Genomic DNA, 144,179 nt, shown 5'->3' on the forward strand with positions numbered 1-144,179 from the left:
GGGGGAGAAGTTTTGTTAGTGAAATGGTTTGATTTACATTTTATTTTCTTACAGCAGTTTTGTGTGGGTATGGGCTTTATTTTTTTGAATCCCTGTTTATTTTGTGAGTAGGTTATTGGTTGGAGGGCATTCTTTCCAGTTGTTTCTTCCCCAAAGTTCCTTTCGAATGATGTTGGTTTTGATGGGTGGATTACTTGTCTTATTTTGCTTTCATTTCTGCAGTTCCTTAATTTTTCTCTTATTTCTTTCTTTCCATTTGCCATGTCTCCAAGAAGTGCCACTCTCTAAATACTTAATCCTCCCTCACAAGCATTGCTTCTCCAAGGCCACAACTCCTGGTTCCACTCACTTTCAAGCCCCTTTCCTGTAGCCAGCTCTGTGACCTAAATCTTGGTCTGTGTTCGGTGACTTAGAACCTTTTTTTCCAGAGGGTTGGGGGTCATTTAAGTCTTCCACATGTCTCTGCTCTATTTTACAGAACATTTAATCGCCCCTGCCCTGTTCTCTCCACCCATAGGCTTGCTGTGCTGTACGGTGGAAGTTCCGTTGGAATGTAGTTTATTTCTCTACTTACAGGTTATTTGAAGGCTATTGTATTCTGCCTCCTATTAATGCATGAAGGCATGGGTAATGTGTGGATTTTTTTGCTCTCTTTATAGATGTTTTGGAGGGAGGTTGTATGGGGAGATTTGAAATCAGGTGGCCAAAGTCTTCTAAGCCTGGAAGTCTTGCCAGACACACATAAACTTGATATCAAGTATTGTCAATGATGTTACAAGAAAAAAACTTACAGGGTAGTGTCATTCATGAACATACTTGCAAAAATCCTTAAAAATAGCAATTAGATCTATCAATATTAAAGGGTATAATACAAGCATTTTGCATTTATTCTAGAATGCAAGGTGGGTTTAATATTCAAAATCAAATATATCTCATCATATTAATGGCGAAAAACTATACAATCATCAGTAAATGCAGAAAACACTCAAATTTAAGATCTGTTCATGATGAAAAACTTTTAAGCAAACTAGGAAAGAATAATCTTAGGAAGAGTATCTGCAAAGACAACAAATCTATTAATGGTGTTAAATGATGAAATGCTTATCTTCTGAAATTGGGAGTGAAATAAGGATGCTTGTTATTTATTCACCATTATGCTGTAGGTTCTAGCCGATACAGTAAGATATGAAAAATAAAGGTTTAAGAATTAGAAGAAAAGAAAATAATTCAATATATGTAAGTAGTGCTATTGTGTATATAGAAACACCCAAAGTCATTGGACTTTAGAAGTGTGTTTAGCATGGTTGTTGAATTCTCTATAGCAACTAGAAAATGAAGTTAACAAGAGTGCTATTATGGCATTAAAGATCCCAATATATAGGAATAGAACTAGCAAGAAATTTATAATAACTTTGTGTCGGAAACCATAAAATATTTAGAGAATTTAAGGAAAAGGTAACTAAAGGGAGACTATATCATGTTCATGAAATGAAAGACTTAATATTATGGAGATGTCGGTTCTCTCTAAATCAATACATAGACTCTGTCCAACCCTAGACCATAGCCTGAAAAATTTGGTGGGAGGCAGTGGAAATTGACTGTTTCTAAAATTTATATGAAAAAATAGAGGGCCAAGAGTATCAAGACACTCTTGAAGAATGACACATATCTGGCCTTATGCAATATGAAGAGTTACTATAATGCGATAGTGTTTAAGCAGTGTGGGTATTAACATGTGTAAGTGTAGGCAAACGTGATTATTGAAACTGAGTAGAAAGCCCTGAAGCAGGCCCACACATGTATAGATATTTGATTATGTTAAGTGCAAAACAGTCTGGAAATGATGGTCTTTTTGATAATTGGTGTGTGATTGTTAAGATGGATATCCATAAATTACATTTGACCCATCTTATATCATACACAAAAATCAATTCCAGATAGCTGTAGATTTAAAGGTGAAAGGTAAAAAATTATATAGAAAAGCCTCATGGCCTAAGAGTAGGAGAACCTTTCTTAAACAGGACACAGACACAGACTATAAAATGAATAGATGCTAAGTTGAACTAAGTTAATATTAGGAACTTTTGTTTATTAAAATATACTATTAAGATTATAAAAATAATCCATAGGCAGGGAAAGAATGTTTGAATCACATGTGAACTGACATGTCTCCTACCTAGAAAATTTAAAGAACTGGCAGAAATCAATAAGAAAGCCAGATAATCTAATAGATAAATGGGTAAGAGACTTGAACTTGCACTTTTGAAGAAGACGTACAATTAGCCAATGAAGATATGAGAAGAAGTTTGAACTCAGTAATCAGGAAGTTCAGATTAAGTAATAATGAGATACCACCACAGTCTTCAGATCAGCTAAAATTGAAAAGACTGGCCGTCCGTAGTGTGGAGAATGTGGAGCAGCTGGAATGCATGTGCTAACTGATGGGAGTGTAAATTGGTACAGACGTGTTGAAGAACTGGCGGGGGTTGTACTGAAGTTGAAGATACCTTACGAACCGGACTTGGTCCTCTGAGTATACACTCAACAGCTGTGCGTGCGGGACTGTGCCACTATGCGTGTAAGGTGCTGTGTGCAGTAATGTTATTTGTAATAGCCCCATTTAGATATATCCCAGGTTGTGGTGTATTCGTACCTTATTCAGTGGCAGAAGTGAAAAAATGGGAGCTGCATAGAACAGCAGTAATAATCTCACAAACTTAATGTTGAGTAGAAGATGCTAGACATAGCAGAGTCCAGACTGTACAATTTTGCTTAAATAAAACTTTAAAGGGGTGTCAAGAACAAGGAACGTGATTATTTTGGGGGAAGAAGAAGGGATTCGTAACTGAGAGGGGCCTGAAGGGCACTTCCAAGGGTGCTGGCATTGCCCTGTTTCACGACCCCAGTGGTGGTTCCCTGGATTGGTCCACTTTGTGATAATCCTTCAGGCTGGATTTATTTTAAATATCACATTTATACTAGTGTTTGGATATAGTTTTCCTTTTCAGCTACTGTCTAGTTTTTATCCAATTCACTTTTAAGTGTTAATCTTTTCAGGGAAAATCAACATGGTTTTTGAGCCAGCTCTTCCCCCGTTCCCCGTCTAATTTTTCTAGTAGAAGTCCTGCCTTTCTGTAGAGCCTCTGACAGCCGCAGACCTCATTAATCCTACTTTCTTTTATACTTTATACCAGCAGTTCTCTAAGTGTAGTATGGGGACTCCTGGGGGTCTCCAGGACCTTTTAAGGGGTCATCGAGGTCATACTTATTTTCATAATTATACTAAAACATTATCTGCCTTTTTTTTTTTTTAAAGATTTTATTTATTTATTCGACAGATAGAGACAGGCAGCGAGAGAGGGAACACAAGCAGGGGGAGTGGGAGAGGAAGAAGCAGGCTCATAGCGGAGGAGCCTGATGTAGGGCTCGATCCCATAACGCCGGGATCACGCCCTGAGCCGAAGGCAGACGCCTAACCGCTGTGCCACCCAGGCGCCCCTATCTGCCTTTTTTACTCTAATTATTTCAGAGCATACAGTGGGTTTTTCAGAGGCTACGTGACAGAGCCACAGTTACCTGAAAAGACTGTTAAACACTCCTCTTTCCACCTAGGTATCTGTGTAAGACTGAATTGTCTTCATATACTGCAGTCAGAATAACGTATCACAATGGAATGAATTCAGAAAGCAGATATGAAAATCCAGCTTCCCTCTTTTAAGCCAGACATTAAAGGAACTTGTAAAAATATAATGGTGCCAATAGTTTTTTGTCTTGAGAAAAAGAGTTATTTTTTTGAAGATGCATTTGTTAACACATAATGAATTTATTTTGTCCTTTTCAGTGATTTAATAAATATTTAAAAGGTTTCTGTCTTAATTTCTAGTATTTGGTGACTATTGATAAATGTAACTTATGAGCAATTGCAGTTTGGGGTTTTAGATGGTAAGAAGTCCTGAACAAAAATTAGAGAATTATTGCATCAGTGGTTCACCCAGGGAGTTTTAAAGATACTAATGCCTGGGCACCTGGGTGGCTCAGTTGTTAAGCATCTGCCTTTGGCTCAGGTCATGATCTCAGGGTCCTGGGATCAAGCCCCGCATCGGGCTCCCTGCTCAGCGGGAAGCCTGCTTCTCCTTCTCCCACTCCCCCTGCTGGTGTTTCTTCTCTCGCTGTGTCTCTCTGTCCAGTAAATAAATAAAATCTTAAAAATAAATAAATAAATAATTAAATAAAGATACTAGTGCCTAAGTACTTGTCCCAGAAATTGTGATTTAATTGGGTCTGGGTGTTGCACAGGCTTTGAATTTCTAAATGATCTCTAAATGATTCTGATGTGTACACAAGCTTGGGAACTTTACCAATTCACAGTTTGGAATAGTTGTATATCATATGCTTATGTAACTTCTGTTCTTGAGGTCTTGAAAAAAATATAAGATGGTGGGCTGCAAATGTGCACAAAACAATCCCCTTGGGGATCTTAATTTCATCTCTGATTGTTGCTCTTGTGTAGAAAAAATTGATTTTTTTTAATGACTTTTTATTTTGAAACAGTTGTAGACTTGGGAAGTTTTAAAAGTAGCACAGAAAGGTCCTGTGTGCTCTTCACCCAGATTTATCCCCATGGTGACATCTTGTGTAACTACAGTACACTATCAAAACCAGAAAGCTGATAGGGTACAGTCTGTAGACCTTATGCAGATTTCACCACTTTTTACATGCACTCATTTGTGTTCTGTACAATTACATGTATAGTTCATGTAACCACCACATTAAGGCTCATGACTGTTTCCTCACTATAAAGGAGCTCCTTATGCTGCTTCTCTCTCTCTCTCTTTTTTTAAAGAGAGTGAGAGCATGTGTGTGCGCACAAGCTGGGCAGAGGGGAGTGGGTGGCAAAGGAGAGAGAGAGAGAATGAGAATCCCAAGCGGACTCCATGCCCAGTGTGGAGCCAGACTCAGGGCTGGATCTCATGACCCTGAGATCATGACCTGAGCTGAAATCAAGAGTCACATACTTGACTGACAGAGCCACCCAGGGCTGCGCCCTCCCCCGCCCTGCCCCCATCTTTCCTTTTTGTGGTTATTGTGGTTGATTTTGGTATATTGATTTGTATCATGTGACCTTGCTGAGCTTGTGTTTTAGTTCTAGTTTTTATTGTGGATTCCTTAGGATTTTCTGCATATAGGATCATGACATGTTCTAGTGATGAAATTGATTAGCCAGACGGTTTTACTTCCTTTCTGATCTAGATGGTCTCCCTTCCTCTCTTTCTTTTTTGCTTTGTTGCTCTGGGTGGAACCTCCATTACAGTATTAAATAGAAGTGCTAAGAGTTGGCATTCTTGCCTTGTTACTGATTTTAGGGGAAAAGCAGTCCTTCACCATTAAGTATGATGTTAGTTGTAGTGCTTTTGTTGATCACTTTTGTTAGGTTGAGGAAGTTTGTTGGGAGTTTTTTATCACAAATGAGTGTTGGATTTTGTGAAATACTTTTTCTGCATCTATTGAGATGGTCATTTAGTTTTGTCCTTTATTAATACTTTGTATTATACTGATTGATTTTTGGAGGTTACACCAACTTTGCATTCCCCTGGGAGTCCCATTTGCTCAGGGTATATAATCCTTTTTATATGCTCCTAGATTTGGTGTGTTAATCTTTTATTGAGGATTATTGCATCTATATTCATGAGTGAATCTGATCTGTAGGTTTTTTGTAATGTTTTTATCTTGGTCAGTCTGAAGGTTTGTCAGTTTTGTTGATCTGCTTCCGTCTAGGTAGGATTTAACCTCAAAATTGTTTAAAAAATGATAATTATCTGATGTCTGTGATTGTGTTTTTAGACCATGGAATTTTAGGATGCTGATTGTCTGGGGCTGTCTTTTGAATGTGAAATGGATATTTAGTCCCTGTAAAAACAATAAGGAAGAAACTAGATTAAAATACAAAAGTAAATAAAATACCCAAGTTAGAGAAAGGGGAAGGATACTGATGATTCATTATAAGTAAATTAATTGTAATCATTTTCTTGCTTACCTTTTGTTGAGTAATTTCAGATGGCAGACAAATGAAATTCAAATATTTTAATGTTCCATGGATTATATAGGTGAGAAGTTTGGGTCTAGACAAATGTTGAAGTGCCAAGGGTAGGAAATAAGGTTGAAAATAGTATTTCTCCTTTACTGAGGACACATTTATATTTTGTGTTGTTTTGCACATACAACATAATCTCACATACATGGTCTCCTTGTGTATTTTACCATTATATTTTGTGTCTGTGAATTCCTGGGGAAAAAAAAAAAAAAACATGACTATCTTGCAACTCACCCCCCAGTGATTTATAGACCTGATATATACCCTTGCAATGACCCTTTTCTACCAGGAGGTGACATTCCTCATGGTTAGTGTGAACACCGATTATGCATGGTCATCAGAAATGAATGAACTGACAATGAAAAGGAATGAATGAGTCCAGAAAAAAAATGAAACCAAATCATGGTGAAAAACAGCTGATTTCTAGATTGACTGCATTTCTGAAACCTTGATGCTGAAAATTGGAGATGTCTGCACTGCCAGTAATTTCTTACTGTGTATTTTTGGCTTTCTGGTATATAAGATTTTATGTAAAAAAGAAAATAGCCTCTTAAACTTTTTCTTTTAGGAGAGTATTGGGATAGCTTCATTAATATGAATGTGTCTAGAAGTGGGCTTTCTCAGAGGTGCTGTAGCATAACGTGGGTTAAAAATATGTTCAGTTTCCATTTCTGTCAGGAACATATGAAAGAATCTCAGTGAATGGCATTATACTCTCTCAATGGGCTTTGTATAAAACTGGCCAAGCATTAGATTTCATATTCTTTTGTAGGTCTAATTAGCATTCAAATATTAAGTGTCGGATTTCATATCGTTTAGTGCTTCTTGACATCCCCCCCCAATTTTCTAGTGTCAGCCTCAAATTATTTCTAGTAATTTTGGAATTTCTTTTCTTAAAGATTGCATTTGCTTGTATAGGCATTGATTGTTAATGAAATGAGGAACCCCTCATCTGGGAGGAGTGGAATGTGATTTATCTTCCTAAATTGAGTAGAATTTGACTTATCCTAGTCTTCTCACCGAAGTGCTAAAATAAGTGATAAGATTTTGCAAACTAAATTTAAATTCGAGTTCCCAGAATTTTTGAAGTGGTCTAGATATGGACAATAAACTAGTTACAGCAAATTTTTGAAGAGTTGAGTGTATAGAAGTCTAGGGTGACTTGAGTTGACCAGAACATTTTGATCTGTTTCCCTTCCCTTTCCCCAAGATGCAGAAATGATTACTACACCTTAAGCTTTTATTTTAAAGCTTTAATTCTGGTTATAGAGTACTGAAGTCCATTTAGCATAGTTCCGTAGCTGCTTTGAGTCACTAGTATTTTCTTGCTGCTGTTTTTTCAGTTAGTTTCAGTTTTCTCAATTTGCTGTTTTTCCTTTCTAGTGAGATTTTCTGTTTATATTTGTTTAATAGCTTTATTATCCAGAGTTTTACTATCACTGATAATTGTTCCTTTACGAAGGAAAGTAAGGGGCAAACTTGATAAATTCATCTTGTGGTAGAAGAAGGCAATAGGAGATGATTTAGCTGTAAACGTCAGAGAAGGACAGGGAATAGTGATGAGAGTCTTGTCCAGTTTCGGACCAGTTAGGGTAGAGAAATCAGTTGGAACCCTTTCACTCATTCCCTTTGCAGCTGCGTGGCATTCTTGTGAGATGTTACTGTTAGCTTAAAAGAATTAAAACAGCCAGTTATTTTACCACCAAAATGGCTTTATTGGGGGATAGCAGAGAATTGCCATTTGGGACAAGCAGCCTGGGGCAGACAAGTCCCACAAACGAAGGAGAGAAATGTTACTTTATGGAGGAGGAGGAGGAAGTTGGGAGGGGTTGTTTGGAACCAGAGTTCCTTGGAGAGAAGCAGGAGTTCAGGGTGATGATGGTTTCTCTTTGGCTGAGTTGCAAGGCTGGCTGATTCCTTGTGGGAGATGCAATGTCCATCGTTTCTGTTGGGGCCTGTAATTGGCAGTTCTTCCTGTAATTTGATATTGAGTGGACCAGGCTCCCCTTTCTGGCTTCCCTGCTCCATTTTAGTGAGGTTTCCCCTTACCTGTTTTCACATTACAGAACCACTGCTTTTGTGGATAAGGGGTCCCAAGTTGTCATGTTGTCAGTGGGAGAGAATAAGAACTTACTGGCTTTTTGTTTTTAATGACCTCTTACCAGAGAGTCTTTGAGAACCATTTGCTACAAACCAAGCTTTGGTATCAGAAGAGGCTGTTTGGGCTATTGAGGAGGAAGGAGTATGTGGTGGTGCTTTGGGATAGAATGATAGCAAGTGTGGACTGCAGTATGTTTGCTTTTGGGACTTAGAATCAGAGGTAAAGGCATTTCCTTTGAGTATTTGGTAGGTTTGTGGCTGATAGACATGGAATTCTGTAGTACTTCAGATTCCCCTTTACAAGCTCTTAACCAAATTTGTTTCAGCTGTAGCGGATGTATAGGGTTTAAGGGATGCCTTTTGCACTTGTCTCATTTCTAGCTCACTTAATGCTTCTAGACTTTTTTTTTTTAACTGACTTGCAACAAATGAATGCTGTCTTTTTGAAACAGTACGGTGTACATAAATGCAATCTTATGTAGATGGCTCATGACTAGACCTACTCCTTTGTAGGCTTCAGGCTCAGGGCTAGATGATTGATTGCCTCTAAGACTGGATGCGACAGAATTGCAGCCCGGTTAAGATCAGGGGCTCTGGGGCCAGACTGATTGGGACTCTGGTCTCGGCTTTGCCATTTATTAGCAGTGTGGTTTGGGGGGGCATTTGTCAACTTCGGTGAGCCTTGCTCTTCTCATCTATAAAACAGTACCTACCCCACAGAGTTGTAAGGAGTAAAGGAGAGCATGTAAATAATAAATAAAGGGTTGAGAGTAATGTACCAAGAATAGAAAATTGCCCAGTAGCCAGCAGACGAAGGACAACAGCAAGAGTAAGAAAATTCTTGACAGAGTTTCATATCTGTGTGTGTAACTTTGACCATATTTTTGAAGAGAGGGACAAAACAACCTAGGTGCCCTTTTCAGCCATTAGAAGTAATAGGGTAGAATTCCGAGGGCATAATTTGTCAACAAGAAAGAGGGGATGACAGGCACCTCTGTGAATGTTTAAAACAGGGCAGAAAGAAATTAATGCTGAGTTAGTAATTTGGGATCTTAGGGTAAAGAGAGTGACAACTCTGGTGTTGTGGTTTGGGCAGAGTTAGTGTGGATAATTTGTATTAGTTTTCATAAGACTGCCTGCTTGTGTGATCATTTATGGTGTCAAGAGTCTTAGTGATATGATTGAATTTGACGTTTACAACAACTCAGAAGATACCTTATTATTCAGATGATTCTGGTTTGCATGGGGGCAAGTTCCAGAGGCAATGCGGGGAGCAAGCAAGGATGAGAAGTAGAATTATTTTGCTTAAATGAGTGAGACACAGAAAGGTTCAATGGTCACACAGTAAGTAAATGCATCAGGCTGGTAGAGAATCGCTGATTGTAGTGCAGGGCTCTTTCTTCTAGAGCTTGTGTTGGTATTCTGTCTGTGCCCCACATGGAAGTGCTGAGAGATGGAGAATAGTTCACGGGGTAGGCAAGGTTGAAGTGGGACCCCAAGGATCCTTAAACCCAAGACGGAATTCTTTTCTGCCGGGTAGTATTTTCATAGAAAATTACTTATTCTGTTAAAAAATGTTTATTTTTTGAATTATGGATTTGGAATTATGGATTCCTTGTTTTTGTGGTTTCTTTAGACAGTTTTTCAGAAAAGTGGCCTTGAACATGCTTGTCCTGTGGGGTTTGGACTGTCTTTATTTTTTTTTTCATTTGTTATTTTATTTATTTTTTAAAATTCCTTATGAATTTTTGAATGAGTCCCACGTTTTCATTTTTCTTTTTCTTTTGTTTGTTTGGTCTTATACTTATTTTTCTTTTCCATCATGCTAAGTGTACTCTTTAACCCTCTTCCCTTATTTCCCCCATCCCCTCACCCTGCGCCCCTCTGGTAACTATCAGTTAAGAGCCTGTTTCTAGGTTTGACTATCTGTCTCTTTTTTCCTTTGCTTGTTTTATTTTGTTTTTTAAATTTCACATGTGAATGAGAGCATATGGTATTTGTCTGACTGACTTACTTCGCTTAGCATTATAATTTCTGGATCCATCCCATGTTGCTGCAAATGGCAAGATTTCCTTCTTTTTTATGGCTGAGTAATATTCCAGTCCGTGTGTGTGTGTGTGTGTGTGTGTGTGTGTGTGTGTACATACATAAGTATGTACCACTTCTTTATGCATTCATCTATCAAAGGACACTTGGGCTGATTCCATAGCTTGGCAGTTGTAAATAATGCTGCATTAAACATGGGGGTGCATGTTTCCCTTTGAATTAGTGTTTTTGTATTTTGGAGGTAAATACCTAGTATTGCAATTGCTGGATCATAGGGTAGTTCTCCTTTTACTTTCTGAGGAACCTCCATACTGTGTTCCACAGTGGCTGCACCAGTTTTCATTCCCACCAACAGTGCAAGTGGGTTCCCCTTTCTCTACATCCTCGCCAACACTTATTGTTTCTTGCATTTTTGATTTTAGCCGTTCTGATCACTGTGAGGTGATATCTCATTGTAGTTTTGATTTGCATTCCTCGGACGATGAGTGATGTTGAGCATCTTTTCATGTGTCTGTTGGCCATCTGTAAGTCTTCTTTGGCAAAAAGTCTGTTCATATCTTCTGCCCATTTTTTAATTGGATTATTTGTTTTTTGGGGGTATTGAGTTGTATCAGTTCTTTATATATTTTGGGTATTAATCCTCTATTAGATATGTCATTTGCAAATATCTTTCCCCATTCAGTAGGCTGCCTTTTGGTTTTGTTGATTGCTTCTTCCACTGTGCAGAAGTGCTTTATTTTGATGTAGTCCCAGTAGTTAAATTTTGCTTTTATTTTCCTTGTCCCAGGAGACATAGCAAGAAAATGTTGCTATGGCCAATGTTAGAGAAATTACTGTCTGTGCTCTCTTCAAGGGTTTTTATGGTTTCAGGTCTCACATTTAGGTCTTTAATCCATTTTGAGTTTATTTTTATGTGTGGTGTAAGAAAGTGGTCCAGTTTCATTCTTTTGCATGTGGCTGTCCAGTTTTCCTAACACCATTTGTTGTAGAGACTTTTTTCCCATTGTATATTCATTCCTCTTTTGTAGAAGATTAATTGACCATGTAATTGTGGTTTTATTTCTAGGTTTTCTGTTTTATTCCATTGATCTATGTGTCTGTTTTTGTGCCAGTACCATACTGTTTTAATTAAGACTGCTTTGTAATATAACTCGAAATCCAGAATTATGATATCTCCAGTTTCGTTTTTCTTTCTCAAGATTGCTTTGGCAGTTTGAGGTCTTTTGTGATTCCATACAAATTTTAGCATTGTTTGTTCTAGTTCTGTGAAAAATGCTGTTGGTGTTTTGACAGGAATTGCATCAAATGTGTAGATTGCTTTGGGTAATATAGACATTTTTAACAATAGTTGTTCTTCCAACAGTTTGGACTATCTTTAAATTACATTTCTGTATTACATTTACACATAAGTATCCCCTTTCCTCTCCTTAAAGCCTTGGCAGTCTTTTGAAGTAACTCTAGCTTTGTTGTAGTTTGCTTTTGTGATTAGGAGGGTCCATAAAAACCAGTTCTGTCTCTTCAAATAGCCAGATAGTAATAGGAGTTGCCACTTATGTAACCTGGAAAGATTTGGAGTGCAGAAGCCAGCAGGCTCACCAGAGATTTGATGTGCTCCGAAAGGTCCTGAAAACTCAATTCAGTGAAGTACATTTTGGGCTCAGTGCGTTGAATCTGTGACCTCCTGTAAGATACTGCCATTTTTGCTTAATGTTTACTTAAACCTCTAACTTTTAAGAGGTACCCCTGGTGCTCTCCTACCATCTCCACTTCCTCCCCAAAAGACACTTACTTGGTTTGGCAGGATTACAGAGATTCAGCAAACATTATAACAAAGGCACTTCCTTCTAGGTGCCTCTTTCTCTGGCATCATAGATTACTTAGTTGTAAGGGGCCAATAAATTAGAATGCTATTTTTTTCCCTACTGCTTTTTCTTGAGGGCTAATAGTTTCTGCTGGAATGCAAATGGCACATTTCAGAATTTTACAGGTCTTTACTATGAAAAATCCCTGACTGTGGCAAATGAGAATGTTTTATTAATTCCTGAGAAATACTTGCTAAGAGCACTTCTCTAGAGTGCTTATTTGTAGAGTAAAAGTGTGACTTTAATTTCCATTACTATGCAGTGAACATAATTTTTATGAAACAGTAGTAGAATCTGGAATTAACACTATATGGCCTCTCTTCACCTATTCTGTATTTGATACATTTAATGCAGTTTATTGAGAGTTCTGGTTGTTAACCAGTGGAATTATTCATTATAGCAGTTTATTAAGGACAGCTCATTGGAGTTGACTTATAATTTCATTCATTTTTTTCATAATTTAACCAGGTAAAAGGATGACTTATTTTGAGTTCAATAATTTTTTTAAAGATTTTATTTATTTATTAGAGAAAAAGACAGATTGAGAGCAAGCATAAGCAGGGGGAACAGCAGGCAAAGGGAGAGGCAGGCTCCCCACTGAGCAAGGAGACAGATGCAGGACTCCATCCCAGGACGTTGCGATCATGACCTGAGCCGAAGGCAGATGCTTAACTGAGTGAGCGTCCCAGATGCCCAGTTCAATCCTTTTTTTAAATTAAAATAAGGAACTTGTAAAATATTCTTAATGTTCAGCTATGTAGAGCACATTCACTGGCAGTAAAGAAATGGGATAATTATTCAGGAATTTCGGTTGCTAGTATTTGTGTGTTGAAGGTACATAGGGGAATGAGGTTTTGTAATCTCTTTGCAAAGTCAGTATTGCCCTGTAGACTGACCTTACAGAAAGTCGTAACCGCTTCAGAGTCTTTTAAGTGGAAAAAATGAAAACAGTTATTACTCCTTTGGTAGTTGTGTTAGCTCATGCTAAACGGCCAAGGGAGTGGAGGAATGCCACCGTTCCATGCTCCTGGTAAAGACAGTAGTGTAGTGGCAAACTCCCTCCAGATTGGAGCCTCCATCGTACAACCCATAGTATAATTCTCCCAAGCAATAGTTTGGGAAGCAAAGAGGGAAGAAAAGCTTTCAAACAAATGGGCTGAAGTGAGCTATTGTGTAATTATAATAAGTAATATGTCTAGGTCAAAAAGGAAGAATGAATTGATAAGAACTTGGAGAAATAACAGATATGGATAAAGGGGAGAAAAGTGCATGGAAATAAAAATAACGTGGTTTCTGGATCAAGGTGATATGTTAACTAATGATCTGAATTTTTTTTAAACATTTCATTTATTTATTCGTCAGAGAGAGAGAGAGAGAGAGGACGAGCAGGGGGAGCAGCAGGCAGAGGGAAGAAGCAGGCTCCCCGCTGAGCAAGGAGCCGTATATGGTACTGGATCCCAGGACCCTGAGATCATGACCTGAGCTGAAGGCAGATGCTTAACCCACTGAGCCACCCAGGCGTCCCAAGAAAGAGAATCTTAAGTAGGCTTCAGGCTCAGCGTGTAGCCCGACTTGGAGCTTGATCTCACGACCCTGAGATCATGACCTGAGCTGAGATCAAGAGCCAGACACTTAACTGAGGGAGCCATCCAGGTGCCCCTAACAATCTGAATTTAAATAACAGCTGTTTACACACCCCTGCAGGTGGAGTACCTCACTTAGCTGATACGCTATTACAGTAGTGCCTTTAGGTTTTGAGCTGAGTAGCTTAGGTATACTTATAACTAGTTTTTAAAAAAATCACATGGTTAGTTATGACTTGCTTATAGTAATAAGTTAGATAAGTGTAATTTTGCTTCATTCAGGCAGTCATCTGGGGAGATTTGCAACTGAAGCATAACATATGTTACTGCTGTTGGAAGGCAGATACCTTTTCCTCATCGTTTGACTAATAAGCTAGTTTCTGGGAGGCAGAAGACTAGCTCTTTATCATCTTGGAGTTTGGCATAATACATTACATACAGTAGGTGCTCAGTAATCACTGTTGATGCTGTAAATTTGGTAAGCATTCACTGCTGAACCTGCATGTTGCCAGTCTGGCCGTATACCCCAGAGCAAGCTTATTCTGGGGAAACTATTAACCTCTTCATTGCTTTACTCTGTGTATGTTTTGTTGAAATTCAACTGTGTTCCCAAAATGCATAGTGAAGGACATCGCCTTATTGTATGTCTGGTAGTTTCTAACGTGAGTGTAGGTAACAATTGTGGGTCGTGCTGTAGAAGCCTCATGTCATAGGCCTAGACAACGTTTGAGGTTGTTACCATGCATTCTGTAGGATTTGATTTTTTTGTTGTTTTAAAACTTCTAGTGATTTGGGATTGTATGAAATACAGAAACAGTGCTGTACTTACATGGCATAGAACCTGGGTTGTGTGCTGGTTGGGTTTGTAGTGCTTGGAGGGGACTTCATTTAATGCCTAATCTTGACTTTGTTCATGAAATTTTCTGTAATGAAGTATTATTTTATGTTTTCAAGTAGTTTCATGTTTGACTTCTATTGTTTTTCAGTCATGCTTTGCAACACCTTGTCCACTACAAGATTATTAGAAAAATATAATTCTGTGTTTCTTCTAGTTCTATAGTGGTTCATTTTATATATTTTTGCTCCATTTAGAACTTCATGCAATATAAGGCGTGAGGTAAGGACTCAATCTCGGATTTTTTTCTCCTCTGCCAACAGGGTACTCAGTTGTTGATACAGTAGCATTTAATGAATAATTCTTACCCCAGTGATTTGAAATGCCTCATCCATTTTATACTGAGTTCTTCAATATGTTTTAGTCAGTTCGTGTACTTTCTAATCTGTCCGGTTATTAGGTTGATTTCCTCAGAGATCAGCACCATGCTGTTTTAATTATTGTAGCCTTATAACATTTCAGTATTTGATAGGGACGCTCCCTACTCTTTAGTCTTCTTTTTCAGAATTGCCTTGTTTCTCTTTGCTTGGTTTTCCATAAGAACTTTAACATCACCTTGTCTAGTCCCTGAAGGAATTTTTGGGGGTGCCTAAAAGAAAACCTTCCTCTATGATGAATGACCCCAGATTCTTACAGCCCCATCTGTATTGTAAGTCTGGAGACTTGGTTTTAGACCTAGTTCTGACACTAACTGGCTCTGTAATAAAACATAGATTTATGTTTTACAGTTCTGCAGATATTTGCAGGTGCTTTTAAAGAATTACCGTGTACTTGCAGTTTTTTTTTCCTTTACTTCTCAATCAGTAGATACAACTATTATAAGAATCCCCAAATTTTTTTTTTTTTTTTTTTTTTTTAGTATTACAGAGGGGTCCCTTATACTTTCAAAAGTTGGAAACGATTGAGAGTTCTCTTAGCTCTTTTCTGTTCTGAAATTCAGTTCTAAATAATAGAAGGTGGTATATCATCAATCCAATCAAGGATTGAATTTTAATCTTTGTAGCCACTGAAAGGGCTACTCTACCAAGAGAAGCTGCAGAAATGTTTCTTGGCAAGATCATTTGTCTGTTTCTTTCTTTTCCTCTGTAAGCAGTTGGTGTTTTGAAAGGAAGCATATTGTCTGATTTTTCAAAGTTCTCTAAAAACAGGATGGAGGAGTGCGTTATTTTCAAAGCCTGCAACATGATTGCATCTTAAGCAGAATTAAGTGCTTTGAAAGCTTGAATTTGTGTTGTCATAGTTGAGCATTGTTATTGGAATAACAATGTATGTACCTTCTTGCCTTTCTGAGTGTTAATTGTTAGGTACTGCGAGAGCCTCTGGTCAGAATGATTGGTTTATGAGAAAAGACAATTAAAGCCATGATAATTTTTAAAAGTCAAACTTTACATTTTGAAGGACGAGTCACATCTATAATTTGTGTAATTCTGTAACAGATTGGAAAATAATGAAACAAATGATGAGTGAAAACTGGCCTTCATCTGTTGGTAAATGGCAGTCACCGCTAAAAGTAAGTTTTTAAAATGAGTAGATGACCATTTTTTTTTTAAAGATTTATTTATTATTTCAGAACAAGAGAGAGCACACATGTGCATGTGGTGTGGAGCGGTGGGGAAGAGGGGAGGAGCAGGGGGGAGAAAAAAGCTCAAGCGGACTCCTGGCTGAGCACGGAGCCCTATGTGGGGCTTGATTGCAAGACTTGAGATCATGACCTGAGTGGAAATCAAGAGTCAAATGCTTAACCAACTGAGCCATCCCGGCACCCCAAGAGATGACAATTTTTTTGGCTCCTTTTGGAAAATTTCTTATAGGATTCATTGATTTAAAATTCCTAGTTTTTAACAAAAAAAAACCCTAAAAAGATTTACCAGAAATCCTATAATTCTATAAAGAATAGTATTCTGAAGTAGAGGGTGAGGTTTGGGATATGTTGAGTCTAGTTATACTAGACTCAATCTATTTAAGAAATGTAAATAATGTTCTTAAGAAGGAATGAATATGGTAATTAGATAAAATGATATAAATTACCACTATTGAAATTAGAAAGATTGGGGAGGGAGTTTAGGAAAACAAAAATATAAGCAGAAAATAATCTTAAGAGTGAAAGTTGGTTTATTGAATCCTCAAATGTTGTTTGTGTGCTAAATAGGAATAGAGTATCCCAGGAATGCAAGACTTCTTCAGATAAAGATCTTGAGTTAACATTTCCTTGAAGAGTACGTGTGACTAGAATAAACCAGATTCAGAGACCCAATTCCACATTCCTGAGAGGAAAACTGGCCCCTTTTGGGTAGTGCCTGTCTTGGTCCAGTCAGCTGTGGCCAGGAGATGGGGGTGGAGGGTAACAAAGTCGAGAAGAATCATTAACCCTTTGTGTTTCTCCTAAAGCCAAACAGTACCTTATACCCGACTTCCAATTCAGTTGTCATTATGGATTGCATTTGGGAAATACGTATTTTCCTCCTTGGAAACTAGTTGTGATCTTTTGGATTCTTTGCAGTCCTAAAAAGCTTAATTTACAGTTTATACTCCCACCAATAGAGAATGAGAGTGCCATGTCTCCCCATCCTGGCAAACACTGGGGGTTTTCGTATTAATCTTTGCTAATCTAGTAAGTGACAGTGGTGTAACACATTGTTGGCTTTAATTTGCACTTCCTCAGTATCATGTAAGGTTGGGCATTTTTTCATGTCTGCTTTTCCATCAGCCATTGGGTGGACAGTTCCTTAGTTCCCTGTTTTTGTTCAGCCAGATTGGTGGGCTGTGGGGAGTCTTTTGTTTCGTAGAGTATTACTTTGGAAAAAGTTCCAGTTTGTTCTGTCAGGCGTCAAATTAGCACTAAAAATGGTTCATCTCAGGACTGGCTTAGGTGGAGTGCAGTGGGCAGGTGTCAGCAGAGCATTAAAGGGAAGTGATCACAGAGCAGGGTGTCATGGTGGAAACCGGCGTGATTGGTAGACAGCAAACCGTTACTGCAAATTGAGCTCAGCAGGGATCAAGGACTGTATGGTTTAGAAACGTACTTATGTAGGCAAGTGGCAACGTCCTATGAAGCCTTAGAAATTTGGGCCTGGTGTGGCATTGTCAACAGATGCATTTGTATGAGGGATCTTGCTGTTTAACATTAGTTGAATGTTCACAATAAAATTGGTACCATGATACTACTTTCAGAGTGATTTTGCATATACCTAGTATTTAAACCTTTCCTTGTGTTATTTCTTCAAAGCACAACATAGCTGGGCAGATTGATGTGTGTGGTTCTCTCGAGATTAAAAACCATTGTGTTAGTATAGGTTGGGTGGGGCGTGGGGTGTTCTCTACTTCTGAGACAATGTTCGATCCCATGCTTTGGATGGTCTTGAACACAGATGAATAAACTCCCTTTGGCTGGATGTTTCTTTAGATTTTAATATTCATGAGCGCTGTCATCATGCTTCTTACATTGAATTAAAGCCAAGGTAGGGTTGCCGAAGGCATTTTCGCATTTCTTTTGCATTACTTCCTTGACTGGCCGCTCTCCCTTCCTGGGTTTCTGCCAATGCAGATGATCGTTTGCTTCATTAGCTCTCAGTGTACAGGAGTGAATGGAAAACGTAAACATGCTTCCTTTCTTCTACGTCTAACTTTCCCCTTCCTCTTTACAACCAATTCCTTTGGGAAAGCTGAAACTGAAGACCCATGTCTGAGTAGCATTTTAACAGTATTTCTCATTAATATGCTTTGTCAGTCTTCAGTTTGCAAGAAAGGCACTGTCAGGATGTTCTTGGTTTGAAGCCTGGATGCTTTGATTGTTAATTTCTTATCTGTGACCCTCTGCTGAGAACTGCCCCCCCCCATTTAATCACACCCAGAAGAAAAGGTAAAACTTCTGATATCTTTTTTTAATTGTTGTGTGTTAATAAGATTGCCACCTCGTCCTCTCTGTATGAAGATGTAGTATGGTATTTACTTTTGCTTCAGTATTTTTTTTGAATTTTGACCTTTTTATTTGAGAAAAAAAAATAAAGGAAGGCATAAAGTGGAAAAATTTTGATTATTCTCTTTAAATGTCTTTGCTCCTATAGATGTCATCTTTGAGAGTAGGTTTTAAACCAGAAATATCCCCTAGAAATTTACTCACAGAAAACAGTCTGGCTGAGATTTAAGTGCTGTGCAGCTCTACATGAGATCACTGGGTGAGGTCATCAAGGAAAAGGTCCAAATAAACACATCTAAAATCTGGTAATCTTGCAATTCTTTAGTTTCTCCTATATAAAAGGTAGGAATGAAATGCCATACAAACTTCATTCTTTCAGCAACTAGTTATTGAATACCTACTATGTGCACGTACTGTTCTGTGCACTGGAGATAAATCTGTGAACTAAATACTAAAAAAATCCCTATCCTCAGAGCTGACATTTTAAGCAGTTAAGGAGATAAATGAGTTAATTACACACATACACAGAGCATATCAGAAGGTGATAGGTACTGTGGAGAAAAAGAAATCATTAAAGAAGTTACAGTTTTATGTTGGGGTTGGGTCAGAGAAGATGGTATTCAAATAGAGATTTGAAGGAGGCATGAGGGGTGTGGGGTGGGTGGGGTGGGTGGGGAGGAACATTCCAGGAGAGGTCATAGCCATACGGAGGTCTTAGGGCTGGCTTCTCCCTTTTGTGTAGGGAGAGCTGGGAGGAGGCGAGAGCAAGGAGGTGGCCCGAAGTAGAATGAGAGAGATAGGGACAGTGGTAAAGCGAAGGAAGGAGGCAGGGCCTGTAGCTCTTCCCGGTCATCACAAGGGTTTTGGCTTTTATCTGAATGAGAGGAACAGCCATTAAAGGGTTTTGAATGGAGGCGAGATGTGATCCGACTTCCCTTTTGATGGAATTGGGAACAAAGCATAGAGGCAGGAGACCAGCCATGTGGACGTGTCAGGGTGAGAGCTCCCTGACAGCTTGAGTTGGGATGGAAACAGTTGAGGTGGGAGGAGCAGTCTGATTTGGATATATTTAGAAGGCAGAACCACTAGTAGGATCTCCTGATGGAGCCAGTGTGAGGTGTGTGAGGGAGAGAAGTTAAGGATGTACAGGGTTTTTGACCTGAGCATCTCCGAATGTGGAGCTGCCATGAACTGAAATGGGGCAGGTTGCAGGTGGCAGTGAGGGTTCATTCCTGGGGAGGTTAAATTTGAGTGCCTGTTAGACCTCCATGTGAAGATGTTGAGGTCACTGTTAGGTATCCCCTTTCGAAGTTCAGGGGGGTGGTCTTGCCTGGAGATGTAAATTTGGGAGTTGTCAGTTGTGCATTTGGCATTTGGCATTACTGTGAGACTGGATGAGACCTGGAAAGGCAGCAGTGTGGATAGTGGAGAGCAAAGTCCAGGGACAGTGTTATGGCTCTTCGGGTTGGGGAAGCTTTAGGAGCAGCTGGGTGTCGGTTGATTCCTGTAGCTCTTGGTTACTCCTTGACGTACTACGTCTCTACCTGGTTCACTGTTACATTTTAATCCCAGTGTACTCGGCTGTTACTTCAGGATGGATGTCTGGCTGGAGGACATATATTAGGTAGCAGCTCTCAAGGACGTGGGAGGAGAGAGGAAGTTGTTTTACTCTTTTGCTTTCCACATCAGACTGATTCTAGATTGTTCTGGGTTTTGCCTGATCTTCGTGCTGGTAAGCATTGCTGTATTATGGTTTTAATGGAGTTTATGATGTCACCAAACCTCTACAAAGTGCTTTATTTAACCAGTCTCTAATGAAATAATATTTCATTCTGACAATTGACGTTTTTGAAAGCAAGTAGTTAATATTAATTTAAATCACATTTACATTTTGGAAATATTTCAGAATACTAGGAATATTTTTGTGGGTTTTTTTTTTGAGTGAATCCCAGCAGTTTCTTCATGGAATTATATACATGCTTTCTTATTTCTGTCTCTGATATAAAGACATTCTTATCAATTACCTGCTGAAGGGTGATTTGATGAAGATAAATGTTCAGGGGTGTGTGTGTCTGTGTTTTAGATACAGAGAAAATATTTTCACAGGGTGTTTCTGTAATATGTTGTAAAACTGTGTCATTATTTTTCATGCTTTTTTCCAGTTCAATCTTTTCACAAATTGATTACAACAGTCTATGCTTGCATTATGGGAAGCGGTCCTTAAGTTTCAATAGCATTTTCAGTCTTGTTTCTAGGGCCAGTGTGATTTAAGTGAGTCCCTGCCGTGCTGCCATGCAACACTGGTTCAGTGAGTGAATGAATGCACTTAGGTGAATGTGTGTGTGTGTGTGTGTGTGTGTGGGTGTGTGTGTGTCTGTGGGGGTGGAGGCTTGTACTACAATGAAGATGGAAAATGGAAAAAATCCCATCTTAGCTCGTAGATGGAAGGCTCACATGTGAGATTTTCTACCTTCCGCATTACAGACGCGTTCATTTTGGCCCCGAGCAGCTCAGCAAACGCATAGCTTCCTTACACATGTTGCTTTCCTGTACTTCCTGAGTTTCCTGGTTCCAGAGTGGGAAACTGAGAGTTTTTGTGGAAGTTCCACCTCCTGATGATGATGAAGGAGAAACCGTCGAGGGCCCGAGCACCTTGTGTTTACAATTACACCTTCATTTTTCTAGACCATTTACTAAGCCACCTGAAATTTGCTTTGTTTTAAATTTTTATTTTACATTGTTTTTACTGTTAGTCTTGAGGCTTATTTCTTTTAAGTCCAGATATTTTTATATAATTGATCATATTCTCATTATATCACCTGTTATGTTTGTCTTTTTAGCATTTATTTCATTTGAGATTCCCTTACAGGTTTATTTACGCTTTCTGGGTCACTTTCCAGTAGAATCCAAACTTCACAAACAGAAGAAATTGTCTGTCTTTTACTGTGTTTTATGTCCAGTACCTGAGTAGTAGTACATATTTCCATTCAGGAAATAGTCTTGTATCAATATATACTGCAGATACGGCTTTGTATGCTTTTTTTTTCAGTGTCATAAGAATTTTTTTTTTTTAAAGATTTTATTTATTTATTTGACAGAGACAGAGACAGCCAGCGAGAGAGGGAACACAAGCAGGGGGAGTGGGAGAGGAAGAAGCAGGCTCATAGCAGAAGAGCCTGATGTGGGGCTCGATCCCATAACGCCGGGATCACGCCCTGAGCCGAAGGCAGACGCTTAACCGCTGTGCCACCCAGGCGCCCCATCAGTGTCATAAGAATTTTATCCCATGATTAAAAAGTCTTCTGAAATGCTACCCAGGTGGTTGCATAATAATTTATTTTATAGATCTAGCATAATTTGCTCTAAATTGATTCTTTTGTTTGGCATATTTAATTTCTTCTCTGTTTTATTATTAGAAATAACATTGAAGGGCGAATATCTTTATGTATAGATCTTTGCCCATATTTGTGTTTATTCCTTTAAGATATATTACTGAAAGAATTATTGGTTGAAATAATTTAAGTCTGAACATGTACTGACAACAAGTATAACAGTTCACACCCCCACTGGCATTTTAAAAGAGTCCCTTTCTTCTAGGATTTGATCTCCAGTGTTGTTTCCTTCTCATTTTGTACTCGTCCCCTTTGGCAATCCACCTATTACTGCTTTTTTACAGCCAATGCTGGTGATTGTGGCCTCTTACCCCAGCTCTAACTCTGTATGTACTAGATACTGGAGATCCCCCTGTACCTCAAGTTCACATTCCCCAACAGTGTAATGATTATCTTTCCATTGAAATCTGCTCCCTACTGTTCTGCTCCCTTTTGAGAACAATGCAAGTAACATCTTTTCAGCACCCAAGTTGGAAATGTGGGTGTGATTCTCAGTCCTTCCTTTTCCTCTTTATCCTTAACTAGTTGGTGCGTGCCCATTTATTTCCATGCTCTTTGCTTCTGTTTCAGTTTAAGCTTATTACCACCTCTTCCCTGGACTATTAGATTATTGTCTAACCTCCTATGTCACTTTTCTCTAATGCATCATCCTTACTGCCAGAGTTGTCTTCCTGAAAGGCCCATCTTCTATTGCTGTCCTAATTAAATTCCTTCAAACTCTCCGATTGCTTACAGAGTGAAGTTTGAACTTCAGCAGAGATTGTGTGCTCTGCTTGCCCTCCCTGCAGTCTGCCCTTCATCATTTCCTGTAATGAGGTGTTTTCCTCCACCTTATTCTCCAGGTGTGTTGAACCCTTGGAGTTGCGCATTTGTGTCTTAACTCTTCTGTGCTTCTGTGGCTGGATGGACTCTGCCTAGAATACTGTCCCTCACTTGTTCACTTAACGTTCATTTGTAAATTCAGCTCCAGGAAGGCTTTCTTATTGTTTTATAGTGACAACTTTCTTTTCTATATGACTACAGGCGGTGTTTAAGCACTTCGATTGACAGAATCTTCAATACCCGTGTTGGTAATATTCATTTATAGGTTTGTAAGCTAGGCTGTGTGATTGCATATTATTTGTCCTTGATTCCATGGCACTGACCATAGAAACTATTGTAGAAAAGATATTTAACAAATATTAGTTGAATTAATGAAAATCTTTGAGTTGATGTCTTTTTGGTGTTCTTCCTTTCTTCTCTCTGGTCCAGTTAGTATCATTTCCATTCAGTCTGAAGAACTTTAGCATCTTTTGTAGTCTGGATCTGTTTAGCTTTGGTTTATTGGAAGATGTCCTTAGTTTGCATTCTTTTTATTTTTAAATAATTATAGTCTCACAGGAAATTTCAAAAAATTTACAGTCCCATGTACCCTCTATCCAGCTTTCCCCAGGGGACAGCTGGTATAGCTGGTACTACAATATCAAAACCAGGTAATTGATATTACTATATTACTATTAACTAGGCTACCGACCTTATTCACTGTTCACTATATTTTCAATTACATTGTGTGTAGGTGTAGGTCTGTACAATTTTATTATGTGTAGATTTGTCTCACCATTGGCGCAATCAAGATGTGGTACTGTTTCATCATTATACAAGATCTTTCTGTGCTTTTTCTTTGTAGTCTCATCTACCCTGCCCCTTGGCTCCTATACCCTGTTCTCTTTGTCTGTAGTTGTGTTATTTTGAGAATGTTACATACATTGAATTATACCGTATGTAACCTTTTGAGCCTTACATTTTTCATTAAGCAAAATGCCCTTAGTAAAAAATGGGCAGAGGACCTGAATACACATTTTTCCAAAGAAGACATACAGATGGCCAACAGACACATGAAAAGATGCTCAACATCACTCATCATCAGGGAAATGCAAATCAGAACCACAGTGAGATATCACCTCATACCTGTCAGAATGCTACTATCAGAAGGACAAGAAATAGCAAAAGGGAACCCTCATGCACTATTGGTGGGAAAGTAAATTTGGTGCAGCCACTATGGAAAACAGTGTGGAGACTACTAAAAAAATTGAAAATAGAACTACCATATGATGCAGCAATTCTGCTTCTGGGTATTTATCTGAAGAAAACGAAAGCACGAATTCAAAGAGATATATGCACCCCTATATACATTGCAGCATCATTTGCAATGGGAGCAACGTAAGAGTCTATCAGTAGATGAATGGATAAAGAAGAGTGCTCCCCATATATAAGAGATTGTTACTCAGCAAAAACATGGATGGACCTAGAATGTATTCTGCTAAGTGAAACAAGACAGAGAATGACAAATACCTTGGAATTTCACTTGCATGTGGGATCAAAAAAATAAAGACAAGTAGACTCATAGATACAGAGAACAAACTGGTGGTTGCCAGAGGGGGGAGGGGGAGAGGAATTAAGAGGTACAGACTTCCATTTATAAAATAAATAAGTCATAGAGTTGAAGAGTACAGCATAAGAAATATAGCCAATGCTATTGTAATAACTTTGGTGACAAGAGTAACTGTACTTATCCTGGTGATCATTTCATAATGTATATAAATGTTGGATCATTATGTTGTACACTTGAAACTAATATAACACTGTACGTCGGCTATACCTCAATTAAAAAAAAAAAAAGGTTTCACCAAACCCAAGATAATAAACTAATTAAAACTGACCATATGGGTATGGCACCTTTTCTTTAGAAGACTTGATAAACAATTCTGTCTTCACTGGAAATCATGTTCTGCAGCTGTGATTGAAGATAGGAATAAGAGGTGAAACGAATCATCTTCATTTTGCAAGATGGGCTCCATTTTAATTTACAGAACAATTTTGAGTAAAGTCAAGTGAATAAAAATTTTGAAGAGTGAATTAAAAATAAACTGCAGGAGTGAGCAGATTCCCAGTTCAAGAAATACTAACAACTGAAAGTGACATCATTTTTCTGAATTCACTGTATAATCCATAAATATTTGGGAAGTTAAATAGTAGTGTTAATATTTGTTATATTCCTGAATATCTAGAGTAGTACTTATGCCCACCTAATAAAAAATTGAGCCAGAAATATACTCAGAATGTGCTTCTAGGAGCATGTTTGTGAACCATTTATTATACAGTGTATCTCATGTCTTAGATCATAATAACGTTTTATTGCAAAAACAGAAACAGTCCAAAATACCCTTATGGCCCATTCAGATTGTTGTGTGTATCAGTAGTTCTTCCTTTTTATTGCTGAGTAGTAAACCATCGTGTGGATGCAGGATTTTTTCAGCCATCCACCCAAATAACATTTGAGCTGTTTCCAGTACTTTTGTATCAAGAATAAAGCTGCTGAGTTTTAAATTCTCTGAATAAATAAATATCTATGAGTGTGGTTACAGGGTCCAATGGCAAGTACATGTTTAGTTTTGTAAGAACTTGCCAAACTGTTTTCCAGAGTAGTTGTACCCATTTTACATCCCCACCAGCAGTGTGTGAGTGATTTGGTTTCTCTGCATCCTTATCAGAACTTGGTATTATTACTATTTTTTATTTTAACTGTTCCACTATGTATATAGTGATATCTCATTGTGGTTTTAATTTGCATTTCCCTAGTGGCTAATGATGTTGACCATTGATGTTGGCTATTAATGTTAATAATGATTACCATTTATGTCTCCTTTTTGATGAAATGTTTCTTTATGTCTTTGGCTCATTTTATACTTGGATTGTTTGCTTTTTTTTTTTTTAACTGCTGAGTATCTTGATTCTTTTATATATTTTAGATAGGAGGCCTTTGTTGCTTATTCAGTTTCCAAATATTTTCTTCCTTAACAGAGTTTTTGCAGCTCAAGAGTTTTATATTTTGGCGCTTTCGTTTTTGAAAGTTTTTTGCTGGATAAAAAACTCTGTGTGACTATTTGTTTTTTCCCATTTCTCAGCATTTTAAAAATGTCACTTCATTGCATTCTGATTTTCTATTTTTGATAAAAATATCTTTTTTACATGTCTTAATGCTGTTCCCAGTATTCAGTATGGCTCTTTTCCTGTGGTGGCTTTGGGTATTTTCTCTTTATCTTTAGTTTTCAGCAGTTTGGCTGTGATGTGCCTAGGTGTGGTTTTCTTTGTATTTATCCTCCTTGGAATTGAGTGAGCTTCTTGTTTCTGTAGGTTGATGTCCTTCAGCACAATTTAGGAAGTTCTCAGATGTTATTTTCTCAGATATTTCTTTGTCCCATTCTCTCTCTCCTCACCTTCCAGGATTCCCAGTTACACCTGTAGTTGAGCCATTTGATACTGTGACACAGATCTTGGAAAGTTTTATTGTTTGTTTGTTTTTAAATTATTGTTTTTTTTCCCCTCTTCAGATTTGCAGAACCTTCTGCTGTTTCCACTTTGCTGTTAAGCTCATTGTAGTAGTTATTTGGGAAGTTGTAATTTTTATTTCCAGCTTTTCTGTTCAGCTGTTCAGTTTCTGTTTTATTCTGCTGAAGTCCTTCCCTGTTCATGTTCATCTGTTCATCTTTCCCACAAGATTCTGTAGTACATTTAACATAGTTACGTCTGCTGATTGCAACATCAGGGTCATATATGGGTTTGTAGAGATATAAGCTGTATGACTGTTGTTTTTTTTTTTTATGAATCATGTTCTCCTCTTGTTCCATAATTTTACTGTGTACTGCTCATTGTGTGTAACAAACAGTAAAGACTGGTGAATATCTACCCCCCAGGAAAGGGCTTGTCCCTTTTTTGGTCATGCTGCTAATGTGGGGGACTGGCCTGGGCTTGGACTTCACTGTAGTAAGAGTTAGATTCAGTTCATCATTATCTTCAAATATTTTGAGAATGGGATTAGGACTTTGTTTTTAGTAGAACTTCAGAATGATCCCAGTAAAACCTTGGAGATCTCTGTTCTAGAGCTAGGCTTCCAACTTTCTGAACAATGAGGGAAGTCTCTCTTAGTTTTATAGCTTGGCTTCTAGTTTTGGGGACAGTGATGAGTTTTCTTTGCTTTACAGTCTGTGGCTTTCTTCTCCTCAAGAGATCTCTGCCCTACTGTTTTTTAACTTTTTTTTTTTTTTTTTAAATGAGAGAGAGCAGAGGGACAGAGAGAGAGAATCTTAAGCAGGCTCCATGCCCAGTACGGAGCCCCACATGGGGATCAATCTCACGACCCTGAGATCATGGCCTGAGCTGAAACCAAGAGTCAGATACTTAACCAGATGAGCCACCCAGGCACCCCTGCCCTACTGTTTTTTTAGAGGAACTTTCTCAGCTCTCTTTTCTTCCTGTGGCTCTGCATCCAGGGAGATAGGGAGCCTGTGATAGGGAGTCTCTCAACTCTTATGTTCTATCTCTATGTGCACTGTCTATATGTATTTGGTAAAGACCCAAGTGAAAGAGTTTGCAGGTGAGTGTAGACTTGCCATGTGTTTGGGGCTCCTTGAGATTCTAACCGAACACTTCAGCTCACGTGTAGACATTAAAAGTTGGTTAACAGTTCAGCTGGTATTTTCTTACCCTTATTTATGGCAGATTCTTCTTCTTGTAACTCTGCTGGGGATGAAAACAGTTGTGGATCACCAGTCTCCTTGGAAGACCTTGTGAATATCTGGTATTTACTTGGGTTCATTTTCTTTCTGTTCTGAGGTTTTTTTTTTAATGGGTCACTCTTTTTTTTTTTTTTTGTTCTTTTCTTTTGAAACTTGTGGTTTTATAGCTTCATTCAGCTTATATTCATTGTTATGGAAATTTTACTAATTTTTTTCTTAGCTGTAGATATTTCTAACATTTTACTAATGAAGCATCAGTAGCTTCTGTATTAATTTCTGATCCGTAGGCAGTCTGTTTCCTTAAGCAGTGACCTTAAAAACCTTTTGATTATGTATTTCATAATAAGAAAATGAACCCAAAAGCCCAATATATGTACATCTTACAAATTACAGATAATATACTCGTTTATTGAACTGTTTTTTTTTTACATTTTAAGATATTAAGCATTATAAGATTCTTAAAATTTTTAAAATTTTATATTCATCTGATACTGATGATAGTGTTTATAAGTGTATTTCATTTCATTACTTTGATGACTTTGAAAAAAACTTAAATTAATTTCTTGTAGATCTGTTTAGGTTATGACCGTATTTAATTCGTCTAGCTGACAAGAGGATCAACTTTACCATTTTCTTGTTAGCTTATTCTTGTATTATCAGTGTTTAATCCTTCTGGTGTTGTTTAAGGAATCTCTTTTTTTAAAACTCCTCTTACATTTTGTGAGAATTAGTTTCATTGAAACTGGTTAAAATGGTTTGTAGTGCCACTTGCCTTGGCCCCCTGAAACTGCAGAATTTTAAGCCTGCTGGTAGCTCTAAGAGCCAGGACCCTGCTTTCCCTATAGGATAATTTTATACTGTCGGGGAGGAAGACTTTCCTCTGCCCTTTGAGATCCTTTCCCTATAGGATAATTTTCCCTGTTGGGGAGGAAGACTTTCCTCTGCCCTTTGAGATCCTTCTAGATGGATTTAGAATCAAATTGACACGAGACAGATTAACAGGAGAAAAATCAAATGCAATAGCATACAGAAAGGGAATCCACACAGACATGAAATTTCAAAGACTGTGAGGCAGTGTGAAGCTTATGTGAGCTAAGGAGAGGGTAGGGCCTGAGGATACAAAGGGGAGGAAGGCCATTAGCGGGAAGGTAAGAAGAGATGTTTGGAAAAACAAAGATTTGCCTATTGTGCAGATCAGTTTCTTAGGTAAAGAGGAGTCTCTGTTAATAGATCTCTTCCTGTTACAGGCTCTCCTTTCAAAGTAAATTTAGGCAGTTGAGGGGGAGGCAGAGAGCTTTCCCCCCATCTGCTAGGTGTTGATTACTTTTAAGTGAAAGTAATGTTCATGCGGAAGTGGCCTATCCTGGGGCAGCCTTCCCTTAGCTCCTATGATACATTGTATGACACATGACTGCTGACCTGTTGTCCACCGGAAGACGTGATGTCTTACATATGTTAACTGGGAGTAAAGTTTGATTTCCTTTCTCTCTCCCTATTCAGTCATTTTGTGTCTCCATTCTCCCCTGCCCATTGGTGCCCTGCAGTTCGTGGATCATTGCCCTGAAGAACTAGAGCCAGTTACGTATTTTGGGAGCAGTTCCTCCTTCTAAATTCTCAGAGCTCTCATTGCCTTTGTGCAGACAACTCTCCTGTTGCTCCTGTTAGAGTAACTGTTTCCCCCTGGACACCCCCCTCCCCTCCCTGCACCATCTAGAGCCCAGCAGGAGCCTTCAGGAAGGACGCTTCCTTGATAAGTCCTGGAGCGAGCCATCTCTGTAAGTTATAGAATGGAAGTTACAGTTATTCCACGAGATTCAATTCATTTAGACAGAGGAAGGCATCATCTACTATAAATGGACTGGGAGTTTAACCTTGCCTTTGCCACTTAGAAGCTTCTGGTAATGTTCAGTTTTACCTACTCTCTGAAGGGTACTCATTTGTTAATTGGGGTTTATAATACCTACCTCTGCCTGCTTGTCGGTCTCTAAGGATTAAGTGATGTACTGAATGAAGAAGTCCGTAGAAGACTTCCCAGAGCTTGAGGCTTACTTAGGATTGCTGTAGAAAGAGATTTGAAAGAGATTTACTTTTAATAGTGGAGTGCATAGTAAGGTGAGTGGGATGGAAATTTGATAGCTTTCCATTTCCTGAGTTTTTTCTTTACGGTGACATTCTTAATCTCAAATGAAAGGAGGTGGACAGTGGTTAGGAATCATAGTCTCTGGAAGCAGAGACTTTTTAGGTTGGAATCTTAACCCCGTTATGTATTGTGTGATCTTGGGCTAATCTCCTCTCTGTTGCCTGGTTTCCTCATCTGTAAAATGGGCATCATGCTACCACCTTCCTCAGAGCGTCATTCTGAGGATCAAGTGAAGGATATAAATAAGCACGTAAAGCACTTGAGCAGCGTGCCTGGCTTGGCCTTTCAGGCTCAGTAAATGTCAGCTAGCATGCTTCTCTTTTTTTCCTTTCTAAATGCCCTTGTGTGATAAAATCCTGGTTAACATTTTAGCCCAGCAGAGAATTCATAATACAAATCCTGATGTTTTAAATAAGAAATCTCACAGTGTTTACTGGAGCTGGGATTTTCTTTGTTTTGTTGGGTGGTTAGTATTGGAGGCCAGATGTTCTCAGCACCTTTTCGCATGAATTTAATCCCCTTTTGTTCAGGTCCTCAGCAGAAGAGGAGCCGGAGCACCTGCTGCATCCCTTAGGACCTCAGCGAAGAAGCGGGGCCACCGGAGCCGCCGCTGCAGTGAATCTTGTCAGTCTCTCTCTGCAGATCTCTTCCCACCTTCCCGCTTCTGTCTGCCTTCCTTTCCTGCCTTCCACCTTGCAGGGAGGTGCTATGTAGTGGTGGCAATAGCTTTCTTGGTGGCAGGGCAGAGACTATCAATATGCAGGTCATTTAGGTTGAAAATTCTTGAGGTTGTATGTTATGTAGTAAGGAAGGGCCATGATATGTTGAAATTGCATGGTTTTGTTTGTTTAATTACGTTTTTTCAGTAGTTTTAAGTTCAGTAACTCATTAACTTGCCTTCAGTGGATTTTGGTCACTTTGTTAGGAAGATTTAAGGGCCATTTATTTTAGGCATTGAGATTGATAAAAAATAGTATTTAATTTCGTGTATTTGTAACACAGGAAAATTGATACCGTTATAGAATGGAAGTATCTGGATTATGTAGTATTTATTTTAGTAAATTTCCATGGAATTTCATTTTTCTCTGTAGTTGTGAAGGGAGAATATAAAATTGGACATGAAACTTGCTGGAGTGCATTTTTGATTTCAAGTCTGCTGACGATCCCTGAATAGGTTGTTGCCACTTTAATTCCCTCAATTTACTTTATATGTGGAGTCAGTCACTTAATAAGGACCTCTGTGCCGAAGGGCTCTTTAGACTTGAAGTCTGTCTTTGGGAGAGTGGGCTTTTCTCAATTTGGAGAGAAGGGTGATGTCAACTATTCGGGATTATGGTGGGTGGTGGAGAGAACAGAACAGAATCTGGATCTTGGCATCTTCACGACTTCAGGGTTGACAGATTTCAGCTAGCATTTCAGGCAGAATTCAAACTTAACCAAAAACTACAAAAGTAAAGGAGCTTTTGTTAAGTAAAATAAACATGGGGATTTCAAATATCAAAATACCTCCTGTTTGGATTATCCACTTTTCCATGCCCTTGCTTTCAGTGGGTGGATTGGCCATCATCTTTACTTGTGAAATCAGACAAGATCTGAGTGGGACACGATGTCCTGTACATTGGCCACTTGCCACAAGCATCTGCTTTGTCATTTGCAGACAGGTGGGTATTAACTACAGTCACTTAAAGAGAATGAGAAAGTGGCATGTCCTCTGCATTCACAAATGCCATGGTGTTTCCATTTCCCCTTTGCCATAGCGGCCTAAGTAACGCTGCCCAGTTGTGGCAGGGGTGCTTCTGCCTCCTTGTTTGATGACCAGTGCATGACAAGTGCACAAGTGTGAGTTTAGCTTTGTGTAGTAGCTACTGCTAATTAAACATCTCTGCCTCCTTGCTGTGTTCTTTGACCACATGGCTCATCCTTTCGTCTTGTTTACACTCTAAGGGAGGGGGCTGTGGGCCTTATTTTACAGATGGGGAAACTGAGGCCCAGTAATAACTTTCCCAGAGTCTATAGCTTCTGGTGGTAGATCCAGGCATGGAGTGTCAGTCTCCGGTGCTCACATCTCTGTTCTCTCCCCTTTATCGTGCATCTGCTGGTCCTCAGAAAATGTTTCCTCCAAGAAGATCATATTGGATGCCACTAATTAAATGATCACTACTTAATTAAGAGCAGACAGAACTTAATGCTGAAATATTTTCAGTGGCAATGAGTTACTGTCTAGGTACTGAAATTTTATATTTATTTCTGGGTGGCGATGCTTTTTTTTCCCCTTGCGTTTGTCTTCTGTCACAAGCTGCGGTATTCTTGTAGTCTGGTGGTGAGCCGTTCAACTCCCTGACTACTTTAGATACAGTGGACATTAGGGTTTGACTAGAGGCTCAAGGGGATTGAGTGTAGATGTGCCATAAAATGTTACTGCTGTGTTTGTCAGTCTTCTTTGAACACATAGGGTCCCCTGGGGGTAGAAGTTTATGGACCCATTTGTTATATTGGCTGGTACTATAATTTATCCTCAAGGGGGAAAACAAATAGCTGAAGGTACTTGTTGAATGGCACATGAAACCTTTATGTCAGGCTTAGTATTACATAGCTAGCTTTGAAATAGATTTTTATTTTAGAATATGTAAAAATCGTCATGGTAATGAAAAAAAAAAAGGCCTCTGCAATGCAGTGCTTACATCTGCTGTTTCCATCCGATAACGCACAGATTTCCTAAGTACTTCTGTGCGTTTCTGTAACAATTCTCTTTGTCCAAATTTAAGATTCAGCATGTTTCATGAAACCGAATGGTAACCCTGATTTGGTTTTGACGTGTTTGGTTTCCAACAGGATGTTGATTGCTGACTGTATGGTTGTCCAAATGTTTCATGTGAGCTTGAAGAGGAAGGATATAGAGTCACGGGGAGCTAAAAGCAGCTGCTGCTGCTACCTGTGTTACATTTGTCTTTCTCTTGAAATTGCTACGGACATGCAGAACTCCAGGTATAAGCTAAAGATCAAAAACAAGGCACTGTCCCTCTTCTGATGCTCATGGCAGGCCAGCAGGTCCCTGCGTAGGCATCCGTGGTAGCAGTGGGTGGTGATTGACGTGAGGACGGGTGAGAAAGTCAGGGTCAGCAGAGCTAAGGTGGAGCTGGAAGTTAAAGATGTGAGGCCCGGCATGAACAGAAAGCAGGTGAATATCGGAATCAAGGAAATAAAAACACAGGTAACCAGTGAGTCAGGTTCACAGGTACTCAATAGGTACAGGAGAACAGAAGAGACTCAGACCACTTAAAGAGTAAAGCAACTTTAATCATTGTTAAGACAACCTCTTTTTTTTTTTTTTTTTTAATTTATGATGGCCTGGGAATGGCTTCCAGGAATTTCTCACCGAGTCGCAGCTGGGAAGGCAGAGCCAAAGCAAAGAGCAATGCCATAGTTGGAAAGTTAGGAAAAGAGAGACATTTGTCTATTTGACAGTTCTTTGATAGGTGGCATCATACAAAAGAATTCATTGTCTGCCTGTTATGTACATGATTCTAGACATTAAGAAATATGAGATTCAGTTTTTATCCTCACGGGGCTTCTCATTGAGTTGAGAAGACAGAGCATTGGGCATCCCAAGGCAAACCACAATGGGAAGCAGATGTGTTGGGTAGCACCTGGGTGGTACTTATCATAAGCTCTGTTGGAGTTGTGGGGAAGCAGTGACCTGGCTGGGCTGGGGGTCCAGAAAACCTGGTGGAGGCCCACAGAGTGTGTCTTTGAAGGAGCTGTGTTTGGAATACAAGGTGGGAGTAAAGGTGAGGAGGATGGAGGTGAGCGTCTCCCCCACCTTCAGGTGCCATTTCAGTCTTTGAGCTAGCTTCCTAATTTATAAGATAATTAAAGTAATTCCTGCCTTTCCTGTTTGTGTTAGGATGGTTGTGGAGATTAAATAAGATGATTCATGTGAGAAAGCCCTTTGTAAGTGGCACAGTGGGTTCAAAGTGCCATTTGCAGTGGAGAGCCTGTGGGATAACGGCTTTGTTTTAATTCATTTATCACATGTAAATGAGATTGTACTCTTCAATCAGAGGTGTTTCATGAAGGTCATGATTAAATGTAAAGGGAAAGGGTCAAGGAACTGTTTTTAAGCAAGGTTAGTATATGTCTGAGATTTCACTTATAAACTTATAAAGGATAATTAGTATTGAAAATTAATGTTTAATGTGTATCCGAAGTGTTTTACGTTTTTGGTTAATAAAAAGAGGAAATCTATTTCAAGACTAAGTTACTGAGCTATGAAAAAAATAGAAGTCCATTTAGTAGCAAAATTACACGATGCTTCTCATTCTGCATTCTGAAGCAGACTATTTTTAGCATCTCTTTGAATCAGTGATGAATTCCAATTACAGGATTCAGTAATTAAAGCAGAGAAAAATATAACATCGTTTAGGCAAGAAAATCTTTTACTTGAATTGGATCTCTTTCAACTTTGAAGCTATTATGTTCAGGGGCCTCCCCGGAATCATTGGTTTGTCATCTTTTTGGGGTCACAAGCAACAGGAAAAGTGCCAGAACATCAGCCAAGGACACAGTGTCCCACTTTTAAGAAAGGAAGTTTTAAAAATTCTGGGATTCTGGGATGTCTCAATGGGCAAGTGTGTTGTATCTCTTGTTGGCTGCAGAATTCTGGAACAAATCTTCAGGGACCCCGTGGCCTCGCCCTGTTTTCCCCAGCCTTCCTGTTGGTCAGCTCACTCCCCCACTGGGACCACGCTCCTGCATCTGTCCTGCCTGCTCCTTTCTTTCCTGCACTCTCAGGCTGTCTCTGAGTGTCGTGAAAGAAACTGCCTGATGGTGCCAATTGGTGGTACCACTCCACATTTGTATTTAATGGTTGTAGATTGTTCCATAATGTTGCTAAACAGCATTTTAAAAACTTTGTTGTAGTCAGCAATCTTTCCTCAAGCTGGAAGCCTTATTTTATCTTGAGCAAGTTATTTATCTCTTTATGCCCCTCCCCAAAAGCTCATTAACCGTTCGGCTAAATTGAAACGAGTGTTCTGTTGACCCAAATTCTCCTGCTCTTTGCTTGGGTGAAGCCCAGCACTTAAAATGGTGACCCATGGGGCCAATACAAGGTCACCAGACACAAGGCAGGTCCAACTTCCCAGGTTGAAGTAGGTCAGGAAGAGGCAATGTGATTTTTTTTTTTTTTAACCTAGGCATTCAAGAAAATTCACTTATTTGGCAGATGTTTTTTGAGTGTGGGCTGTGGGCCAAGCACTGAGCTAGGTACTAGGAATTTAAAAAATGAAAATGAAAATGAAAAAAATTCTTATAGTGAAGAGTGGGGTTAGGGGTCAAAAGTGTTAGGGCTCACAGGGCTGCCCAGGGCCAGACCTCTCTGCCATAAACTTTAAAAACATCAGACAAACAGACAAAAAACCTCAACATTTGCAGTAGGCAGAAACACCATACAACTAGATAATCCATTTTTCCTTTGAAAATGGATTCCATTTACTATGAATTTCTGAACATTTCAACCTCTAAATTCTTTGATCTCTTAGCAGCTCAGTGCATTGCTGTGATAGGCAAGTTTAAGAATAGAACTAAATCTGAACTTCGATCATCTTGGTTTTAGGTTCTCGTGTGCTCATGTGTTCACTCACTATTTGTTTTCTCCAGTGGTTGTTGGGAACTCGATTGTCTGTGAAGTCCCGAGGGTATAAGGATGCAGGTGACCCTCCCAGCCCTTTGAAGAGCCCTGGTGGACGGGACGGTTATAATTAATGGTGGTGGTGGAGAAGTAGTAAGTAGTAACAGCAGTGATTAGTGCTCTTTATTGCTTATCACGGGCAAGGCCCGGAGTGTCCCGTGGATTAGCTCGCAGAACTCCCACAGTCTCATTTTTGTGGTTCAGGAAACATAGGCTTCAATAACCTGTCTGGCACGTTGGAGTGTGTAAGTTAAGTAGGGAAGTCGGTGGGAGCTCAATTGTGGCTTGAGAGCCCACTGCACTGTGGCATTCGGTACTGCCCCTTTGGTTGGTGGGCACAGAGAAGGGGAAAGTGGATGCCCTGGGGAAGCTGAACAGTGCTTTGCAGTCCGCTCACTAGGAGGGCCAGCGAGCAGGGAGAGGCAGGTGCAGAGAAATGCAGGGCATGATTACAGCTTGGGAGAAAGGTTGGAGGCTGCTCTGCAGAAGGGCAGTCTGGGGATCCTACTCCAGAGTGGCGGGGCAGAGAGGAGTGTTCTAAGGGGGAGTGTGCCAAGTGTGGCATTAGCTCCCAGAAGAGAGAACCGGGGGAACAAACCAGCAGGCTGGCAGCATCGATGGGCAGGGCTTGCTGCTTCCCTCGGGCCACATCTGGTCAATGTCGTTCTGAGCACTGTACCTCCTGGAGGACAGGCCAGAGAGCACCTGGGAAAGGCTGGAGGGACGGGAACATCGAACTCTTGCCTTCAGATACATGGACGTGTGCAGCGGTGAGGGCGTGGTAGATTCTGCTTGATTTCAGGGGGCAGAACAGAGCGTCGGTTTGCAGTAATAAAGATGTAGGCTTTAACTGAATATAAAGAAAGCCTTATTTCAAATAGTGTTTCTTAAGGAATGGGGTTCTAAACTCACGGCTTCCCTCTCCCTGAACAGTGTTCAGACAGGTGGGTACAGGGAGAGGGTGGAGGAGAGCTCTGAGCTGCCTGGGGGTGGTGGATTTCTGGACCCCTTCTCATGCTTGCCCGTGAGTTTCTCATAACTTCCCTGGAGGTGGGCTGGCAGATACACGCTTTTCATTCAATGAGCAAGCTCTGATCTGCTCCCGATCCTGACTTCCTCCTGATGTCCTAATATTGAAGTGATGATACAGCATGTATCTTCATATTAACTTTGTATATTCTGTGCATCTCAGAAGATAGTAACCAGTCTCTTGGTGTCACTTTGAGCCCCATGCAGATTAGAAGTCCTTTCCTGTTTATTACAGCCGGTACTAACCTTCTCTTCTCTTGCCGCGTGTTGCCACTTAGCACTTTTGAACTTGCGGTGCGGTGTATTTCTGTATATAGGCTCACCTTTGTCTGACTCATGGTTGTATTTCTCATGTGTAGTAGGATAGTAAGTGTTTGAAAGGATGGATGAGTGGTTGACATGACCCAGATCTTTATCTGGGCTATTCGATTCTTTGACCATTGTTAGCCCAGAGGTGTGGACCAGCTGTGGATCTCTGCAAAAGTCCTATCATTGATCATTCATTCCTCAGATTTTACCTAGGTAGTTACATTGTTCATTAAGTTAAGGGGAAGAAAATATTGTTTTATGACCCTTGAATTAAGGTCTGGCATAAGTACTTTTTAATGAACAGATTACTCACAACTGGGAGAATTTTTCATTTGCACTCATAATTAATGTGGTTTTATTAATTATTGAATACATGAACGCGAACCTGGCTAAGAGTGTGATACACATAGGTGACCAGTGAATGTCAGCTAGCTGCAGTTATTTCTGTTTTACTCATAGCAATATCTGTTCTGAGACTTGTTTCATATTTTTTGTATTTATTTACTCTTTCCTACCAGATAAAGCTTTCCGGAGGCCAAGACCTTGTCTTATTACTTAGCGTTTTTGTTTTACCTTCTACAAAAGAACTCACTCATACTTTGAATTGAATTGTGGGGCCAGCTAAGTGTGTCCCTGCTGCCTCTGATTTCAGAGATGTAGGACTGACTGTTCCAGCATTAGGAATTGGAGCACAGGTATCCACCCTGAGAGGTCAAGGAGGGGAAACACAAGACTGCTGTTTTGCCGTGTTGTTAGACGATTCTAGCTAAAAGCATTCATATTAGACATTCTGAAGAGATCTGTTTCTCTGAAGCTAACAGAGACTACAGATTCTAATGTGCCTAACAGTCTTGTAAATGGAACTTTATATGTGAATAGTTACGAACACTGATGACCTGGGGAGGGAGGAATTTAGAATTTGAGTCTGGTTAACAGGGTAGCGTTGGAAAGTGCAGCAGAGCAAAGTTCTCTGGAACTCGCATGGGTGTTGGGTAATACATGGCAGCTTCTCCTTTCTGGAAAACTAGAATTTGGAAGCTGTAGGTAGGGGAACGGCAAGGACCAAAATAGTAAACAAAGCCTAGTACAATCAGATTAGGATAACATTGGCAGATTAACAGTGAGTCATTTGGACACAACCTGTTCTCAGGTTAAATGTTTTCCTGTCACAGAGTTATTTATCTCATATCGACTTGGATGTTGTGGATAACTAAGATAAAAGGGTATATTACTAGGGACAACTTTATTATCATTGACCTTTTAAAATGCTCTGTAGGACAAAATTAGGTGTTCGTGAGATTAAATTCAGTCATTTCTTTCAGCAGAATATAGAGGAATGTAAATTGAACATCAGCTGAACTGCTTAAGAGGTGAATGGTCTGTAATATATTTGTAATGACCTGAGCTCATTATAAGCTGTTTGGTCCTCATCCATAAATGTGTTTGGACACATTTTACTAGTTACTTACCTTGGCTTGATTATCCTTGGTCTGTGATTATTCCTTGCAGTAATTTCAGGATACCATTTTTTCTTTTCTTTCTTGTTTTTTACACCAAATAGCAAAAGGAATTTTAATTCAGTGGTATTTTAAGAATTAGACTGAGGTCTGGACACAGCATGAGTACATTTCGATGCCATAATATTGAGAGCAGTATTCAAAACCTGAAGGAGCAGGGATAAGTACCTCTTTGAATGGAATTTTATTTTATTTATTTATTTTTTAAGATTTTATTTATTTGAGAGAGTGAGAGAGCATGCGCAAGGCAGTGGGAGAGGGAGAAGCAGACTCCCCATCGAACAGGGAGCCCAGTGCTGGGCTCAGTCTCAGGACTCTGGATCATGACCTGAGACAAAGGCAGATGCTTAATCCACTGAGCCACCCAGGCGCTCCTGAATGGAATTTTAAAGGGAGGAGTCCTTAAAGTTCATCCAGTTTGTTCCTCAGTTCACTGGCTTGTTCATTCATCTATTCAACAAATATCTGAGTGCTCATATACCTTTCTCTTGGTATTCCTTTCCCCAGATACTGGTAATAACCCCTCAACTCAGTATCTCAAACTTGAATTGTTAAGAGCTTCACTGTTCAGTACAGTAGCTGCTAGCCATGTGTTGCTATTTAAGTTAACATTCATTAAAATGAAGTAAAATTAAAAATTCAGTTTCTCAGCCACACTAGCCACCTTACATGTGCTCAGCCAAGTGTTCTGTGTGGCTGGAGGCTGACATTTTGGATGGTGTTCATCTACAAAACACATCCATCATTGCCAGACAGTGCTGCCTTAGTGGTCCTTGACTGTCTTCCGAGAGACATCCTAGCATCCCATCCACTTCGTCACCCAGCACCTCTGTCGGTCAGGTTTGTTCCCTTCAAAAAATTCTCCCGTCTTATTTTAGGTCATCATCCTCTGTCCTCTGAATTAAGGCACCCATGTTACCAGGGCTGTGATGTCTTTTCTCCCTCCCTTGTGCTCTCTTAATACCGTGTATACACCTTTATCACCTTGGATGCGCATTCCTTGTTTGTACCGTTTTCTTCTGGTGGACCAAGAGGTTGTTGGAGTTGTAGGATTGGGCTTTGATCTTCCAGGGTGGGGACACACACACAGTGCCTGACACATGACACAATAAATAAGTGTTTATTGAGCAGCTAGAGAGCTGAATGGGTGGGGGGAGGAGGCTGTACTAGGTTGCATTCTGAAGGCTAGGCACAACTGGGATGTGTGGAAGCGAGAAGGTGGCCTTCATGCTGGGCGAGCATCATGGATGCAGGGCCGTTGGTAAGAAATTACAGGGCAGCTGTGCTCTTAGACCACGGCCACGGAAAAGCTTTTTCAGTACCACCTAGAGCTTAACCATGGGACATAAGTAGAATTTCAATTCTGGTGTTGCAAATAAATGTGTTTCCCTGACACCTCTAAGTAGAGGTGCTGGGTCTCACACTTAATAGCCTTAAACTGTAGCTTCCAAGGAGTTAAAGATAAGCTCTACCCTGTAAAATTAAGCAACACACTCGCGAAGTCTAGTTGATTCTTCAAGACTTTTCTGGTTCCCGACTTAAGTGAGACATGGTAGCAGCAGAGCAGGAGAGAAAAATGCGTGTGCACATGTCCAAAAGGGGGCCATCTAATACGACAGTGCAGAAGAGTGACCGCAGCCAGACAGACCTATCCTGACCCTGCTTCTTCCAAGCTGTGTCATCCTGGGCATGTCACCTTCTGGCCCTCGGTTTCTTCATTTTTTGATGGAGATAGATATTAGCTGTGCATTACCTGTGTTGTGAAGGTTAAGTTAAAATGTATGTGACCATGTGTGAACACTGTGCTTAATCCTGAGTAAAGCATTCACCAAGTGATAGCTATTAACAAATTAATAGTACATAGCATTTCAGGCAAATGGGAAGACTCACAGTTGGATTTCCCGAAGGAAGAATTAACACGTGATTGCTAAACACAAACGGTTATCCAGAAAACACACGTCAGACCCTTTCCTTCACAGTTAGCTAGACAGAACCATGAAATGTTTAGTGCTAGTTACTTTCAGAATCATGCAAATAAGGTGATCTGGTAGAGGTAAAATTTGGTCTGGATAATCAAAAACCTAGGGCTAATTCTCTGTGTTTGGAAATAAGGTGATCACTAATGCAAATTACTTAGGAAAAACTCACTTTTCTCTTTTACTTTACATAATCAAGAGCAGACTGTACAGCTGCTCGTAAGGAAGGGGAAGAAAATTATGTGCTGCTTTTAATTTTAAATAAGCAAACTAGTGGGACGTGTATACATTAGAGGATCATTGAATGATCTGTTTTTTTCCCTCTTTTCAAAATTGCAGTGACAGTCTTAACTGTGTAGGTTCTCATCCACCGGCCTGCATATAATTCATGCATATCCAGAGAATCCTGTTTAGTAGACCCAGAGTTGCTTTCCCATTCGGAAATTGCACACTGCTCCTTTCCTGTGCCTGCACGGCCTTTGCCTGGCCTCATTCCTCCCTACTCTTTGTCCTCCAAGAAGCTGTTTGATAGATCCCACTCCACTGCCTCGCTCTTGCTGTCATACAGCTACCTTATTGTGTTATAATTATTGGCAGGCATTCGTCACCATCACAGGACTGTGAGTTTTGATGAGCAGGCATTTTCTTATTCATTTTTGTGTCTGCATTGTTGCCTTAACAATGGGGGGACTTATTCACACAGGATGCTTGGTAAAGTTTTGCTGAATGCATGAATGATATTCACCAAATTTTTCTTCTGAGTATTCTTTCTAAGTAAACCATAACTCCGGGTAGGAAGCTCTGTCATACTTTCTGGTACCGCCTAGCTCCAGAACATTGATAAACAATATCAGATTGCTCTACAGTCTTGCTGGTATGAAAATCAGTTATTCTGGAAACACTTTTTAGGGTAGATTCAGTAAGTATTAAATCTTTGTTACTGTTTTATCCACATACGTTCTATTAAAGTGTTTATAAAGGGATCATGGACTCTGGGAAACAAACTGAGGGCTTCAGAGGGGAGGGGGGTGGGGGCTGGGATAGGCCGGTGATGGGTATTAAGGAGGGCACGTGTTGCATGGAGCACTGGGTGTTATATGCAAGTAATGAATCATGGAACATTGCATCAAAAACTAGGGATGTACTGTATGGTGACTAACATAACATGATAAAAAATTATTATTAAAAAAATAAAGGGATCACCAGGATTTTTATTGAATTTAAATAGATTTTTAAAAAAGATTTATTTGTGTATTTGGGGGGGGGTGTGGGGTAGGGGGAGGGGGAAAGAGAATCTTAAGCAGACTCTGTGTGGAGTTCAGAGCCTGATGCAGGGCTCAATCCCATGACCCTGAGATCATGACCTGAGCCAAAACCAAGAGTCTGCACTCAACCGACTGTGCCACCTGTATTTAAATTCATGCACCCCTAAATTTAATATTTTTATGTGAAAAATTGATACAGATGCTCTTGTCTGACAGAGTTCTTGTGTGAATCATCAATGTTCTGTTCATTGTGGGCACTAAGAAAACCTTAAATGTATGTGTGTTGCATCTATGAACTGAGCAGTTCAGTTGAATATACCGGTAATATACTTGGCTTTTTGTTTTTCTGCCCCTTAGCTATTTACTATGGTTTCTTGCAGTTAATTTCAGAGCTTATTCCAGGATGGGGAGTTGGAATTATACAGGAATTCACATACCTTATTAGCTCCTTGCTTAAACTAATTAAAAAAACTAGTTCAGGGACTAGAACTCCCTTGATGAAATTGTTGAAATGTGAAATTTGAATTTAAGACTTTCTTGAAGACTTGAATGCATTTTACTTACTGTTATTTAATTTTTTTTTCAGTTTTAATTTTGATTGCTATACTATTGATATCTGAGCCAAAGTGGTGATGCTGCCTGAGGGGAATTTCTGCAACCTGTAAGTCAACAGTTATACGGTAAGAATGTGTGCCTCTTATCCTTAAAGCCATTTAATTTCTGTAACATTATAGTTCAGAATTTTAATTTGAAATAGAATACTATAAAATATTCTAATATTTCAAAATATTACATATTAATATATTTTAACGTGTAAATATTAACAGCAGATAATATTTTAGAGCTTTAGATCCTAATCAACAGTTCAAGAATCTGAAAGAGAAGAAACGTAACTTGATATATTCATTTCATATTAATTTTTGTGTGAGAAACAAATATGGCTGTATAGTTTATGACTTATTAAACTGGGGTCTCATTTTTCCTTCCTACATATTTTCCCATTTACTTTTTATTTCCTGGAGTTTAACCAGTTCTTTATTATCTGATTTTTGTTAATAATGAACGGATATGAGCAGTCAAGATGATAAAACTTAACCTAGTTGGATTTTACTACCACTTACTCTGAACTGAGGTGGTGTTGATTCCAATAGTGGCTCAAATGAGGTTTTGAATTATTTAGAGATTTATTATCTACATTGCTTTATCTTGAAGGAATAATTCAAGAGTAATGAGACACGGCCAACCTGTAAGGCGAGTTACTCCTTTGAGCTTCACTCTCCTTGTACAAAATGTCTGTCATTTGTTTTATAGAGTTGTAAAAATCAAATGAGATGATCTATGTGAAATCGTCTTTTTCTTTCTTTTATTTACTTATTGTTTTGGAAGGGTAGAAGGGAAAATAACAAGTCTCTTGATTTTTGAGGTGGGCTTTAGAGAGAACAGAATGCTCTTAATATCCTTTAGAGGAAAGGATGCTGGAAAACTTATCTGCACTTCTTTCTCACCTTCAGAAAACTGATTTTGATTTTCATACTTTCACTTTACAGGTAATTTTTCAGGAATATGTCTGTATTTTTTGACTGTAATGAAACTAAGCTAGAAATCATTATCAGATTATCTGTGAAATCTGCAAATATTTTGAAATTAAATATCACATTCTAAAAGTCCCATGGGTCAAAGAGGAAGTCACAAGGGAAATTAGAAAATATTTGGAATGGAATGAAAATGAAAGTGCAACATATCCAAATATATGGGATGCACCTAAAGCAGTACTTCCAGGGGAAATTTATAGTATTAAATGCTTATAATAGGAAACAGAAGTTTTGAAACAATCTAAACCTTCACCGTAAGAAATTAGAGGGCGAAGAGCAAATTAAACCCAAAACAGAGAAGTACCAAAGATATGAGTAGAAATCATTGAGATAGAAAACAGAAAAACTGTAGGAAAAAAATCAGTGATACCAAAAGCTGAGTTTCTTTATGAGATCAATAAAATTGATCAACTTGTGTTTGCACCTAATCAGGAAAAAAAAGAGAAGGCAAAAATTTCTAGTATCAGAAAAGAGAGACTATCAATATAGATTCTATGAAAGGAAGTTAAAGGGAATATTATGATAACTTAGGTAAATGGACAGATTTCATCAAAGTCGCAAGGTATTTAATTTGATTTCCATACTTTAACTTTACAGGTAATTTTTTAGGAATATGTATGTGTTTTTTGACTATCATGAAACTAAGCTAGAAATCAGCATCAGATTGTCTGTGAAATCTCCAAATATTTTGAAATTATCACATTCTAAAAAAAATACTTTTAGAAGGAATGGATAACATGCATAGCTCTTTATTCAAGAAATTGAATTTGTAGTTAAAAACCCTCCCCCCCCCCAAAAAAAGCTCTAAGCCCAAATGGACTCACTGGTGAATTCTACCAACTTATTAAGAAAGAGCTAAAACCAATTATATACAAAATCTTCAGAAAGTAGAAGTAAGAGAACACTAATTTATTTTAGGAGGCCATTATTACTCTGATATTAAAAAAACAAAGGTATTTCTCAACAAAATACTATCAATTTGAATAAAGTTTATATAAAAAGTATAATACATCATGCTAAAGTGCCATTTATTCCAGAAATGCAGGGTTGGTTCTTCATTTGAAAATCAGTCATGTAATTCATAATATCAACAAACTACACAGAATTCTTCAAACCTGTATGAGATCATCTCAATAGGTGTAGAAAGAGCATTTAACAGTATTCATCATTTATTCATGATAAAAATTCAGAAAAGGAGGAGCTTTCTCAACTTGGTAAGAGGTGTCTATGAAAGACCTACAGCTAGTAATTACAATTATTGGTGAAAGACTTAATGTTTTTGCCTGACATTGGGAATGAGGAAGGATGGTCACTCACCATTCTTACTCAGAATCGTCCTGGTCAGTGCAGTGAAGCAAAAAAAGAAAGAAAAGGCATATAGACTACAGAGAGAAGAAAAATTAAAGTCCCATGGCAAGGGATCTGAGAAGTGAGCTTTTTAGTCTTCTAGTTTCTGATATAGGGAAGGAGATAGTGGAGGTGGGAATGAAATGTTGAATGTCTTTAGACAGTATTCTGCATTTTGGTTTCTGTGGTTATGATCTGAAAATTGTAAGAGCAAGGCCACATTTATATGACTTGTGGGTTTAAGTTACTGTTTTCTCTAAAGTTAAAAGTCAGCATAATCTGTTGGGAGAGTCTTAGTTCAGCATTTCTTCTTTCTGCTAATATAACCAGAAAACTTTGTATAGTACTTAAAAGTTATGCATTGGTTGAAACTTCATTGAATAGCTCTTGTTTTTTGATTTAAAGAAAGAGGCTATTTGAAACAATGCTAAGATGTCCTTTTAAATTCTAAAAGGGCATACAAAGTTACTTGTTAAATCTATTATAACCATCGTGTATCATTGGATGAATTAAAATTCTTTCGTATGCTTGTTGTCTATATCTTAGAATACATTGACATGTTCTGTATAATGTAAGCCACATATTAGGCCTATTGATTTCTGCTGAGTAATTTCCATATACATATTTTTATGATGTTTGGCAGGTAAGAATGGAGGAAACCCTGAATCCATGTCCCGGTTGCCTGGGATAGTTGTATGGCAAGACAGTGTGTCTTGAAATGGTGTTTCTGGAATCATTCCTAAATCTCTTGTAGTCAAATAGTTACTCAGTCCCAGTTAAATGCTTACAAATGTAAACAAATATATAGTTTAATAGTTGTGTGCATTTCCCTTTTAATTGCAGTTGACCCTTGAACAGTGCAGCGGTTAGGGGCGCCGACCCCCACACAGTCAAATCCACTTACAGCGTTTGACTCCCCCAAAACTTAACTACTGATAGCCTGGACTAGAAGCCTTACCAATAATATGAACAGCCGATTAACATGTATTTTGTATATTATGTGTAATGTATACTGTGTTCTTACAGTAAAGTAGAGAAAAGATGTTACTAAGAGAACCATAAGGAAGAGAAAATACATTTACAGTACTGTACTATATTAATCAAAAAAATACACTTATAAGTGGACCTGTGCAATTGGAACCCATGTCGTTCAAGGGTCAGCTGGACATGTTATCGAGTGTATCAGTTGGTGCTAGATACTAGGTATGGCAGCGTATGGTATAGTAGAGGGAGTGTAAGTTTAGGTGTTAATAGAAAATCTTGGATTCAAATGCTAAAAACATACAGGCTTAAGCTTTTCAGCAAAATCACTTAAATCCTTGATCCTCATTTCCCTCATCTCTGAAAGGAGGATAATCTTGATGAGCTGCTGAAAACATTAAAAATAATACTCAGAGCTTCTAGCAGACGGTGGGTGCTCAAATGGTGATACTAATAGAGGATCTTAGTTGGAGAAATGTTATAAGAATCTGACAGAGCTGGTTTTGAATTGGGTTGGAAGAATTAATATTTTTTAAAATATCTGTACTACACAAGGCAATCTACAGATTCAGTGCAAACCCTATCAAGATTCCAGGGGTATTTTTCACAGAAATAGAACCTATTTTTAAAAGTGTATGGAACCACAAAAGATCCTGCCGGGATAGCCAAAGCAATCTTGAGAAAGAACAAAGCTGGAGGCATCATGTTCCCTGATTTCAAACTATATTACAAAGCTATAGTAATCAAAACATTATGGTCTTAGTAGAAAAGCAGACACATAGATCAGTGGAATAGAACAGAGAGCCCAGAAATAAATCCATGCATATATGGTGAATTTATGACAGAGCAGCCAAGAATATACAATGAGACAGTCTCTTCAATAAATGGTGTTGGGGAAACTGGACAGCTACATGCAAAAGAATGAAACTGGACCACTACCTCTACAGCACACACAAAAATTAACTCAGAATGGACTAAACACTTGGATGTAAGACCTGAATCCATAAAAGTTCTACAAGAAAGTATAGGTGGCCTGGGTGATGATTTTTTTGCATCTGAATTCCAAAAGCAAGGGCAACAAAAGCAAAAGTAAACAGATGGGACTACATCAAACTAAAAAGCTTCTGCACAGCAAAGGAAATCATCAACAAAATGAAAAGGCAAAATACTGAAGGGGAGAAAATATTTGCAATTTATATCTCTGATAAGGGGTTAATATCCAAGAGATAAAAAAAACTCATACAACACAATAGCAAGAAAAATCTGATTTAAAAAGGGGACATAAGATCTGAATAGATATTTTTTCAAAGAAGACATTGGATGGACTGTAGGTACATGAAAAGATGCTCAGTATCACTGATCATCAGGGAAATGCAAATCAAAACCACGAGATACCCCTTCACACCTATTAGAATGGCTATTATCAAAAAGACAATAAGTGTTGGTGACAATATAGAAAAGAAGGAACCCTCGTGCACTGTTGATGGGAATGTAGATTGAGTCAACCACTGGAAAACAGTATGGAGGTTCCTCAACAAGTTACAAGTGGAACTGCCATATGATACAGCAGTTCCCCTGCTGGGTATTTATCCGATGAAAATGAAAACACTAATTTGAAAAGGTACCTGTACCCCCACGTTCATTGCAGCATTATTTTCAATAGATAAGATATGCAAACAGCTTAAGTGTCCATCAGTGGATAAATAGATAAAGAAGATATGGTATATGGAAACCATAATGGAATACTATTCAGCCATAGAAAAGAATAAAATCTTGCCATTTGCAGGAGCATGGATGGACCTTGAGGACATTATGCTGAGGGAAATAAATCAGACAAAGAAAGACCAATTTATATGATTTCACTTATATGAAGAATTTAAAAAAACAAACCAAGGTTATGGATACAGGGAACAGACTGATGGGTGCCAGAGGTGGAGAGCCGAAGGTGGGAGAAATGGGTGAAGGGTTCAGAAGGTACAGACTTCCAAATGTAAAATAAGTCCTGGGAATGTAATGTACAGCATGGTGACTCTAGTTAATAATACTGTAGTGCATATTTGAAAATCGTTAAAACAGAATAGATCTTGAAAGTCCTCATTACAAGAAAAAGAAATTGTTGTAACTATATATGGCAACGAATGTTACCTTGTGATGATCATTTTTATGCACAAATTTCAAATCACTATGATGTACACCCACAACTAACACAGTTGACCCTTGAACAACATGGGGGTTGGGGTTCTGACCCCCCAACACAGTCAAAATCTGCATATAACTTTTGACTGTTCAAAAACTTTACTAATAGCCTTTTGTTGACTGGAAACCTGATAACATAAGCAGTTGATTCACACATACTTTGTATGTTGTATGTATCAGAAACTGTATTCTTACAATAAGGTAAGTGAGAGAAAAGTTAGCGTTACTAGAAAAATACATAAGGAGAGAATATGTTTACAGTACTGTATCATATTTGTAAAAAAAAAAATCAAAAACAAAAACCATGTATAAATGGACCTGTGTAGTTCAAACCCATGTTGTCTGAGGGTCAACTATATAATGTTAAACCTCAGTTAAAAAAAAAAAAAAAAGATTGGCATCTGATAGAATCAGTTTTGAATTGAATAGCATTGTCACCTTGGATAAGTTACTTTTTGACCCCTACTCTCTTTAGCTGTTTCCTGGGTGCCCTACCAGCCTATTAAGTTGTAGTGTGTGAGACGTAAATGACATAATGGATATAAAAGCTTATGTATGTAAATATTTCCATTTGTCATCTTTAACTGGTTCACTACCATTAGCTTTATGATTTGGTTTCTTTGGTCCATTTTTTATAAAGTTACCTAGACACCCTGCCTGATCCTTTTGATGTGCTCATGATTTGCTTGCTGGAATACGTTCAGAAGAATGGAGTTGATAGGATGCCAGACTTGATGTTTTGAGACCAAGGACATAGGTTGCAAATTTGAGAAATTTAATCTTTCATATTTCTCTTCACGCTTTCATGGCCCAAACAACTGGGAATAGTTAACTAAAACAGCCATTTAATTATCTTAACTTTCTTTCATGAGCATGGTTTCTAGTTGCTAAAAAATAGCGCCATCAGGATGCTTTTTGCTTCTAAAAACACCGAAACTCATGTTTAGTAGCATGTATGCTAGGGAACAGTTGCTGGATTCCACAGCTTTATTGTTATTTTAATTTTATCTCATTTTAATTATGTTCATTCATGTGAAATTACCAACATTTGGCTGTTTTTACCAACAAAAGTAGTAATTTCATATGGTTCAACTTGATATGCCAGGGTCTGGTGACAATGTTTTCTTCACACACACTTGGCAAATTACCTAATTTTGTATCTTATAATTTGTTGTTTCCTCTAAGAACTTAAGTTTTAATGCATTTTGGATTTTGTAAATTTGTTTGGTGAATGTCATTCTCAAATGATGCAAAAGAGTAAGTTAGAGAAAAATATGTGATCTTTCTTAAAAAGAGGAGATGCTGACTAATTTTTGAGAAGACTTTTAATTTATGGTTACCTGGATAATTGGAAACAAAAACTAGAGCTTTTTGAGACTTAAACCTTGAGGTCATAGGTGATATCAGGTAAATTCTTAGTACCTAAAAATTCTTTTCGAATTTTTAAAGTTCTTTGAGATCATTGTTTTTCTGAAAGTCATGTCTCTATCAAGTGTTAAAATGCTGTTGATGTTTTTATCTTCTGAGTGTTTATTGACATGTTTTATATTATAAAAACAATGCCTTTTAGCTTAATTTAACATTCTGTTTGTAAAATGTGTCTAGTTCACATGTTTGTTATACCTTGAATGAGGAGCTGATGATTTGAGTTTTGTTCAAAAGGGCATCAATTTAACAAATACTTCGTGTGGATTAGAAGTAATAATATTGTGGTAACCAGATAGGAGCTTTTCATGTTCATCACAGTGTGGTACTGATTAACGGCTTCTTCCTCTCGCTGTCCAATAAAAGTGAAAAGGGAGGGAGTTCAAATTTTTTTTAATTTGTCAAGTGAGCATTTGTTTGTTTAATAGGAGTAACATGTAGCGTCTGTGTTCCACTTTGTGGTGTTCCGTGGGTCTCCAGGTGGGCCTTCTCCTCACAGCCCTTTCAGGCAAGCAGGCGGGTGCGTGCAATGGCTGCTGTAAGGACTTGGGTTTAGTGGTACTTCGTGGCTCCTCCAGGCCTCAGCTCTTGGGGAACAGGGGTTTCCACTTGCTGCTCCATCTCCTTCCGTGTGCTGGAAGACTGTTTCCGGTGGTACACTGCCTGATGAGGTTGGTGGGTTCAGAGCCCCTTCGGGTGAGGGAATTGTGTGGGAGGAAAACTTGCCTTAAGGAGCTGAGCTCATTTCTGTTTATGATGCCACTAACCGGCCCTTTGTAAGTACTCTTGGAGGGGTGGCCCGTCTCAGTGCTAAATTTATCTTGTATGTCTGTTTCTTCCACCTTTGATACTTAGTCCTGTGTCTGCGGCTCACAGTAGAGTCATCTCGGCTAGGCCATCATGTTAGAATCTAAGGAGTAAAGAAATGTCAGTCATCTCCCAGTTAATTTTCTGTCCTCTTTTCTTATCCATCTCTACTATCCATTTTTTGAAGTCTTATGGAGGCATAATTGACATACAGTAAACTGTGAATATTTAAAATGTGTAGTCTGATCACTTCTGACGTGCACACACTCATGAAACCATCACCATCAACAAGAAACTGATTATGTTACCCACAGAAGTTTCCTCGTGGCCCTTTGTCATCCCTCCCTCCTGTCTGTTCCCTACCTCCAGGGCCACCACTGATCTGCTTTCTGTCTCTGTAGGTTAGGTTGCATTTCTTTTTTTTTTTTTTTTTTTTTTTTTTTTTTTTTAAAGATTTTTTATTTATTCATAAGACAGAGATAGAGACAGCCAGCGAGAGAGGGAACACAAGCAGGGGGAGTGGGAAAGGAAGAAGCAGGCTCACAGCAGAGGAGCCTGACGCGGGGCTCGATCCCATAACGCCAGGATCACGCCCTGAGCCGAAGGCAGATGCTTAACCGCTCTGCCACCCAGGCGCCCCAAGGTTGCATTTCTGAGAATGTTATTGTAAAGGAAGAACTGTGTCTCCTGTACTGTAAGTTCTTCATATAACACTACTTCTGACACCAGATGTGTGGGTTTTCCACACATCAGGCAATTTGACAGCAGCTGGGTGTCCTGCAGTTTAACTCAATCCTGCAGTTTATCTCCCTGGAGACAGCATCGGATCCCACAAGTTAAGGGTTCTGTGCCATAAGACTACCCCCCCCACCCCCCCGGCCACAGCCTGCCCAACTTCATTCTCAAGCCCAGACTGTTCCCTGTGCTTCCGACTGACTGGCTCTAAATTGGGAGTTCCCACAACCCCCTTCTTGGGTTTTATTGATTAGCCTGAGTGGTTTACAGAACTCTGGACACCAGTTTGCTTACTAGATTACTAGTTTATGACAAGATTGTAAAGGATACGGTTGAACAGCCAGAGGTCTGGCAGAACACATGAGCTTTTGTCCCCATGGAATTTGGGATACATCACTCTTCCAACATATGAATGCATTCTGGCTCACCAACCTGGAAGCTCTGTTCTTTTGGGTTTTTATGGAGACTTTATTACATAGGTATGATTGATTAAATCATTGGCCTGTGGTGATTGAACTCAATCAAGTCCTTCCCTCTTCCCCAAATTTGGGGGTGGGTGGGGCTGAAATTTCCAACCCTCTAATCACATGGTAGGTTCCCCTGACAACCAGCCCCATCCTTAGTGGCTTTCCTAAAATCACCTCAGTAACATACTCAGGTGAGGTTGAGAGGGATTTGTTATGAATATCAAAATCATAGTTCTTATCACTTATGAAATTCCCAGGATTTTAGAAGCTCTGTGCCAGAAATGGGGATGAAAACCAAATATATATATTTGTTATTATAATAAATCACAATATCACACTTAAGTAAAAGGAATATACTCTTTATACAGTATGTATTCTTTTTTGGTCTGGTTTTTATTCAGCATAATTATCTTGAGATTCATTCATGTTGTTACATGTATCAATAATTCATCCCATGTTATTGCTGATTAGTGGAGTTTATTCATCTGTTGGTGGATTTGGGGGATTGTTTCTATTTTTGGCTCATTGTGGCTACTATAAGTAAAGCTGTATGAACATTAATGTGCAAATCTGCATGTGGGCTTATGCTTTTATTTCTTTTGCATAAAGACCTAGGAGTGGAATGGCTGGATCATATGATAAGTGTGTTTAACTTTTTAAGAAACTGCCAAACTGTTTTCAAAAGCAGTTGTGTTGTTTTCCATTTTCTTCAGCAGGGTGTGAGCGTTCCAGTTGCTCCACATCCCTACCAGCACTTGGTATGGTTGGTCTTTCTAAGGTTGGCCATTCTCATGGGTATGTGGTGATATCTCGTTGTGGTTTTAATTTGCACCTCCTTCACCATGAATGGTGTTGAGCATCTTTCAGGCACTTCATTTACCATCAGTCTGTCCTCTGTGAAGTATCTGTTCAAAACTTTTGCCTGTATGTTTAATTGAATAGTTTGCTTTATTACTGAGTTTTGAAAGTTCTTTATGTATTCTGCATATAAGACCTTTACTAGATATGTGATTTGTACTTCTGTCCATTTTATTAGCAATTTTTTCCCTTTTATTCCAGAATGTAACTTTGGGGAGTGATGTGGGATTCATTTATATTATTTTTGGCACTTTCCCCAGTCTGCCCTTCCGAGAGACATGACCTTCTTGACATCCTCTTCACTTTTTTTCTACCTCTTCTTCCCCTTTATGTCAATATATTTGGTCTGTATTCTCTTTCCTTAGGACCAGCTTCTCAGCTGTACACGAGTTAATTCCTTCCAGGGTGTAGCCCTCTCTTCAGGGCAGAAATGATTTTTAATTATCAAATGTGTTTGTTGACTCTAGGATGGTCAGTGCGTTGTTTCTTGAGTCTGGAGATCTGCCATTCTAGTGTTGATCAGTGTCGAGTTGGCCTGGCCTCAAGTACCCCAGATTCCTTGTCAGAAGCCACAGCAGGGGTTCAGAATCAAAGATGGAAACCTTGGAGACAGACTAACCAACATCCCCCAGTTACTAAATGTTGTTTATTTTAAATTTAATTCACTGTGCTTACTGTGTGATTTCGATTTTTTAAAATTCATTCACTTTTTTTTGGTGTTACTTAATTCATGGCCAATTTTTTTCGTATGTGTTTGAAAAGAATACATTTTTACATTGTTATGCACAGCTTTTTAAAGTACTATCAGTTAAAATTTGCTAATTATATAGTTCAAAATACAAATTTTTTTTGGTTTCTGAAAGAAGTATGCTGGTGTCATATACCAAAAAAAGGATAATAAAAGTTCTCAGTGTGAAACGTGCATTTGCCTTCATTTATTTTACTTCTTTTCACTTGAGTGTCTCTCATGTCTTATGGTAATACTGCTGTACCTGCCCCCCTTTTTGTGTTTACATTGGCCTGGTGTATTTTTGTAGTTCCTTCATTTTCAGCCTTCCTGCCTATTTTGTTTTGGATGTGGCTTTTGTTTTTAAAAACTGAGTTTGTGTGTTGCTTTTTTTTTTTCCCAAACAGACTTATGTACAGTTGATCTTTGAACCACACAGGTTTGAACTGCATGCGTTCACTTCTATGTGAATTTTTTTTTATATCGTAGAGTACTTTAAATGTATTTTCTCGTCCCTTTGACTTTTTTAATATTTTCTTTTCTCATGCTCACTTTATTGTAAGAATACAGTTTATAATACATATAACATACAAAGTATGTTTGTTGACTTTATGTTATTGTAAGGCTTCTGGTCAACAGTAGGCTCTTAGTCATTAAGTTTTTGGGGAATCCAAAGTTGTATGCAGATTTCTGGCATTGCAGGAGGTGGTGGGGCCCCTGACCCTCATGTTGCTCAAGGGTCAACTGTAGTGGGTAAAAACAGTGACGCTGAGTCCATACTGCCTGGCTTTGAATTTAGGCTTTGCCATAAACTGTTATGAGGTGTTGGTCAAGTCTACCTAACTCTTGGTGCTTCAGTTTCTTCTCTGCAAAAGGGAAGTATTAATAAATAGTTTATACCTCAGTTTGTAAGAATTAAATGAGTTAGTATATTTAAAACACATAATAACGCCTGGCACATTATGTAAGTCTTATCTATTATATTAGTAGATGGGTTCACCCATAAACATTCATTGAAATTATTCATAAGGCCACTATTAGTGCTTTTTATTTCGTTAAAAAATTTTTAAAAGCCATTTCCTGCCCACTGCTGAATTTATTACAGTTTTTTTCTGTAATAGTTTGTTATTGATACATCAAGTATTTTTTAGTTGTTTGCACTAAGTTAAAACAATAATTACACATATAATGCCTGAATATGTTCTTTTTATTTGAAAACTGGGAACGCATTTGAGATTAAAGTGCTCTTTGACTCTCATGTCCGTCCATCCCCGTAGAGGTAATCGCTGTTACGAACTTGGGAAGTTTTCTTTTAGACCTTTGGTAGCCTTATCTGTATACACACACATAAAGGAAATATGTCAAGCATTTGCACAAATGCTGTACTGTTATTGTGAACCTTGCTTTTTTCATTCATCACCGTATTTTAGAGATCACTGCATACATATTTACCTTGTTGCTTTTGACGGCTGCCTTTCCTTCTAGTAGTCATTTCCAGTTTTTCACTCCAGCAGTGATGCAGTGAACATTATTGTACGTGAATCCTTGTGCAGAAGTGAAGTGTTTCTCTGAGAAGAATAAGAGGCAGAAATGGTAGGTCAAGGATATGATATTCTTAGTTTTATTAAATATAATCCTTTGGAAAGACAATTTGCCATTATTTACACATCCATCAACTAACTACTATTTACCTTTCTAAGACTTGATAGACACACTTAAATTTTCCCAATATGGTAAGGGAGAAAAATAGTATTTCTTGTGGTTCCACTATTCTGATTGCTAGGGAGATGGGGCATCTTCTTCTCTCTGGGTTGGTTGCTATTTGTATTTTTCTTTTTTGTTTTTTAAAGATGTTATTTATTTATTCGACAGAGATAGAGACAGCCATCGAGAGAGGGAACACAAGCAGGGGGAGTGGGAGAGGAAGAAGCAGGCTCATAGCAGAAGAGCCTGATGTGGGGCTCGATCCCATAACGCCGGGATCACGCCCTGAGCCGAAGGCAGACGCTTAACCGCTGTGCCACCCAGGCGCCCCGCTATTTGTATTTTTCTGATGTGAATTGTGTAGGTCTTCCAGCCACACATGCTGATGGCCACATATGGTACTCCAGCCACATACACGATGGCCATATTCTGTCTATCCTGTGTTTGGTTTGTTATGTCCTTTAATCTGACCCTTCTGCTTTTTAACTTTTGGAGAGTTTCTATCATTTATAGCTCTCTCATGTTATTGCATATATTTTAAGTGTAGATCTTTTTTTGTCATTTCTGTGGGATTTGAAGCTTAAGGAGAAGCCTAGACATGGTGTTCTGTTTATACTCCTTACCTAGACTTGTTTCTCTTTCTTTAGTCTTCCTGTTCAAATTATATAGCTTTTGAAATGATTTCCTATAAACAGTTAATAGCAACGCGCACACACACACACACACACAACCTAGTTCTTAACAAATGTCTCATTTTGATTGAGAGATTTACTTAGTATTGCTAGGGCCTAAAGAAGAACAGTAAGTTACCTATAACCAAGTCAAGGAAGAGGAGATGGTCCCTTTCTCTTGTCCCAAAGATTATGTTAAACTGCAGTTTTCCTTACCGTACCCACACACAATAGCATTTCTCTGATTCATCTTAGAGACTGGGTATATACTCGTAGTCTTCGGCACACAACTTTCTGGCCGATGTCAAGTGGGATTTGAGTAACCAGGTGTCCTGCTGAATCATGCTCAGCAGAGATGTAGGTGGAACGCTTCTCTGGCCTGGAAAGTAGGATAGGACACAAATACCTGGCTTTCAAGAATGGTTAACCAAAAGCCAGCCACTTATAAAAACTCATGTGTATCAAAAATACAAAACAGAGTAAGATTAAGAAATCTAACGCTTATGCATACAGCAACAAGACAGCGTCGGGTGTCGGGGGACCAGACAAAACCACCTATTTAGTAGAATAATAAGATATCTTCTATAAATGGAACTTTGGAAATGTAGATCAGCTTCCTCCATTCCTGGTTGGAGTTGACCACTCATGGCAGATGGGCAGGTGCCTGGTTTTGGTGTTGGGAGAGTAGCGGGAAGGAGCGGGAATTAGAAGCATGGTAGGAGAAGTCAAGGCCTACTTGGATACCAAGGCGGAGAATTTGTGCTGCCTTGGCTGCCTTTATACACTGACAAAACACAGAAATGAAGTAGCCTTGGCTTGTCGGCGTATTTACAAGTGCGGCTTATGGGGGAACATTTACAAATGGGAATGTGGTGGGCAGAGCACCAGCCAAGTCAGAGATGGAGCTGCTTTTTTTTTTTTTTTTTTGAAGATTTTATTTATTTGACAGAGAGAGAGACAGCCATTGAGAGAGGGAACACAAACAGGGGGAGTGGGAGAGGAAGAAGCAGGCTCCCAGCGGAGGAGCCTGGCGTGGGCTCGATCCCAGAACCCGGGGATCACGCCCTGAGCTGAAGGCAGACGCTTAACTACTGAGCCACCCAGGCGCCCCAGAGATTGAGCTTCTGATGCCTCCTTGGTCCTTGGCAAATCTCCATAATGGCAGTGATTTGTGTTCTCTTTGTCTTGATCTCTGACTATAAAATGAAGAAGTTAGTCTAAATATCCCAGATTCCATTTATCTAAAAAAGTTTATTTTATTAAATAGCTGGTTTTGTCTGGCTGGTCAAAACAGGGAGGGAAAATAGTTCCTCCCAAAGCATCTTCAAGGTTCCTAGAGTAGTAATATGCATCAGGATGAGTTTGCACAACAAAGAACAGAAAACAGATGTATGCTCAAATATAAAATATATTCTGTAGTGTCAGATGGTACGAGTATCTGGTTATATGGACAGCAGGGCCTTACAAAGGGACTTGGAAACAGAAGATGAATATATTTTTAAAACATTTCACATCTAATAAGAACTTAGTAATTTATTTAAATAAAAAACAATCCAGACTAAAGAAGCATAAGAAACAATTTAGGTAAGTTTAGATAAGTAGAAATAAATGGTGGAAGGTTTCAGAACAGAAGCTTTTTTTTTTTTTTTTTTTTTTTTTGAGCACTCATTACCCTCCGCTATGATACCCAGGAGAGAAGAGTGGAGGAAAGAGGCCCAAGGATTGTTCTTAGTAATCCTTCTTTGCCAAGATCCCCACTGTGCTTCTCTGTATTCTCACTTATGACAGATTGCTTTTTGTCACTTATACTGGCTTTGAGGTTTCTCCCCTCAGCAGAGAAACTGCAAGACAGGAGCCAATAGGGAAAACCTCAGTGGGGAGAAATCTCAACCTAGACATCTAATCTCTGCCTTTTCAGTTAGACCCACATATCAGCTTCCACCTGAAGTGTCTTTCGGTGCCTTTTTGTAGCCCACAAAAGGCAAATGATCACTTCTTATCTCAGAATGCCCTCCAAAAATAGGTACTTGACAGATCTCAGCTATATCACATTATTCTGCAGACAGGAATCTGCTGTTTTTCCCTGGGATACTTGTTTAGTTATTGAGGCTGCTTAGCAGTTTTTAAAAGTAATGGAATGCTTCCCGTAAACCTTGAATAAGGACCTCCATTCTCCCATCTGCTCTGCTTAATTAGTTAGCAGCTTCCATGTGCCAGGTATGGTGCTGCAGGGTCTGTGATGCCATGTCCCCCTCCCCCACCCACCACTGAGTCTTTCAAATTAAATTAAATTTAATTTAATTTAATTTAATTTAATTTCCCAGGTATGAGAAATACCTACAATGTAGTACTTGTCACACTGGGTTGTAACTTAATTTATATGTCTGTGTCTCACTAAACAATTAATTCCTTGAGTAAAGGGATTATGTCTTTTTTTTTTTTTAAGATTTTATTTATTTTTGTGAGAGAGAGAGAGAGAATGAGCAGGGGGAGAGGGAGAAGCAGACTCCCTGCTGAGCAGGGAGCCCAATGCGGGACTTGATCCTAGGACCCTGGGATCATGACCTGAGCTGAAGGCAGATGCTTAACCGAGTGAACCACCCAGGCACCTATAGATGGATTGTGTCTTATTTTTGCCTACTCTTTGTATTGGTACTGGCTAAAGAATAATAAAAATGCACCAAGTGTTTGGAGAGCCTATGACTCCAATATGGTAGTTTCTGAAAGGCAGTGGAATATCTAACTGAAAGGATAAAACAAAGCATATCAGAGCTGGAGGGAATGGAGGGAGCAAATCTGTTTTTCTTAAGAGGAAACTGAGGCCCACCTTGATTATGAAACTTGCACAGGATCATGTGGTGTTAGTGACAGAACTGGGACTACAAGCCAGGTCCCCCTGTTCCTAATCCAGCGTTATTTCACTGTACCTTCCTGTGTCTCATCATGTGGAAACATGATGACCTTGTTCTGAAGAGAAAAATGAAGTCATTTATCCCAGTGAAACGCTGTTGATTAAATCTCACCCAGTTTCCCCCCACCCTTCCCAGCTCTGACCTAAAGCTTAGCTAAAAGAGGAGGTGAGGCAGTGTAGCTCTAGAAGATAATGTAACTGGTTGGGAGTTGAGGAGTCCTAGGCTCTTCCTTTGGCTGTGGGAATGTAATATCAGTGGCGAATATCTCCTGGGCAATGTCCGTAGGCAGGCAGTGTTCCACGAGACTGGGGTATGCAGACATGGCCCTTGCCCTTCAAGATAAAAAGGGCCCGCGGGGAAGTATGGTGGGAAGTCGGAGCAAGGGCTTGGCAGCCCTGTGTCACTCAGTTCCATATGAGTGTGGGGCCAGGGCCACTTCTGCTTGGGTCACTCTTGAGTATAAAACTCGCATGTAGAAGTCAACACGATTAAAAAGCCAGACATCTGCAGTGTGCACGCGTTTAGTTGTGTGTGTGTAATATAGTACGTATCGCGCGATTTAGTCCTGCCTTGCATGGCACTCTGATTGCCTGGCACGTGGCAATCAGAGCAAAGGTTACCAGCGCATCAAGAATAGAAAAGGCAGAATCATTAACACTGTCAGGTTCTGCAGGCTGTGCATACTCTCAGAACTCACAGGATGGTCTTTATGCTGCAGAGTGGAGAAAGGAACCCGTCACCAAATCTATTTATTCAATTTTGTACACTCAATTTTCTCTATCAGTAATGTAGTTTAAAAATATGTCATAAAGACTTAATGCAGTTAATATAAGTTACTCTGCATCCAGTCTGCCCTTCTTATAATTGCAGTATATGCTGGGGAATGATCACAGTTGGGGGGTTCAGTTTAATTCATACTGCCCATTGCAGTATAGTCCATGCACGAAAGCAATGTATTATCCGTACTAATTATCCATACTAAGTGTCATTCCTTTCTTTTCCAAACTAGTTTGCTCACTTTGGGGTCTGTGCATGCAGATACTTAGAGTACATTCAGATGTTCAATCCTCAAGAATATCAGTTTGCTTTCTTTTCCCTTTGTTAATATAGTTAGCTTTTTAAGTCTTAACAAAAGAGGAAGCTGGTATGTTCATCTTGTTCTTACCATGATGGCAGAGAATTTCTCTTCTGTTAAGATGTAAAAAGTTGCAAATGAGCATTGCTCCCATCAGTAAGAAAGAGAAGAAGCCATTGATCTATAAAGTAATAACTTCTCTTGAATTGTAAAAAGTAACAAGCCCTCCTGAAGAGAGCAGGACACTTAAGCTATTTTGTGTTCTTCAGAGCATGGGAAGAATAGGTGACCACCACTGAAGTGACTAAAATAAGTTCTTAAAGGTTGAATGTGAGTTAACACATCGTTTAGAATAACCAGGAGCCCAGATACCAGTGGGGGTTCACATTCACAAGCTCTTTTCTGCAGGCCTGTACCAAATGCTTGTAAGAAAGATGAGTGGCAAGCCTGGAGACTAGACAAGACCCCATTGATGGTGCAGCCATGTGGGAAATGATCGTACTGGGGGACTGGCAGGATGTAAGGTCTGTCATCCTGCCCCTTCCCTCCTTCGAAGCAGAAGTTGTTGGGAGGGCAACAGATCCCCTAGCCCCCAGGACCCAGGTAAATACTACTGCTTCTGGAGGAAGGCTAGGAAACCCTTTTGTCCGCCCTTTGTAACCAGCAAAGATCTGCTTCTGGGACCAAGCATAGTAGCAAAAGCAGGACAACCTCTTCGCCCCGCAATCTTTCACTAATAGAAAACAGAGTTCTGCTTATGTTGCATGAGGAGCAGAAAACTCTAATGGCCAAGACAGGGACAGATACAAGGCAGAGGTTAGCTGCCATGGGAAAGAAAGGCACAGATGCTGAAGAGGCCTGCTCTGAGGCCCAGGTCCATAGGCCCTTCCTGAGATATAGGCTGGACCAGGATCACCAAGAACTTTCCCTGCCCCTACCATGACCCTCACATCTAGAAACAAAGCAACAGCAGTCCTCTGCTGGAAGGTGAGTGTGTGGAGAGGGACTCCTTTATGACACAGGTGTGAAGGGGCTGCCGGGTGGAGCGGGAACACTAAGAAAAATCTGGCATTTCAACCACACCAGGTACAAGGTAGGTAGCACCCCATCTCTGGGGGATTTTGATGCTCTGCTACATTAGGTAACAGGTTGATTCAAATCCTCTGTAGCAACAGCATGCTGGAAGACCACGCAAGCTCATTTCCAGGTGGAAATACTGTTTGCCTAAGTTGCTAGTGTTCTACATTGAGTAAAAAAATTATTGAGCATTGAGTAAAAAAATTATTCCACAAAAGGCAAGAAAAACAACCCATTGTCAGGAGATAACCCTATTAACAGGAACAGGCTCAGAGATAACCCAGAAGTGAGAACTATCAGACTCTAAAATAACTGTGATTAATGTATTAAAGGATGTAGGAGAAAAGGTGGACAATATACATGGACTTGTAGAAAATATCAACAGAGACGAAATCTATTTTTAAAAAGAGTTAAGTGGAAACTACTGGAAACAAAAACATCAGTTGGGTTTGTTAGCAAACTGGGCATAGCTGAGGAAAGAATCAGCTAATTGAAGCTTAAGTCAACAATATAAAATGAAATTATCGGATCACGTGGTATTTCTGTTTTTAACTTTTTGAGGAACCTCCATACTGTTTTCCACAGTGGCTGCACCAGTTTGCATTCCCACCAAGAGTGCACAGGGTTCCTTTTTCCCCATCTCTTCGCCAATACTTGTCATGTGTTGTCTTTTTGATAATAGCCATGCTGAGGTAAGATCTTATTGTGGTTTTGATTGGCATTTCCCCGAGATGAGTGATGTTGAGCATCTTCTCAGTGCCTGTTTTTAATCGGATTGTTTTCTTGGTGTTGAATTGTTTACCCAAAGAAAACAAAAACACTGATTTGAAGAAGTATGTGCATCCCTATGTTTATTGCAGCATTATTTACAATAGCCAAGATATGGAAGCAGCCCAAGTGTCCATCCATAGATGAATGGATAAAGAAGATGTTTTTATATTTATATATGTATATTTACATATATAATGTATAGATACATATCTTTATGCATATGTATATGTAAATATATGGCTGTGTATATATTCTACTGTGAGGGTAGCACAAAACATCTAAGAACTATGGAACAATATCAGTAGTGTAATAGACATGTAATTGGGAATCCAAAAGGAAAAGAAAGTATTGTCCAGAAGAAATACTTGAAGAAACAGTTGCTGAGAATTATCCAGAATTAATGGAAGCAAAAAGACAATTAATGAAATACATACAGATCCAAGAATTTCAGAGAACCTCCACTCAGGATAAAAAGAAATGGGAACCACTCCCCCAATTCTATGAACACGAGAACCAAGCTGCCAAAATACCAAAGATAAAGAGGAAAGTCTTGAAGGCAGCTGTAGGCAGAAGAAACATTACAAATGGAGGAATAAAGATAAGAGTAATACTGGAATAACATCTTTAAAGTACTAAAAGACAAAAAGAAAAAGCCCAAATCTTGTCAATCCAAATTTCTATACCCAGCAAAAAATATATTGTAAAAAATAAGGGGTGCCTGGCTGGCTGAGTCTTGATCTCAGAGTAGTGAGTTCAAGCCCCAGTAAAGTGTGGAGCCTACTTAAAAAAAATTTTTTTTTTAAAATAAGGGCCATTTAAAGACGTTTTCAGACCACCAGAGGCTGGGGGAATTTATTGCCAGACCAGCACTGTAAGAAATGTTAAACGAAGTTTAAGTGCCAGATGGCAGTTTGGATCTACACAAAGAAATGAAGAGACCGTGATTTGGTGAAATATGAGGGTGAACATAAACAGCATTTATTTTTTATTTTTAATTGCTTTGTACGATAATTGTTCAAAGTAAAAATAACAGTGTGTTGTGGATTTATAACATAAGTAAAATGTATGAACCACAGGACACAGCGTTGGAGGAAGAAAACAAATACCCTCTTCCAGAGTTACCGTGTTCACAACTATGTTGAAGGTAGACTGTGATACGTTAAACATACATATTTTAAGACCTAGGGAAACCACTTTAAAAAAAGTTAAAGCAAAAGTGAATAAAAGCCAGTCATAGAGATAAGATGGCATAATACAAAATAATTATAAGAAAACAAAGAGGCCAAATGGGATGTATTGAATGCAAAGAGCAGATAGGATGTATAGAAAACTACTGGCAAGATGGAAAGTTTAAAGTCTACCGTATCAACATTACATTGAATGTAAATGATCCGAACACACCAATTATAAGTCAGAAATTGTCAGATTGGATAAAAAGCAAGACTGAACTACATGCTATTTTAAACCTACTTTAAATATAAAGACACAGGTTAAAGTTGAAAGTAAGAAGTTATATTGCATAAACACTGACCAAAAGAAGGTATGACCAAAGGAGACTTTGGGACAATGATTATGTCCAAGGGTAAATGGAGCATCACATAATGACACTGGGGTTATTTCACCAAGAAGACTTAATAATCTTAAATGTGTGTATAGACTCAACAACAGACTTTCCAAATACACAAAAACTGATAGAACTCAAGGGAGAAATTGACAGATCTAACAATTACTGTTGGCAGCTCCAGCCCTCCTCACGATTCGTAGGACAAGTTTACTAAGAATCAGTTCAGAATATAGAAGATCACATCATCATCAGTCATCACAGCTGAATATGCATCTGTGTGACATACCTGTGGAACCAAGACAAACCTTTTTTTAGGCCATAAGACAAATCTCAACAAATTTGGACAAATTAAGACAAAGCATGTCTTCTGAATACAATGAAATTAAACTGAAAATCAGTAACTGTAAGAGATCTGGAAAGATCCACCAGTTATTTGGATTCCTAAGATGACTGCTCATCCCAGATGGTTTGGTGTGGACAGGAATGGTTTGGAAACGGACATTCAGAGAACTTCATACTATTTTAAACATTTGTTGAATTGATTTTATGACTTTCTTAGGAAAAACATTGCAATTATTCATGCTATAGGAAATCGTGAACAGGTGTAGGTTAATTGTACAGTAAATAAAATTGGGGAAAATATTACGTATCTTATTTTAGGAATGAATGTTATATTTTTGTTAAAATTAAAGTAATACCATAAGTATGTTACTTTTTTTTTTTTTTTTTTTTTGCCCCGCACACATTTTCATGTGAGCCTTTCAACAAGCTGTCAGGCAGGCGGGGAGGGTGTAATTAGCACACACAGGGACTTGGCATTAATTTGTTAAGGTAATACATAAATCGGAGTACAGTGTACGTTTATGTTCTATATTCAACGTTGCCTTCCCCATTTTTACCCACTTGATCCAGGTCATCCTCTGCCTGTCACCAGTCCTTTTCGGTTTTTCACAAAACCTCGTCACCAGTTGATGTGTGTCACTGCTTATTGTTCCAAGTTTGAGGACCACACCGGGGCGGGTTAGAGGAACAGGGAAGCGTGATGCGTTTCAGTGATGGTGGGAGAGGCAGAGCTCAGGCTGGGGATTCTTTAGAGCGTCCTCGCAAGTGACACATATGAAGTGAATGAGCTACTCGAGTTGCTGGGAACTCCTACAAATGCTTGCTAAAGCCTGAGTTTGTGTGCAATATATGTATTTTGTTTTTTTAGATTTTTTATTTGAGAGGGAGCATGAGAGAGAGTGAGAACAAGCAGGGGAGGGGCCCAGGGAGAAGCAGGCTCCCTGCTGAGCTGTGGGGCTCCATCCCAGGACTCCGGGATCATGACCTGAGCCGAAGGCAGACGCTTAACCAACTGAGCCACCCAGGCGTGCCCCCCCCATGTATGTGTTTTTAATAACATTGCCATACTGAAAAGAACACATTGGCAGTCCGTCCATGGGTGTTAGAAGCTGAGGGGGTCGAGAGGGTGAAGGACACTGGAACAGGGGCTGCAGGCTAGGTTCTGATGATGCCCAGGTTGGGGAAATGAGTCTTGGGCCAGCCTGAAGCAGCGAGCTGGAACCGAGTCCTCTGAATGAACACTGGGATGCTCAGAGGGTTGTCAAATCCCTTAAAAATTGAATAGAAAAACTGCTCACCAACCTAGAGAAATGGCTTGCCATCTGCCTGGGGCTCCAGAAGTTAGTAAAAACCTTGAACTGTCAGTGAGAAATGAGAACCCCAGTCCTGTGCCAGGGTCTCAGTAGAAGTAAACACAAAATTGCCCCGTAAGGCAACTTTCCTGAAATGAGGTGCAGAGAACAAACCCCCACTGAGAGAAGTCAGTTAACAGTACTATGAGTTAGCTACTCCAGGAAATCCGTGGGTGCAGCGTATATGGGCACACGTGCACTCACATGATTTAGTGCACTAAGTCAGGTGCCTAATTAGTTGTCTGGATCCCTTTCTCCTGGTCTCAGTCTGCTTCATCTGCCTTTATGGGGGACTCCTCTTGACTTTCTGGGCCCTGGCCCAAGGAGTCCAGAGTAGTGTCCAGAGTCAGAACGTGCAGTTCACTGGGACCCTGACCACGCCCCTGCCAAGAATGAGCCCTTCTGGGAACGCGGACCCCTAGCCCTGCAGAGTCCGGAGGTGCAGGGATGGAAGCACAGAACCCCTCAGCATTGGTTACCCACTTGACATCTGGAGAGGGGTGTGTGCCCCTAGTGCGGGGCACCTGCTTACTGGTGGTAGGGAGGCCTCTACGGTGGTGTGCAGACCACCACTTCCGGAGGGTCCTGGTGGGCAGGGGGGGGTGTTTGGGTTCCGCATCATCGTGGGCATCCATCAGAAGTCCCTGTTCCAGTTGTTAGGGTCCCTGAAAGCCACAGCCTCGACCTGCATAATAATGGAGCGCTTTGAGCATTCGAACATTCTGAGCCCCACAGCTGTCCCGGTTAGGTCTGCAGTCCCATTACAGGTCATGATGAGGACCTGTTTACACCCACCAGGAAGGCTCGCAGGTTCCTGCACTTAGCTATTAACTGCTTATTAACAGCTTTCGGTACTGCGTTACCCTTATGCAGGCCACCAGCGCACACGAGCTGTAACTAGCCAACTCTGCTGTTTCTGGAGGTGTTCTTCCTTCTGTGTCTCCCAGGGGACTGCATTATTATGCCCATGATGGCATTTCTCTCTACCAGGACAGTTTCCCGGTCACTTACAATGGAAATCTGTCGCAAGTGCCCCACGGTCTTGTGCCAGTGCTCTGTGCCCGTCCTTCCAGACGGCCTTCTCATCGTCTGCAGAATGGTGTGTGCACGAGTCCCAAATCCCTGTCTTAGCACTTGTTCTCCCAGACCACTCTCAGAGCCACTTGTATTCGTCTGGGTCCTCGAGAGGTAGCCCTCAAGATGGAATCACACCTGTGAGGATTTGGTTAGGGGGACCTGCCTGTGTGGCAGGAAATAGAGGAAGTGAGAGAAGGTGGAAGAGCCACCAAAGTGTGATGCAAGTGGGGTGAGGGTTGGGTGGAAGTGTCTTCTCCTCATTGGCCATGCCGTCTGAGGGAGATTGGGCAAAGCGCTGGGGTGTCCTTGTCCGTCTCTTGTCTTTGCCACTTTGTTACTTCATTCTGATCTTGTGCTGCTGACTAACCTTGCTGAGCTCCATTTCCTGTGGTGGAGGAGTTACCCATCCCTGCCTTTCCAGAAAGCAGCTGCTGAGTGGGGTGTGGGGGTCCCACTTCCGAATTCCCAGGGAAGGGCTCTGGCCTGATTTCAGCCGCATCTGGAATCTAGTTCACGGTTATATGAACCAGGTTGTCTCTCTCTAAATTGAAACATTTCCCAGAAAAGTTGGACAGACTGCAGGTTTAATAGTTATACCTTACGTAACCGCTAATAGTCCTTAAACATTTGACTGGTAATCTTTGACTGTTTTTCTTAGCCTACAGAATAACTTTGAAGAATGATCTGGATGGGTCATAGTTCTTCCAGTGAAGGAGTTGAGAGGCATACTTAAGTCATTTGTTGGTGACTAATTGGGTTAGTTCATTACATGTCTGCTTTTGTCATTGCAAAGCATTTCCAAGAGTAATGACTGACCCAACATTTTCTCCTTTACCTCTACCCTGCTGTTCAATTTATTCAAAACTGGATTAGTGTCAGATAAAATAAAGGCCATCTGGGGAAAAATACATGTGTTAGAGTACTTCGCACTGAATTGGAAAGCCATAAAAGTCATTGCTAGGTAATTAGAACTTTAAAAAGGAACTACGAAACAATTTTTCTAAAATTGGGAAGAGAGTAGCATGGCCTCTTTCTGTTGTCATTTGTATTTAGACAAGTGTGGGAGTGCCAAGTAGATGCATAACGATCGTGAGAAATGAAAGCTTGGGTTAATTAGAGCTGAAATGCTGTAGTAACTGCAGACGAATACCCAAGGAGAAGGCCAGATAGAGACGTGTCTGTCTACGCATGTGGGTGTGCAATTGGCAGACGGTTTTTCAGAGCTCAGGCTGTGTTGGGGAACCGTAAAAGTCAGTGTGGAAAACACAGGACTTGAAGACTCAGTCCCGGAATTCAGAAAGCTTCAAGTGTACCCTGGGAGAAAGTCCTACCCTGGTACCCGGCACATAGACTCCAGCAGGTCGCTCAGAATGGTCACACTGATGAACAGCTGCTGTGGTGCCTCGTGGAAATCTTTCCCAGACTTCCCTGTTGTTTTAAAATATAGTACATTAACAGAAAAGGGGGCATATGGTGAGGCCAACAGATAGGGTGATGGCTGCCGGTGAAAAGATAAGTGCTCCAGATCCCAAGACGGGGGGTATGCCACTTCATGAGGGGGCTACGCCACTTCATGAGGGGGCTATCTGGAGAAGCACCAGGTTTGAGGGCTATCTGGAGACAGAGGGAGCGAGAGAGGGAGGTAGGGGCAAGAGCCTTTATTGTGGTTTCTGTGGGAAGGGATGGGTGAGTTAGAGCAAGCAGGTTTGGGATTGGCTGAATAATTACAGCAGGCTTTGGGGCATAATATTGTCCCTAGTTCCCTGGTTCCTGGCACTGGGGTGGTAAGGGCAGGCGGACGATGGCCTGGGTGTGAGAGCCGAGAGAGGAGACGTAGGCTCTGGGTTGGTAGGCTTGCATAGGAAAGGTGAGCTCCTGAGTGAGTTTGCTCACTCTAGGAATTGGCTCATTCTGGGAGAAGCAGTCTGTCCAATCCAGGGACCTCCATCTGCCTCCAAGATGTCACAGTATCCGAATACAGGTGTAAAAGACATGGTTAATACGCCTCTACAGAGTGAAGCTTTTCTCTTTTGTGTCCTAATACGTCTTCAGCAAGCCTCTGGGTTAGCACCTTCAGTGAGACTGCCAGGTACCCCTGGGGCCTTCTGGTACCCACCACGTTAAGTCAGCAGTTCGCTGTGTGACCCAAGAGGGGCATGTCTGAAATATGAAACTGAAGGATTTGGCAGTGGTGGGCAGAATATCAGAGCAGGGTATGAGCCCTTCTAACTGAGAACGTCAGGAAAGTCGTGTGTGCATTTTTGAGATTCCCGTGTGGCAGACAGCCTGTGCTAGCTCCCACCTGTGCCCTAGTGAATGACAGGGGTATCTGATGTTGGGGAACTACCCAGTCCAGGGGAAGAGGGGAGGAAGTTGAACTAGCTGTGGGCAGGTCTGGGACATGCTGGTGGGAACCTCTGTGTGATAGGTGTATCATTAAATCGGTATGCGTTTGAATAATTGTAGGTCCAAAGAAATATGGATGGTGAGCTGGGGAGGTGCTGTACTGGCAAGTTTTCTGGGCATGTCCAAAGCCTAAAAATAGGGGAAAAGAGTGCCATTTATCTGAATAAATATAAAATGAATGCAGAAGAGGGGAATATTTATTCTATGCATAGCATTCAGCTCCTGAATCTTACATTTACCCCGAACTCTTGTAAATCCCTCTTTTGAGAAATTCTTTAAAAGTGAATTCATGCTTGGGCCAGTTTCACAAACCAGCATTACAGGCAGACTACCCATGAACTCTGATTCCTGTAAAGCATCCAGTTTAATAGCTTACCTGCGCTGTCTCTAGAAGCATCTGCTGCTGAACTCCTCCCCCCGTGTCGCTCTGTTTTTCTTTGTGGGTGTTATGGCTTTTGTTGCTCAATTTTCTTCTCGATTTCATGGTGTGAGTCCCTGTTGATGAGTTTTCAGTATTTTTCTTTCCATACTCTCTGCTTTTATTAAGTTTGTCAATGATTTTTTTTTCCTTGTGATGAATTCTGGTTTTCTGATTCATTGCTATTGTGATTAGTTACCATCTTGTTGTTCTAATGGGTTCCCCCAGAAAGTCATGACAGCTCACAGTGCATCTTATATTTTTGCCTTGAGACGTGGAGATCTAGAATTTACATATTTTAGCACTCCTTCCTTGAGTGTGTCCCTCTTCTTTCACATAATTTTTAGACAAATATTATTATCTATTTTCTGTGGTCCAGCCTTATCATCAGCTAGTAAACTCTTCCTTTTTTTATTATAATAGGAATAATAATTAACATTATAACATGTATGATACCATAAAATGAATATGGTCAGTCAAATTTTTTGAACGCTACTATAAGCCAGCTGTTCTAAATGATTTGTATGTGTTAATAACTCATGAGATTCTCACTCTCTAAGGTAGGTACTGCTGTAGTCCCCATTTGACAGGTGGGGAAACAGAGGCACAGAGAGGGAAGTGAAGTGCTATAGGCAATGCACCTAAGTCAATGGGTGAAGTAGGATTTGAGTCGGAAAATATGGTCAGTATGTTGAACTATCACCTTCATGGACATAAGATAGAAATAGTCAAACATTGGATAACCGAGCAGAGATTTTCCCACTTTTGCCTTCTGTTGCTTTATTCTCCACATTACTACAAGACCCTTATTCACCCTTCAGATTTCAAGTCAGCAGTCATGCCCTGCATCCACCAGAGGCTGGCCGTGACTCTGCAGACAACTCAGCACCCCACCCCCCAAAATGGTTTTTTGACCCCGAGTTCATGAATCTGTGTTTGGATCAATGTCTTGCTTCCTCATAGAATAGAGCTCCACTGGGGGAGGGACCTTGTCTGCTTTCAATCTCCACTGGGTCCTTGTCGCCCCCCATACCGCTGGGTAGGGGTAGGTGCTCGGTAAGTATTTATTAGATCCATGAGCAAAGATTTTAAGGAAAGGGGGAAGAAAGGCAAACATTGATTACATGCTTACTACATTCCAGGTTCTTTAGATACAGTGTACCATTCAGTTACTGTACCAGCTGGAAATAAGTTTTACTCCAAGTGAGGGAAACCCAACTACAGTGGTTTAAGCAAATGGTATATTATTTGTCTCACATAACAAGAATTCCAGATTGGCATTTCAGGGCTGGTTTGACTGCTAACCAGATGTCCTAGGCTTTTCTGTTTTACATTCCTACAAGTTGGGCAATATGATAATCTTGTCAAAATGACAGTATATCCCAGTCATTGGATTTTTTTACTGTTGTATGAGCAGTAGATCGGTTGCATAAACAGTAGGTTTGAAGCTGTATATGCCTCCTTAAACAAAAAGTTGATATTTTATGTTAATTTATAATGTACTTTTTGAGGAGAGAAGTGAAAAGAATTGCCAGGACATTGCCAGGAAGGCTGTCCTGAAGTGTCTGGTGATCTTTCACTGTCCATTCTTATTTATGTCTAAGGCATCAAAAGCTGATGGGAAATTGTGTGGGGAGGGATCATTAGCAGGTGTAGCTGTAGGATGACCTGGTTGGCATTTTCCATAGGGCGAAGCCCTGGCTCAGTGTCCATGTTTGTAGATGTTTTCTTTTCCAACATTCTGGGAGGAACGTCGCAGTCTCTTGGGGTGGGGAGTGAAAAGCAGGCTGTCAGTGCTCTGGGAGCCAAGCGGAGAGGTGAGCTAGGGAATGAGGGTGGGGGGAGCAACTCTGTCTTACATCCAGTCTAGTCTTTGACTTAATACTCTCGGCCTCAGTGCATTTCCTCCCCTAACCTTTAGCTATGTTTTGTGTCTCAAGTCCAAATTCTGGAATTCACCAGAAAGTAAGACGGCTGGGTGCAGTGGAGTGGGGGCAGCCCGGGAAGGGAGACAGAATTTGTGAATGGATTTTTAAAAGCCAGCCGTCCTGTTTTCATATTCCTTCTTATAGATCCTTATAGTATGTCTGGTTCATTGGCTTATCCCCCCTAGGGATCCATCCTCCCCTCACCCGTTTCATGGACACATGGCACCCCCTGCTTCTGAGCCTTTGCTGGGGAGAGTGGGTGAAGTTCTGTGGTTCAGGCAGGCTCATTTCCCATCTTCCTTCATTTTAGCCTGGGTACGGCCCGTTCTGTGTCTTTATCTGGTTAGGCTTGTCCAGCTTTGGGCTGCTGTGTCCTTTCCTGCCCCAGCACTTCTGGGCTTATGCCTTTTCTATCTCTTTTCATTTTACTAGAGAGGAAAGGAAGGTAAAAATGCATGTATTCGGTCGTTCATACTTTACTGGAAATCTTGCTTACGTTATCTTTCTATAAAAGTAGGATTGTACTCTCTGTCTTTGAAATCGATAAAATTTACGTAATTCAACATCTGTTGTGTATTTAGTTGATTCACATAGAAAGGGTAATGAAAATTCCTGGGAAGGAATCAGTTTTCAAGGGAATTAAAACTCTAACTTTTGAAAATGTGAATATGAGCATTTTTTAAAAAATGTCTTTTTAATTTTCAGATTGTGAGCCATGCCTTTAGTGAAGAGGAACATCGAACCCCGGCACTTGTGCCGGGGAGCCCTGCCTGAAGGGATTACCAGTGAACTTGAATGTGTAACCAATAGTACTCTTGCTGCTATCATACGCCAGCTAAGCAGTCTAAGTAAGTCATCTCATTTCTAGAACACCTGTTTTCTGATTATCAGTGACATGTTGTTAATGTTACCATTAGCAAATTGATTTCAGTTTGGTAGTTAATTTTGTCCGAAGAAGAGACCACAACTTTGAAGCAAAGAGCCCTCTCCAGCTTGCCCGATTTTCCCAGTGTGAAATAAATCACTGGTCTCGTGATACCAGCTTTATATGCTGAAGATGTCAAGTTAGAATTGACCAGCTTACAAATTATTAGATAAGACCAAATGTGTGGATTCAAAGTAGTGTCAATTTTAAAAAGCTTATTAAATGAGGATAAAGTGATTGATACTTTTTTTAAAAAAATTGAATTATTTCGTTAAGCTTGGGCAGGACTAATTGTTTTTTTTTTTTAACGTGATAAATTGAAAGATTGTTAACACTTGTAACATGGCTGGCATAGAGTAGATGCTCAAATATTTGTTGATTAAATAATATTCCAAGCGCATCAAAGATTAAAGCCAAAAAAATAGTGAGATTTGCTAATTTTAACCTAAATGCAGGTACTAACTTCTGAATTGAGGTCAACAGATAAGCTGATTATTCTGTATAGACAGCACTTTGTATATATTACACACATAGATCATATAAATCCAAGCAAATGCAAGTATAAGGAAGAAGGGACTTTCTATTATTTTTAAAAAGATTTTATTTATTTATTTGAGAGAGAGAGAGAGTGAGAGAACGCAGGAGTGGGGTGAGGGGCAGAGGAAGAGGGAGAAGCATTGACTCCCTGCTGAGCAAGGAGCCCGATGCAGGGCTCAATCCCAGGACCCTGAGATCATGACCTCAGCCAAAGGCAGATAGATGCCTAACTGACTGAGCCACCCAGGCACCCCAGGACTTTGTTATTTTAATTTCAAACATTAATGTGAAATACCCAAGAAATAGTTCATTTATTTTATCTTATTTTTTTAGGGGGATGGGGAGGGATAAAGGGAGAGAGAGAGAGAATCGTAGGCAGGCTCCACACCCAGTGTGGAGCCCAATAGGGGCTCAGCCTCACAACCCTGAGATCATGACCTGAGTCAGAATCAAGAGTCGGAGGCTTAAGTGACTGAGCCACTCAGGTGCCCAGAAATAGTTCATTTCTGAAGACTCAGATATGCATGAATATGCATTTTTCTTCAAAGCTTTTTGAAGTCAGAATGTTTTCACCCCTAACTTTTACATTTATGTCATGATCTTGTTTTCTCACTTTGTCCCACTCCTCTTTGGTTTAGATGCATTTTGGGTGACAGGTTTTCACAGTTAAGTTTTTCAGAGTCTATGTTAACAACTAGAAAAACCTCCATGATTTCACATACCGGTAGCCTCAAGCACAGGAAAATGTTTGTTAAAAATGTTCAAGTGCTTTTATTGAAATTTTGAAAAAGGAACACTGTGGATAATTATTTTTCTTTAAAGGAATTGTACTGTGTTGTTGTATTTTTAATATATAATCATTAGCTGAGGCAAAAGCAATTTGGAAATTACTTAAAATGTGTTTTGAAATAGATTTCTTTTGGAATCCAAACTAATTACAATTGATTTTGGGTAGTGGTTGTTGATAAAATGTATAAATTGTATAACTGTAGGAAAATAGCTTGTAAATTATTGAAAGATAAAAATATTTGTTTGAATTCATGTTTTTCTTATGAATGCTTTGGTCTCTTGTTTTTATGGCTGAAATGTCTATTGATGTGGATTATAAGAAATGAAAACTAACATAAGTGGTTAAAGTTTTAATAGTCAAGCTATATCTCATGCTGTAATAATACTCAGCCTAGTTATGTTGGTGGTGTTTATGGTGCTTGTGAGTAAAGCCCCACACACGGTATTTTCTGTTCCATGTAGTCTGCTCATGGTAGGCAGAATAATAATGGCTCCTCCAAAGATGTCCATATCTTAATCCTGGGAACCTGTGCGACATGATGGGGAAATGAATCTGCTAATGAGATCTTAAGAGAATGACGTTAACCTTGATTATCCAGTGTAATCCCAGGGTTCCTTTAAATGTGGACAAAGGAGGTGGAGGAACCCGTGCTGGATGATGTGATGTGAGACTCAATCAACCATTTCTGGCTTTGAAGATGGAGGAAGAGACTACAAGCCAAGGAATGTAGGCCACTTCTGGAAGGTGGAAAAGGGCAAGGAAATGGATTCTCCCCTGGAGCCTCCAGGAGGAACACAGCCCTGCCAAAACCTGAGTTAGCCCAGTGGAATCCATTTCAGACTACTACTTCTTTTTTTTTTTAAAAAAAGATTTTTATTTATTTATTTGACAGAGAGTGAGAGAGAGAGCGAGAGAAAGCACAAGTAGGGGGAGGGGCAGAGGGAAAGGGGGAAGCAGACTCCCCACTGAGCAGGGAACCCGTTGCGGGGCTTGATCCCAGGACCCTGAGATCATGACCTGAGCTGAAGGCAGGCGCTTAACTGGCTGAGCCACCCCTGTGCCCTGCATTTCAGACTTCTAACCTCTAGAACTGTGAGATAATTAATGTGTGTTGTTTTAAGCCACTAAACTTGTGGTCATTTGACACAACAAGGAAAAGCAGCAAAAGGAAACTAATGTACCCCCCAGCCTTGGTTTCATTGCGTTCACCTGATCTACTCCTGCCTCATGAGCAGACCACGGATGCGCACTGGCCTCAAAGACAGCCAGCCTTTGTTAGGCTACCCCAGTGGGTCTCAACCCTGTCTCCATTAGAGGCACTGGGGGAGCTTTAAAACGAGATGCTAGGAATCCCTCCAGAGAGAATTATTGGAGTGCACTAGAGATGTGATCTGTAGAAATGGATACCATGTATCTGGATTGAAAAGATGAGCTGGGGCAGTCCTGTGCTTACAGGAAGTTTGAACTAAGAAACACAGCTTGCTAGTTTGTTATGGGACCTGCTGCTGAAATGTCACCCAGGACTGAAGAAGTGATGGTCACCAGCACACTGAAGCTAGAGTTGTAGGCAGAGTGTAAGAGAAGGCAGAGGAAGTCAGCTGGTAAAGGAAGACAGAATGTGCAGATAGAGACAGGAGCTGACAGTGAGAAAGAGCACAGGGTGCAGCAGGATAGAGAGAGACCTGGTCCCTGGACCTGCGCAGGAGGCCTTTCCCTCCTGTTCAAGGAGCAGTGCTCGGGGATCCGCAGAGCAGACCTCCTTTCTTCCCCTTTCATGTGCGATCCATGCCTGCAGCCTGGAGAGACTTACAGAAAGAGGAGTAGAGTGATACGGATGCCAAGGATGTAATTGTAGGAAACTAATATACTTAACTACTTACTGGTGGTAGAATAGCACATTTCTGGTTATCAGTGATTTATTCATTAATGATTATTCACCCCTATAACTCTATATAACTTCTGGGGAATTTGTAGATTTTTGCTAGGTACCATGTTCCCATTATATTCAAATTAGACACTTGACTTTTTTTTTTTTTTAAGATTTTTAAAATTTATTTGACATAGTCAGAGACAGCAAGAGAGAGAACACAAGCAGGGGGAGTGGGAGAGGGAGAAGCAGGCTTCCCGCTGAGGAGGGAGCCTTATGTGAGGCTCCATCCCAGGACCCTGGGATGATGATGTGAGCCAAAGGCAGATGCTTAACCAGCTGAGCCACCCAGGCGCCCCCAGACATTTGGCTTTAAAGAGTGAGAAATTTTGTCAGCATTAGATTCTTACCAGGCTTTTCAGGGAATTGAAATCTTTTCAATGAGAAAATATTGATTATTATAATGAGTTTAAGGACAGTCATAAAAATGAAAGAGGAAATTTGTAACTTGAACAGCCTTATAGTTAAAGAAAAAGTATCAAAGCTTTCTTCAACAAAATAAAAAATTAATCTAATAATTCTCAGATTTTTTTTCTTTGTATGTTCCTAACTTCTAATGGGATTGATCTGGGGGTAGTGGAAGTGAGACAGGGAAGCCATTTTTTAAACAGTTTTGATTAATAGTGTGTTGTTTGGTTTTCTAGCTATGGAGTATTGATTTTTTTTCTTCAAATGACAGTTTAGTGTAGCAGTAACTTTTAAATCAGGAGTGCTTTTTCATCATGTTCCTTGATTAATAATCTGAGTGCTCGTTCCTATCAGCTAGTTGCTCAATTAAAATTACAGTATCTTGCAATCAAATTCCTACTGATATTATAATGTAATTTTAATATAATTTGTTTAAAAAAGGACATGGGGGGACATCCGGGTGGCTCAGTAGGTTAAATGCTGACTCTTGGTTTCAGCTCAGGGCATGCTATCAGGGTTGGGCTCCATGATCAGCAGGGAGTCTGCTTGTGGGTTCTCTCTCCCCCTTCCCTTCTCCCCGCTCACGCTCTCTATCTCTAAATAAATAAATAAACCTTAAAAAAAAAAAAAAGAACACGGGAACATAGGGCATTTGTGTCAAGGATGATGTAAGTCTTCTTTAATACCTCTAGGGTGTTTTTTACTACTACTTTTCTCTTTGTTCTTATGATAATAGTGGTCTTCCTCTCCCCCACCTCATGAATGCTCCCAAGATGTCACAAAGAAAAGGGTCAGACCTTTAGTACAACCCCCCTCACCCCCAAGGTTTTTGCTTATATTAGCTGGTATTAATGAGATAATTAGAACTTATCAGAGCATAGGAAAACACAAAGGAAAAATAATTACAAAATTTTCATTAATCAGAGAAGATAATTGGTAATGCTTTGTATGTATCATTGTAAAAATGGTATCTTATTATTACATATGGTTTTGTAGCCTATACTCAGTATATAGTAAGCACCTTTTTTGATTCTTCTAAGAACAAATTTTTAATAGCTAGAGATTATTATATTGATATACCATAATTATTTGGCTGTTTTCCTACTGTTACCATATAAGTTGTTTCCTTGTTTGGGGGGTGGGGAACACTATTGTAAATTCCTGTGTAAACCAGTACATACATCTCTGGTTCTTTTTGGTATTTAAAAAAAATTCTGAGACTCTATTAACTTTAAAAATGTCTTTCCTTTAAAAAATTATTGCAGGGGCACTTGCGTGGCTCATTCAGTTAAGTGTCATTCTCTTGATTTCAGCTCAGGTCATGATCTCTCAGGGTCATTAGATGGAGCCCTGTGTCGGGCTCCAAGCTGGGCATGGAAGCTGTAAGATTCTCTCCTCCTTCCCCTCTCCCTGCTCGAGTGTGTGTGTGCTCTCTCTCTCAAATAAATAAATAAATATTACCTTTAAAAAATTGTTACAAAATCTATTTTTGTTAATTTCCATGTTTTAGGTAATTGCATGAATAAGAAAGGAGGTCTGTTTTCTTCTCAAAGATTTTAATAAGTGGTTAATATTCTTACTAATACTCCTTATGGTACATGCTGCTTCATATCAAACTAAATGCCAGATCCACATGAAGGTACTACCTTAAGGGCTTGCTCACATTTGCTTTATCTAATCGGGTCTAAAATTTGGAGTCATAATAATTGATTATACCAAGTACAGTTCTACTCAGAATAGAGATCTAAGTATTTTGAAGGCATGCACTGAATAGATTTCCAAGATGTTTGTAGCCAAATGGGATTTGTGAGAGGAAGGGAAGATATTCAAATACAGTATGTGTAGGAAATAGATCACAAGTACATTTCCATGCCATTTAAAGCTAGGGTTAAAAGGGGATGTTAAGAGAAAATGTATTGCTGTATCTGGACAGAAGTAGATGGGAAGAAACAGGAAGAATTTTAAAAATTTTAACGCTTCAAACTGAGATAAATGCTTGCGTTTCTTGTGGACTAAAATAGAAAGCCAGTGAAGGGAGGTGAGTAATGTATACTTAGGACACTATAAAAGTTCTGTCAGCGAGCTGGAGGCAAGTGTAAGAGCGCCCTCCCTCAAAAGGCAGAGTTATTGGGAATTCAGGCACCTTCCCGACCCATCATTTGACCTGGAATATCAGAAATACTTCCTTGAGGGCATTATAAAAGTAATTATGAGTGAGGTTGTTTTTCATTTCTCCTTTTCCTAGATGGATCTCTACGTAGCAGAATTTAAATGTAGAATAATTCATAACAGCACAAGTTGGAGAGTCAGCCAAATCTGAATGTTTAGTCCTTCTCTGGTTTATTATCTCTTATTCCTATTTCATGAGTATATAGGCTTATGTGATTTATAGATGTTTTTCTAATTGTTTTGATTTACACTGTTACTAAAGCAGACCATCTAAAAACTTTGAGGGAAGATTTTAAAGGTTCTTAATATTCTAAAACTTTACTATGTTCACTCCCATATTAGGAACACAATTGCTGTTATCAGCAGTCTAAAGTTGTATTCCTCTGTAAAGCATGCCCTTTTATAGGACAAAACATTTTCCAACTCAGTCTCTACTGTTCTTCTATATACATCGTTCATTGAAAAAATAAAACTATAAGACATGTGGAAAAGGAGAAAAATGTGACATAATTTTTGTTTTTTAAGATTTATTTATTTCGAGAGAGAGCGCACATGTGTAAACACACGTACGCACACACACACTACCGAGTAGGGGGAGGGCTAGAGGGAGAGAATCTTAAGCAGACTCCCCACTGAGTTCAGAGCCTGAGATCATGACCTGAGCCAAAATCAACTTGGACGCTCAACCCAGGAGCCCCAAAATGTGACTCATAATGGAGAAAAAAAGTTGGTAGAAGCAGGACCCACAGATGACCCCAATTTTGGATTAGCAGATAAGGACTTTAAAATAGCTATGAAAAGTATATTGAAGGGACTTCCATCCAGTCTGGCATTTAAGGAGCTTAAAAATCATTCCTGGTCACACAGCAAGAAAAAAACTGAACAAATTGAAAACCTAACAGCTTTTCTTAGATCTGTCAGAGAACCGAGGTCACAGTTCAGACCACTACCCCCAAATTTGGAAAGACTGGTGGATTACTGGGGGCTCAGTGAGAACAAGTTTGAGTGTTAAAAGCTCTAGGGGGTCCCTTCTTAGTGGGGACTCCCGCACTTCCGAGAGTTTTACCGTCAAGTGTCCTATCAGGTTCTCACAGTGAATATCAGAGAAAAATCCCCTGTGCTTCCCTCAGAGGGAGGGGAAGAGTAACCATTTTGAAATACAGCCGTGGCATTCTGTGTTTTCTTAGCGCCTGCCCTCAAAGGAAACTGTTTCACTGGAGCCTAAGGGAGTTGGGTTTTACCAGAGCCTAACCAACCCCCGGGGAGGGAGGGAAATACCTACTCCAGCCCCTTCTTGCCTTCCTTTCTCATCTAAGGGGGAGGGACGTGAGACCGAGGGACCTAGGCTCACTTGGAAGACTGAGACCAGATCATAGGACTACCATTGATAGATGAAGGGCCAAGGAAGATACGGTTATATGTGTATACAATGGGATATTATTCAGCATTGAAAAAGAAGGAAATCCTGCCATTTGCAACATGGATGTACTTACGGGACTTTATGATAAGTGAAATAAGCTATACAGAGAATATTATATGATCTCATTTATGTGTGGAATCTTTAAAAAATAATTTGGACACATAGAAACAAGAAGTTAGAATGGTTATTACGAGGTGAGGGAGGGAAAACAGGAAGATGCTGGTTAGAAGGTACAAGCCTTTAGTTACAGATGAATAAGTTCTGGGAATCTAATGCATGACATGGTGACCATAATTAAAAATACCGTATTGTACATTTGAAATTTGCTAAAAGTATGTCTTAAGGGTTCACACACACGCACACAAATTTTGTGAGGTGATGGTATGTAAATTAGCCCAATTATGGTAATCATTTCACAACATACATATATATATATATATATATATATATATGTATCTCACAACCTATTTATATGTCAAATCATCGTTGTACACTTTAAATATACACAATTTTATTTGTCAGTTAAACCTCGGTACAGCTGGAAAAGAAGGTCATAGGACTTTAGAACACTTTCCTTCCTGCCACACCTTCCCAACACATCACTACAGGCCTTCATACCCCAGTTCCTTTTACCCAGTACAGCATGTCTGGCTTTCAACAAAAAAATTAAGAGGTGAAAAACACAGTTTGTGAAGAGATAGAGTAAGCATCAGAACCAAAGTCAGATGTAGTAGGGATGTTGGAATTAGCAGACCAGGAATTTAAAATAGCTATGATGAATATGTCAAAGATGCTGATGGAAAAAGTAGAAAACATTCAGAAATAGATGGGTCATATCAGCAAAGATATCGAAATTCTAAGAAAGCATTAAAAAACACATTGAAGGACAGAGTAAAAAAGGTGAATGGCATACATGAAGAAATAGGGAGTTTAACAGAGAAATGGAAACTAAAGAGAAAAAAAAAATAGAACTGAAAATCCCACTATCAGAAGTAAAGGAATTCACTTGGTGGCTCCAACTGAAGACTGTCGAAACAGAAGTAGCTTGGAGACGAGCCACTAGAAATTATTCAAGCTAATTTGCAAGAGAAAATGAGAAAGAAAAGAACAGAGAATCCAAAATGTGGGACGATATCAGAGGGTCTAATACCTAGGTAATTGGAGTCCCAGGAGAAGAGGATAGAGCCAGAATAAGGCTGAAGAAATAATGAATGAGAATTTTTGAGTATTGATGATAGTTATCAACCAATGGGTTTGAGAAGCTCAGCAAATTTCAAGAAGTGTAAATTAAACAAAATCCCATTTAGTCACCTCATAGTAATATTACTAAAAGAACAAGGTAAAGAGAAAATAATAAGCAAGAGGGGAAAAGTACATATAGGGCGGGTGTGGTGTTCAGCATGACCGCTGATTCTCATCAGAAATGAGACCCCAAATGAAATATGAATGAACTGAATTGAAGTGGAAATGAAAGAGAAATATTTTTATTTTATTCAGAAAAAATCTGAGAGAATTCAGTCTTTAGTAGACCTGCAGTACCAAAAAATGCTAGAAAAATTCTTGAGGCTGAAGGAAAATGACACCAGATCTGCAAGAAGGAATAAAGATGAACAGAAAAAGTAAATATGGTAGTAAATATAAATGCTCATTAAAAATTATATATTTATATCTGTTTGTTGAGAAGCCTGCTGACTGTTCAAAATTTATCATAGAGTTCATACCCTATGTGAAATTAAAATACATGGCAGGGAGAGCTGTAAGGTTAGAAGTGGGTAAATGGAACGATAGTGTTGTGTTGTACCTTGTTTTAGAAGTACTGTATTATTTGAAAGTACATCATGATGAATTAAGAACGCATATTTTAATTTCCAGTAACGTCTAGGATAACACATAGAGGAGATAAAATGGAATCCTAAGATAATCATTTGATTTTCCCAGAAAAAGGCAGGAAAGGAAGAAGAAAGGAACAAAGAACAGAAAGGACAAATGGAAAAGCAGTACCCAGGTGATAGAATTAAACCCAGCCCTATCAGGAATTACGTTAAATGGAAACATTTTAAACACCCACTTAAAATGTAAGGCAGAGCTTATCAGGTTAGGTAAAACACTAAAATACATGCATTTTTAAGGATGAAGACACAGATTTAAAGAAAATAATGTAAAATAGATACCATGTAAACATAAAGCATAAGCAAGCTGATTGGCTATATTAATGTCAAGTAAATGATAAAACGGACATAAAGAAGGAGGTTCCATAGTGATGAGTCCATTTGTCAAGAACTCACAATTTAAAATTTTGATTTAAAAGAATATGAAATAAAAATGGAACCAAAAAGGAGAAATAGACCTCGCAGAATCACAATTGCAGATTTTAACAAAAACCTCTCAGTGAATGATAAAAATAGACAAAAATCTATAAGAATATAAATGGTTTGATAAACACTACTAACCAGTCTGATTTAATTGACCTTTATAGAACACTGAACTCCCAAATTATAGAATATACATTCTTTTAATGTTCACATGGAATTTTCACCAAGATGAACATAAGCTCAGCCATAAAATAATAACGTTTGAAAGATTGACATCATAAAGAGCATGATGATAATGAGACAGTAATTATAATAATCTTTTTAGATAATTCTGACATATTGGAAAATGAAGTAATATCTTTTAAAATAATCCTTGGGTCAAAGAAGAAATAAAAAAGGAAATTAGAAACTATTTCTAACGTGTGTGATAATGAACCAAGTATTTGTGGGATTTACTTAAAGAAGTACTTAGAGGGAAATTTTTACCTTTAAATGCTTATGTGAGAAGAGAAGAGAGATTTAAAATCACGAGCACATTCCTCAGGTGAGCTCTCAATGTTGATCAGCAATCCTGCTGTAATTCCTTTGTTAATTAGTTTTCCTGCCCTAAGAGTGCCTATTTCATATCTTTCTTTCCACCTCAAACTTCCTCTTCTGAGCTGATGACTTGCTTCTTATTTCATTTGGGAAAATAAAAGCAGTCAGAGGAGAAACAGACATCCCCTTCTGCCAGATCAGTCCACTGATATGTTCTGTACCAGTGTGTCCCACTCACCCTCCTTTAAAATGGTGAGTGTTGATGTTTCCATCAAAAACACTGGACCCCCACATCCTCATGCTCACTCCAGGGCTATATTCACCCTCTCTTTTTTCTGCATCATGTCCCCCCCCACACACTCCGTCTACATCATGCCTACCGAATATTAATATATGGAGAAATCTCCTGACTTAAACCTCAGACCATCCTCTACCTGTTTCCCCATTTCTTGCTCCCCTTCACAGCAAGATACCTTGAAAGAACATTCATACTTTCACTGCCTTTACTTTCTTCATTTTCTCTCGTCCCCATTAAAGTTTTGTCCCATCCACTCTTAAGATTGTGCTTGTCAGCATTACCGGTGACTTCCCCATTGCCAAGTCCAGTGCTTAGTCGTGAGTCTGGGGAACATTTCTTTACCTGGCTGCTGGCCAGTACCCTTCGGTGTTTCTCCTCCCTCACAAGCTATTCTTTATTAGTCTCCTTTGATGATCTTCCCAACCTCTGCATGTGGGAGTGCTCCAAGGCTTGGTCACTGACGCTCTTCTCTTCCTGTTCCCATTCCCTAGGTGATTGAAGCGCCATCATTACGCTGATGACTTCCAAACGTATGTCTTCAGTCTTCAGTTTCACCTCTCCCCGAGATTTCAAACTTGTGTATACAACTGTCTATAGGAGATCTGCACTTGGATTTCTAATAGGCACTTCACATTCTGCATGTCTAAAACTGAATTATTTCTTGCTCCTCTCTTCCCCTCTTCTTTTTTAGCACATGAGAACTCTACTCTTCCAGTTCTTGTTTGTGTCTTCTCTCTCTCATACCAGATATCTTCAAACTATGTACCAAATCTGGTACTTCTGCTGGCCCCTCTGCTGCTAATGTTCTGGTCTGAGCCACCAGTGCATCTCTGCTCAACAGCAGCCTCCTGTCTGGTTTCCCTGCTCTGCTCGTCACCCCACTCCACAGAGAAGGAATTTATTTGTCTGCTGTCTTCTAACCACTCTTCCCTCCATTCACTGGGTTCCAGCCGTATTGACCTCCTGGAGGCTGCCTTCCCACACCAACCGGGTTTCTGCCTTCTTCCTGGAAGGTTCTCCCCTGAGATATCTGCATGGTTCCCTGCCCTTTTGTGACTACCTATGTGCCACCCAGGTCCTACCACTTTCTGTTCCCTCACTGTCTTATTTTCTTCATAGGACTTAGCATCACGTGATGTTATCTGTTTGTATATTGTCTGTGTATAACCTAAGCTTTGTGGCTGTGTTCACTGCTGTGTTTCTTCAAGCAGCTGGGATGGTGCCTGGTACATAGTGCTTATTAAATATTTGCTGAATAAACTGAATATGCTTAATAATCATCCTCTATTTTCTTAGTTCTTACAAAATGCTAGAAAGAATTTTTTTGAAGAAGTATACAAAAAAGTTCACTGTGGTTAACTGGGTGACATTTCTTAATTTTTTTTTTAAAGATTTATTTATTTGACAGAGAGACAGCCAGTGAGAGAGGGAACACAAGCAGAGGGAGTGGGAGCGGAAGAAGCAGGCTCCCAGTGGAGGAGCCTGATGCGGGGCTCGATCCCAGAATGCCGGGATCACGCCCTGAGCCGAAGGCAGACGCTTAACCACTGAGCCACCCAGGCGCCCCGGCATTTCTTACTTTTTATTTTTCTAAGTTTTCCGGATTTTCTGCCATGAGCATATATTGCTTTTATACTCACAGACAGATTTCAGTAAGAATCAGGGTGTATATTATATTTTTTTGTCTTACACAGACTTATAAACATAACAAAGACAAAAGAATGTTAGCAGTGGATGTCTTGGATTGGACTTCAGGCCATTTCCCCTATTGTTTACCTTTCCATGTTTTCTGTATTTCTTCTAATAAGCATGGATTGCTTTCATAGTAGAAAAAATAAAACTTTAAAAAGTGGGGGAAAGGGGCACCTGGGTGGCTCAGTCAGTTAAGTGTAAAAAAAGGGGGGAAAACCTTAGGGCCCAATAATTATAACTTTCTACTTAATGGAATTCAATGGTAATTGGACTTTACTACAAACACTATAATAAAGCTTCTTTTTTAACATTTTTATTTTGAAATGATTTCAGTCTTACAAAAAGGTCAAAACCAGGAGAGAATTCTCAGACTTTCACCTGTATATTATTTTACCACATTTTCTTTTTCTCAGAGACTCTTCTTCCTTGGCCTCCTTTCTCCTATACACACATACATGTATATATTTAATATTTAATATATATTTAGGATTTTTATTTTTAATATTACATATTTTATGTTTAGTAAATACATACACACACACACACACACACACACTTAACTCTCTTCTTTAATCTGTAACAGTTCCTCAATTTTTCTTTGACTTTATGACTTGATATTTTGAAGGGGAACTGACCATTTATTTTCTGGAATGTCTTGGTCTGGGTCTTCTGATGTTTCCTCATGATTAGATTTAGGATATTGGCAGGACTATGACAGAGTGATGACACATCCTCCTCAGTGCATTTCTTCTCAAAGCACATACTCACTCTCTGCCTGTCCCATAACTGCCCATGGTGACTTCCATCACGTTTTGTTTTCAATCACAGTAATGTTTTGTCCGTAGATTTCCGTAATTAAAGTTTTGTCTCCCTCTGTAATTAATTAGTAAGTATCTTATGGGGAAACATATTGAGACTTTGGAATAGTCTGTTTTCATCCACTTCTCTCCACTAATCCTAGCATCCATTAATGGTTCTTGCCCCAGACACTTACTCTTGTGGTGGTTGCAGAAAGGTGATTTTTGTTGTTCTCTAATTTCTTCTATATGTATTATTTGGAACTCTGCTGTCAGTGCTTTCACTTCTTCCCTTGTCATTCATTCATCCGTATGAACTCATGTATTGTTACTTTATTCTGTGGGTTGTAATCCGTTGTCTCTATTATTTATTTTGAAGCTTACGTTTTCCCCGATTTGGCCAGTGGGAGCCTTTCTGGGCTGGCTTCTGTGTCCCTTCAACATGGATCTGAGCACTTCTGGACTTCCTTAGAAAAGCACGGCAAGGGATGCTAGTTAAGCTCGTCTTGTACTTTTCCACCGTCAGCCCTAGAATCAGTCCTTCTCCCAAGGAGTTTGGTTACCTTTAGGGGTGAATGAAAAGCCAAAATCTCAACAAATCAAGATCTGGGTGTTTGATGTGTGTATTAAAATTTCTGAAGGACCTTGTTATGACTGGTTTCTTGTTCTACAGAAAGGACTCCTATCAGACACAGTGGTTGTTTCCAGTAAATCTTCGCTTTTAAATACAATTGAAAATCCATGCGTAATTTTGAATGCTTTGACAGTTTAGAGGCATACTTCTCAACCTGACATACTTGGACTTGAGTTGTTAATGGTACTAATAAATCCATAAGTGGATCCTTTGTCAGTAAAGAATGAATAAATTGCACTTACCTCAGCATGGTCTTTAATTCAATTCAGAATTATTTTAGTGTAGCTATTAATGGCCTTGCCATTGAATGAGTGAGTAAAATTAAGCTTTTCAAATAAGTTGCTATTTGTGAAACTGAATACTGTAATTTGCAACATTTTATTCTTGTTCATCAGGAAAATATAGTTTCTTCCATTTTCTTTAGTCACTTGTTAACTTTTAGCAGCTGGCAAAAGAGTAAGTACGAGTCCTTAATTTCTGCTTCTTTTTTATAAATTGAGAACTTCCTATACAAATATAGTGTCAATTGCATGTTTTTTGGGGTTTTTTTTTTCCAGATAGGGTTAATTTTAAGCATTGAAGGTAAAGGACTCATGTTGTTTATCCTTTTCAGCTTGTATAGCATCTAGCAGAATGTGATTCTCAACAGTAGCTGCTATGCTTTGAGAATTCTGGTGTGACTTTTGCAAGAGGTGATGGTGTATACTCCCATATTCTCGGTGATATATGCTGTCCCTATTAATTAGATTTCTGCATAACCGAAGGGAAAGGGAAAGGATTTTTTTCTAGGGGGTGGGTATGGACTGGAATATGTCTTTTAAACTGTGAATGGGTAAATAGAGAAAAATTAGTTGGTTACATTTTGACCATGAGTGATATTCAAAGTAAACAACTGATAGTCTTGGATATAAACTATTTGGAACATGGTACTCTGTCTACAGATCATCCAGCTGAAGGGACAGTCATTTTCTTAAATGGGTGTCATAAAACAGTAGTTCCAAAGGATGTAATTAGGTGTTTCCAGGCCCCGTCAGTTTGAAAACGCAGAATGCTAGATGCTTATCTTGCAGATTCCTGTTGCACTTTAGCATATTAAAGATTTGAAATACCCCAAGGCATAGAAGCATGTTTAATCTTTTTAGCCCAGCATTTCCCAAACTTACTTGGGGAGGGAGCATTTGTTGGTTGTGTACTTGTTAAGAAGAAAACACTGGAAGAGATCCTGTGTTTTTTTATTGAGGAGGTACTCACTGAGCACTCACTCAGCACAGGCAATGCAGAGATAAAAGGCATCCCTCAGGGGCACCTGGGTGGCGCAGTCCTTAAGCGTCTGCCTTGGGCTCAGGGTGTGATCCCGGCGTTCTGGGATCGAGCCCCACATCGGGCTCCTCTGCTGGGAGCCTGCTTCTTCCTCTCCCCATGCTTGTGTTCCCTCTCTCGCTGGCTGTCCCTCTCTCTGTCAAATAAATAAATAAAATCTTTAAAAAAAAATAAAGGCATCCCTCATACCCTCAAAGAACTTAAACAGAGACAACATTCAGGTTATGTCAAGAGTCCTGTGACTGAGGTATACTTAGGGTGTTGTGGGAACACAGAGGCATCTGATCTTATAGACCCCTACCTGCAACCTGAAGGATCGATTTTAAGTTAATGCATTTTTATTCATTTATTCCAAAATCTTTTTGAGCACCTACTATACACCAGGCATGTCCTAGGCCTTGGGGACTGATAAAGCAGTGCGCAGAACCAAGGAGAGTCCTTGTCCTCTTGGATCATACGTTCTCATGAAAGGAGACAGGCAGGAATCAGGATGAATAAGTATAAGTGTACAATTATAGCATGGTGATAAGTATGCTAAGGAGAAAAAATACAGCAGGGAGGGGACAAGGGCATGTGTGTGCATGTGTGTGGTGAGGTGATGGCACTTTTAGCTAAGGTTGCTAGAGGTGTCTTACTTAGAAGGTCATGTTTGGGTATAGATCTGGATGAAGTGGGGGACCAAACTCTGTGAGTCCCTGGGACAAAATGGGAGAAGGAGCAGGAAATGCAAATGCCAGACCGGAAGCGAGAATGACTAGCATGTCTGAGAAAAAGCAAGGAGACAGTGTAGGTAGAGTGGAATATGCAAAGGAGAGGGTGATAGTTGATGAGGCCAGCAGGGTAGATGGAGTTAAATCACTTTATAAGCCTCCCATGGCCTTTGGCTTTTATTCTGAGTGAGGTGACAAAGCATGGAAGGGATTTGAAAGTGCAGACCAGTAGTGGGATCTGTGGGAAAGGGGAATGGATTTAGGCATTACAAATAGTTCATTTCGACCGGAACACAAAGGAAGGGCAGAAGTGAGGTGCACAGGGCCTTCGCGGTACTGAGAGGCCTAGATTTTACCTTGAGAATGATATGGAGCAATGAAGAAGTTGAGTAGGAAGGACAGTCAGATCTTTCTTTAAGAAAGATCATTTGGCAGCCGTGTGATGAATAGATTTGAGGGTGGGAGGTAAACTTGAAAGCAAAGACCAAAGTTGTTGATCTATATAGTGCAGGAGGGAAACAGGGAGTGTGTGAACTCAGGGGTGCCGGGGAGAGACAAGTATCGAGGTTTGGTGTTCGGTGAGCTGTCATGGGAGGCGGCAGCCACGGATGACTCCATTTCTGCTTGGGTTTCATTTTGGGTTTGTTGATGTCTTTCCACACGGGGATGCAGGTTTGAGTTAACATGAAAATGAATTCCTATTTGAACTTGTACAGCATTTGAGATTCTTGTAGGACATCAACATAGAGATGTTCATGAGCTAATTAAATACATAAGTCCGGCATCAGAAAAGAGTTTATAAGCCAGTGAACAAACATTAATTCTGGATACCACATCTAGTTACAGAATTGAAAAACATATAATTCATGTGAAGACTTTATTTTATTCCTTTGCCTTTTTGGGAACCACTTTATATATTGTGGGAATGGAAACTGTTGAAAGAATTTTAAGTGACTCCAGAGGACCATACAAAGATACCAGACTTTAAGAGAAACAGTTTACCGCTCAGCTGAAATCAGTAGTCTTGGGGATCCCTCTTCCATTTTTGGCAGGAGGGATGACTTTTTAGATACGAGATGTTTTTATTGATTTCTTTACTGCTTTCATTTTTCAAGAGAAAGTTCTTCTTGTTAAGATGGTTACACCATGAGAGTTTATGAAATTATATTCGTTTTAGATTCACAAGAAATGCTCATACATTGTCTGAGAGTGACCGTTTAAGCAGCAGATATTTCAGTCCATTTCGTTAAGTAAACAGGAAATTACCAAAAGGCTTATGTCTGAAATAATTCATGGAAATTGCTAATTTCTAGGCAGGGAAATTCAGGAAAGTATATGATAAAAGCAAGGGATTAGAAGACCAGAGTTTTGTTTCATCTCTTTCTGCCACTTACCAGTCATGAGATTTTGACAGATCACCTTTCGATGGTCAGGTTAGTCATCTGGAAAATGAAAGCAGTAACTCACTGTTGACCTCATGAGCTGGTGCATTCTTTGAACAGGCATTTGTCAGGAGGCATTGTTCTAGGGCTGGGCTGCAACACTAAACAGACATGCGTGGTTCTTACTCTCACAGTTTGCCATGTTTTGAATTACAACAAACAATCTGAAAACTGGGTATCAGAGCACCATACAAATTGTAAAACACTATGAAAACATGATGGTGATTCTTGCTTTAAGTATTCTTTCCAGAAGATTTAAGTTCTCTTCTCATTTGAGTGATTAATTGGTAGAAATGCAAATAAATAGTAGGTTTACACACAGACTTTAAATCCCTCCCAAAAATTAACTCAAAATGGAACATAGTCTTAAATGTAAAACTGTAAAACTCCTGGAAGGTAACATGGGAGAAAATCTAGATGACCTTGGGAATGGTGATGACTTTTTAGATGCAACACCAAAGAAAGGCACCATGATAAAAGAAATAATTGTCTGTGAAAGATACTGTCAAGAGAATAAGACAGGCCACAGACTGGGAGAAGATATTTGCACAGGACACAATCTGATAAAAGTCTGTTATCCGTAACGTACCAAGACTTCTTAAAATTCATTACTAAGAAAACTAACAACCTGATTTAAAAATGGACAAAAGACCTGAACAGACATTTCACCAAAGAAGATGTACAGATGGCAGACACAGAGCATATGAAAAGATATTTAACATCATCTGTCATCAGGGAAATGCAAATTAAAATGAGATAACCACTTCACAGCTTTTAGAATGGCCAAAATCCAGAAAACCGACAACACCAAGTGCTGATGAGCATTGGAGCAACAGGAACTCTCATGTGTTGCTAGTGGGAATGCAAAATGGTACAGCCACTTTGGAAGGCAGTTTGTTTCTTATAAAAATAAACATACTCTTACCATACAGTCTGGCAGTCTTGCCCCTTGGTATTTACCCAGGTGAGTTGATAACTCATGTCCACATAAAAACCTGCACACAGATACTTATTCATCACCACCAAACACTGGAAGCAACCAAGTAGGTTAATGGATAATCAAACTGTGGCACATCCAGACAGCCGGATGTTATCCAGCACTAAAAAGAAACAAGCTGTCTTATCATGAAAAAACATGGAGGAACCTTAAATGCTTATTACTAAGTGAATATGGTTAATTATAATTAATTATGATTTCTACTATATGACATTCTACGAAAGGCAAAACTTACAGTAAAAAAATCAGTGGTTGCCAGGGGTTGAGTGGTGGGGGGTGGGGAGTGATAAATAGGTGGAGCATGAAGGATTTTTATCACTGAAACTATTTTGTATGATACTATAATGGTGGATACATGTCTTTATACATATGTCAACATTCATAGGGCGTTTAACATCAAGAGTGAACCCTAATGTAAATTGAACTTTGGGAGTAATGACCTGTCAGTGTGGGTTTATCAGTTGTAACAAATGTGTCGCTCTGGTATGTGATGTTGATAGTGGGGGAGCCTGTGGGGGAGCAGGGAGTGTGTGGGAATTTTCTGTGCTTTCTGTTCAATTTTGCTGTGAACTGGAAACTGTTCTTAAAATTAAAGTACTTTTTAAAAAGTGCTTCTCTCTGGCAGAGGAGATACGATGCAGGTGTGCCTTGCACACTCAGGGTAGACAGTTATTAAATGTTTGTTAAATGAATAAAAGAATAATGTTAGGATTTGGAAATTCAGGCAGGTTCTTCTATCTTTTCAGAAATGTTTTTTATTACATTTTAAGTGAAGTGGGAGTAGTTATGTCTGGGACTCACAAGAATCCATATAGAAAATTTAACTCAGAATACAAAATATTGATTTTTTTAGAGAGTGCCAGAGTCAACACTATATCCTTAGATTTCAAAATACGGATTAGAACAGTTTCATGCCATTGGAGAGTGTTAGGCACAGCGTAAGATAGCTAACTTTTCTAATTGTGAATGAAGCGAAATCTTAAATTTAGAAACCAACATGATTTACTTATCTTGGGAAGTAAAAGGAAGGTTAAGGTCCTGCGATTCTGTTTATTTGTAAAGCATGCAAAATGAGGGTCATTTTTTTCCCAAAGAAGTTTAACAGGAAACAACTTGCATGATAGCTCATGTAGCAATTAAATGAAAATTCTATATTCTTGGGGATGTTTTAAAACTATACAACTTTGGGTCAATTTCAGATAGATGTTAATATCCACAATACATTTTCAAGAGTTCTAAAGGCCTTTGACTATGACACTTTATTTTTATAATCACTTGCACAAAATCCCACATGTTGACAGTAATCGGCATTGGTGAGAACGTGTGAAGGCTGCTTCGGCACTTCTTAACAGATGGCCTTCTCCATTCATTTTCTTCTCTAGGCAAACATGCCGAAGACATATTTGGTGAACTGTTTAATGAGGCTAACAACTTCTACATCAGAGCAAATTCTCTTCAAGACAGAATTGATCGCCTTGCTGTCAAAGTTACCCAGCTGGATTCAACAGTGGAAGAGGGTAGGTAATTGCATGAAAGCAATGAGCTAGAAGTGATGTTGACAAGACGGTAGTAATTAATTGTGGTGTAATCACTGCTTTTTCCTTGGGGTAGTGTGCTGATATTTCATCTTGTCCTTTCTAGAAGAATATTGAGGGGGGGAGCCCACAACATTGGGGTAGGTAATAATTAAAAGAGTCTTCTCTTGTCCACCTCATAGATGCCCTCCGCACTCTCTTTATAAAAAATATACACATATAGTATTTGTTTTAAGGGATTCTTTGAATGTTTTTGGTATTAGAAACCCTAGTTTAGGTCATTGGTGGTTCTTTTAAAAATACTTTCTTACCTAAAAATCACAGAATCACTCCAAAGATGTGGTCCAACTAAGAGGGAGGGTGATCCTTACGCAGCGTGACTGAGTGAAGGCATCCACCTGCTACCCTTGTTGGAGTTGATGCCTGTAAATAATAGTGGTGATCCTGCTGATTTAATGTCTCAAGAAATAGCATTTACTGAAGGCCTTTGGGTGTCATGGTTGTAGAATAAAGTTAATCCTGGTAAGCACTGTATAGGTAACTGATAATCATTTTGAGGATATACCCTGAAATTGTGACAGTTTCAATAAAATGAAAATTCACCAATTCCCTCTTAAAGATTTCATTTTCTGTATCTTTTGGATGAGTGACAGATTAGACTGGAACAAGATAAAGCATTTCATATTTATTTGAGAAAAATTTTCAGATTAACAATTATTTTTACCTTTATATTAAAAGTGGTAGTTAAGATTTCTCTTGTTGCGTTAAAATGATCTTAGTATCTGATTTTTCTGCTGGACTTACAATAGCAGTATTAGTAAAAAATGGAAGTTTTCTTTTTTTTAAAATGTAGTGTTTTAGGGAATTCATCGCTCATCATTTAAAAAAACGTGTTTACTCATGTTCAGGTCTTTTTCCAAAGTCAATAATTAAATTAGTGAATTAGAAATTTAACAAAAATGTAGAGCATCGAAATTTTAATATCCGTTATGAACATTCTTTAATCTGATTTTTAAAATTTACCTTGTTTGAGAAAAGTAAAACCTTGGATAGCTATTTGGTCTATTCAGTAAGAAATTTTAGCATCTTAAGCCAGTCATTCATTTTTCAAATTGGTATCACGAATGATTTTTAGTATTTATTCATCTTCCTTCAGTTTTTTATGGGATCTTGCAATTGGAATACCAGTGATAAACCCTGTGCTAGAAAAGGTTAATTTGTACACTGGAGTTCATAAGATTTTACAGTGTATTTCATGTCCTTAAAACCCCTCCCAGTCAAGATTTACCTGCTGTCTTTGGCATGGATTTTATAGTAGAAAAAACATTTGACCAAGTTAGGAAATCTGTGTTCTGTTTTGGGTTTGCCTTTTTTTGCTGGATGATCTTGGAAGAGTCACTTAACGCCCAACTCTCAGCTTCATTGGTCAAGTGGGTTAATGGACAAGGTTGCCCAATTCAGAAGTTTCTGTCAAGGTTAGATGAGTTAATACGTGAGATGTAAAGTGTTGCACAAACACAAGAAATAAGTATAATCAGCCCTGATTCTCTTACCCCTGAGTGTAGTTTTATATGCTGCTACTTAATTTCCAGGACTATATGTATTTTGAAAAGCCTTACCATCTTCCCATAATGTTAGTGTCAGGAAAACTTCATGCATTTTTTACCTTTGTATATTTTTTTGCAGACTTATTTCCTACATGTATTACGTTCAACTGGTATTAACTGAATTTTTTTCCTCCAGGATACCCAGACCCTTTGTATTTACATGCCTGTTATACTCAACTATATTCCTGTGTGGTTTCTGAAAAATGCTATTATAAAGAATGATGTTCTAATATTAGGTTCAAAGAAATAATTAGATCACTACAGAAGAAGAAAAGACATGATTTTGTCTTCATTTTATAGAGACAGCTGTTATTTATAAGAGGGAAGGAATGTACCTGCTATTTAAGCACGGTTTTAAGTGAACAATAAAAACATGATTTTATTATTCTAGAATCATAAATTCTATTTATGATTGTGTCTCAGATGGTAATTATTGCTGAACAGTTAAAAATATTTCTGTATAACTCAACTCGGGGGACTTTTTTCTGAATAGTGTCACTACAGGATATCAACATGAAAAAAGCTTTCAAAAGTTCCACAGTCCAAGACCAGCAGGTGGTTTCAAAGAACAGCATTCCTAATCCTGTTGCTGACATTTACAACCAGAGTGATAAGCCACCTCCTCTGAATATCCTTACACCGTACAGGTATGGCTTCGTGCATTCCCAGTACCTTTTTAGTCTGGATTAGCTGAGAGACGCGGACAGTGCTGTGGACGTATTTTTTTTCACACTTTGAAAGTAATTGCAGGTATTATATACAACGAAATTAGTTACCGGTACAGAATTGTTAAAGGCTTAATATTTCAAAATAGAGAGAAACTCACCCAGAGAAGTGTGAGCTCTGATGTTAGCTGTGGTAGATATCTGTAATAGGTAGCTACTTTTGTAGATACCTGAGTGTAGATATCTGAAGTACAAGTGGACACATTGCATAATACTGTGTGTGGTTACGTTTTTCCTCATATTCAAAGTCAGTTTTAAAGGAACTGCATAATTCATTTATAATGCAGCGAAATACCTGTCTCAGCATTTCAGCACTGCAGAGACATTTGTTATTTAATTCAGAGAAATGTATGCTGCAGCACTACGGGTTTTTACGAGTGAATAATACAGTCAAGAAATCGACCTGTAAATGTAAAATGGTGGGATGCAGTATCAGGACCAGACTTCCCAGAAAAAGAATGGAAAATCAGTAGTGCAGGAAATTATTATTAAGAAACTAAAAATGCTTTTTGAAAACACCTCCCCAGCCTCTTACCACATTAGTGTTTTCTTTCCATATTTTGTCACCTCCTTTCCCGTATACCTTCTCATTGTCCGTCCTTGTACAGCTTGTTCTTCTCCCGCCTTTGCCTTCCAGGTAAGCTCACTCCCTCAGCCTCTCATGAGCATGGGCTGTGGTGGAGGGTGTCCTCACTGCCCCCGGACTAGCTCCACTGGGTGACGGACTCTCTTTACCATTGAGTGGGTTCTCTGTTTCCAGTGCCACCGTCTTGGGCCTTTGGTCCTTCTCGGGGAGTGCTTGGAGTTTTTTGGTCTGAATTCCTGTCCCTTCTCAGGGTCCAAAGGAGATGTTTGAACCCACCCTCTATTGCAGCTCTGCCACTAAAGCAGCAGTTCCAGCTGCTTCCCTTTCTTTCAGCACGGACAGAAAGATTCCCAAAAAAACGTCATAGAAATCCCATGGAAACTATGATGGGAGAGGGCCAATGGGCCACAGCATTCTATGAAACAAGTACGCTTTTCTGGAAGTTTTAGCACACTCACCTAAAAATTAATGATCTATATGAATGGTAGTGTTGTAAGCCTGAGGTTTTACCTCGTGATTTTGCTTTCATGAAATAGGCATTTTTGGGGGCAATTTCAGTTTTATTTAGCACTAGAAACCACAGGGCGGGCCTGTTAAAACTTTCCTAAGACACCTCACTAAATATTCTGGTCTAAAGGAAAAAGCCTAGAAAATTCAGTGGACCAGTTATATTTGATGAATCAAGATCATGATTAGATTCTTGCGGTGATAGAAAAATTTTAGTTGTATAAAAAAATGAATTGACGTTCATATGTATCGTATGTGTATATTCAGCTTTATGGAAAATAAAAATGTCTTTGACTTTTTAATAGTGTGTTTAAGAATAGCAGTGCTACTGCAAAGGTACTTTTTGATAATAAAGTAATATTTGGGGTACATAAAACACTAAAGACAGTGTTAACATATGAGCATTACAGCAGGACTGGAAAATGGAAGTTTTTGCATTTAGTTGCTATCAACACAGGACACTGCTGTTTATTCTTACGTTGAGATTAATATTTGTTTACTGACATGAGCTTCTGCCTTCATTAAAGTATCAGCTCCCTTCTTTAAAAAAGTGTGCATTTTATATGTCTTAAATTTTGTAGCAAGTTACTCTTCAGGTTTTCTGTATCTTCAGTCCATTTGGAAGGCCTGGTATCTTTGGGAGACTATATTTTTCACGGTGATGTTATTAATAAAATCTCTGTAATGCAGGTCTCCTATCAGTTAGGAAACCTGGAAAGGAAAGGAAGGATTTCAAGTAATCAGATTGAAGTGTAAAGCGAATTGCCGTGGGTGGTGATGTTCAGACCGTCCAGATGGGCCAGAGTAGCCGGCGTAGGACGCTGGGCGGTAGTTTGTAGTGATGAGAAGCTCTCCAGAACGTGGCATTGCAGGAACTTCGGGGACAGGTGGGCAGGACTTTGCCCTGAAGTCTTTCAATTAAGTTTCTTTGTCTGGGCGTAAACTCTTTCTTATACTCATCTCCCTGTGCCTCATTCATTTTGCTCTTCTCTGGGCCTTAAATTACTTATTGAAATGCTGATTTGAAACATAAATGCTCTGCTTCCTCTTGAAGGTAACCTCCGGGCCAGATACTTTTTTAAAGCATTAGTCGTATAGAGTGTTTAATTCCTGTTATGATTATTTTGACTTTACTATTGATTTATATTACAACTTGGGATTTGTATTGGTTTTATGATTGATGAATAGCTTATATAAATCCTTGAAATATTCTTTAGACCACAATGGTTGTAGCAGGACTTGAATGTGAAATGCCACGAGTGAATTCTCTTTGTGGGTTACTTCCGTCACACTTAATACACTGGGAGCGTTTTGCTTCTTTCTGAGTTGAATTTATAGATGTTAGGCCAACCGGATAAAGAAAAAGGGAGAGTGTACTTACTAATTTTTATCCTAATAATATTGAAGCTCGAGAGTAGAGGTAAATATATAGACACACCAAGAATCCATTCATCTCTGTGTATGGCCCCTGTTGAACTAAACAAAACATTTCCTGAAATAATTGAGGGATCAGCTATCATTGTTTATGAGCCATATTGTGATTTTAAGGCACTTTTCTGCACTTAAATCTGAATTGGCAAGAGTACTTCTTACGTGATTATTCTAGAAAAAGTTGCTGTTCTTGCATGTTCACTTTTTTTTTTTTTTCAAATAAGGAGTTCAGAGAGACTTAATGTGTAGGACAGTCAAAATGCCCCATGCTGATGTTGTCATCTCATGAGTTAAATTAAGTGAATATTCACCCCATATGAAAATGTCCAACAGCCTCTCCCCCTGACTTGTGATACATTGACTTACAGAGATGATAAGAAGGATGGGCTGAAATTCTACACTGATCCTTCCTATTTCTTTGACCTCTGGAAAGAAAAAATGCTGCAGGACACGGAAGACAAAAGGAAGGAGAAGAGGCGTCAAAAGGTAAATAATTCTAGCACGGGACTCTCGAATCGGCATTTAAATGAGATCCCTGTTTAGAAATGAGTCAGTAAGTCCTTTATGTAAATGGTTGAGATGTTGGATTTAGTGCAGAAGTATAGGTTCCATGTTTTACATGAAGATACTGATAATTCAGTCTAACACAGTGATATTATCTTTCAGTAAATTCTGTCTGATTTGTTCCCTAGTACTTGCTTTGCTTTAATAGAGGTAGTGACTAGAAGTTTTGTTTGTAACCACGTTTTATAACTTTTCTCCTTCTGCTCTTTAAATTGCACAAAGCAGCCAACATTTCATATCAGATATAATGACCTGCTCTCATCTCTTTAAAGCATTCTTAATTGGTGCGTTGCCACCTCGCTGTAATTAACACCTTGATGAGATGTTCATATTGGATTGAAAAGCGTGTGTGATCTGTACATTTAGCGCATTGTATTTACCAAAAAAAGAGGTTCCTTTTGGTGGGGTGTAGTAGGCAAGTGGCTTGCAGTCTGAAGGTTGAGAGTGTCCACATTATGAGTACTCTTGGAAGAATAATCACACTCTGTTCAGGTTTAGGGACTTCTGTCTTAAGAACTGCCCCTTTAGGGCCCAGAACCTACTGAGAGTTAATTCTCCAAACACGAATATTTGCTAAGACTTTCATATGTAAACTGTGTTTTTAAAAATGAGCACCTGGTTTGCTTGACAAATCTTAGAGTGCTTTGGTTAAGACAAATTCTTAGCATGTTGTGGGTTAGTGACCTTAATATTTGGAGGCATCTAGATGTACTGACCCCATAGAAGTGACAATTTGGGATGGAAAAGAATTTGAGATTTGAAAACAGGATTTAAGAAAGGGAACATAGAAACAGTTGGCTGACTACAAGTGTAAGATGTTCCCACCAGAGTCCAGGAAAGAATTCTAAAGGTTTGTTATTCATGCTCTCTCCCTGTACTGTGGGTAAGGAGGTGAATGGGGAAATCTTGGAAGAGCTGCTGAGTGTTGAAGTGGAAAAGTAGTCAAGTGAAGAAAGTATAAAGTATTTAAGTGAAGAAAAGAAAGATCCTAATCTCTTGACTGGAAGAGAAACAGATATCGAAAGGCCCCTTGGTCCCTACACCTTTTTATACTAACAGGGATTTAAGAGTATTTTCCTTTAAAACATGCCTGTCCCTTTAAATGGTCTTCTAGGTTTCCCTTCTCAGTGGTACTTTTGGCAAAAATATCTAGTTTTTTTTCAGCAGTCTTCTTCAGGGGAAAACAGTCTTAGTCGATGAATGATTATCATGTCTTCAAAATTATACCATTTCCTTGGCTGTTTTGTCTCATTACACATTCCTCCAACGCATAAAATTCTGATAAGAATTTCTTATTCACTTATATAATAATGTTTCTTGAATGTCTTCTGAATGCTGGATAAACAGTGGTGCGAAAGGATTATCACCCTCACGGAGATTACAATGTAGTGGGGGAAACAAACATTAAGTAATCATGCAGCCCACTGGAACTCATAAAGAGGGAAAGAATTTTGAAAATTCTAGTACAAATCTGCTTTTATTATGTAGGAATAGAAAATGAGATCAGATATCCTTCATTTCCCAGGATTTCAGAAACGCAGGTTACTTTCCATTTGGAGCTGAAAAAGTTTCTCTGAAGGAAAAATTAGTTTAGAAAATTTGGGGATGAGAAATCCATCGTTTCTGAACTTGATTTCCTTAGTTTGCTGGTTTAAAAACATTTTTTAAATGATGCAAATAAATACGTAGTTGTAAATGTGTAGTTATAGTGCCTGGTAAATGTTGTGAAGGAAAAGTGTGGTGTGTGGTGGATGCGGTGACAAGGTGGGGGGGTGACAGTGTAGATGAAGTGGTGTCATTCATTGAGTTCCAACAGTGGGGAGTTAGAAGTCAGCTGAGCAGTCAGTGTGTGTGTGTGTGTGTGTACACGCACATGTGCACGCACGCAAGAGAGGGGGTGCTGGAGGAGTTGGGGGCAGAGAAAGTGTGGGGTGCTTCAGAATCGAGGAGCGGTCAAGGTAGAAGCAGCTAGGATCATCCCAGGCTAGGGACAGTTGGGCACGTTCTGGGGACTTTAATAAGCCACTGCGGTTGGAGTGCAAATGCATCACTGTGAACACTATGTCATATTTGGTTTGTGCATACGTGCGTGTGTGTGTCGTGTGCATGATGATGGGTAGATTTGGAGGCCGAATCTCTATAAAGAAAGTTGCAGATAATCATAGCACTTTATCTAAATATGTCAGCATGTGTCTTTTAAAATATAAGGCTGACAGTTACTGATTCACTTACTACAGTGGTTCTTAATCAGGATGTGTTTTGAAATCCATTGAAATCTCCCTCTTTTAATTTCTACAAGTGTGCGGACAATGCATTCTGGTTGTAAAATGCTCACATTACACTGAAGTAAATACATTAGTTTGGAATATTTGGGGATAAGTTTCTCCCTTCCCTGGGTATCACCAATCACTAGTAACGATTCAGTGTGCACATTTTTAGACCCTTTTAAGTATTCATAAATATATGCATACATTTCGCGAAGTATTTTTATACACATAGACTTGTACTACATGTACAATATATGTACATGCAGACATACACATATATTGACATAATTAAAGATGTTCTCTGTTTAATAGTTGTATGGTATTACTAGGTATGCACACTACATAAACTGTTTACCCCTTACTGTATTAGGACACATTTAGGCTGTTTGTAAATAGTTGCTTAACAGTACTATAGTACTACGTGACTCATGGACAGATAGGTCTTCTGGCTAAACTTCTAGAACACAAATACGAGCTTTAAATTTTGGAAGATACCATCATATTGCCCCTGACCACTAAAAGACTGAACCAGTTTACACTCTTAACAGACTTCTTCCAGACCTGCGTATCATTATTATTTTCTTGATGCACTCATCCCTCCCATCCAAAAAAATCTCATTTGCATTACATACCTTTTAGGATTTTTATTAACCGTTTACATATGTTCTATGAATTCCATGTTCACACCCTCTGCCGTCCCTCACCCAGGCCTCCTGCATCCCTCTGCCAACTGTCCAGCTCCATCCTGGCACCCACCATGAGCCACTAGCCACCCTTTCACAGGATCTGCCTTCCCCCTTTTAATCTGTTCTCCACAACCTGGAGGGATCTTCTGGAATGCCTCTGCAGTCTGTCAGCCCCTCCCTTCTCACCTTCAGTGGTTTCCCATTGCTCTTGGGATAAAGAGCAACACTTTTGACCCAACCTGTAAGGTCCGGCCTGCCTTTTAGATCTCAGGAGCCATTCCCCCTAGTTCCCCATTTACCTTCTTTCATTCCTCCCGGTGTGCTGCTGTCCCTTCTCCTCAGAGCTGGCACACGTTCTCTCCCCTCTGGCCATGCACTCGACCCCTACTCCTTTGCAGAATTAATGCCTGCTCACACGACAGAGCTTGTCGCAGTCCCCCCAGTTCACTCCCTGACTTCCAGACAAGGCAGCATTTGGTATACGATGTATTTGTGTTTTACCATATTTTATAACTCTACATTTGTTTATGTAATTCTGGGGGCCTCCCCCACCCAGATTGCAAGCTCCGTGAAGGCAGATTCCTTGTCTTTTTTGTTTGCTTGTCTGCTGTTTGTATCATCAGCACCTGACACGGTGCCTGAGACATCGTGAGCACTATTAAGCTCACTGGGATCTGCTCACTTAGTCAGACTTTGTGAGTGTGTCCTCTGTGTAAAGCTTTGTGCAGAGGTATTTTAACAGGAGCGTAGGAGTTAAAAGCACATAGTTCTCATCTTTAAAGACCATAACCTCTTACTTGGGAAGCACGAAAAACACATACACATGTAGAAATAACTGTCCTCACCTTTAAAGAAACAGCTATGTAGGACCGCGGTTTTTGTTGGATACATATTTGCTGGCCAAGTAGGGCTGGAGCAAGACTGATTCTCGGTATGGGAAGGTAAGTTCTTATCATGTTTCTGTTCTGTGTTAAGCTAGTTGCAGGATTAGCTTAAATATTCTGCAATAATCTTTTAGAAACTGGCAATAGAGTATTTTGAGTTATTTTGTGAAAAATGATTGCATAGTAACAATTCAATCAAAATTGTGTAGTGGTAGGACATGATTTGTCTGTATCTCAGAGATGCATCTGTATAATGCAGATCTAAAACATCTAGTACATTTAAAGCAAGCTAAAAACCTAGTAAGATGCGAATTCTTTACCAGAAATGATGGTGGGCAATTCGTGGAGTTAGCTGCCGCAGAGTAGCTTCTATTTATTTAAGTTAAATGGTTAAGTGTCTGTTACTCCTGCTGGGTCTGTGTCAGGTAAGAGAATATATACTGCGTTAGAATTTTCTTAACGTTAGCATGATCTGAAATGGGAATGTCTCTTGTCTGCACACCAGGCTTGTTTCCCGTGCATTACAACTGCATTTAACCTGCTCTTTTCCTTTCCCTTCTGTCTTGGCATGCTTGCTTTCTCTTCCTGGACATCAGGAACAAAAGCGTATAGATGGCACAACCCGGGAGGTGAAAAAGGTTAGGAAGGCCAGAAACAGGCGCCAGGAGTGGAGTATGATGGCATATGACAAAGAGCTTAGACCCGACAACAGGCTGTCTCAGAGTGTGTACCACGGAGCGTCTTCCGAGGGATCCCTGTCCCCAGACACTAGGTGTGTGTGCGTGTGTTGTAGCAAAGCCTCCGCGTAGTACTTGGCTTTATAATGTGTTGGAAACGCACCAGTAGCTCTGGTGTTTATATGGCCCACGATATGTCTCAAAAACTTTCCTTGAAAATTAATGATATGTACTTTTTGATTTTGAAATAATACTTGAAAGCGGTTTCATTTTATGTTGTGTTATGTGCATGATTGTCCTTTGCTCTGACTGAAGTTTACTGTTCCATTAACCTAGATGTAGTGTTTTTAACATCAATGCTAAATTTGGGCTTAGTAACTGCCAATGGCTTACATTTTTATTTTAATAATCATTTCATCTTTTCTCTCCCTCTTTAGCTTAGAATGTTGAATTTCCTTTGCCACTTGATATCTAAAAATAATTAGCAGGTGGTAATTGATGTGCCTAAGATGGAACTTTATTATTCTTTTTGGTAACCTTTTCTAAGAGTGATGAGCAGAAGAGATAGTTATTTCTTCCGTTTATTAATCTTTTGTATTCTAATTTCAGGAGAAGAATTCTGTTGGAGTTACTATAAGAATTTGTAAGCATTTAAGTAAAAATATTCCTTGCAGGTGCGAATGATGTGGTCACTAAGTCACAGTTGTTGCGGAATGACAGAGACACACTAGTCAGTTTGCACTTCTGGTTTAATTTCATGTTTCTGCTTTTGTAAGGTCATGGTCCTTCACTGGCCAGAAACCTCAGAGTCTTCCGTCATCGTTTCAGAATTTGAATAGAGAATTCTTATGTGACCCAAGAATGTTTCAAAAACAGCAACAACCTGGACCTTACCTTATATCTGTGTCCTTTTTTCTTAATTTTTATCTCTATAACCTCGGAGTCTAGCACAGACTCTGCACACAGAAGATACTTCGTATTTGGTAGTTCCCATGCCCAGAAATATCTCTACCCCAGAAGGGCCGTCAGTCATTGGTTGGCTATGATAGGAGGCAAGTTCTAGGCAGTTTTTCTGTACAAGCTGTTATCTGTTCAGTACTAGGGAATTATTGGAGCTGTAACTGAGTGTTCACCTCAAGTGTGAATCTCTATGTCCATTTATTTCCATAGAAAATGATAATGATGATTCAGGTTTGCTCACAGGTCTTGGGGTGAGGAGGAGTGCTTGAATAGGATAGATAGCCCCCAAAGTCATTTTTGGGTTTTTTTTCCCCAACTAATTTGATTGTGATTATTTACTCATATAAAACATAAGCTTTCTTTTATAATACTCCATATATATTCTTATCTCAGTAGGTACAGATGGAAAAATGATTTTTGTAATCCCTCAGTTGAATGATTGCTATTCTGTTCTAGCGTCTGAGATTCATTTGTTCCGTGTTGGTTATAAAATTGATGATTACTGAGATTATTTAGTATTCTGCGTTTGTATTTATATTGTTTAGATAGATCGTCATTTTTCTTATTTTTCAGAACGTAAATCCTATTCCCGTGGCCTCTTACTATTTTCGTGTACCAGATAATAGATTAAAATTCATCATTGTGCTTGGATTCTATCCCTTAATTTAGAATCTTTTATTTTTTATTTTACTGAAGTATATCACTTTTTTCTTATTATAAAATAAGATGAACTTCTTATATTTGGAAATTACAGAGAAAAATTAAAATCTTATCCATAATCCTATCATCCAGAGAAACCACTGTTTGCATTTTGGCATATTTCTTTCTTTGGTCGTTTTTCTGTATACATATATGTTTTTCTTTTATAAAACTGAAATCTTGCTCTATGTTTCTATCTTTTGACTTTTGTTATTTCCTATTTATGTTTTAAGCATTATTTAGAAACACGGTTTTTAATGGATGTATAGGGACAACAGAGTTAAATGTAAAGACCAGATTTCGTGGCATGTATATGATCTGTTCATGTAAGTAATCTGTTTTAACCCAATCCACATAAACTAACCATAAAATTTTGCTCTCTCTGTAAATCAGGAATGGTTTAATTGTAAGCGTAAATTTAGGATGATAATTGACATGCTTTCCTACTGCTCTCTCTCGCCCTTACCAGGCGGTGTGAGACCTCCAGCCCAAGTGTCCTTGTACTCCTCTCCTCCTGTCCTGCGCCTGTGCCACGGCTGTCCAACTGCCCACCTGTCCACCCACTGAGTCTCCACTCCTCCACTTACTTCCCCCCTTACTTCCTCCTTTTTCCACGTGGTCTTCACTCTTACCAGTTCTCTTTTCTGTGACAGATAATCATGACGCTTCAGGATCAACCCACTCACCTCCACGTTGGTACAGCATCTTCTGTGGCTGATTGCTGCCTTCCCATGGGGGGATCTCTGTCCCCCAGCAGGCCCCCGACTCCCTACTTCTCCTCCAGCCTGCTGGTGCCCCCCTCACCAAGCAGCCTTCCTGGGCCCTGCCCTCTAGAACTCTCCCGCTGCAGTTCTGGTCCTCAGATGCTCACTTCCTGGTCCTGACTCCCTCCTCCATCTGGTCTTCCCCTTTCTCTGGCTCCGTAGGGGCTCTGTCACAAAGCCACTTTATGAGGGTAGCACTCTGAGTCACGCCACAGTGTTGACAATTTCCCCTCCTCCTCTAATCAGAAGCACTCTGTATTTTGCTAGCTAACTTCGTTTTCTTGAGAACGTTGTACACACAGTCTGTGACGTAGACACACACACAGAGTCAAGCACATGTCACCAGTGACTCCAGAGTTTTAGGTATTTATGTTTTAAAAATGTGCTCAATCTAAAGCCAGGTCGGGTTCTTCTCCCATTAAAATTTTTTAATTTTAAATATTTTTAATTCCCTTGCATAGTTTGCATAGTTCAGAAAACATACTCGTATGCACACCATAGTCTAGAATTTATACTGCAAATAAGGAGGAAGAAAGCGAGTTACCAGTTATTATACAGCAGTCAGGGAAGAAAAAAAGCAGCCTCTTGTCGTTTAGGACGATTTTCTCTGCCGTGTGGTGCTCTGGTTTTGAGGGGAAGCTACTGTCTGAGTTTCAAAGATGGGAACTCAGTTGGTTTCTTCCCTGCCCGCCCCCACACATCCCCAACGTGTGTTTGCCTGTTTCCTCCAGAGAGAGAGACACAAGCTGACCCCTCACAGAAGCCAGCAAATACATGTGAGAAGAGTAAGGACAAGAAGAGAGGAGTGGGAGAGAAGGAAAATGGGCATTGAGTTCATGAGTGACGCCAAGGAGCTGGCGCCGGCAGGGGGCGCCACCGAGGACACAGTGCCCAGAGGGTTCGTCGCGTTGCTCTCCTGGACCCCAGCCTCAGCTTGCCCACCCTGCTTTGGCTGCCCTGACAGGTCGCGCAGCCCCTTTTCTGACTCCGCGCGTCCCGGGAGCTGGCCTGTAGCCCGGGCCATCGACGCACCGCTGTCCTTACTAATACCCGTGGCCTGTGTGGCCGCCACCCTCATGAGGCCGTGCACCCTCTGGGGGGGGCCCCCGCTGGCATCCCGGTACCCACATCTTTCCAGGCTCCACTCATCTAATACCACATCTCCATTCCTTCCAGAGTTTCACTCTCCACCGTGCAAAGGAAAAGAAGCCCTTTCCACGCTGCACCACGTTCTTTCTCTTTTGGCTAAATACAGCCCTTCTGTTTAAGAAAACTGCAGCCCCCTGTATTGCATTCTTGATTTCTTCTGCTCTTCTTACTGTTCATATTTATCCAGTTCACCTGCCATTTTATAATTTCTAATTATATGCTGTCAGTTCCGTTGCCACTGAAATCCTCTGTCTTAGGTGCTGTTTTTTAATTAAGTGGAATTTGTCTTGTAGCCTTCTCTCTTATAAAAAAGCGTGCTGAAATATTGCGGAAATGGGGCTCTGCCGTTTCCTGCTTGCCGATCTGACTTACTCCCTTGAGCGCTGTGACTCTGGAGCCATGTAACACTGGGGCTTGCTGCTGTAGTAGTAGTTACGTTGTTGCTCGGAAGCTCTCCTGGGGCTGGACCTAGTCCACAGTAAAGGAAATCAGTGTGTGATTTCTGTGCATTGGCAAAGTCATTATTCAGATAATATGCTTATGCCTGCTGGGGGGAATCTTTTTAACTGAATTTAAATTTCTCCCACCCCTCTTTCCTGAACGTCAGGTCGCACGCGTCGGATGTCACGGATTACTCTTACCCGGCGACTCCCAACCACTCTCTGCACCCGCAGCCGGTGACCCCTTCTTACGCAGCCGGGGACGCACCACCGCACGGGCCAGCAACCCAAGCCTCCGAGCATGAGTACCGACCCCCCTCCGCCTCGGCGAGGCACATGGCCCTAAACAGACCCCAGCAGCCGCCGCCGCCACCCCCACCGCAGGCCGCGGAGGGGTCCCAGGCCTCCGCACCCATGGCGCCAGCAGACTACGGGTAACTCAGAACTCCTGTGCTCCTGCTCTGCTTGCCATCGCGTGGGAGTTTGCTATGTGTGGTCTAAAAATTTAAACTGAATAATCATACCGTAGGGGCCAGATGTGGCCAAGGATGACTGGATATAGATACTACCAGTTATGACCAATTCTGTGTTAAAATATTCAGTGCTCCCCTTTTTATTACAGGTGGATCTCAGGTTTGTATCTGTATTCGTCTATACATACTCCCTTCATACGTACTTTTAAGTGCATTCGGTATATTAGGTGTGTTACGTGTTTGAATGCATTGCTAAGCCGAGGCATTGAGAAAGGATGAAACGCTGATTTTGTGAACCTGTCCCAAACCTTCAAGTCTCTGTACACGTCCTGGGGGAACCACAGAGAGTTTCTATCACAAGTGTGAAAACTGGGGTGCCTGGGTGGCTCAGTTGGTTAAGCAACTGTCTTTGGCTCAGGTCATGATCCCAGGGTTCTGGGATCAAGCCCCGCATCGGGCTCCCTGCTCAGTGGGAACCTGCTTCTCCTTCTCCCTCTGCCACTCCCCCTGGATTTCCTGCTATCAAATAAATAAATAAAATCTTAAAAAAAAAAAAAGCGAGAAAACTATCCAGGTCAGCCCCCCTTGAGCCCCTGCTTGCACTTGGCCATATAGTCCTTTTTCTTGATCTCTTGGTGCCCAGACATCCTTGTACCCCCAGGTCCTTTTGTTTTCTGTCACTTGGGTAAAATCCAAACACCTCCTAATGAAAGACCCTCATGCTCAAGTGTTTATTAGTATAAGCACCCACCTTTATTTTGATAGGCTGCCTTTTGCTCTCTTTTCTGGCTTAACCGTAATCTTTAAAGAATTAGCCCCTCTGAGATAGTGCCCAGGGGTGTTGAATGTGTGTTTCCATTAACGTGTGTTCTTCAGTCCAGAGCAGTGTGTATCACCTTCTAATGTATGTCCCTCCATTTTCAGAGGTTCTCTTCCATTGCTTCTCTTTAAGGGTCCCCAGAGTGTGCTCGGAGGCACTAACTAAGGGTCAGGCAAAGAGAGGGTCTGTGGAAAACCCTTAGATAAGTAGGAGTCAGTGGAGTTCTTCGGTGGAGGACTTTCCAAAGATTTTGATATTCTAATGGGCACTGTGGGCTTGAGGAATTTCCAAGGGGATGAGGTATAAAACACAGAATTTTCCAAATCTGACTGACCGCCGAACCCTTGTAAGACAACTCTGTGAGCTACCCACCTTTGAGATGCCCAGTATAGAGGTTAGATTTGAATTGCTGTTCATAACCTTTGCAGTCAACTGTTTAATTCTAGCCTTCCACAGAAAGTCGCTTTTTTTTTTTTTTTAAAGATTTATTTACGTGAGAGAGAGAAAGACAGCCCTGTTGAGGGTTGGGGATGGGCAGAGGAAGGAGAGAGAATCCTAAGCAGACTCCGTGCTGAGCACAGAGCCCCATGTGGGGCTCAATTTCAGGACCCTGAGATCATGACCTGGGCCAAAGTCAAGAGTGGGACGCTGAGCTGACTGAGCCACCCAGGTGCCCCGAAAGTTACTTTGAGTGGTTTTCTTTCTGGTTCATTGTGAAGATGAATTTCATCATAGTGAATAATGTAGACCTGTAGAAATGACTGACCCAAAGTGGGGATATTTGCATCCTGCAGTGCTTTAAGTTCAGAAGACAATATATATTGTGTTTGGGGGAGCCCCCTGAATCAGGCATGTTCGACTGTCAGAGGACGGGACTGGTCGCTGCTTTAATGACTCTGCGTTTCCTCTCTTTACTAGGATGCTGCCAGCACAGATAATTGAGTATTACAACCCCTCAGGACCTCCTCCTCCTCCACCCCCCCCCATGATTCCTTCAGCACAAACTGCTTTCGTCAGCCCTCTCCAGATCCCCATGCAGCCCCCCTTCCCTGCCTCTGCGGGCTCCTCCTACACCGCTCCTTCTCACCCTCCCACCACTGGGCTCGTGGTCACAGCCCCGCCACCTCCAGGCCCACCGCCTCCTCCGCCGGGCCCTCCTGGTGCGGGATCTTCTCGCTCATCCTCCCCGATGCATGGCCCCCCTGCGGCCGAGGCAAAGCGCCAGGAGACAGCACAGCCACCCATAAGTGATGCCCGAAGCGATCTTCTCGCTGCCATTCGGATGGGTAAGTGAGCGTCTCAAACACAGTCTTCCTTTAGAAAGAGACTTCTTTATGGCCCTAACCAAACACAGACTAGTCTTCTTCAAATGACTACTCTCTCCACTGAACTGTTTTTTAGAATAGGGTTAAAGGACACTTGTTTGATTTTGCTTTTTTAACAGAAGATCTGTTTTTGCCAGTGCAAAATAAATACACAATGATAAAGTATTGAGAGAATTCAGGAAAGCTGTACTTGACTAGAAATAGATAATAAAAACGATCATTGATTAGTTGGATCTTTTCTCTGCATTCTACTCGAAGGGTAAATGTATAAATGAAAGAAAGTGAGCTCGTATCAATGATTGAGTTATTTTTAAAAAGCTAAGCTATGTCCTAGACTTCCCATATTTTTAGCTTGATGTGCTAAGCCAGTAAGTTTTTCAACATTTATTTAGCAGCAAAATTCTTTTGTCGGATAAAAGTCCTACACTGAACCCGAGAACATGAGACATACAGAAATAGAGCATCTCTGGTCAAATCAGGATGGAGGAGCCCAGACTCTCACCCGTTTTGGCATCCCCTCAGTGCCACCCTAACCGTCTGTTCCACCCCGTTTATTCTCAGCTGCAGGCCACAACCCAGGCCGGTTGAGGATCACTGACAGGGCGTGCAGATGTCCTAGGAGCTCCTCATTCACTGGGGAGCTGCACGTCTCTTGGTCACAGGCTTGTTGTTTCTGTCTGGAAGGGACTGGGAAGGGAGCCTGGCTTGCAGTATCACTGACGTCCTTCACAGGATGGCAAGGACATTACTGCCTCTGTTTTTGCTTGAGTGCCCATAAATCAGACCTGAGTGTGGCCCACAAGCCCAGCCTTCTCATAGGTCTTCAGTGTCATTGACACACTTCGATTTTGTCAAGGAAAGAAGTCCCCAAGCCGGGCGACCTCAATGATAACAAATTTAGGGTCACAGTAGGACACTGTTTTTGTTTTTGGATACCTTTGAGCCCCATCCAGTAAGAGTGGTCACATAACCAGGATCTAATCATGAGGAAACCTCTAAGAAGCCCGCATCAAGGGACAGTCTACAAAGGAGCTGGCTGCCTGTATTCTCCAAAAATGTCAAGATCAGAAAACACAAAGACTGAAGAATTTGCCCAGATTAAGGGACATTAATGAAAGACGACAACCAATGTCCTGCATATTCCCGTGTTGGATCCCAGGCCTGGGGGAAAACTTTCTGCTGTCAAGTCTACTGGCAAAATTTAAATAAAATGCGTAGAATAGTTGTTAGTATTGTATCTATGCTAATAGTCTGATTCGGATCATTGTTTTTTAGGAATTACACATGAAGTATTTTAGGGGCAAAGGAACATTATATGCTGTTTATTCTCAGGTGGTCCAGAAAAAAGTGTGTTTGTATAAGCAAGGACGATAGAGAAAGATTGCTCCAACAAGTGGTCACATGATACCAGTTGGGTTATCTGGGTATAGGTTTTATGGGGATGGTTTTCTACTAGTCTTTCTTTTGTGGGGGGAAGATCAGAGGGAGAGGGAGAGAAAGGATGTTAAGCAGACTCCCTGGGCATGGAGCCTGACTCATGGACCCTGCGATCATGACCTGAGCCGAAATCAAGTTGGACACTTAACCGACTGCACCACGCAGGTGCCCGTTTTTCTGCCGTCTTACAAGGGCTCTGTAAAATCTGAAATTGACTCAAAAGGAAAAGTTAAAGAATTAACTTTAAGTCATCTTTTTACCTGCTGTTGCTTAATAAGAAAATAGAGAATTGTATTTTATATTCATTTTTAGCAATAATTGGTGAAACAAAGATCTTCGTTACCTCCCCCCACTAGCCAAAAGCTATTAGCATAAAATGCCGCTTTCCAAGCCTTTGGATTACAGCAATGTCCAGGAAATGTTCGCGATAGAAGTGTTCCATGTTTGTGTGGTCCGATGTGGTAGCCGTGAGGCACAATAAATTTACCCTTGATTGGCCACGTGTGACTACAGAATGGAAGGTGCAGCTCCAGAATTTTCTTTCATGATGTTCATGTGCACTGGAATTCTAAGTTTTTTTATTTCAACACATTACTGCAAACAGTGTTACAACTTTGAGTGCCTTTTTTTCTTTTTTTTTTTTTTTATCACGAAACTTCCATTTCCCAAGCTTTTCTCATTTCAGGTTTCTGAAACTTTTTACCTTTGGTGTCAGCAGAGGTGGGGGGGGGCAAGCTAAATAGACCTATTAGTTTGTTTTCCTTAATTTGGAGCAAGCAGAGGAATTTAATTCTCCTCTTCCGGTTGTGTCCCCAGGGATTCAGCTGAAAAAGGTGCAAGAACAGCGCGAGCAAGAGGCCAAGCGTGAGCCAGTCGGGAATGACGTGGCCACGATTCTGTCCCGACGCATCGCTGTGGAGTACAGCGATTCTGACGACGACTCGGAGTTCGATGAGAACGACTGGTCCGACTGAGGCAGCGTGCGTGCACAGCGGGGCGGCGCGCTGACGAGGCCGGTGGCCACCCGGAGAGCGTGTGTCGGAAATGTATTAAAAATTTTAAGTGGTCTCAGCACCCACATAGTGGTATTATAATCCTGTAGCTTAGCAACTTTTGTATTAATAATGTGATATTGCTTTTGCACATCCAAAAATTCTGGGTTTTTTCAGTATTTACTGTGTAATACTTAAGTGCCACTAAACATAGCAAATTGTGCTGCACATGAGGAAATACGCTGTAACTACCGCATTGTCCTGAAAACAGCCTCTTGCTTCCTATTTCTTGGCCATGAAACTACTTAGTGCAGTTTGGGTTTCCTCTTCTTGATCACTATAATTCTGCAGACTTGCTCTGTGTCTGTGAAGCTGCCTGGTGTTAGGTCTTTGCAAGATTAATGACCGTGTGTCAGAGTGATGTCTTCCAATCAGTGAGTGATACCGTTTCACCCTTTTTTGTTTGTTTCAAATGTGTTTCAGAAGAAGTTGGTTCTAGAGGGAAAGATTTAACAAGTAAGAATCAAACGTTGCTGCTTTCCATTTCTTGGCTCGGTCGCCTCTGTGAATTGGAACATTCTGTGAGATGATTTCGTTTCTTTTGCACACTCTTGTAAAATGTGAAATTGGAAGGGCCCTTTCCAGGCAGGATTCCCTGCGGGCCTCACTTGGTCGATGCTTGTTGATGATTTCTGTAAGAGGTTCCAGCAGCTGCGCAGTCATGAAAATGAAGAACAGAGTTCTTTGTCCTCCGGGGGCCCTCAGGGATGACGCAGGGAACACCTGGCAGCCCTTAGAGCGCCAGGGGCCAGCCGGCCAGCACAGACACGGAGGGCGCGGGCTGCACCGCTGCCTCCCGGTGCAGAGGAGCCCCCACCCCCACGTCTTTCCTGGAGTTCCCCCACCCCAACCCTGGCCTTTCCCGGAGCCCTGTCCTAAGTGAGGCCAGTGGAGTTCCTGGCTCGTCAGCTTGCTCCAGAGTGTGCTTCCCGTGGCACCTCGCTCCACTTGGTCTGAATTTTAAAAGCTTAGATTTTAGGTGAAAGTAGATGCTGACAGCTATTCGCTTTTCCTGGTGCTGTGGCCAGATTAGGGATCCATCATCCAAGTAGGGCTTTGGCCCTGCTCCTAGAAGCACACGGTTCTCTTTTCTCATGTTATCGTCGGCACATTAAATTTTAAAAAGTACCTCAGATTAGATTAGACGTGTAGCTGTTCCAGATCACTTTCCTTTCACCTTATCCTTTCCTGCTGTTTTTCCCACACGGCAATTCGAGAGACCTACGGGGTTTATCTTCCTGGTGAAAGCAGAGCACTGGAAAACTCACGGATGGTAGCTTTGCTCTTGTAATTTTGGGTGAAGGGTAACTGCTTGTTCAGAATCAATAAACGCCCCCAGGCTTTGATGATAGATGCGACTTCACATATATACTAAGACACTTCACTTACTGGGGATTCTTCCCGCTTACAGCGTTTTAAACGAATGGCAGTTATTCGTGACTCTCAGTCATGATGAAGGAGTCTTTGGCTCAAGACTGAGTTGTCTGGTTCATGGTAGTGGTCGAATAAACAGGACCATGACCAATGGATTTTCGCTAATGAGTCCTCCTGCGGACTTCAGAGGCACCCCCAAACCACATCCGTGTGTCCCCTGGTGGACATTGATTGGGCTTTTGGGTGGTCACCGGATAAAGCCCATACATTGGGTTTTAGTCACATAGATTTTGAAACTCTGAAAAGCCTAATGTCTGCATCCCCTTCCTGAGACCATGCTTCTGTCAGGTTACCCGAGTCTGTTCAGCTGTAACTGGCTGTTTGGGCACCTGCTTCTCAAGTTTCTGTTTCTTGGAGCTAGTCACCGTAATTTTATTGAATATAAGCAGTAGTTATTAATGGACTTTTACATTTCTTTCTTTGATTTCTCCCCCTTTTTTTTCAGTATAAAGGCCTACTGTGTTGGCATTATTCTTGAGACTTTTACCATTTGTAGTCTGATTTTATCTTTATTACAGTATTTTGTTTCTATTGTTATTTTTCGATTAGGAATTACTTGTATAATTCTAGAACTTATGTTTGGTAACGCTTCTTTGTTTTTTATGTCCCTTCTGTTCTCAGGATGAAGAGAACACATGAAGCTACTATCCATGTCAGGATTTCTTCTATTTATATCTTATTACAATAAAATTACTGGCACTTTATCCATAAATATTCATAAGCCTATTAATTATTAGTTGTCTTCCTGTACTTTAATCAACAGTTATTTTCGACTTGATTTTCCGACTAGTGAAAAAGCTTTTGCCCTAATGTGTTGCGTAGCCTTTGAAAGAATGGAAAAGGACTAAAATTCAATTTAGATTATTTTTGCAGTATTTTTCTCAGCAAATCTGATTTATTCTAAAATTTAAATCCAGACTTTTTCTAATGTGCTATTACATGAAAAGGAAAAAGTGCATATTTTAAATTTTCAGTTTTCATTTGCAAAAAGTATTTACCAAAACGAATGGAGAAAAACATTTAAAAGCATATTTCATATCTATGGATTTTACATTTTAAAGTAGTAGTTAAATATTGTAAGATTATTTTAAATTGCCCTCAGTTTATAACCCCATGTGTATTTTAATTTCTTTCAAGCTTTTTTGCCATATAGGTTAGGCAGAGGGGATGAGAAGGTTACTTGGTACCACACATTAGCTACACAAACATAAATAACATGGTTGGTTTTCCATTGTTAACTCCAGACCGTGAGATTTGATACACTTATGTTTTTCTTTAGTGAAAGTATATGGTTAGAAAATTAACATTTTCATTTCAGTAAATTTTTAGAATATCAAAATCTTTTCTGAGCCCCAAGCGGCTAGTTTGTGAAGTTTTGTAATAATTTGCAACTGGAATACATGATACATTGTAATCCATTAAAAGACTAGTGGGAATGTATCAGCCAGAGTGGCAAGTAATTTTTGTTTTATAAATCAGAGTATCTGTCACCTTGCAATATTACCAATGCTGTTGTAAATTGAATTTAAAGTGGTATTAAAAAAAACACACCTCCTGTTAAACAATTTTTATCTGTTTGTATATCTTACTATAGATTATGTACAAGTAACATCTAAATAAAATTACACTTTTAACCCTAAAAGGTTTTGCTCATTGATAACAGTGCTGTATGTTTAACCTTTTTGGACAGGAGAAGTTGAGGGTCGGGTGGAGTTTTTCATTAGCATTTTCATTATTAGATAGCAAAAGATACCACTCTGATTTCCATTTAAATTTCTGCATAAGTTTTGCATATCCGAGAGTTCAGATTGGATTCTGGGAGTGACTTGGGAAGCACTGGCATAATTAGAAAGAAAAAGCCATTCTGGGAGCAGGAAGCCACATTCTCAGATGAGGCGTCTTGGCCACATCTAGTCCCAGTAATAGTGATGAATAGTCTATACCGTTTATTGCTTAAGGGATGCTTTCATTCAGTCCTTATGACAACCCTTCTCCATTTCATATGTGAGCAAACTAGCATGAAGCTAGGTTGCTGGTCAGGAGCCTCGGCCGACGTCAAACTCACTCTATGGGAAGCCATGCACGTGGGGACAACGGGAAGTGAGTCGGGGAAGTAAGTGTGGCCACGTTTGGGAAAGCCAGGTGGAGTAAGCTTCTGGAACAGCTGCCTCTGAGTTTGCCCATGCCCGCCATGTCTACCTCCCACAACACGCGTCTGTGTCCTAGCTGGGTCTCCCTGCAGCTTCCCCACCGGTTCATGATAGTGGTTGAATGTGTTCCGTGAATACCGTCTGCATCGTTATATCCCAAGAGCATGTGGCCAGTCTGCTAGACAGCGAGCAGCCCCTTGTTGAATGATTAGGGTGAATGGATGGATGTCTGAGTTACTTTTTTTACCAAAAAATTGTGTGCAACTTCTTAATGAAATATTTTACCAGGTAACCTGTATTTCCCCCTTATTATAAACTTGTCATTTGATGAATATGTCCCGCTTGATTTCAGTGTATTTCCTACAAGACTGAGCTGAGTGAGGCAGGCATGGGGCCTCTTATTTACTCTTCTANTACACCGCTCCTTCTCACCCTCCCACCACTGGGCTCGTGGTCACAGCCCCGCCACCTCCAGGCCCACCGCCTCCTCCGCCGGGCCCTCCTGGTGCGGGATCTTCTCGCTCGTCCTCCCCGATGCATGGCCCCCCTGCGGCCGAGGCAAAGCGCCAGGAGACAGCACAGCCACCCATAAGTGATGCCCGAAGCGATCTTCTCGCTGCCATTCGGATGGGTAAGTGAGCGTCTCAAACACAGTCTTCCTTTAGAAAGAGACTTCTTTATGGCCCTAACCAAACACAGACTAGTCTTCTTCAAATGACTACTCTCTCCACTGAACTGTTTTTTAGAATAGGGTTAAAGGACACTTGTTTGATTTTGCTTTTTTAACAGAAGATCTGTTTTTGCCAGTGCAAAATAAATACACAATGATAAAGTATTGAGAGAATTCAGGAAAGCTGTACTTGACTAGAAATAGATAATAAAAACGATCATTGATTAGTTGGATCTTTTCTCTGCATTCTACTCGAAGGGTAAATGTATAAATGAAAGAAAGTGAGCTCGTATCAATGATTGAGTTATTTTTAAAAAGCTAAGCTATGTCCTAGACTTCCCATATTTTTAGCTTGATGTGCTAAGCCAGTAAGTTTTTCAACATTTATTTAGCAGCAAAATTCTTTTGTCGGATAAAAGTCCTACACTGAACCCGAGAACATGAGACATACAGAAATAGAGCATCTCTGGTCAAATCAGGATGGAGGAGCCCAGACTCTCACCCGTTTTGGCATCCCCTCAGTGCCACCCTAACCGTCTGTTCCACCCCGTTTATTCTCAGCTGCAGGCCACAACCCAGGCCGGTTGAGGATCACTGACAGGGCGTGCAGATGTCCTAGGAGCTCCTCATTCACTGGGGAGCTGCACGTCTCTTGGTCACAGGCTTGTTGTTTCTGTCTGGAAGGGACTGGGAAGGGAGCCTGGCTTGCAGTATCACTGACGTCCTTCACAGGATGGCAAGGACATTACTGCCTCTGTTTTTGCTTGAGTGCCCATAAATCAGACCTGAGTGTGGCCCACAAGCCCAGCCTTCTCATAGGTCTTCAGTGTCATTGACACACTTCGATTTTGTCAAGGAAAGAAGTCCCCAAGCCGGGCGACCTCAATGATAACAAATTTAGGGTCACAGTAGGACACTGTTTTTGTTTTTGGATACCTTTGAGCCCCATCCAGTAAGAGTGGTCACATAACCAGGATCTAATCATGAGGAAACCTCTAAGAAGCCCGCATCAAGGGACAGTCTACAAAGGAGCTGGCTGCCTGTATTCTCCAAAAATGTCAAGATCAGAAAACACAAAGACTGAAGAATTTGCCCAGATTAAGGGACATTAATGAAAGACGACAACCAATGTCCTGCATATTCCCGTGTTGGATCCCAGGCCTGGGGGAAAACTTTCTGCTGTCAAGTCTACTGGCAAAATTTAAATAAAATGCGTAGAATAGTTGTTAGTATTGTATCTATGCTAATAGTCTGATTCGGATCATTGTTTTTTAGGAATTACACATGAAGTATTTTAGGGGCAAAGGAACATTATATGCTGTTTATTCTCAGGTGGTCCAGAAAAAAGTGTGTTTGTATAAGCAAGGACGATAGAGAAAGATTGCTCCAACAAGTGGTCACATGATACCAGTTGGGTTATCTGGGTATAGGTTTTATGGGGATGGTTTTCTACTAGTCTTTCTTTTGTGGGGGGAAGATCAGAGGGAGAGGGAGAGAAAGGATGTTAAGCAGACTCCCTGGGCATGGAGCCTGACTCATGGACCCTGCGATCATGACCTGAGCCGAAATCAAGTTGGACACTTAACCGACTGCACCACGCAGGTGCCCGTTTTTCTGCCGTCTTACAAGGGCTCTGTAAAATCTGAAATTGACTCAAAAGGAAAAGTTAAAGAATTAACTTTAAGTCATCTTTTTACCTGCTGTTGCTTAATAAGAAAATAGAGAATTGTATTTTATATTCATTTTTAGCAATAATTGGTGAAACAAAGATCTTCGTTACCTCCCCCCACTAGCCAAAAGCTATTAGCATAAAATGCCGCTTTCCAAGCCTTTGGATTACAGCAATGTCCAGGAAATGTTCGCGATAGAAGTGTTCCATGTTTGTGTGGTCCGATGTGGTAGCCGTGAGGCACAATAAATTTACCCTTGATTGGCCACGTGTGACTACCAGAATGGAAGGTGCAGCTCCAGAATTTTCTTTCATGATGTTCATGTGCACTGGAATTCTAAGTTTTTTTATTTCAACACATTACTGCAAACAGTGTTACAACTTTGAGTGCCTTTTTTTCTTTTTTTTTTTTTTTATCACGAAACTTCCATTTCCCAAGCTTTTCTCATTTCAGGTTTCTGAAACTTTTTACCTTTGGTGTCAGCAGAGGTGGGGGGGGGCAAGCTAAATAGACCTATTAGTTTGTTTTCCTTAATTTGGAGCAAGCAGAGGAATTTAATTCTCCTCTTCCGGTTGTGTCCCCAGGGATTCAGCTGAAAAAGGTGCAAGAACAGCGCGAGCAAGAGGCCAAGCGTGAGCCAGTCGGGAATGACGTGGCCACGATTCTGTCCCGACGCATCGCTGTGGAGTACAGCGATTCTGACGACGACTCGGAGTTCGATGAGAACGACTGGTCCGACTGAGGCAGCGTGCGTGCACAGCGGGGCGGCGCGCTGACGAGGCCGGTGGCCACCCGGAGAGCGTGTGTCGGAAATGTATTAAAAATTTTAAGTGGTCTCAGCACCCACATAGTGGTATTATAATCCTGTAGCTTAGCAACTTTTGTATTAATAATGTGATATTGCTTTTGCACATCCAAAAATTCTGGGTTTTTTCAGTATTTACTGTGTAATACTTAAGTGCCACTAAACATAGCAAATTGTGCTGCACATGAGGAAATACGCTGTAACTACCGCATTGTCCTGAAAACAGCCTCTTGCTTCCTATTTCTTGGCCATGAAAGTACTTAGTGCAGTTTGGGTTTCCTCTTCTTGATCACTATAATTCTGCAGACTTGCTCTGTGTCTGTGAAGCTGCCTGGTGTTAGGTCTTTGCAAGATTAATGACCGTGTGTCAGAGTGATGTCTTCCAATCAGTGAGTGATACCGTTTCACCCTTTTTTGTTTGTTTCAAATGTGTTTCAGAAGAAGTTGGTTCTAGAGGGAAAGATTTAACAAGTAAGAATCAAACGTTGCTGCTTTCCATTTCTTGGCTCGGTCGCCTCTGTGAATTGGAACATTCTGTGAGATGATTTCGTTTCTTTTGCACACTCTTGTAAAATGTGAAATTGGAAGGGCCCTTTCCAGGCAGGATTCCCTGCGGGCCTCACTTGGTCGATGCTTGTTGATGATTTCTGTAAGAGGTTCCAGCAGCTGCGCAGTCATGAAAATGAAGAACAGAGTTCTTTGTCCTCCGGGGGCCCTCAGGGATGACGCAGGGAACACCTGGCAGCCCTTAGAGCGCCAGGGGCCAGCCGGCCAGCACAGACACGGAGGGCGCGGGCTGCACCGCTGCCTCCCGGTGCAGAGGAGCCCCCACCCCCACGTCTTTCCTGGAGTTCCCCCACCCCAACCCTGGCCTTTCCCGGAGCCCTGTCCTAAGTGAGGCCAGTGGAGTTCCTGGCTCGTCAGCTTGCTCCAGAGCGTGCTTCCCGTGGCACCTCGCTCCACTTGGTCTGAATTTTAAAAGCTTAGATTTTAGGTGAAAGTAGATGCTGACAGCTATTCGCTTTTCCTGGTGCTGTGGCCAGATTAGGGATCCATCATCCAAGTAGGGCTTTGGCCCTGCTCCTAGAAGCACACGGTTCTCTTTTCTCATGTTATCGTTGGCACATTAAATTTTAAAAAGTACCTCAGATTAGATTAGACGTGTAGCTGTTCCAGATCACTTTCCTTTCACCTTATCCTTTCCTGCTGTTTTTCCCACACGGCAATTCGAGAGACCTACGGGGTTTATCTTCCTGGTGAAAGCAGAGCACTGGAAAACTCACGGATGGTAGCTTTGCTCTTGTAATTTTGGGTGAAGGGTAACTGCTTGTTCAGAATCAATAAACGCCCCCAGGCTTTGATGATAGATGCGACTTCACATATATACTAAGACACTTCACTTACTGGGGATTCTTCCCGCTTACAGCGTTTTAAACGAATGGCAGTTATTCGTGACTCTCAGTCATGATGAAGGAGTCTTTGGCTCAAGACTGAGTTGTCTGGTTCATGGTAGTGGTCGAATAAACAGGACCATGACCAATGGATTTTCGCTAATGAGTCCTCCTGCGGACTTCAGAGGCACCCCCAAACCACATCCGTGTGTCCCCTGGTGGACATTGATTGGGCTTTTGGGTGGTCACCGGATAAAGCCCATACATTGGGTTTTAGTCACATAGATTTTGAAACTCTGAAAAGCCTAATGTCTGCATCCCCTTCCTGAGACCATGCTTCTGTCAGGTTACCCGAGTCTGTTCAGCTGTAACTGGCTGTTTGGGCACCTGCTTCTCAAGTTTCTGTTTCTTGGAGCTAGTCACCGTAATTTTATTGAATATAAGCAGTAGTTATTAATGGACTTTTACATTTCTTTCTTTGATTTCTCCCCCTTTTTTTTCAGTATAAAGGCCTACTGTGTTGGCATTATTCTTGAGACTTTTACCAGTTGTAGTCTGATTTNTACTGTGTTGGCATTATTCTTGAGACTTTTACCATTTGTAGTCTGATTTTATCTTTATTACAGTATTTTGTTTCTATTGTTATTTTTCGATTAGGAATTACTTGTATAATTCTAGAACTTATGTTTGGTAACGCTTCTTTGTTTTTTATGTCCCTTCTGTTCTCAGGATGAAGAGAACACATGAAGCTACTATCCATGTCAGGATTTCTTCTATTTATATCTTATTACAATAAAATTACTGGCACTTTATCCATAAATATTCATAAGCCTATTAATTATTAGTTGTCTTCCTGTACTTTAATCAACAGTTATTTTCGACTTGATTTTCCGACTAGTGAAAAAGCTTTTGCCCTAATGTGTTGCGTAGCCTTTGAAAGAATGGAAAAGGACTAAAATTCAATTTAGATTATTTTTGCAGTATTTTTCTCAGCAAATCTGATTTATTCTAAAATTTAAATCCAGACTTTTTCTAATGTGCTATTACATGAAAAGGAAAAAGTGCATATTTAAAATTTTCAGTTTTCATTTGCAAAAAGTATTTACCAAAACGAATGGAGAAAAACATTTAAAAGCATATTTCATATCTATGGATTTTACATTTTAAAGTAGTAGTTAAATATTGTAAGATTATTTTAAATTGCCCTCAGTTTATAACCCCATGTGTATTTTAATTTCTTTCAAGCTTTTTTGCCATATAGGTTAGGCAGAGGGGATGAGAAGGTTACTTGGTACCACACATTAGCTACACAAACATAAATAACATGGTTGGTTTTCCATTGTTAACTCCAGACCGTGAGATTTGATACACTTATGTTTTTCTTTAGTGAAAGTATATGGTTAGAAAATTAACATTTTCATTTCAGTAAATTTTTAGAATATCAAAATCTTTTCTGAGCCCCAAGCGGCTAGTTTGTGAAGTTTTGTAATAATTTGCAACTGGAATACATGATACATTGTAATCCATTAAAAGACTAGTGGGAATGTATCAGCCAGAGTGGCAAGTAATTTTTGTTTTATAAATCAGAGTATCTGTCACCTTGCAATATTACCAATGCTGTTGTAAATTGAATTTAAAGTGGTATTAAAAAAAACACACCTCCTGTTAAACAATTTTTATCTGTTTGTATATCTTACTATAGATTATGTACAAGTAACATCTAAATAAAATTACACTTTTAACCCTAAAAGGTTTTGCTCATTGATAACAGTGCTGTATGTTTAACCTTTTTGGACAGGAGAAGTTGAGGGTCGGGTGGAGTTTTTCATTAGCATTTTCATTATTAGATAGCAAAAGATACCACTCTGATTTCCATTTAAATTTCTGCATAAGTTTTGCATATCCGAGAGTTCAGATTGGATTCTGGGAGTGACTTGGGAAGCACTGGCATAATTAGAAAGAAAAAGCCATTCTGGGAGCAGGAAGCCACATTCTCAGATGAGGCGTCTTGGCCACATCTAGTCCCAGTAATAGTGATGAATAGTCTATACCGTTTATTGCTTAAGGGATGCTTTCATTCAGTCCTTATGACAACCCTTCTCCATTTCATATGTGAGCAAACTAGCATGAAGCTAGGTTGCTGGTCAGGAGCCTCGGCCGACGTCAAACTCACTCTATGGGAAGCCATGCACGTGGGGACAACGGGAAGTGAGTCGGGGAAGTAAGTGTGGCCACGTTTGGGAAAGCCAGGTGGAGTAAGCTTCTGGAACAGCTGCCTCTGAGTTTGCCCATGCCCGCCATGTCTACCTCCCACAACACGCGTCTGTGTCCTAGCTGGGTCTCCCTGCAGCTTCCCCACCGGTTCATGATAGTGGTTGAATGTGTTCCGTGAATACCGTCTGCATCGTTATATCCCAAGAGCATGTGGCCAGTCTGCTAGACAGCGAGCAGCCCCTTGTTGAATGATTAGGTGAATGGATGGATGTCTGAGTTACTTTTTTTACCAAAAAATTGTGTGTAACTTCTTAATGAAATATTTTACCAGGTAACCTGTATTTCCCCCTTATTATAAACTTGTCATTTGACGAATATGTCCCACTTGATTTCAGTGTATTTCCTACAAGACTGAGCTGAGTGAGGCAGGCATGGGGCCTCTTATTTACTCTTCTAGGCTGTTGATCAAGCATGGTGCCTGGCACTTGATAGGTGCTGGTAAATATGTATTGAGTGGTGGTTGTTTGTAAGGCAGAGGGGGAGGCTTCTTCATCAATAAATATGTGAAGGCCTAAGAAGAGCAGTAATAGGTGTCGAGCAAACACCTTAGCAAACGCTCAGTAAATGTTAGCCGTTACTGTTGATGGCAACTCACTTGGGGAAGATGGAGGCCAGTCTCTGCCTTCATGGAGCTTCTTGTCTAAAGAGAAAGACATTAAATATTGTCAAATAATTTTAGATCATTTTACATGTACTTTAAGGGGTGGTGTGAGGAGTGCCCAATCTAGTCTGGGGGCCAAGGGAAGCTGAGGTTGAAGAATGAACTGGAGCTAGGGGTTGAGGGAAGGGAGAGGAGTTTCTCAATAGCGGGACAGCATTTGCATCCCCTAAGGTGGGAAGGACAGTATGGGATAATAAGGAGAACAAAGTGCTAGTAAAATGGAAGAAATTGGAGGAAGAGGGACAGCATGAGACCATATACAAAAATGGTAGACACCTTCCCATGCCCAGCACTCGGGATTGAGGGAGCTTTTTGAGCCAACAAACACCACCACAGCTGCAGCTACAAACGTACAGAAAATTTCTTCCTATTTGTAGCCTGATGGTTATTCATTGATCTTGACAGCCTTGGGCCTTAGATGCATGGTATATTTAGAAGGCATCTCAGTGCCCAGCTAGTCCCGCTCCCTAGCATTAGAAATGGGGAAACAGGCCATCACTTGAATTACTTGGGACTCCCAGCTTGGTCTCTTAGTTCTTGAGTTTCAAACTAAGGTCTTTCTGTTCCACAGTAGACTTCAAGAGTTAGGTAAATATCCCTCCCCTCCACATTTTATTATGAAAAATGAAAACTTGCAAGAACATTGTTTAGTAAACACCCATAGAGCCATATCGATCCATCTATCCATCCATCAATCCACTTTATTTTATGCATTTCAAAGTAAGTTGCAGTATATTCACCTCTGAGAACTTCAGTATACATATCGTAAATTAGAGTTTACTATTTATAGCTAATATTTAATATTTTTAATGTAAAAGAGTAAAATGCAACATCCTAGTATACCTTTTGATGAGTTGTAACAATGTGTACACTCCTGCAGTGTCAACCCCATCAAGACAGCATAGCTGTGACCTCAGAATGTTGCTTCATACCCTTCCAGAGTCTGCTCTCCTCTGTTACAGTCTCCACAGCCACCATCATTGTGGGTTTGTTTTTTTTTAAACTATCGATTGATTTATCCTGTTGAAGAACTTCGCATATATGGAATAAAGCAGTCAGTACCATTTTACACCTTTTACTTTATTTTAGGATTTTATTTATTTGAGAGAGAGTGTAAGAGAGAGAGAGGTCACGAGTGGGGGGAGGGGTAGAGGGAGAAAAAGACTCCCCACTGAGCAGGGAGCCTGATGCAGGACTCGATCCCAGGACCCTAAGATCACAACCTGAGCTGAACGCAGACATTTTAGCTAACTGAGCCCCCCAGGCACCGGACAACTGGCTTCTTTTAGCATCATGTTTTTGACATCCGTTCATGTCTTTGCATATATCAATATTTTATTCCTTTTTGTCACAGTAGTTGTATGAATCTATTGTATGAATATACCACAGTGGGTTCATCCATTCTCTTGGCAAGACTTAATACAAGTCCTTTCTGGACATACCTGTTCATCTACCTTGGATAAATACCCAGGAGTGAAATCGCTGAGTCGTAGGTAGGTGTATGTTTAGAATTATAAGACATTGACAGACTTCTGCAAAGTGGCTGTACTAATAGTTTAAACTCACCAGCAATGTTGCTCCACATGCTGTGGTATGATTTTCTTTGTGTTTATCTTGCTTGGGGTTCACTGAGCTTGAACCTGTAAATTTACGTCTTAAATCTGGGAAATATTTGGACATGACATTTTCTTTTTTTTTTCTTTCTTTCTTTTTTATTATGTTATGTTAGTCACCATACAGTACATCATTAGTTTTTGATGTAGTGTTCCATGATTCATTGTTTGTGTATAACACCCAGGGCTCCATGCAATACGTGCCCTCCTTAATACCCATCACCAGGCTGAGGAAACAAGCTGAGGGTTTAGAGGGGAGGGGGATGGGGGGATGGGTTAGCTTGGTGGACATGATGTTTTCTAATATATTTTCTGTCCCTTCCTTTCTGTCCTCTCCTTACATTCCTATTACACATACATTAGACCTTTTGAGGTTAGCCCACAATTCCTTGAGGCTCTTTTGATCTAAAAATTCTTTCTTTTTTTCTCTGTTCTGCAGATTGGATAATTTTTATTTATTTATTTTTGGGTTCACTGACTCTTTATTCCATCACCTACAATTTACTCTAAAACCCATCTAGTAAATCTTTTATTCTGACCTTTTTTTACATTGTAGAATTGCCTATTCTTTTTTTTTTTTTTAATATATAGCTTTATTTCTCTGCTGAGATTCCCTACCTGTTCATTTATTACAAGCTTATTTTCCTTTACATCTTCGAGCGTGGTTACACTAGCTCTTTTAAAACCTTTGCCTGCTAATTCCAACATGTGGATCTTTTCAGGATCAGTCTCTAATGATTGCCTTTTCTCTTGAGTGCATACACATTAGTTTGGGATTGTATCCTAAACTTTACAAATAATACTTCAGAAGCTCTGGATTTTGTTATGTTCCTCTGAAAAGTAGTGATTTTTAAGGGAGTTGCCATGACTAGAATTAAGCTCCCGACTCTCTCCATCTTGCCCTGCAATGGATAACAGCAGAATGCTCAGAAGTTCTTTCAGCTCAGCCAGGTTGCCTTTAGTTTGTCTTTGCTTACCCCTGGTTACAGGATCAACCAGAGATTTGGGCAGTTTTATACAGAATTTTCAGATCCTCCTCTCCAGCTCTCCTTTCTAGTGTCCTCTGTCACTTTCTACCCATTCCGGTCACCCTGAACTTGATCCTCTTATTTTTTTTTTAAGGCAGTAAGAGTGTGGGGTAAACCAGCAAAGCTGTGGGTTTTCTACTCAAGTGTAGCTGCCCTCCTTGGCAGGATGGAGCCTGTCCTCAGGCAAAAAGCCACTAGAAAATAGAAAATGCCCCTGAAGATTTTCCTGCTGAGCCTCAACTGTCTGGTGTCCTGATTTTGATTTCTCTCCAGTGCCTTCAATAGTTGCAAAGTGTATTTTCGTCCACTAATTGTTATCTGTAAAGTATTGGTCTGGAATGGGCTAGTGCTGCATTCTCAGGAGACTCATTCTACAAATATTTGATGGGATATTTATTTTTTAAAATATTTTAAAATGCAATTCAATGAATCATGGAACACTACATCAAAAACTAATGATGCACTGTATGGTGACTAACATAACAAATACATAAGTAAAAATGCAGACTGTTGTTGAATACCAAATTATAAACAGAGGACCACTTCAATTTTTCTGTCAGGTGAATCTTGTTTTTGCAGGCGCCCTGCATTAAAACTTGTGACATTTTTGTTTAAGTGGTGTCCAAAGATTGCGTGGCATGGTAGGGAACACTTACCGCCTCCCTCTCCTTTGTTTAAACTGTACAAGTAGCACGCGGTACCTGAATAATGTGGAGACGGAGACTAACAATTGCTGGCCGTAACCCCAGGCTCAAATTTTTATGTTCACCACAGAACTTTGATGTTTTCACTGAGTGTTAAAATTTTAAATTTAAGAATAAATCTATCCCGAGAAAATAATTTTTATTTTTTTGCTCTTGGTTCATTTGAAAAAGGAATTCCACTATCTAAAAGTTTGAAAACCACTCCTTGACATCATCACCACCTGATTTTCTTATCTTTAGATCAAGGAATGTTCACACGGTGAGAGCACATTGTACTGGGGTCTAATTCTGCATTCTCTGATGACAGTACCAATACGGGGGCATGTCAGGAGCTGGAGAAGATTTACATATTTAATTTGAGGTGTGAGTAACTTGTAGAGGTATCTTGACAGGGACTTAGATGATAAAGAGATTTGCTTTCAAAATACACTTTCTTCACAGAGCTGACACGTGGACATTTATTTGCCAAAACACAATAGCTCTCTGTTGTGAATATTTGCATATGTCATCTTTCTAAATCCCCCACTGCATTCATCCTGTGCACTTGTGATTTGAGTAATTGGCTTCAAATATAGCACCATGATTAGTTAGAGGTGGTGAATTGGTAGATGATTTACCATGAAGAAAAATTAAGAAAATATGTCCTTTGAGAGCAATTTAAACCTACCAAGTGGTACTTACCATGAAGTGACATTTAGAAGCGTTTAATATTCTAAGATGTGCTTCAGCTGTTCTGGCCTAAAACCAGTTTCAATAAAAGTCAAGCAATTTGAGAGTATGTCAGCCTACACATCCCGAAGCGTGACTGTAACTTAGCGTACGTGGATAAGATGTGGCCTTCTGCAGCATACGTGACAGTGGCTCCAAATGTCCCTTCTACCCTTTTGAAATCAAGACTTTACCGTCTCAATAATTAAGTTAGGTGTCATCTCTCAGCTCCTTTGAAATGCCTTTTAGTATTTCAAGGACCTAGGCATGCATTTGACTTACAAGCTAGAGTTTCGACAACTTATGGGGCAGAGAGCAGCTCAGTAAGTCACTGGCAGTGCGGCGGTTCACCGTTGAGAGCCCCCTGATCGCCACCCCTGCGTACCCACCCGTGAGCACCCACACTCATCAGCAGCTTTGTGTCAGGTCGACCTTGGGCGTTTGGCCCGGTTTCCCGTTGCACCCAGCTGCAGCATTGCTGAGGCCCCAGCCAGCCCTGTGCCCCCCCTTCCCATTTCTGAATGGCTCTCGGTCACTTTCTGTTGTACGTTGTCTCCCACCTGCACCCCTCTTCCGCGGGCCAGGCTCCTTCCCCGGGGTGGCTGTCAGGCCACGGACCCTCACATCCTGTCACTGTCAGATCCTTCCGTTGCCCCTGAGCTGCCAGCTTGCAGCCCCTTCCTCTTCTTTCCCCAGTGCTTCCATTTTGCCTGGCCAGATCCCACCACTCGGGGTTTTGAGGCAACACTGCAGGTGCAGAAGCCCAAGGATGCCAATAGAGGAGTGAGCCCTCTCAGAAATGGTTAGAAAATTGTCTGAGCTGCGATTCCCCTGATTGCCAGGGAGGCAGCCAGGCCAGAGTCCCCTTTGCTGCTTATCAGTCTGAGTTTCTCCAAGGGTGGTTCCTACACCACCCACATCAGAGTTACCTGGGACACATGTTAGAATGGAGCTTTCTAGGCCCCATCCCAAACCCAACGCATCAAACCTGGAGCTGGGACCCTGGAATCCAGGAACCGGGAGTGATTCTTAGGAACACCAAAGTTTCAGGAACATCATCTTAGCCCCTGACCTTGCAGGGCTGCTAGGAGCCCACAGATCACCTGCGGCGATGCAGGACTGGTCAGCTGACTGGTGTCGCCACCAGGATTCCACACTGGGGGCTGGACTCCATGACGTTCTGGGGCCATCTGTCTCCCCGGCACCTGCTTGGTGGCACGTGAGCACCCCCAGGGACCACAGGGCTGAGCTGAGTAATGACCCGGTCATCTCAGGACTGCAACCATGTTAGTTCTGCATCCGGTGGCCCAACTCCTGTTCCTTTCAGAACAGCTGTCCTTCCGGTCCAGACCTCCCAAGCTTCTCACTTGTTTGTATCAGTGGGTCATGGCTGCGCAGTTCCTCTTCCGGCAGGGGTTGGGATGTGGGAGGCAATAAATACCAGCGGCAGGAACTCTAACCCTGGTCCCTGTTGGGACAGGAGCATCAAAGGAGGCATGAAAGAAAGCAAAAGCACTTCATTTACTTTCTCTGGGTTGTGCATGCATTCTACAAAGATGTTCTGGGTGGGGGCTGGCCGTGGTCAGTCACGCTGCACAGTGACTCGGATAAGGAAGGTTCCCTCTCCCCCACGTGTAGTCAGTCTGTGGGCTGATGAGAGCAGGCAGGTCCCTAAGTGGTCCCTGCAGGGGGCTCCCAGGAGTGGCCTTGCCCATATTGTTAAGGGACCCTAACTGGGAAACAGAATAAACATTCTTGAGTTGGCCTCACATCTGGTCATCATGGTTGTCTGTCCTCTGCTAAGACAAATGGCCAGGTTTACACACTGGTGGGCCTTGAACCTTGTTTTGAAAGACCCTCATCTGTGTTCACTGTGGTGAGCCAGGACAGCATGGGAACCTGTGTGGCCATACCCACCCCTCCCCCACACATCCACTGGGCTCTTTCCCAGCCACGCACTGAAGAGGGAGAGACACTGTCTGTTCTGAGGCCATTGCAAGAAAGAGATTTTGAAAGTAGGTTAACACAAAGGTCTCCCTTCAGGACTCGTGAGGGCAGGAGGTGGGGCTTCTGTGTTCAAACTCTTTCATGGTTGTTAACTAGGGAGAAGCGAGAGGTCAGCCAGGGGGAGGAAAGGAGGGCAGTCCCACCTCTCTGTGGCGTGGGGCCACCAACACAGGGCCAGGGTGAAGCTCAAGTCCCCAAGTCCCATTTAATCAAGTGTAGAGTGACACAGCTATGAGCCTTAGTGGGAGATGGCACTCAGTGCTGGACTGGTCCCCTGAGGGACAGGTGATACCCAGTAAGCAGTCGTTGTGTCCCCGAGGGCCCCGAGCACGTCAGCCAAAGAAGCAAAGTATGCGCGGGGTTGCTGGGGGGACACCCAAGACTGCCCCACAGGGTGCGTGGTGCCGAGTGTCAGCCTGGCCCTTCTCTGCTGGAAAGGCCCAGAGAGGGGGGAAGTGCCGCCTGGTTGCCACTTGGAGCCAGGCCTGTACTAAGACCGCCGTATCTGCTACCTGATTTAACACAGTGCTTCTATGAAGCAGTAACGCAGATCCATTTCACAGCGGAGAAATAGGGGCCAAGGCCTCTGCCCAAGGCTCCTAGGAGTGCGGCTCAAAGCTGGGCCTTCCCGAAGCAACTCTGCACTCCTGCTTCGGCTCTCGCTTCCCAGGCCACTGCAGGAGGATGGTCAGCTGGCCAGCGGGCCTTCACCCCGCTGTGCCACAAAGCTGAGGGGGAACTGTGGCTGGGAAGGGGATGGGTCAGGACCCAAGGGGACAATCACAAGTGGGTGAGCTTGACACACATGACAGCAGGGCCTCCTCAGGGTGGGCTGCAGGGCGGCCCACGAGGCCTGCTGGCTCCCTAATCTGGGTGAAAAGCAAATTGTTAAACTTCAGAGGCTGTGTTCCTTCCCCTGTCCCTGACCCCCCACCCCATCCCCCAACCTTGCCCTGGATCTCAGTGCTTGAGGTGAGCATCCGAGATGGGCAAGGGGGACATCTGGCCCCCTCACTCAGTGTTTTACAAGGTTCATGGGGCAGGGCACCAAGTCTTGCCAGATTGCCAGCAGGATGTCTCATCCAGGCCCCAAGGGCCCTCCCTGGGCAGGGGAGGTGGGGGTCTCGGGAGCTCCAAGCCATCCCTGGAAGTGACCAAGGGTCCCACCTGAAGGAGGGTGTGGGGAAGGGGCCATGGCCGGTGGAATCACCCTGGGGAGATGCCAGAGGGCAGGACTCACTCAGCACCTGCAAGGCCTCCTGGTCTGCGCTCCAGGTCTCCCGGACTGTGCAAGGCCCTGCATCTGCAGGCTTAAAATTCCCGCCGTTGGAAAGGTGCCCTTGAAGGAAAAGCCTGAAACCCCTAAGGCCCCTGCGGAGGACAATCCCTTCTGAGCTCCGGCGCTGTGGCTCAGGGAGGACTTCACACAGGCATCCGAGTCTCCTGTACCTTAAGTGGCAAAAGGACCGGCGAGCTGGAACACTTGTCGTCCCCCTTCGGGGCTCTCGAGCACAGCCAAGCACGGTGTAACCCCACAGGTCCGCGCCTGGATGTAGGGCGCCTCCAGCCTCTCCTGCCCAGAGCAAAGGGCGCTGAAGTGCTGCTCACAGACCCTCTTTCCCAGGGTGCCTCCCTGCACTTCTGTGGGGAAACACCGCCCTCCAGTGGCCAGACGATTAAATGTTTCTCCAAGACCAACCGCACGTTCATTCGTTCAGTTCACTACTTCATTCACTCCTTTCGGTCAATCTTTCACCTCTTTGGGAAACAAGGATGCGCTTCTCCGTGCACTGCTGCTGGGCATGAGTTGATACAAGGTCTCTGAAGGGCAATTAGCAAACATCTATCGAAATTAGAACTGTCCGTACCTGTCATGGAACAATTCCATATCTAGAATGTATCCACGACTGATTGGATTTTCCAAAAATGTGACAACAGTATTTGTGGACCCATATTCTCTTCCAGAACCTTGACATTCTGTGTGTCAAGAGATGGTCTCTGTTCCCTTCCCTTTGAAGCTTTGTGGGATTTGGGGGCACCCTCCTGCATGACTGACTTCCAAGGCCAGCCATGAAGGGCAGAGTCCTGGCTCTCTCAGAATGTCCTTCTGGAGCTCAGCCACCATGTTGTGAGGAAGCCCAGGCTGCCTGAAGGGGCCCCAGGGGGGGTCTGGTCCCAGCTGAGGTCTCAGCCCACAGGCAGGGTGGCTTGCGGGACCTGTGGGTGGACAAGACGTCGTCAGAGAACTCAGTCTGCCATGAGCTGGTGCAGCTGATGGCCAGACCTCCGTCCTCACGGAGTCCTGCCAGCCGAAACCGCAGATCTGTGAGAAAAGATGAATGTCATTGTTTCAGGTTACTCAGATTTGGGGTAACTTGTCATTCAGCTTTAGAAATGGAGACAGCCTACAGTGAATGGGACTGGTATGTATTTCATGTGCTTGATTTGCCCATATGTTAAATGACATATTCACCAAGGAATTATTTGAAATCACAAAAGATTGGAAATATCCTCCTGTTCCATCAACCGAGTATTCGTTAAATTATAATAGATGCATTATGGAGTACCCAGCAATTGTACTAGGAATGAGGGTGTTTTACATGAATTGATATGACCTTTGAGATACAACAGTAAAGTGAAAAAACAAGTAGCAGAGAAATGTGCTATTCAGTAGATAAAAAGAGGAATAGAAAACACACGTCTTTATTTATTTGAGCATAAAATGTTTTCAAAAGGATCCACAAGAAGGTGAGAGCATTATCTCAGGAGAGGGTACCTGGTTCTCAGTGGGTGGAGATGGAAGGGAGAGGTCTACTGTTTCCCTTTTAGTAACTGTAAATTTCATAACCAAGTGAATGTTCATGTCTAAAAACTGGACTATTTTTAAATGTATAAAGCCTTTTTGATATGCNAGGGATGGGTCAGGACCCAAGGGGACAATCACAAGTGGGTGAGCTTGACACACATGACAGCAGGGCCTCCTCAGGGTGGGCTGCAGGGCGGCCCACGAGGCCTGCTGGCTCCCTAATCTGGGTGAAAAGCAAATTGTTAAACTTCAGAGGCTGTGTTCCTTCCCCTGTCCCTGACCCCCCACCCCATCCCCCAACCTTGCCCTGGATCTCAGTGCTTGAGGTGAGCATCCGAGATGGGCAAGGGGGACATCTGGCCCCCTCACTCAGTGTTTTACAAGGTTCATGGGGCAGGGCACCAAGTCTTGCCAGATGCCAGCAGGATGTCTCATCCAGGCCCCAAGGACCCTCCCTGGGCAGGGGAGGTGGGGGTCTCGGGAGCTCCAAGCCATCCCTGGAAGTGACCAAGGGTCCCACCTGAAGGAGGGTGTGGGGAAGGGGCCATGGCCGGTGGAATCACCCAGGGGAGATGCCAGAGGGCAGGACTCAGCACCTGCAAGGCCTCCTGGTCTGCGCTCCAGGTCTCCCGGACTGTGCAAGGCCCTGCATCTGCAGGCTTAAAATTCCCGCCGTTGGAAAGGTGCCCTTGAAGGAAAAGCCTGAAACCCCTAAGGCCCCTGCGGAGGACAATCCCTTCTGAGCTCCGGCGCTGTGGCTCAGGGAGGACTTCACACAGGCATCCGAGTCTCCTGTACCTTAAGTGGCAAAAGGACCGGCGAGCTGGAACACTTGTCGTCCCCCTTCGGGGCTCTCGAGCACAGCCAAGCACGGTGTAACCCCACAGGTCCGCGCCTGGATGTAGGGCGCCTCCAGCCTCTCCTGCCCAGAGCAAAGGGCGCTGAAGTGCTGCTCACAGACCCTCTTTCCCAGGGTGCCTCCCTGCACTTCTGTGGGGAAACACCGCCCTCCAGTGGCCAGACGATTAAATGTTTCTCCAAGACCAACCGCACGTTCATTCGTTCAGTTCACTACTTCATTCACTCCTTTCGGTCAATCTTTCACCTCTTTGGGAAACAAGGATGCGCTTCTCCGTGCACTGCTGCTGGGCATGAGTTGATACAAGGTCTCTGAAGGGCAATTAGCAAACATCTATCGAAATTAGAACTGTCCGTACCTGTCATGGAACAATTCCATATCTAGAATGCATCCACGACTGATTGGATTTTCCAAAAATGTGACAACAGTATTTGTGGACCCATATTCTCTTCCAGAACCTTGACATTCTGTGTGTCAAGAGATGGTCTCTGTTCCCTTCCCTTTGAAGCTTTGTGGGATTTGGGGGCACCCTCCTGCATGACTGACTTCCAAGGCCAGCCATGAAGGGCAGAGTCCTGGCTCTCTCAGAATGTCCTTCTGGAGCTCAGCCACCATGTTGTGAGGAAGCCCAGGCTGCCTGAAGGGGCCCCAGGGGGGGTCTGGTCCCAGCTGAGGTCTCAGCCCACAGGCAGGGTGGCTTGCGGGACCTGTGGGTGGACAAGACGTCGTCAGAGAACTCAGTCTGCCATGAGCTGGTGCAGCTGATGGCCAGACCTCCGTCCTCACGGAGTCCTGCCAGCCGAAACCGCAGATCTGTGAGAAAAGATGAATGTCATTGTTTCAGGTTACTCAGATTTGGGGTAACTTGTCATTCAGCTTTAGAAATGGAGACAGCCTACAGTGAATGGGACTGGTATGTATTTCATGTGCTTGATTTGCCCATATGTTAAATGACATATTCACCAAGGAATTATTTGAAATCACAAAAGATTGGAAATATCCTCCTGTTCCATCAACCGAGTATTCGTTAAATTATAATAGATGCATTATGGAGTACCCAGCAATTGTACTAGGAATGAGGGTGTTTTACATGAATTGATATGACCTTTGAGATACAACAGTAAAGTGAAAAAACAAGTAGCAGAGAAATGTGCTATTCAGTAGATAAAAAGAGGAATAGAAAACACACGTCTTTATTTATTTGAGCATAAAATGTTTTCAAAAGGATCCACAAGAAGGTGAGAGCATTATCTCAGGAGAGGGTACCTGGTTCTCAGTGGGTGGAGATGGAAGGGAGAGGTCTACTGTTTCCCTTTTAGTAACTGTAAATTTCATAACCAAGTGAATGTTCATGTCTAAAAACTGGACTATTTTTAAATGTATAAAGCCTTTTTGATATGCTACACATGGATATAGAGACGAAGGACATAGTTCCCACTCACCGTCATCACATTTATACTGTTGCCCTGCTAGTGAGGCAAAACAGTAAAACATGAGGGTAAAGAGTGAAGCTTCTAGAATCAGGCTGCTGGAGTTCAAATCCTGGTTCTGCTCTGTGTGACCTTGCAAGATTCCTTCACTGAACAGCGGGGTGGAAGAGTGCTTAGGTTTGCTCTTTTTCTTTTTGGAGCTTTTTTTTTTTTTTTTTTTTTTTTTAAGAGAGGGGGGCCAGGAGGGGCAGAGGTAGAAGGAGAGAAGAATCTCAAGCAGACTCCCTGCTGAGCATGGAGCCCATTGCAGGGGCTCACAACCCCAATCTCATGGCCTGAAGGAAATCAAGAGATGGATGCTTAACAGACTGAGCCACCCAGGTGCCCCACTTTTTGGAGCTTATTAAATGAGAACTTAACTCATTTGTTGTTTGAAACTATAATTTTACCTCTAAATGTTACTTTAGTTTTGTCCTATACATTTGGACGTGGGGTATTTTTCATTTCAATTAAAAATATTTACCAATTTCTTTTATTATTTCTTCTTTATTCCAAAGATTATGCAATCATACTACATTTTGCTTTCAGTTTTCATTCAAAAAGGATTTTATAAATTGATCCTTTTGATATTGATTTATTTTACAGAGGGTCAGAAAACATAGTCTTACCTTGCTACAGATTCTCTGGAATAATCTGCGGTTTCCTCTGTGGCCTTAGATGTAGTCCACATTTGTGAATGTTTTGTGTGCACTTGAAAACCATGTGTATTCTTTCCCTAATATTTAATTGATCAAGCTTTGCTAGACACATTAATCAAATCTTCTGTACCTTTTTATTTGTCTGCTTGACCTGTTTCAAAGAGAGTATTATAAAATCTCTAACTGAATTGTCCACTATCTTTTTATTTATAATATTATTTCCTTTACTTTCTGATTTTTAAAATTTTGGCCTTAAAACAGCTCTACTACAAAACTTGCTATATTAGCTTTCTTTCTTTACATTTGCCTGGCATTTGTTAAAAAACTTAAAAAAATATGTTTCTGTGATCTTTTGTTTTAAATGTGTATCACAATATACATAGCACATATATGTAGATATTCCTATTACTTGTTATTTCTTCTTCTTTTTTAATCTTTATAACTTTTATGTCATTTTCTTGCATTACTATATTAATGGGTTACTATTATATGTGATATTTACTATAGGTATGTTTTAAAAGAAACTTCATTGGATTAATAAAATTCCCTTCAATTTTCTTTCTCAATTTTGAAAAACATCATAAATAGATGTTGAATTTTACAAATGACTTTCTGTATTGATTTCGATGCTCCCGTAATTTTTCATCTTTAATTAGTCAACTAACTTCAGATTACATTATTTTGTTAATGTTTTGGTTAGAAATTTTGTTCATGGGAATACTATAATTTTTCTTTCTTTAACTATTTGGCATCAAGATTATGTTTGCCTCATAAAATAAGCAAGAAAGTATCTTTTGCTTTTTTCCTATTCTGTAGAACAGCTTATATAAGATTGGAGTTTTGGTCCTTGATTTGAGTTTTCATAGAAATCAATGGTGAAGGCATGGAAGTCTGAGCGTTTCACTGAGAAAAGGCTATGAATTGCTGATTCAATTTCTTTAATGTTTAATAGGGCAATTTAAATTCTTTATTTCTTCTTGAGTCATTTCTGATAAATTATCTTGTTCTAGAAATATGACTATTCTGGGGCGCCTGGGTGGTGCAGTCGTTAAGCGTCTGCCTTCAGCTCAGGGCGTGATCCCAGAGTCCTGGGATCAAGCCCCACATCAGGCTCCTCCGCTAAGAGCCTGCTTCTTCCTCTCCCACTCCCCCTGCTTGTGTTCCCTCTCTCACTGGCTGTCTCTCTCTGTCAAATAAATAAATAAAATCTTAAAAAGAAAATATGACTATTCTAAATTTGGAGAAAAAGTTGTTCATTACATCCTTTTATTATCTTCCTTTCTCCCCAAGTTAACTTTTTATATATTTATTTAGCAATGTGTACCTTTAAAAATACACAATATGAAAATATATATATATACACAATATTTTGTATATTTGTATCAGTTGTATTATGATATAAATCTCAATCTGTTTTTCTGTTTATGTGTCTTATGAGTTGAAAAAATCATTAAAAAATATAGTTCTTATTATCTTTCTTAATGCAAGCAGCAACTATAATGATTTCCCTTTGTCCCATTACTGAAATAGATTTGTGCCTTCTCTCTTTTTCTTTTGCAGGTCCACTGGAGACTTGCCAACTTTATTCATGTTTTCAAATAACAACTGTTATCTTTGTTGATTTTCTCTATTGTGTGTTTGTTCTCAATTTCATTTATTTTCACTCTGAATTTTAGTGATTCCTTCTTTCTCCCTTCTTTGGGTTTATTTTGCTATTCTTTTTCTAGCTTCATGAGATGGGGTCTTATCTCATTATTTTTCAGCCTTTCTTCTCTTCCAATATACATATTTTAGAGCTATGGTTTTCCTCTAAATTCTGATGTGTTAAATTCCATTAGTTGTGACGTGACATTTCCCAATTTGCACATGTAAATTATCTAGAAGCAAGTTTCTTAATTTCCAAACATATAAGGATATTATAAGCTTTTTGATTTCTAGCTTTATTGCATGTAGTCCTAGAACATGTTTTGCATGATTTCATGCATGCATGCTTGGATAAATTTGTTAAAATTTACTTTATGACCCAGTATATGGCAAGTTTTGGAAAATAATGTATATGAGGTTGTTGGATGCAATGTTTATACCTGCCCATTGATTTGATTTATGTATTGTCAACTCTTCTATATTGTTACTGGTTTTTTTTTAAATCACTGGTAAGATGTGTTTAAAATAGCCCACTAAGGGAGCCCCTGGGTGTCTCAGTTGGTTAAGCATCTGACTCTTGGTTTCAGCTCAGTCATGATCTCAGGGTCATGAGATTGAGCCCTGAGGGGGCTCTGTACTCAGCTTGGTGTCTGCTCTCTCCCTCTTCTTCTGCCCCTCCCCCACACTTGTGTGCATTCTAAATAAATAAATAAATAAAATATTTTTTTTAAAATAGCCCACTAAGAATTTGGACTAGTATGTATCACTTTTGTAGTTCCATCAACTCTTCCTAACATATTTTGATGCATGTTATTAGGCTTTGTGATTTCATGCCTTATTTATGTGACGCTCCCTATGTCCATACATGTCCAGCATTGTTCTAATTGCCTTAAATGCACGCCAACTCACAAGCGCCCTACAAGGCAGGTACTGTTCATATTCCTGCTTACATGTGAGGAAACTGAAAACCGCAGAGACGAAGTACTTTGCTGAAGATCACATACAGAGCTGGGATTTGAACAGGCTGATTCTGGAAACCGTTCTTTTAATCAAACTTTTACCTCTTTCTGATGAACGAGCTTCTGTCATTTTGACACGGGCTTCTTTCTGGTAACTGTCTTTGCCTTAAATCTCTTTTGCCTGTTACATCTTGTTCCACAAGCTTTCTTTTGATAAACATCTTCTTGCTAAGTCTTCNCTGTTCATATTCCTGCTTACATGTGAGGAAACTGAAAACCGCAGAGACGAAGTACTTTGCTGAAGATCACATACAGAGCTGGGATTTGAACAGGCTGATTCTGGAAACCGTTCTTTTAATCAAACTTTTACCTCTTTCTGATGAACGAGCTTCTGTCATTTTGACACGGGCTTCTTTCTGGTAACTGTCTTTGCCTTAAATCTCTTTTGCCTGTTACATCTTGTTCCACAAGCTTTCTTTTGATAAACATCTTCTTGGTAAGTCTTCTTCTCTCCTTTTCCTTTCAGTTTTCTGTGTCCTTATGTTTTAGATATGTCTCTTGTTAACAAATAGGTGCTATCCTCATTCTGACACTTCTTGTGTTTCAAAGGAAAAAAATTAAAATGTAATACGACTTCCTGTGTATGTTGTTTAGAGCTAACAGATGAGTTTGTGCTTTCTTTTATCTCCTTTCTCTTTTTCCTTCCTTTCTTGTGTTCTTTGGGGTTGATTCTTTTGAATCATTCTCATTTTTTTTCAGTAGAAACATATACTGTTTATATTTTTTGAGTCATTACTCTAAGAATTACAACATGGAAACTTAATTTATCAAAATCTAAGGTTGATCAACAATTTTTATCAGAGGTAATTTAAAAANTCCTGTGTATGTTGTTTAGAGCTAACAGATGAGTTTGTGCTTTCTTTTATCTCCTTTCTCTTTTTCCTTCCTTTCTTGTGTTCTTTGGGGTTGATTCTTTTGAATCATTCTAATTTTTTTTCAGTAGAAACATATACTGTTTATATTTTTTGAGTCATTACTCTAAGAATTACAACATGGAAACATAAAAATATCTTTTTTAACAGCCAGTGTGACATGCACGTGGTCCAGTCAGCACACACAGTGGCCGATTCATTCCGGAAGATGTTCAAGTACGTACTGCCTGGATGTGAGCCCCATCTATCCACTCCTCTGGGACAATGCAAGAGCCTGGATTCCGTGGACCTCTGTCTTAGTCTGCTTGGGCTGCCATAGACTGGGGAGCTCAAACAACAGAAATTAATTTTCTTGTGGTTCTGAAGGGTGCCAGTGAGCTCGGGTTTTGGCAAGAGCCCTCTCCCAGCTTGCAGATGGCTGCCTTCTCATGTGTGCCTCTGGTGCTGCTTCTTATAAGGACACTAACCCATCATGAGGGCCCCATCCTCACAGCCTCATCTCAACCTCACCCCTTCTTAAAGGTGCCATCTCCAAATACCATCACAGTGGGGGGTTACATGTGAATTTCAGGGGAACCCAGTTCAGTCTAGCAACCCCTGTCTGACTTCTATGTTTTTATTCTTTTTTTTAAACCTCATTAGATAGTACTGTTTCATACAATCAACATTCTTCTAGATTTATCCCAGTATTTATCATTATGATCTTGGCTCCTCATTTCTTTATATATCTCAAATCTTCCTTTCGGGATCATTTTATTTTTTCCTAAAGGACGTTGTCTTAGAATTCTCTTTCATGAGGATCTGCTAATGGAAAACTGTTATGTTCATCTCAAAATATCTTTATTTCACCCTCTGTTCTAGTTACTGAGGGACTGTCAACTCCAACCACCCCCCACCCCCCAAACACACATCCTGCTGGAGCTGTGACCCTGCCAGCGACGTCCCTGCTTTTGCCAGCTGACTCCTTGTTTGGTTCTGTCAGGGGGGCTCTATTAGTCAGGGTCCATCAGGAACAAAGACAGAAACTTCACTGGTTACTTGAACAGGGATATTTTGGTATAAAGAATTATGAAGTAGAACAAGACAAGGTGGTTCATTACTAACAGGAGTTGGCGGGGAGTCTGGAGGCAGAAGGTGCTAAAGAACAGCTACTATTTCTAGGGTGAGAAAGAGAGGACATGGGGGGAACTGAGGACAGGATCGGGACCCCCTCCAAGGCTGAGGCCTCTTCATAGAAGGAATGATGACCACAGAAACATGCAGGCTTTCTGTGGTGAAAAACAAAACAAAGAAAACAAAAACTTGCAAGAGTGTGAGCTGGCGCTGGTCTGTAGAGGCAGTCCGCCATTGCAGGAGGATGTGGGCGGATGGGAGCTTGTCTGTAGACGTGGCCTGACCTGGCCAGAGGATGCAGAACAGGTGGGACTGTTCTAGAAGCAGCCCACTTTGGTAGAGGGCACGAATGGGATAGTGCTGGTCTGCGGAGGTGGAGAGGCAAAAGACCAAGAGCAGCCAGCACAATGTTGAAGAAAAAGAACAAGGTCGGACTGATGTCACCCAACTTCAAGACTTACTATACAGGTACAGTAATCAAGACCCTGTGGTATTGGGGAAAGAACAGGCACATAGATCAACGGAACAAAAAAGAGAGTGCCAAAACAGATCCAATCAAGTTCTCAGAGTTGTGGAAGTTGGAAAGTCCAAGGTCAAGGCACATGGCAGGTACATGGTCTGGTGAGAGCCCTCTTCTTTGCTCATAGATGGCTGTCTTCTCACTGTGTCCTCACACAGAAGAAGGTCAAGAGAGTTCTCTGGGGTTTCTTTTATAAGGGCATGAATTCCATGCAAGAGGGCTCTACCCTCATGATCTAGTCATACGCAGAACCCAGAGTCCTCACCCCCTAAATTACCGTGAAGGTCAGGTTTCACTTAACATTCAGTCAATGGCACAGATACAGTCAGTTGATCTTTGACAGAGGAGCAAAGGCAATACACCAGAGCAAAGACAGTCTTTTCAACAAATGGTGCTGGAACAACTGGACGATCACATACAAAAAAAAAAAATGAATCTAGACCCAGACGTTATACCTTTCACAAAAATTGGCACAAAATGGATCATGACCTAAAAGACAAATGCAAAACAATTAAACTCCTAGAAGATAACACTGAGGAAATCAAGGTGACCTTGGGTTTGATGATGATTTTTCAGATTCAACACCAAAAGCATGATCCATGAAAGAATATTTGATGAGTTAGTCTTCATTAAAATAAAAAACTTTTGCTCTGCAACTACATTGTTAAGAGAATGAAAAGACAAGACACAGACTGGGGGAAAATATTTGCAAAACACATACCCAATGAAGGATTTGGAAGATACTGGATAGGCATGTTTGCAGTGTGCTAATCAAATATTTGAAATTTTGTTTTCCATTGTGGCTGTGGTCTGGGAGCAAAGCTAGCGGAGCTCTGACTCTCTGAAGGAATGTTTGTTATTCTTCCCACACTTGGGTTTTTGGGTTGTTCATTCAGACTTCCTGCCTGCCTTCCTTCCACAATGCAGTATCTATGCATTGCCCACGCATTGCCAGCATCATGCACCCCTAGGAGCAAGTCCCCACACAGAGTTATGAATGTTCCTGCACAGAGAGGAGGAAAATGAGGACCCCCCCAACCTGGGCTGGTGGGGTTGGGGGGCTGGAGAGCACTGGTAACTCTGCACAGGGGAGAAGGGTTGCCGCCACACTCAGAGCCTTGGAAGGCTGAGAAGGGTCAAGCTGACCCCTTCTCTTAAAGGTGAGGGTGCTGTACTAACAGTGTCATCAGGTGTTTCCATTTCAACAGCTGCTCGCAGATGGTCTGCATTATGGCTCTCTTGCTCTGGGCCACACATGGAAGGAAGTCAGGTTTGCTTGACACAGGAAAGCCAAGAGAGTCTGGGCTGAGAGTCTGGCCCAAGGCCACCCAGAGAGGAGGGTTCAAGCGAGGCCCCATGTCCAGCAAAGGTGCAAGCCCTGAGTGGGTATGTGTGCACGTCACTTGGCACAGAGGCACTTCAGGGCGGCACCAGGGACTGGGGGGTAGCAATATGCAGAGCAAAGGGCCCTGACCTTGGACAGAGCTCCATCAGCCTTCACTGATGGCACGACGCTGGACCTGTCCCTGAGGCTCGGTTTCCTCACCTGTAAGGTGTTGAGAATGATACCTACCCCACAGTGTGCTTCTGAGCATCAGTGAGCCTGAATCTGGTGACAAGAGAGGGCCCTACAAATGCTAGACATCACTTTAGCCCTGTCGTTATGCTTGATATCATGAGATTAGATCATGAGCAGGCCTTTCTGAGAAGCTAATTCACAGAGAAGTTCACAGGCTTTCCACAGGGTGTCAGTGGTGCCTCGGAGCACCTCTAGAAGCTTCCGGAGTCTGACTATGTTTGAAAGGACAGGAAGAGGGAGCGCCTGGGTGGCTCAGTCGGTTAAGCCTCTGACTTCAGCTCAGGTCATGATCTCGGGGTCTTGGGACTGAGCCCCGGGTCCACCTCTGCACTCAGTGGGGAGTTTGCTTCTCCCTCTGCCCCTCACCCCTGCTCATGTGCATGCTCTCTCTCTCTCTCTCAAATAAATAAATAAAATGAGGTATCACCAGGGCCCAGGGTCCCTCAGCACTCTGCTGGGCCCAGCTGTGTGCCTGCAGTTCTCCTCCCTGCCTTGGCATCGCCCTGCCCTCAAGTGACCCGGTGGCCCCGGCCCCACCAGATGGGCACCAGCACAGGGCCCACCCTCACGGGGCCTGCAGACTGCCCCGGGTCCCAGCTCCCATCAGCCAAGCCTTCTAAGTGAAGGGCACATAATTAGGGTGATCCAACCTTCTGTTTCCCAAAGCTCTCTCTGAAAATAGGCTCTTCCCTTCCAGTTGGGATGTCTACTTGATGGACTGTGGGAAAGGGGGTTGGAGGGGAGAAGCTTTTTGGTTCTCTTTACTTATCCTGCCTGGGTCCTCCTTCCTCCTTGAGAGGAGCGGGTACTTAACAAATTGCCCCCTACCTGGGAAAGGCCCTTAGTTCTGGAGCTAGATGTACTTCTTAAGGGCTCAGATGCGCTTGCCTTGCTCCATGAAGAGCCCACTCTGGAGTCAGATGCTACTTGCTCACAGGGTGAGCGGGCAAGCTGGACCCCGAAGGGTGCCAGGATATGGTTAATGACAGAGTCTTAAGGCGGAGGATTGCAAAAGCCCCGATTTTGTAGCACCCGCCAACTTCTGTGGCACAGAGTCCCAGCACAGCCACCTCATGCCACGAACACGGCATCACCCAGTGCAGAGAGGAGGCATGCCCACGTGGGGCAGCCTGGAGGCCGTGCTGCCCCAGGGTCCTCATAACTGAAGTGGGACTAATCATCCTGCCTCCTCCTCGGGGCGCATGTGAGCACCACGCAACAGCCCTGGCACAATGTCTGGTATTCAGTGTGAAAGAAATGGGAACTATGACTGGTAATACTGCCCTGACGACTTCTACCATTTTCTCCTCCACCCCCAGCCCCTCCTGGCTCAGTGTCCTTCAGCACGCTGCTTTCTCTTTCCTTCCTGCAGGCATCCTCATCTCTTGGATGGTCTACTGCTTGCAGGAGCATCTCCCCCTCCAGAGTCAGATGCCACTGGAGCCCGGACTACTCAGGGTTGAATTCCACTGGCCACTCATTCGTTGTGTAAACGTGGGCAAGTAACTTCACCCCTATGCCTCCGTCTCTGCTGGAGGGGCACGATGGTTGGCTCACGTTTAATAGGGTCGGAGTGGGAATTGTGGGAGTTCGCATGTCCCATGCTTACATTCATGCTGACGCTCGGGAGGGTTAGCAGTCCTTGCTGTGGGATCAGGGGACTCCTCGGAAGCAGGGTGCTGCGTCTCCAGGCGCATGGGGCGGCACCTGGATCTCGTGGGTGCGCTCTGAAGGCTGACTGGTAAGACACGAAGGGTACTGCAGGACCCATGGCCTGCAGGACTATGTGGATGGGAAATGGGATGTGGCTGGCACCCTGAACGAGGGGGCCGGGGTGTGGAGCGGCCTCCGCACCTCCGCAAGCGTTCTCACAGCATCCTGTCTGTGCCATGAAGCTGGGGGATTGCTGCGAACTCAGAAGAAGAAGTCACAAAAAGCATAGTAAGTCAGTCCAGTGTCTGAGCTGCTGGCTTATTGCAGAGACAGAAACTGAGTCAAGAGTGAGCAGAGTGGCTCCCACCTTCATGGGCCCCTTCTATTTGGGTCTAAGACACCCCTCTTCACACAATGGATCCTCTAGTATTGTGCTTCAATTTGGCGAGGACTTCGGAGTGCTTTTCTCCCAGAAAGGGAGGCGAGCACATCGGCTAACAGGCAGCCATCCTGGAGGCACGCTCGATTATGTACATGAACGCAGCCAGCAGGGGAACTGTTGGTTTTGGAGGATTTTTTTCTTGCATCAGTGGTTTTGATACTAAACATGTTACAGTGCGGAAATCTCAAGTGAGTTGGTTCAGTAACAAGGCAGCTCTGTCAAGAGCAAAGTGGACTGAGATTCATTAACGGTTTGCAAGTTCCAGTCTCTTCTTTGGAAGCTCACCTCCATCCCTGGAAGTCAGCCCACAGCAGCCGGAAGGTGCCCGGCGTCAGTCCGTGAGTTCCACGGGTTTCTCTGCACTGGCTTCTAGGGAGCCGACGTTCCTTTTTGCCCCGAACGTGGTCCCTTCTACTCAGCACACGAACCCTCCCTGTGGCCCGGTCTTCTCCCTGGCTGAGCACCCTCCGGATGGCCCATGCCAGCTCTCTGCATGCGGGGGGGGCCTGGGCGCATTCATTCTGAGCAGTAAAGTCCGCTCGCAGAAGCCAAGTGCACTCCTCCGGCCGTAAGCCTCTGGAGCATTCTGCAGGTGTGAAGGCTTATGCTTTCCATCTGGGCTCGGTAAGAAAGCTGGGGCAGATGAACGCATGAGCTGCGCTGGGGGGAGATGGGCTTCCTCCTGCGGTGGAGCGCCCGCTGACCCCGCAGAGTTGACAGGGGGCCCGTGAGCTGCAAGCCGGCCAGGTCAGCGTTTGTAGTGTGAGTAGCAACCTTGCTGAAGGAAGGGCCCCACAGAGCTCCCTGGGGCCGCATCTCTCAAGTCCCAAGGCTCTGGTGGCTGCGATGGGACTTGAGCAATCGTCTTCCCACCACCCAGTGAAACAGGAGCCTGCCCAGTGCAGGATCATTGCTAGTCTCTCCATGTCCCTTGTATCAGTCAGGATTCTCCAGTGAAACAGAATTAATATAGCCTTGGAGAAAGGGTATCCATGAACCCCCATAACTTGTATTATTTTGTACCTGGAAGTTTGTATCTCCTGGTCCCCTTCACCCATTTCACCCACCCCCCAACTCCCCTCCCTTGTGGCCACCACCAATCTGTTCTCTGTATCTATGAGTTTTGTTTTATTTGTCTGGTTTGTTTTCTTAAAGTCCACATGGAAGTGAAATCATATGATATTTATCTTTCTCTTATTTCACTTAGCACAATATCCTGCAGGTAGCTCCCTCCATGTTGTTGCAAATGACAAGGTCTCATTCTTTTTTTTTTGGCTCAGTAGCAGTTGTATTGACTGTACCACATCCTCTTTTTTCCCTTCATCTATGGATGGACACTTGCTGCTCCCATATCTTGGCTATTGGAAATACTGCTTCAATGAATATTAGGGTGCATATATCTTTTTGAATTAATGTTTTCATTTTGTTTGGGTAAATATCCAGCAGTGGAATTACTGGATCATATGGTAATTCTATTTTTAATTTTTCAAGGAACCTCCATACTGTTTTCCACAGTGGCTGCACCAGTTTGCATTCCCACCAACAGTGCACAAGTGTTCCCTTTTCTCCATAACCTCCCCAACACTGTTATTTCTTGGTTTTTTGTTTTGTTTTGTTTGTTTTTTATTCTAGCCATCCCGACAGGTGTAAGGTGATACCTCACTGTGATTTTGACTTGCATTTCCCTGATGATGAGTGATGTTGAACGTCTATCTTTTCATGTGTCTGCCATCTATATGTTGTCTCTGGAAAAACATGTACTCAGGTCTTTTGCCCATTTTAAATTGGATTATTTGTATTTTTGGTGTTGAGTTATATATGTTCTTTTCATATATTTTGGTTATTAACCCTTTATTGGTTATGTCATTTGTGAATATCTTCTCCCATTCGATAGGTTGCCTTTTCATTTTGTTGATTGTTTCTTTCACTGTGCAAAAGATTTTTATTTTGGTGTCATCCCAAATAGTTTATTCTTACTCTTATTTTCCTTACTTTTCTATTTTCTTAAGGGTAATTTTTGAGGTTTACTTTTTCTTTTGGGGGAGGTGAGGAGCAGAGGGAGAGGGAGGCAGAGAATCTTAAGCAGGCTCCACGTCCAGCATGGAGCCCAACGTGGGGAATGATTTCAAGACCCTGAGATCATGACCTGAGCTGAAATCAAGAGTTGGACACTTAGCCAACTGAGGCACCCAGGTGCCCCAAGGTGTAAATTTTTTTAAATGTAAAATGTGTCAAAATTTTCCTTTATGGTTTTTGCCTCTACAAACTTATAAAGACCTTCACAAACCTGAGAGATCTAATTTTTTTTCTTTCAGAGAAAGAGTATGTAATGGTGGGTATGGTAAGAACTTTGCATTAACTGTCCATTCTAGTCACTGGGATGTTGCCCAATAATGCATAGCCAAAATGTTACGTCAGTTATTTTTAAAAAGAGTGTTAACATCTTTCACTCTAATTTTGTATTTGTTTATTTTTTCCTTTTGTACTTCCAATTTTTGCTTCATGTGTTTTGGAGTTCTTTCGCAGATGTATACACATTTAGGAACATTATGTCTTCTCGTCAAAGTGACCCTTTTATCATTATAAAATATTCCTATTTAAATAATCCTTGTTTGTCAGTCTACTTTGTCTAATATGAAGACAGTAATTCCAGTTCTTTTATGACTAGATTTTACATCAATATCTTTCCCTGTCCTTTTACTTTTTGCCTGTATATGTTTTTATGCTGAAAAGTACATTTCTTCTAGACAACACAGTTGGGTCCAATCTGATAATTTCTGCCTTCTAATTGGAGCATTTAGTCTATTTATACTTAGTGTTTACTTGGAGTGTTATTCCATCTTTTAATGTAATTGTTGCTATAGTTGGCTTTATGTCCACTGTCTTGCTATTCATTTTTATTTATCACATCTCTCTTTCTTTTTTCTCTTTTCCTGCCTTTAAATTACTCAAGTATTTTCAGGTATGCCATTTTATATCCTCTGTTGGCTTTCTAACTATGTTTCTTTGTGTTGTTTGTTTTTGCTCTTGACCCTAGAACCTAGGGACATCATATACATTCTTAACCTATCAGTGTACTTTGAATTACTACACTTCTTCACATATGAGAACCTTACAGCAGTGCATACT

General features: G+C 40.9%; 1 protein-coding gene across 4 annotated transcripts; it reads left to right on the forward strand.

Moving 5' to 3' along the window:
* The first annotated feature begins 41,951 nt into the window (after positions 1-41,951).
* Positions 41,952-117,973, forward strand: WASF3 (WASP family member 3). Of its 4 annotated transcripts, XM_034665001.1 has the most exons (10): positions 41,952-42,045; positions 70,503-70,645; positions 90,095-90,229; positions 92,348-92,501; positions 95,472-95,589; positions 100,101-100,276; positions 104,361-104,627; positions 106,405-106,594; positions 113,338-113,515; positions 115,809-117,973. In XM_034665001.1, the coding sequence occupies exons 2-10, from the start codon at positions 70,513-70,515 to the stop codon at positions 115,964-115,966; spliced, it is 1,509 nt and encodes a 502-aa protein (XP_034520892.1). In that variant the 5' UTR covers positions 41,952-42,045; positions 70,503-70,512; the 3' UTR covers positions 115,967-117,973. The 4 variants fall into 4 exon arrangements, with proteins under 4 accessions (XP_034520892.1, XP_019660396.1, XP_019660398.1 ...); XM_019804837.2 differs by lacking the exons at positions 113,338-113,515; positions 115,809-117,973 and adding an exon at positions 109,065-112,376 and having other exon boundaries at positions 106,405-106,772; XM_019804839.2 differs by lacking the exons at positions 100,101-100,276; positions 113,338-113,515; positions 115,809-117,973 and adding exons at positions 103,336-103,502; positions 109,065-112,376 and having other exon boundaries at positions 106,405-106,772.
* The last annotated feature ends 26,206 nt before the right edge of the window (positions 117,974-144,179 follow it).

The sequence above is a fragment of the Ailuropoda melanoleuca genome, chromosome 7, assembly GCF_002007445.2.
Source record: "Ailuropoda melanoleuca isolate Jingjing chromosome 7, ASM200744v2, whole genome shotgun sequence".
NCBI classification, from domain to species: domain Eukaryota; kingdom Metazoa; phylum Chordata; class Mammalia; order Carnivora; family Ursidae; genus Ailuropoda; species Ailuropoda melanoleuca.

Bases quoted from the DNA above. Each gene is read 5' to 3' on its own strand.
- WASF3 (XM_034665001.1), top strand. From the start codon at position 70,513: ATGCCTTTAGTGAAGAGGAACATCGAACCCCGGCACTTGTGCCGGGGA. The intron at 70,646-90,094 runs GTAAGTCATCTC...TTTCTTCTCTAG, and splicing joins ACGCCAGCTAAGCAGTCTAA to GCAAACATGCCGAAGACATA. The intron at 92,502-95,471 runs GTATGGCTTCGT...ATTGACTTACAG, and splicing joins AATATCCTTACACCGTACAG to AGATGATAAGAAGGATGGGC.